The sequence below is a fragment of the Drosophila mauritiana genome, chromosome 2L (genome assembly GCF_004382145.1).
Source record: "Drosophila mauritiana strain mau12 chromosome 2L, ASM438214v1, whole genome shotgun sequence".
Taxonomy (NCBI): Eukaryota; Metazoa; Arthropoda; class Insecta; order Diptera; family Drosophilidae; genus Drosophila; species Drosophila mauritiana.
Window position 1 is genome coordinate 22039195 of NC_046667.1, and position 144179 is coordinate 22183373.

A 144179-nucleotide genomic window follows, 5' to 3' on the forward strand; every position below is an offset into this window, starting at 1 on the left:
GTTGTATTTAGTACATGTTAAATGGAATTTGGAAATATTAATTTGTCTCTTTCTTTATATTGAATATTTTTAAATTTATTTAATAAGCCTAAAATCCTCCTGATTTAGATGATCTACTCGAAACTGTGAGAAATATATATTTTTTTTTTATTCATTCCTGATTTGAGTTTTTAATTGGTTCTGGTGGCTTTTGGATATAAAAATTTTGGTTTCTTTCCGATTCTGAAGTAATTAATTTGTGTGTTTTAATAAAATGGTAACGGTACTATTTTTGTAATTTACAACTGATTGTGAATTTTTTAACAATTTGCCCCCAATTAGTAATTATAAGAAAAACTGTGTACAGAAAATGGTTGATTTATTTTTAAAATACTATTGCTGGGTAAGATCATGCTTTTTAACGTAATAAGGACTATTTGATGTTAAAACTTCACATCTAGTATTTTGAATAGGAAGACAAAAAAATTTTTTAATGATCATATATATTGTGGATCCTGTGTCTATAAGGCATTTAAGTATGTGCAACCTTTGTATGCTTTTTCTGTGTATTCTTGGTTGTTGTAGTTGAGGGTATGTATTTCCTTTAAAATGTGTTGTTTGGGGATTTTGGGTTTTGTCGGGATGTTGTGGGAAAGGATTTTTTTTTAATATTTAGGTGAGTGTCGCATAGGTTGGTTGTCAGTCACCTGCAGTGTATAGGTGGCTCTAAATGGTTGCGTGTATTGATTAAAATTAGGTTGGAAGGGTTGAGAATATAGTGGGTAACTTGGTCGATGCTGAGATAAGAATTTGAGTTTTATTACGGATCTCCGGAAATTGATTCAATTCAAAATTCTTCATAAATTCACTCACTTTGGCAAGACAAACAATAAACCGAAGAAAAATCAAATCATTTTCCAAAAGTATAGGCGTGGCAGTTTTGGGCGGTCTATGACGGCGTGGCAAAAAGGATTTTGGCAAATCGATAATATTTTACAAGACAAATAAAAATATGAAAAATGATCAAAACATTTTTTAGCGGCTTGTGTGCGTTAGAGTGGGCGTGGGAACATGGCAACAAACTTGCTCTCCGTCTATGTACCTGCAATCTGTATGGTTACTTTCAACATTCTAGCTTATATAGTTGCTGAGATCTCGACGTTTACATAAACAGACGGGGTCATTCTAAATGATCCTATTGTGGTTGAAAACGCTTCCTTCTACATGTTACATACATACCTTTCAATAAATCTCGAATGCCTCTTTACTCCACGAGTAACGGGTATAATAACGATTACTTGTTTTATAGTACATACAACTGTGTTCAATGAAATAGCAGTGCAAGGGAAACTAATAAAAACCAAAGGTATTTTCGAAATCGACTTTTTATTCAACTTATTTTTGTAAAATAGAATGTGTAGATAGGAAAAAAAATAAAATCCCGTTAGTTTTTTTTTGTTAACCTTTTTTTTTTTGTAAATACTTTAACAAATTTACAACTTGTAGGCTGTTCATAACGTAACGTCTCGAAATAATCAATATTTTCTAAAAGTGTGTTTGGTTAAGTTAATTCGTATATTTAAAAGTACAATAAATTAAAAATAATAAATTTTAGTTGGTAGAGGACAGTAGTGCTGTCCTAGTCCAACTCCAGTCCTATGAGAAACGAATGTTATTTCTTAAGCTAAGAAAAAAAAGAAAAACATTAAGGACTGTTGAATATATAATGAACATATATGTATAATGAACAACGATGTATGTATGTAAGAATCACTCAATTACTTGTGTAAGTTAACACGCGCAAGCTTAAGTTTGCTGACAACGCTGCTACGCCGGATGCCGTCGCGACGGAGTTGCAGCCGAAACCAGAAACCCGCACGCGCAAGCTGCCTGACCGCTCGTTGCAGACGCTGACGCAACATTCAGCTGACTTTCCAGCGGCAGCGGCGGCTTCGTGGTCCGGCGGAGCTTGCCCTAAGTTTCAGTTTTTTTTTGTTCTCCAATTGTCACGTACAATGAATAAAAACAAATAAATACAATTAATAAATAACAGTCTTATTCTAATTGGCGCCCACACGGAAAGTAACCCAGTTACTCTAACTGTTCGAGCTAACGCAAAGAGTCGCGGTACGGTTCAATGAAGTGAATAACAAAATCAACAAGTGAACAGTTACTCTATTATCTAACCGAAATAACTCTTCGAGCTAAAGCAAAGAGTTGCGGTATGATTTAATAAAGTAAACAAAAAACAACAAAACCAATTTAGTGGAAAAAAAAACCACAAAAACAGTGCAAAAATTCACCAAAAAGAACAAATTTTGTGAAAAAAAAAAAACAAAAACAAAAATAGTGCAAAATACACACACAACAAATACAAAAAAATTAAGAACCCCAGCCAAAAAGCTGAGCGAGTTAAAAAAATCAAATCAACAAGTACGAGCGGCCGACGGGAAACAGCATATCGCAGCGGCCACCACACCACTTGATCGAAGTTCGAATTTCATATATAAAAAGATGTAAGTGAGATGTTCATTTTTTTATTTTTCGAATAAGGTAAATAAAATACTCAGAGCTGTCAGTGTGAGATCTCAGTGTTTATAAAAACAAACTTAAATAAATTTCTGCCTGTTGCAATAAAGCGTTAAAGAGCATCTATAAGCTTAAACAAAAAATTAATTCCGAAACGATTTGAGTCTTTTTATGCTGCGTCCAGGGCAATACCAAAACAGAGCGGACGACAGTAGTGGCGACGAACTAATAGCCTCATACTTAGAGCGGACTTTAGAACAATCAAAAAAAATGAATGCTGAACAGGTTGCCCGAATGGAGGCAAAAGTGCAGGCAGCCCTTGAGCAACAAGCCCGCTTATTTGACGAAAAGATAGCCTCCCTGACAAACCAGCTTGGTAAAGCTAGAGTTTCTGCACCACAGATAGAAATTTTCCAAGAAGCTGAAATAGTGCCAGGGACCCGCTGCGATGAGCCCTTAGATGTAGTAAAGTCCATCCCCGAGTTCGACGGAAAGATAGAAAACTATGTTTCGTGGAGGCAAGCCGCTTCCGCAGCTTATAAAGTCTTCGAACCATACAGCGGCACCTCAAGACACTACCAGGCAGTAGCTATAATCAGAAACCAAGTAAGGGGACCAGCAGATGCTGTGCTGGCCTCATTCAACACAGTGTTGAATTTTAAAGCCATTATTGCTAGGTTAGATTTTACATACGCGGACAAGACACCGGTTCACGTAATCCAACAGCAACTAAGCACTCTTCAGCAGGGCAACTTGCCACTACTACAATATTTCGACGAAATCGAAAAAAAACTCACACTATTGACAAATAAAACACTAATGACGCACGAATCCGTCGCAGCAGCTATATTAAACGAAAAATTTAGAAGCGACGCGCTTCACGTTTTCGTCTCAGGATTAAAAAAATCTCTGAAGTGGGCAGTCTTCCCGGCGCAACCCATAGATCTCCCCTCAGCCTTAGCTCTAGCCCAAGAGGCTGAATCAAGCAATGAGAGAGGCTAGTTCGCAGCAAATTTTGCAAGACATCTTGAGGAAAAACCCCAAAAACAAAATTCGCAAAAGTCTCAGAACTGGCGTCAGAACGCCCAACAGGCAAAGGAAGAAAAACCTCAAAACAGGAATCCCTACTTCCAAAAGAACCAAAAATACAGAAATGACCAGCAAAACCCAAATAGCGCAAAACAGCGCTTTAACAACCAAAAGTCCCAAGGGCGGGGTCGCGAGCCAATGGAGGTGGATCCCTCCTCGCGCTCCAGGCAACCCACACAGGGTTACTGGAACAATCAAAGGTACGGCGACCAGTCCATGAGGACCCAACAAAACCTAAATCATCTACCCTAAGAAGAGAGTAGCGGTGACTACGAGTCACGGTCACAGCATGAAACGACCCAGGTTGAGGACGATTTGTCCGAAGTCGAAAGCTGTAATTTTTTAGCGGAAGCTCCCTGCTTCCGTTCATAAGACGAACGGTTGCAGGGCGAATTATCAGACTTCTGATAGACACAGGGGCCTCAAAAAATTATATAAAACCCCTTCCCGAACTGGCACATTGGGTGTCAGTTGACAGCCCTTTCCAAGTCAAATCAATTCATGGGCACACTAAGATCGAGCAGAAATGCCCCATCCACCTTTTCGGTGTAAAGTCCTACTTTTTCATGCTAGAGTCACTTAATGACTTTGATGGCATAATTGGCCTTGACCTGTTAAAACAGATCAATGCCCAAATAGATCTGACAAACAACGTCATTAAACATGACCATGGGATGGAAAAAATCGAGTTCACTAAATGTCAACAGGTGAACCATATTGAAATTAATGACGCAGATGTCCCTCCTGCTATCAGACCCACTTTTGATAGTATGATCAAAAATATGGTAAACGGATTTGCGGACGTTAACGAATACCTACCGTACAACATAAATACGGTTGCCACCATACCAACGGATGACGAACCAGTTTACTCAAAACTGTATCCGTATCCAAAGGGCGTGTCTGACTTTGTCAATGCAGAGGTTAAACAACTTCTAGCGAATGGCATAATACGACCGTCAAAGTCCCCTTACTATAACCCGATATGGGTCGTCGACAAAAAAGGCATCGACGAAGCGGGTCACAAACAAAAGCGTCTGGTTATTGATTTTAGGAAACTAAATCATAAGACAACCGACGACAAATACCCTATCCCATCGATTTCGACTATATTGTCAAATTTGGGCGAGGCCTAGTATTTCACTACGCTGGACCTCAAGTCAGGGTTTCACCAAATCGAATTGGCTGAAAGAGACAGGAAAAAGACAGCGTTCTCTGTCAACAACGGGAAGTACGAGTATTGTAGACTCCCCTTCGGGCTGAAAAATGCCCCAAGTATTTTTCAACGAGCCATCGGTGATGTGCTCCGCGAACAAATTGGTAGGATATGTTATGTTTACGTCGACGACGTAATAATTTTCTTCAAGTCCAAAGAAGACCACGTCAGAGACATTGAGTGGGTCTTGAAAAATCTAAGGGACGCAGGCATGCGGGTGTCTCAAGAAAAATCTGTTTTTAAAAAAAAAAGTGGAATACTTGGGATTTACAGTGTGCAGAGGCGGGATTCAGTCTTCGCCCGATAAAATTAAGGCTATTAAGGACTTTCCCCCACCAAAAACCCTATTCGCTCTAAGGTCATTTTTAGGTCTAGCACGCTATTATAGCTGCTTCATAACGGGCTCCGCCAACATCGCAAAGCCCCTAACAGATATCTTGAAAGGCGAAAATGGCAAAGTAAGTGCCAACTACTCAAGAAAGGTGATAATCGCGTTGTCACCAGAGCAGAATGAAGCCTTCGATAGGCTAAAAAATATACTGGCCTCCGAAGATGTAATGTTGTCCTACCCAAATTACAAGAAGCCTTTTGACCTCACAACAAACGCGTCTGGCTGCGGACTGGGAGCGGTACTGTCTCAAGACGGCCGCCCGATAACAATGATCTCGCGAACACTGCGAGGTAACGAGGTAAATTTTGCCACAAATTAGCGTGAGCTTCTCGCCATTGTATGGGCACTTAAGAACCTCAGAAATTACCTGTATGGTGTCAAGAATCTTAACATTCATACAGACCACCAGCCATTAACCTTTTCGGTATCGGACAAAAACCCGAATGCCAAAATAAAGCGTTGGAAAGCCTTCATTGATGAGCACAACGCAAACATAATTTATAAACCCGGAAAAGAGAACTTGGTAGCAGACGCTCTGTCTCGTCAAAATGTCAACGCACTAGAGGACTCAGTAGACTCGGATGTCGCCACCATCCACAGCGAAGAATCCCTCACGTATACCATTGAAGCCACAGACAAACCGGTGAATTGGTTCCGGAACCAAATTATTTTGAAAGAAGGAACTATTCCCCAACAGAAGACGCTTATTTTGTTTAAGGCAAAAACTCGTCACATACTACATTTTTCTGATCGCAGCACATTATTGCAAAGCATTAAAGATGCAGTAAATGCTGACGTAGTCAACGCAATTCATTGCGAGCTACCCGTACTGGCTTTTATTCAACACGGACTGGTTATGGCATTCCCTTCCACCACCTTTAGATATTGCAAGAACTTGGTAACAGACATTGTAAACCCAATGGAATAGAGGGAAATTGCGACGGCCGAAAATAATCGCGCGCACAGAGCAGCCCAAGAAAATGCGAAACAAATACTTAGGGACTACTTCTTTCCAAAAATGGGTCACTTAGCTTCAGAAATAGCTGCAAACTGTAGAATTTGTACTATGAGCAAACATGATCGGCACCCAAGAAAGCAGGAATTAGGAAAAACCCCGATACCGTCGTTTGCCGGAGAAATGTTGCATATAGATGTTTACTCCACTGCTGGTAAATATTTTCTAACCTGCATCGATAAGTTTTCCAAGTTTGCGGTAGTACAGCCTATACGGTCTCGCGCAATTGTGGATATAAAAGCTCCACTTTTGCAACTTTTGAACATGTTCCCCGAAATAAAGCCAATTTACTGCGACAACGAGAAATCCTTGAACTCAGAAACTATTAAATCAATGCTCAGCAATAACTTTGGCATCGTGATTTCAAACGCCCCACCCTTGCATAGTCTCTCTAATGGACAAGTCGAGCGGTTCCATGGCACTCTTGGGGATATAGCACGCTCTTATAAGTTGGAAACACAAGTAGAGGACACTGTCGAAAACATTCTCTTTGCAACTATAAAGTACAACAGGTCAATTCATTCGGTGACAAACGAGAGACCCATAGACGTAATTCACGCAGCCTCCAAAGGTAGTACAGAGCAGATCAAAGAAAAAATTGCATCAGCACAGCAAAAGACACTTGACCAAATGAATAAAAAAAGGGTCTATAAGTCGTATTTGGTAGGCGATCAGGTTTGGATAAAAAACAATAAGAGACTAGGAAATAAACTATCACCCCTATTTACAGAGGGTATAGTGGAAGCAGATCTAGGTACGACGGTTCTTATTAAAGGGAGGGTGGTCCATAAGGACAATCTTAAATAGGCTCTTGACATTTGAAAAATCATGACAACTATTTTTAACTAATTACATTTTTATTTAAGTTATATCTTTTCAGTTTAATAATAGCAACCATGACCTTGACCGAAGCGACATTGAGACTCAACGACTACTCTCACGCGGACTACATACCTATAGTTGACGGAGATGTAACAATCTGGGACTCGTACACTTATTTAGGACACACGACGAACTTAACATCGTTCGAAACTTACATCGACGAGACATGGAAATTAAAAGACAAACTACCCAAAGACCATATGAGACAGGTACTGAAAACGGACGTACAGCACATAGCCACCTTAATAACTTCCCTGACCGTTCATCACCGACAAGCACGTAGCATTAACATGATAGGTAGTGCCCTTAAGGCAATTGCAGGAACCCCAGATTTTGATGACTGGGAACAAATAAAATTCAAACAAAATCAGTTAATAGAATCCAAAAGCAAGCAGATAGAGATCAACACTAAATTCCAAGCAAGACTCAATGATAATGACAGATGCAGAGGTCGAACATGCAACTCTTTTGGCAAAGAATATAATGACAATTACAAACCTTAAGGACTTAATCCTAACTGTTACACTTGCAAAAATTAATTTAATCAGCCCCCTTATACTAGACAGCATCGACATTAAAGAATTATTAAATGAACAACTCACCAATACTAGTATAACCGACCTTTTAAAGGTCTCCCATATAAAAGCTTTTCAAAATTCTGAATTATTGTACTTTCTGATCAAATATCCCAAACCTCTGTTAAGCTGTAAAAAAATAGATATCCTTCCTGTCCAACATAATAACATAATATTAGATCTAGAAGAGGGTAATACGGTGGCCGACTGCGGAACAAAGACCTTCGCTGTACGTGACTGCGCTGCTACTGTGAGCACCACTTTCTGCAGAAGACTACCAGATACTTCATGCGCTAAACAACTGGTATCTGGAACTGTCGCTCACTGCGCCACACGCCCCGGTCACCTGGCGCCCGTGATAGTAATCGGAGAAAGTATTGCAGTAATAAACAACGCGACTATGAATGTAGTGGACAGCACTGGATACAAACAGATAATCGCGGGAACTTTCCTCGCGACTTTCGACGATTACGTCTCACTAAATGGCACCCATTACGTGAACCACCGAGGCATCCTGAAGAAGAAACCTGCCGTATCCACGTCAGCCGTGGTCAACGTCACCCTTTTCAGAGAACATCTGAGCCTCCCATTTCTACATGACCTAACCATGAAGAATCTCCGACATATCGGGGATCTTAGAACAGGATTATCTTCACGATCGTATGGCGGCTTAGCACTGATCGCTCTATTCCTACTCCTCCTGGGCACCTGGAAATTGTACCAGTGCAGAATGGGAAGGAAGAAACCCGAGGACGCATTTCAAACTAGTAGGGGAGGAGTTAACACGCTCAAGCTTAAGTTTGCTGACAACGCTGCTACGCCGGATGCCGTCGCGACGGAGTTGCAGCCGAAACCAGAAACCCGCACGCGCAAGCTGCCTGACCGCCCGTTGCAGACGCTGACGCAACATTCAGCCGACTTTCCAGCGGCAGCGGCGGCTTCGTGGTCCGGCGGAGCTTGCCCTAAGTTTCAGTTTTTTTTTTTGTTCTCCAATTGTCACGTACAATGAATAAAAACAAATAAATACAATTAATAAATAACAGTCTTATTCTTATTCGCCTGCGAGCAATGGTTAATTTCTTTTTGAGTGTTTTCGTTACTAATCGGCGATCACTCTTTGTTCGCATATTTTGACGCTGCCTGTGTGCAGCGAGTATACATAATTTGAATTCAGTTACCAATAAACCTCTGCGCTGTAAACACGTTTAATAAGGACATTCAAAAACAAAAAATGTTCTGTCAAAATGGTATGCCATTAAATATGAATGGTAGCCCGAAAACCGTGGTACCATACGTAAAACGACTGACGTATAGTTCGTTACAGCAAAATCGATCCTTTTGTATCCTTTAGGGACATAAAGTCTAAGCTGAACTTTGGAATCAGTGACGTTACAATTCGACGACTACTGAATCAAAATTTAAGTGCGAGGAAGGTATATTAAGGCAAAGTTAAGCTTCGCTAAAACCTACCTAAACTGGCCAGTCTCCAAATGGCGTAACATCCTTGACTGATGGGTCAAAAATAGAGCTATTTGATGGAACTGGTATATCCGACGACCTCCAAACACGGAGTACCACCCAAAACTCCCACTCAAGACTTTTAATAATGGGGGACTTAAAATCCGAAATCCGAATGATCCGAAACATAAGAAAATCGGCTGAGAACTGGTTCACCCAAAATAGAATAGGGGTAATACCGCGGCAAGCACCATCTTCATCATCATTTAAATTCGATTGAAAACCTGTGGGGAGACATTAAACAATACATATGTGTCAAGGAACTCTCCGTCGTCTAAGGCTCAGCTTTGGCAAGTTGTGCATGATGCATGGGCAAAAGTTGCCCCCAAACGTTGCCAGGACCTGGTGAACTCCATGCCGTGTAGGTGTAAGTCTGTTCTGGCTAACAAAGGCTATCCAACCAAGTATTAGACCCCAATTAACTCATTAAAAAAACACTAAGTTCGTCCTAAGTTGAATTTTGTTAATATTTTCTTATAGCACTGCTATTTCAGTGAACACCAGAATTTCTGCCTATTATGTAGTTTTAATCTATGCTTTCGGAACTATTGAAGAAATGAATTTTAAACATTTGTTGAATTGTGAATTAAATACCTAATGATATCATAAAAAAATTGCCTATTAAAACTGTAAATAATAGCATTTTTATCTCAAACTCGCAGGTCCCAAGCACTGCTATTTTTATGAACACAGCTGTATGAATTCTAGTTGGATTTTGGGTAAAAAAACGTTGTTCTTTCTTCGTTCTTTGACAACCCACGGGCATTTTACCCAAATCTGACCGGAATTCAAGACAATGTGTTATGACTAAATAGAATAAAATGACTCAAAGCTTAGAATCGTAAGTTTTATAAAAAGGTCTTTTGCATGTAAAATTGATGCAAAACAACTAAAATAAATGATTTTTTTGTGGACTTGCGAAAAGTTTCCGTAAGATTGTTTAGTGAGTTAGCAGAGTGAGAAAAAGACGGAACATGATTCAAAAAAGATATTTCTAAAATAAGGTTATGTACAGGTCTAAACAATTAGAATTCGTGTGAGTAAGTATTCAGTACAATTGGTATTAAATAGTAATGATATAAAAATTCGCGTGCGTTAATTAAAAGCAAATATGTGTCTTCCAAAAATTAAATTTTAACATTTATTTTTGGATTATTTATTATTATATACTTTGCATTTACTTACAGTTTTATCAGTCTTGTAAATTTATGTCGATTTACAATAAATATGTTTGCCACACCCACTCGAACGCCAAAAAACCGCCCAAAACTGCCACGCCCACATTTTTCTTGTAAATTTCTATCGATTTGCCAAAAACTTTTTGCCATGTCCACTCTAACGCCCTAAAGCCCCCAAACCGGACACGCTCACACTTTTGAACAATTTTTAAATTTTTTCTCATTTTATTCAACAATATCTATCGATATTTCAGAAAAATTATGAAGTTTGCATTCACACTAGCTAATTGTCGGGGAAATCGACTATAGCATTTCCTCTTGTTTTGAATAAGTGTTTTGGATGAAATGAACAACTAGAAGAAAATTTATTTAATCAAAATAATAACAATTTAATTAACCCCAAACTATTCACCTTCCAGTGCCTATGCCGCTACCTTCCAGCCTCCACACAAGTCATCAATGTTTTCTACACACGTAGTCTCCTCATTGTTCAAGGGATCACAAAGTCTAATCTTCGCATGTGCCGTGTTGTTTTAAGTGAATTTTGAGTTTTATTGTCGTAAATTATATAATTGGTTCATATATATTCATGTAAGTACAACAATTTTTATTTAAAATTTTTAGTGACATGACCATTGTTAAAATATTAATTGAATTACTATATTACTTATTCGAAGCCTATGATTATGGTACCAATATTAATGAAAAATTATCTATTAATAAAGATTTTAATAATTTTAATAAGAAACACGTTTATTTAAGGGTTAAGGTTCTTGGCAAATTACTTAAACAAGTGCTAACGTACATTACATTGACTGCATTTCACGCGGGAGGTTATATACATATACAAATTTTTTGTAGGCGCATTTATGCCAAAGAAATGGCTTAGATCTGAATTCATGTAGAATTTATATAGTACACGCTAAAAATGCATGCGAAATTCAACTATAAGCACATTATTTCCTTTTCGGTTAGTATTCACAAAATCCGACGATTTTAAACTCATATTCATAATGAAGAGATAGGTGATTTGAAACTGTTTTCCAAACAAATACGGTTGTGATTGGTATTGATGTGTGTTGTGGATTGCAAAGGAGGTTGTGTCTTGTTGCTGCGCGTGCATCTATGAAAGTGTGAAGAGTGTTGGAATATATATAGTGATGTACACATAAACATACGAAACAATTTAAGCTAAAGTTGAAACAGATTAAATAAATTCCAGTTAATTAAATAAAATATAATATAATAAAAATACATATTAAATATGTACAGTATGTCGCTGAAGTGAGGATACGCCACATGGCTTAAGCTTAGAATAAAAATATCTTTATATTTTCTACGTACGAAAAATTAATGATGACAGTTGTGCGGATGAACTTATTTACATTTAAAATGAAAATGTAAATGGTATGGTCGAAATTAAAGCATTTGCCTAAATATTTGAATTTCTGTTTGTCGCTTTAAGTATAAATTTGCACTTTAATCCTGCTCGTGCAAGCATGTTTTATATCATGAAGCTGACTAGGTGTCGAAGTACTGAGCCCAAGGTGACGTTTCTGTTTTATCACATCTGTTGCCTTGCACGCTTCGGCCTCAAATTTATTTGTAATTAATTAATGTAGGATATGCACACATCCATCTGGAGTAGGCACATCTTTAACTACATCGGCGCATCAGCGCGGATTGTCTTAAGTCGGTGCACTAAAGACGATTATTTGGCTTAAAAAGGTTCTGTCTTTGGCTAATCACTCAATTTCATTCCTAAGCGGATGGAAATGCCCACGAGCGCTATGTGGGCAAACATAGCAGTCAACAGTACTGATTTTATCTTGTTTCCGACCTGAATCCCTGTCATGTTAAACACACTACATCTTTATGTATCATTAAGTATACGAATACGAATAAAGTACGATGCTACTTCACGTGATCTCCAGCAGCTTCTGCTGACGAGAGCATGTAAATCAACACAAAACAAGAGAATGCTATAGTTGGCATTAGGGCGTTAGAGTGGGCGCGGCAAAAAGTTTTCTGGCATATCGATAGAAATTTGCATTAATGATACATCAAGATATAATAAAATATTTTTCAAAAGTGTTGGCGTGGCAGTTCTGTGCGGTTTGTGGGCGTGACAGAAAGTTTTTTGCCAAATCGATAGAAATTTATTTAGATTTTCGTAGAAGTCTGCTTCTTTGATTATTTTGGATTACAGAAACAATTAAAAGGGTTATTTACTGACTCATAGTGTACGTGAGAAAATTCTCACTATGAATGATGGCAATGTTATTTTTGGAGTTGTCGTAATTCACATTCTATCTTAAGAGTGTATCGGCGACAATATTTGTTTGGCTGCTTTGTAGAAAATGTTTGCGTTATCATCAATAAAAGATTTCTATCGCTTTACTAAGGCTGATGGTCGGTATGATTGTTTAATTTGTTTGCTTCACGCTCATTATTGGCAAAATGTTTTTTGTTGTCCCGGATGGTCATGGAGATCGATGTTATTGTGCGATTTTCCATCTGCAACACGCGCGGAAGCGTCCCTTGTTATGTATTAGTTTGTTAGTATGTACCTGGTTACGATAGAATTAGGTCCTCTTACGCTGTAAGCGTGTGGTATAGCGTTTAATAAGGCACCCAGAAATGATCTAAGGCCGTAAATCAACGTAGGTGATTGGAAGGCCTCGATTGACTTTTCTTGAGACAGCCTGATGCCGGCTGCTTATAAACTTTTTAAACACGGTGTATATCATTCTTGATGACACGTAGTATGTTTATTTAGCGATTTTATTTAGTAATGGCATGAAAAGGGTCTGCGAATGTACCGGTCCCGGTTGCCACGGCCATTAAAGTGATACAATTATCATTTTAATTTTCTATAGAATTCTTTACGAAAATAATATTTGCATTTACCTTCTTTACAAAGTCCAGCCGCACTACTCCATCAAATTTCTTTAGTCAATTGAAAATTAGAAATAAGAGGATAAGACCGCATCTGCGTTGCCCCCCAATTTATTGTGTCTCCAATTCCCTTGACTCCCGTCGAATTCGGGCAAAGAAGTTTGCCTGTGGATGTGACCCAAGAAGCTAATTAATTTTCTTTTCAAATGCATTCCCGGTTGCCTCAAATGTGTACACATTTTGTACTCCTGTGCTGTTTCACTGGTTGTATTAAATTAACTGCAGGCCCTTAGTAGTTCCTAATGTGATTCTTATTGCCTGAAAGATATTATCAGGTGTACAAGTATGAAATGAAATTTTAAATCAAAAAACACGTTAAATTTTGTGGAAAAAGAAAAAATCATTTATTCAAAGTATTTGCCGTCGCTAGCTACACATTTTTCCCATCTCTCGGGCAATTTGTGGATTCCACGCCAGTAGAACTCATCGTCTTTTGCGGCGAACCATTCATCGAGCCATTTTTTCACACTTTCGTAAGAATCGAAGCGCTGCTCAGCGAGTGCGTGTCCCATCGAAGCGAATAGGTGGTATTCGGATGGGGCCAGGTCTGGTGAGTAAGCCGCATGCGGAAGCACTTCCCAATTGAGTGTTTCCAACGTGTCGCGAACCGCTCTTGCCGTATGTGATGGAGCGTTGTCATGGAGAAAAATGACCCTGTGTTGTCTTTTTTGATATTCCGGTCGTTTTCTCTGAAGCGCACGGTTCAAATTGATCAATTGTTGTTGGTAGCGTGCCGTATTCACCGTTTCGCCGGGTTTCAAGAGCTCATAGTACATTCTGTCCACAAGACTTATCCCTCTTCTCCTCTACTATCTGAGTCTGACATTTTTACACTGTTTTACATTGTCTACATTGTCTGATTTTTTTTTAGAAATTGTACCACTAATATCTTAATATGCCAGAAACATTTTGGGCTCAGCCACAAGCCGCCACACACGTTTACTTTTGATATTTACACATTTTACTAGTACAGTAAAGGGTTTTATATAGATATGCCAAATACGTTTTAGCCATGCTCACCATAGTGCGCACAGCCGCACAAAAGTATCAATAGTATCAATTGACATTGATTATCATAAAATATCTTTCAAGATCTCTCTAAGCTGAGTAACGGGTAATGGGTTACGTGAATTCGGTTGGACTCCAGTAATCACAAAAGACTAAACTTAACAGTTCTCACTGACTCTCAGTTCGCTCCACATGATACGCTTACATCCTGTTTACAGACGCTCATAAATGGTAATATTGGCCTAGTTTCAACGCCCCTCCTCAATGTTACAATTTTTCATTTAATTTTTTAAAACATAATTGTTTATAACATAATCAACTTCTCACGCTTCAGTTTTAACAAATACTTTGTTAACTTATCGGCTATTGTATCGTTAGTTGTAATATATTTTTTAATTCAACATCGCCTTTTTGGATAACTTCCCCAATGAAATAATACCTGATATGAATATGCTTTGACCGTGCATTGTAAACTGGTTTACTGGCGCTAATATTGTCTCCATGGATGACTATTGTGGTGTTCTTCCTTCCACAACCGATCTCGATGATTTAACGCCACAGATGTATCGGCTCTTTTATAGCGGAGGCAATACTGCTTTGTTTTTCCGGCTTCCAAGGGATAGGGCCTCCCTACAGAAGAAAACAAATCATGTGTACGAACGTCGGTGACTAACATCACCTGCCCATCAACGTAGCCCACCAACGGCAAACCTTCAGCCCAATAGCTTAGCAATAGCTTCTGATTTCGCTGCGCCGGTTTTAAAACTGGGTGGTAGATATCTCGTTTTGGTGTAAACGCAATTCACATTAACTCTCCTATGGTAGACAGGTTAGCGGTTAGATCCTGAGTAACACAATGCTGCTTGTTACAGCTAACCTGAAATACTTCGTCTAAGGGTATCGCTTTGGACCTGCACAGCTCCAATCCGTGTCGCTGCCGCATATCCTTGCTGTACAATTTGTGTACACTTGCCTGATACTCATAAACATGCTCATCTGAACTTTGTCCACGCATTCAAATCTCTGACCTATGTTATACCTGTGGACCAGTCTGCTCTGGGACTCTAAAGGGAGATCGTCAACATAAATTAGAGCAAGACACAAATTACCGTTAATGTCCTGTTTGTGCAAACATGATTTGTAGTGGCAGGGCACGAATGCGATCTCTCGAAGTGCCTTATCTAAAGTGGCTTTCCACTCTTTACCTGCGAGTTTGAGTCCGTATATCCCCTTATTGAGCTTCAGAGCGTTGTCTTTGTAGTTTGCTAGCTCTGCCACTCCGTTTTATTGCGGACTTAAGGGGACCGTCAACTGACTTACGATTCTATTTTCATGAAGCAAAATGTCAAAAGGCCTAAAAACAAACTTACGAGCATTATCTCTGCGTATGGCCATTATCTTGCGTCAGAGCTGACTCTCCGCATTGTTTTTGAACTGAGTGGCAGATATCTCGAGGCATCCGATGTTCAGGCACCAGGCTGCTAGCGTAAGCTCGTCGTATTCGGGTCATGGGATCTTGGTAAGCCTCTCACCTCTCCAACATAAGGAGAATAAATATTAAAAGTGCCTAAAAAATAATGAGGGTTTGTATCGTTCGTCAGTCATCAGTCCTCAGTACCCCACAAGCATAGCTGTTAGCTTGCTCGTGAAATAATCGGGCAATGTTTCCCACCCCTTCACACGTCGGTGTGCCGAATGGATCGTGGCAGATATCCATCAAAGATTATGTCATCCCACGTAGTGGACCTACACCACTTCTCGCGTCGGCACCCCCCTTTAAGAATGTTTACCTACTCATCTTTTTATATAGGAATTATTCTTTATTGATAAATATATTGTTGGCTAGTGTCATCTGTATTAATATATTTAACGGCTAGAAAACAAAAGCTATATATGTAAGTTAACAACAATTGGTTTAGCGCAGAGTATCGAATTCACCGGGCCACCGGGCAAATATGCACATGTCAACAAAAGTTATTGGCTATTCACGACTACAAACGTCGCTTTGAGGGCTCTTGTCTATGTGCATCAAAAACAAGGCTGATACTCGCTGCCAAAAAGTTCTCTTTATTTATGAAAAGTATTAATCATTAAACATTTAATTGTTACCAAAGATATGCACTGCCTAACACCTTTTGGTTAGCACTATTACAAAAATATATCAATTGTAAAAAAGATAAGCAAGGTTGGCACATGAATTATAAGTTATTTATTACAGTTAATTTGTTTTTATTTTGTAGATCGCTAGCGACCGTTTATTGTAATTGATCATTTGAAATTAAAACTAACATACAAAATGTTTCCCTAAGTCCCTAGCAATCAAGTGAAGTCGTCGGCAGCGTCGCAGCGGAGAAGTGTTGATGTCGCGCTTAACCGTTCGTTGTCGTTGATGGCAGCGGAGATTATGCTGACCTCTGGTTAGCATTTTGGGCACTTGTGTTACACCCAGAACAATGTAGGAACACAAGATGTGAGAGAATCGATTGTAGGGTAATAACTCCTCCCCTCTTAATTGACGCTTGTCCTCGAGCGGTCATCATAAGGACGGGATGTTGTTGAAACGCATCATCGGTGGGGTGATTCGTGGTGGTCACCGCATCAATGGTTTGAATGCCAGGTGTTTATTGTTGAGTGCGTTCGAGGTTTGTGAAACTCGGATGTGTTATTCGGATGAAGTTGCAGCTCGAGTGCTTCTCGTATGTAGTCACTGTATCAGTGGTGATGCAGGTTTTGTTGGGTCTCGTTCAGGAACGTAAGTGCCGTTCAATCGTCTCTCGATGTTCCAGTCCACCGTGCCATTGAAGTCGTTGAGCAATATCAGCCCGTCGTCTATCTTCTCTATTGCTGGTATGTGTTCTGCATTGACACCTTGATTGCTTTCTATTTAGTTCTGGTTTTGCCTAAATTACTAATGAATTTACATTTACATATTTTTAGACCATTGGAACCTTTGCAGAAGGCATTGATTCCGTACATTTGTCTTTGTTTAATTGGTTAATTTTAATTATTATTTAAATTAAATTATTTATTTATTATTATTATTTTTCTTTACTGATCTTGTTTGGAAATATAATTAACTGATTTCAATATGGAGATTTTAATGACATACAAATTGTAGTTCCCTTGTGTAAAACAAGAACGTCTGAAAGTTTTAACATTTATTTGACCGTCAAGGCAGAAATCGGCATATTATTGTTTTCAAGTAGGCTACTGATCTCATTCAATTTAAACTCGCTCAGCAGAAACGCATTCACAACGCTATCTCTTCTTTCACGTGCCCAATCTAATTCTGCAAACCTATAGCCAACTCTTCTGTTAAAGTCGAATCATTTCAAATTGAATTCTGTGTTCTCGTGGTTACGTTAGTCAGTATGTTCATTTTCTGTTCTACTTGTCTATTGATGTGTCCACAGTAATTATCCTGAAAGCAATCATGATCTAATGTTACTTTTATGTACTACTTTCCCTGATATAGGTCTTTATGGGCTTTCTTGTCCAGTTGTGGTATTCTATGTCAGTTTCCTGTTTTTTCTTATGCCTTGTCTTGTCTAGCTTGTTCGTATTTTGCTGGAGCTACGGTAGCTATCCTGCCGAAGAACACCTCTAGAGGTAGTTTTTTGTGACAGAATGGACAGTGTAGTTATATTCATAGATGGCTCTATTGAGAAGTTCCTCGAAGCACCAATGTGTTCCATCTCCTTTCAAACATTTCATTATTTCAGAGAGTGTGGAGTGAAATCTTTCTATCTGTCCATTTACTGTACTCTTATACGGAGATGCTTTATAGAGCTCAATACCCATCTGGTCTGTCAACACGATAGAGGCTGAGTTGAGGGACTTTTCATTGTCCATTGCTATTAATTTGGGCACTCCATAATAAAACACGATATCTTTTAAGGCTTTCCTAATGTCTTCTACAGCTTTGGATTTGATAACTCTTCCCATGGCCAATTTGGAAAATGTATCAATAGCCGTGAGCACCAGATGTCGTTCTGTCGAGTAAATGTCAATATGAATAATTTGTCCGGGGTACACCAAACACTGACTCACGATAGCCGAAACTTTTTTCCTCATTTTAGGAAAGTATATTCTTTCGGACAACTGAGCTTTTTTTTCTACAGCATTTCTGTGTGCTCTGTTATGTGTCCTAAGTATTTCTTCCTCTTGTTCGGCTTCGTTAACAAGGTCTTTGGCTTTAGTTTGACAGAATCTAATCTTGAAACCCTGAAAATGGATGGGGTAGAGAATTTGTATTTTCCCCATTCCTTCCTCAGATGTGAAAATTCCATTAATCACGGATGGGTTGAGATATTCTTTCAAATCTGACAAGATACTATCGGGTGTGAACAATTTGCGATCTACTAAATGCCTTTGGAATGTCGGGAATGGAATGCTAAATGAGTATTTCTCTGACTCGGACTTCCTGAAGAAAATTTGATTTTTAAATGCATTTATCGGGGCTTCAATGCTACGTATCAGCCCATTGCTTGAACTGTCGGAGCTGTGCTTTGTTGAGGCTACTGTGTTAATCTGTCGGTCCTCTGAACAGAGCGTCGGCTACAGTATTTTCTCTGCCTGGTTTATAGAAAATCTCTTAGTAATATTCCTCAAGGTATGCTTTCCTTCTTTTAATCCTCGCATTGCCATTCCAACTACTGAGAGAATGGGTCAGAGCAAAGACACTAGAATAAAAAGATGCGTAACGGCCATACATTGGTTTGGCACTATGCAGCCACTTTTTTGGTGAAGGCCAAATTTGCTCTCTTTCCGCTCGCTGACGCTGAGAGCGTAAGAAATCTAAAAATAGATTTTGCTTGCTTATGTGAATAAAAACAAAAGACGAGAACGTGTATATGTGTGCGTGTTGTGCTAGAAGACGATTTTCGTGCCGAAATCAATTCTGATCGAAGAAACGAATTTACATATTTGGAGTTGTGGCCAATTTCGTAGCAATATGATGATATAAAATAATAATTAATATAGATAAAAAAAAAAAATATATAACTGAAAGCTGAATATAATGCGCATTTTAAATAATAAAAATGGTTCATTTACATACATCATATTAAGGCAAATGACTTAATAAGTATACTAAATAATTAAAGCAAATACAAAGAAAATTATTATAACAACTGTAATTTAAAACATAAATTTTCCAAAAAAAAGACATTACATTGAGAAATAAATATTTCATAAAAATAATAATTATTTTTTAATTTCATAAAAAAATAATAATTTTATTAATAAACAATAAAAATAATAATATTTCGTAATAATAATTCATAAAAAACAATAATAAGTAGTAGAAAAAAAATTAATAAAATAAATAAAAATATGAAAACAGTTTGTTGCAAAAGTCATATCTTCAGGCACAAAGTGCGGACACAAGCACTCAACAATCATGGCCTTGTTAATTTTTGTCACGCCGCAAGCTGAATACCCTAATGACAAGTATTCTAATATAAAGTCATTTTTGAAATTTATTTTGTGATGTACATAGATTCGGCTATTACTATTTCTAAGCTTTATTTAAATAATAAATAATAATAACGTTAAGGCAATGCAAAACCAGAATTGATAAAAAATAATATAGATTTAAAGTCAACGAACTTCTAAGGTGAAGGGCATATTTTGTCAAATTTACAATGCATGAACATACGTGTGCAAATTAAAATTGTTACTCTTTATTTATTAAAAAATCGATCGATTAAAAATCGATGCTGATCGATGCAGTTTTTGATTGATGCGCAATAAGATGGCCATGGTTGAGTCTCTAAGCGGAAGGTGTGTTTACGTTAAGTTTGGGTTGCTTATATTAGCGGGTAGCTGAGTGCTGGCAAAGGCAATGACAAAAACAAAGACAAAGGAAATGCCGACGAGATTGAGAATTGAAATTTGTTTATAAACTGTGGAAGGGAGCTATGTTCATGGGTTGGATAACTCTCCCCCTTCTAAAATGACGCGTCCCGCTTCATTATTAATTTCGTTCAAACGCTCATTTAATTCTGTTAAAAATTCTACATCATTATTTGGTTTTTCTGGTTCTGGCCGTTTTTGTTTGGTTACAAATATATAACATCTGAATTTTATTATTAATATAGTAATGAAATACAAAATGATTAAAATTAATAATATAAATGAAATTTTCCAATTGTAAATTTCAATAAATGGGTTTAAAATATTAATGTTGTCAAGAGAAAGTTCTGAATTGTTGGATTTTATATATTCTGATATTTCTAAGTTTTTAAAGTGGTTGGTAGTTATGTACTCTAGTATTTTGTTTTCTGAATTGGTGTATGAAATATTATTTATTGTAGTTGTGCTGTTAAATGTTATTTAATATGACCCGTTTAAATGAGAATCGTTCACAATATTATTTCCATTTATTAGAATGGCACCTTCTTGAATGATATCTATATTCTTATTTTTTTCTAGAATTTTAGTGCAAATTGATTTTTCTCCATTTAGTAAGCGGGTAAAGCAAGTCTTATCTTTACTTATAATACAATAGTTGTTAAAAAGTTCGATCTTGAAATTAGATATTTCATAAAAGGTATTTTCGCATTTTGCGACCTGATTACTTATAAGTCCATCATTATGTGAAATGGATCTGGCATAGTAAATTTCGCATCTGTTTGTTATAACGGGGTATTTTATATAAATTATTAAGAGTTCTCTATGCAATACAATTTTGAATATGGCGATGTCCATTAAGTCTGCAATAAGTACAGTTCGTGATCTAATATTTCTTTAATGTCTTCATTATTTAAAATTTTTGTGTTGAATAAATCAATTTTGGCCAGTGTGATAGTATCAATAATGTTTTGTAAGTCAAATGTTAATAAACGTAAACGATGTTTTCGTAATGGAAATTCTTGATCGATAAAAATGTTTTTAAAATGATCGGAAAGTGATTTTATCTCTTTAAACAATTTGGAATTAATAATAAATTGTTGGTTATTGTTTTCAATTAAATCATTTATTTTATTCTGTATTTTATGTTATCTAATGTTATTAGAAGTAATAAAAAATGCATTTTCTGTAATTTAAAAAAAAAATATGGTATTTGTTAAAACTTAATGTTGTCTTTGTGAATAGTCCTGTTTCTATTATTGATTATAACTTTGTTAGGTAAGTTTTCCTTAACAACCTGTTTTTTGTATCTAGTTTTTAGCTTATTTCTTTCTCCGTGTTTCTTCTCATAAACAACTTGACCTACGTGATATTCTTTTTCTTTACGACCTTCATTGTGTGTTACTAACATTTTTTCTTGTGTGTTCTTTAGAATTCTTGAAATGTTTTCGTGATCAACTTTATTATATAGAATATCAAAAGGTTTTTGGTTTGTTGTAGAATGAATGCTTTGATTGAATTCTTTTGCGGCTCTCATAATTATTTCAGAATAGTCAGTGAGATTAAATTCTTCCTTTATACAACGAGCTAATTCTGTTAATGTTGAATGTGCCCTTTCAACTTGTCCGTTCGAGGTACTGTTTCTGGGGTCTGCGAAATTTCGAGTTAAACCACATCTTTGTGCAAAGGATTTAAATTGAGCAGAGGTGAAGCTCGGTTCATTATCAGTCATAATTACTTTGGCGTGGGGAAAATGTTGGAGTAATTCCATTACTTTATTCTCGATGTTTAGTTTATTTTGAATTTCTTTTACAACCAGGAATTTTGAATATGCGTCAATACAGGTTAAGAAAATAAGACTTTGCGCGTAATAAATGTCGATGTGTAAATTCTCTCCTTCTTTAGTTGGAATAGGAGCTTCCCCAATAGGGTTTTTAATAGGATGCCGGTTGTATTTATTTTCGTTGCAAATTGTACAATTTTTTATATATTCCTTTAATTTGATATATAAATTTGGCCAATAAAATAATCTATTGATTTGTTTGTAATTTTCATCTAAACCTCTATGAGCTCGACTATGTGTCTCTTCTATTATATTAGCTTTATCTTTATTATTTTCCACGTCTAGTGGAAATATTTTAGTATAAAGAAATTTGTTGGTAAAGTTATTTTTTAAAGATAATTGATCGTCTAAAGTGCAATGAATTCCTACCGTTATGTTTGGTTTTAGATACTCCCTTAATATTTCTATTAAGTTTTCTGGCCTATCATATTCAATTATATGTCTTGTCTTATCAAAAACATTCAATGACTCATGTATTGTATACCTCCCCTTTGTTAATAACAGTTGTTGTTGGAACTGATTTAACGGTTTTCGGGTCTCTTGTATTACATTTTCAAAACTACTTTCGGCAGAATGCTGTGTATTTTGATCTGAGTTTGATTGTTCTAAGTCGCTGTTAGTAATATTATTTATTTTTATTCGAGATAATGCGTCGGCTACGACATTAGTTGTTCCGGGTTTATATATTATTTTCGGGGTGAAACTTTCTATAAAGGAGTACCATCTTTTCATTTCTACGTTCGGGTTTTTATCTGAGATTGTGAAAGATAAAGATTGATGGTCTGTTTGTATTTCTATACCAATTACACCATATAAGTAATTCCTGAGATTTTTAAGAGCCCAAACTATTGCCAACAATTCTTTTTTATTTGTGGCATAAAGCTGTTCGGTTTTATTTAAAGTTTTGGATATGAAAGTAATTGGTTTATTATCCTGCGATAAAACTGCTCCGATAGCTACATCTGATGCGTCTGTCGTTAAAGTCAATTTTTTGTTATAATCTGGTTGAACTAATTCCACTTGTGCTATTAAATTATCTTTAAGTTCTTTAAAAGCTTTAACAGCTGGGTCGTCTAACTGTATCGTAATTTTTGTAGACATTATCCTAGAAATTTTTCCATTATCTCCTCCTAGGTATTTGGTTAAAGGTTTGGCAGTTTTTGAATAATTTCGGACAAAATTAGAAAACTTCGAAGCTCTCTAATGTTTTGTGGAATCGGATACTTCATAATTGTGGAGATTTTCTCAGGATCTGTTTTAATTACATTGTGAGATACTATATAACCAAGAAATGCTGTTTCTAATTTAAAGAATTTAGATTTTTCTAGAGAAATTTTCATATTTGCTTGTTGTAAAATATTAATTATTTTAATTAAATCAGTATAATGTTGTTCAATTGTATTAGAAAAGATTATTATATCATCCATATAAACATGACAAGTTTTTCCGACTTGTTCTCTCAATATGTCATCCATTGCTCTTTGAAATATTCTAGGGGCGTTTGTTAACCCAAATGGCATACGTAAGAATTCAAATTTTCCGTTATTTATAGAGAAAGCTGTTTTTTCAATATCTGAATTTTTCATTAAAATTTGGTGGAATCCTGATTCCAGATCAATTGTTGAGAAATATTTTGACTTCCCTAAGTTAGATAATATTACAGACGGATCTTGCATCGGGTATCTGTCAGGTATTGTGCTTTCATTTAATTTTTTATAGTCAATAACTAGTCGATGTTTTGGAGATCCATCTTCGTACTTGGTCTTATAATTTGTTCTTTTAGCATTCTATCGATTTCATTATTAACGAAATCTGAGACCGACATAGCATAAGGATATTGTTTGCTATAAATTGCTCTGTCATTGACTGTATTTATTTCTCCTCGAATATCGGTATGAAAAGGAATTTGCGTATTTATTTTAGAATGCTCCTTTTCAATTTTATTCATAACTTTATTTTCAAAATCTTTTATTTTATTTGAAATTATATTTAGGTTATGAATTTTTTCTTTGTCGGAAAACTCAACGACTGCGTGCTCGGTATTTGTGGATTCCAAGTTATTTGGTTTAAGACTGACGGAATTAACATCGTCGGCTTGTTCAGGATTTTTTAATCCCAAAATGATATATTTATTTATTAGCGGATAAATCTACGCTGGCGTGCTCAGGATTTTCAAATCCTGAACTATTAGTTTTATTAATGACGGATAATTCAACGTCGTTGTGCTCAGGATTCATTGATCCCAAGCTAAATAAACTGCCTTCCGCAATTACCGTTTCGGTTTTATATACCATTTGCTCATCTAAATATTTTTTAATAATATATTCTTTTAATGGAAGAATATTTTTTTCCTCAATTAAACACAAATCGTTTTTATCCTCGTCAAAATATTGGAGTTTCTCTTTATTTCCCTTCTACTCCATGATTCCTTTCTCAATATCTAATTTAGCTCCAATCTTTCTTAACAAATTGAATCCAATTAATAGATCAGATTCTAAACCCTCAATTTCATAAAATAAATGTTGTTCTCCAAATATATTTATTAAATGATAATATTTTATGATTGAATATCCATGAACTGTAGATACTCTTTTGTGTATTGATAATTCCCTTTTATTCTCATAAATACCCTTTTTTATATAGCACGCGGTGGCTCCTGTATCTATTAATATTTTGAGTAGTCTTTTAGTTTTTCTGTCTACCCTTGTTATATGGGGCATTCCTCTGTAAGGTGCTGATCTAAAAAATGGCTCTCATTGATATTATTTACCCTCATTGTTTTTTGAGCTGGCTGGTTGACTGTTCCCGTTCATTCCCGTTTTATCGGGGGGTGTGTTTCGGACTGATTTACAAGACCTGCGCTTGTGTTGTGTTTTTGCGCTGGGTATTGATTATAATTATTTCTTTGGAAATTATTATTAAAATTGTGTCGGTTATTATTATAATTCCACTGGTTGTTATTATTCCTAGGATGATTATAATTTTTATACGGACGATTTTGAACTCTTATGGAGCCGTCTACTTCCATAGGTTCTGGTGGTGGTTGAACTTTGGAATTATTATTAAAATTCCAATTGTTATTCGCTCCGAAGTTCCCGTTTTGCGGCCAATTATTATTTATCCTATTTGGTGTATTATTAATCTGTCTAGGGGCAAATCTAAGGTTGTTTCCTTGATTTCTGTTTTCACTCCTAAATCCATTATACCTATTTGCAAATTGAGCTCTAAAGTTGTTAGACTCTAATTCCTGACACTTTGCCAAAGCATTTGGCAAATCTGGTGGGTTGAGAGAGAAGAGTGTTTCTGAGATTGAACCGTTTAATCCAGAAATAAAAATTCTTAGAGCGTTGCTCCTAATTGTTTTATTTGTTTCCTTGGTTATTAGGCTGTCCTTTCCATGAGTCATTATAGTTTTATTTATAAGTAACGTCATTTTCTTATTTACTTCGTTGTAGAATTCGTTAATGGTCATGCGTCCCTGTCTTAAGATGCTTAATTCTGATTCGAGTATATGGATTGGTCGTTTATCGTTATAAATAAAATACAATCTGGAAAGAATTGCTTGAAAGTTTAAAACGGTACCATGCTTGGTTAGAGCATCGTGTGCTGCTCCCATGATTTTATTACGTAAAATTGTTAAAGCGATAAAATATTGTTCACTTTCAATTTTATATAGACTCATTGCGGTTTCCGCCGCTTCTCTCCAGCCTACATATTGGGTTATTTCACCTGTGAACTTTGGTAAGGATTTAACTACCTCTAATGTAGTTTCGCATTTTATGGTTCGGTCAATTGTTTGGATCTTATAGTCTTCCACCTCATTTTTGTTAGCGGTTAACTGCCCTTCTATCCCTTCAATTTTTCTGGTTACTTCACTCAACTGTACATTTATTAATCGGTTTATTAATTCCATTGTCAGATTGCTGGCGCTGGATATCCCGCCCGCAGAAAGGGTTGATACTGAACCTCCGGTTGCCATTGTTAAATTTAAATTATCAAAACTATTTATCAAATCTTCCAGATTTTTTTAATAAAATTGATATTGTAATATTTAATTTTAATGTAGTATTCTCTGTATCGTAATCTTAGTTTTTTTTAAATTGTATTTAAAGACTTAGTGTTGTTTTTATCTGCTAACGATACTTTCAGTGGGAGTTCTTCCTTCAGCGTAGTTGGGGGTCTTCCTTCAATTGGTTGGTCTTAATAATTCTTTGCTGGAGTCTTCCTTCAATTGGGTCGTCTTGATTATTATTTATTGTGGTCTTCCTTCAATTTTGTATATAGCCTTTTTTTTTTAAATTTTGTTTGAATTTCTTTGGGTTCGTAGTTGAGTTCTGATTTTTTATTATTGTGTTCTCGTAATTTGTATTATGTATTCAGTCCACCTTTTTATATTAAATTCTTAATTGGATTATTGTATTAATTGATTTCCAATTAAGTTTTTCCACGATCACTGTCACAGTAGTTAGATGTCGTTGGATTGTTGTGGATGTTTTAATTTTTACACTAAAAATATGGATTGTTGGCGGCGCGGGTTCAGTTTTATAATTAACTTATTATCGTTAATATTTATTTAGAACTTTTAAATACGCTGCCCCACGTTGGGCGCCAATTAAAATTGTTACTCTTTATTACTCTTTATTGTTACTCGTTATTTTTTATTATTTAACTTTTATTCGGTGATAAACCTTTTCACTTATACTATTACGAGACACTTGTTGGTAGCTTATCTGTAGTTTCGAGCTGTTGACGATCTCGTCCCGATTCAGACTGATCTTCAAATTCTAAGTCCTAATCCAATCAACCTCGGCCAGAAGCTTTTCTTTTGGAAAATTACCGAACTTTCGATAAAAGCTTTGTGCTGAAATTATTCCACTGCATTGTGAAATTCAATTATGCTGATCGATGCAGTTTTTGATTGATGCGCAATAAGATGGCCATGGTTGAGTCTCCAAGCGGAAGGTGTGTTTACGTTAAGTTTGGGTTGCTTATATTAGCGGGTAGCTAAGTGCTGGCAAAGGCAATGACAAAAACAAAGACAAATAAAATGCCGACGAGATTGAGAATTGAAATTTGTTTATAAACTGTGGAAGGGAGCTATGTTCATGGGTTGGATAACTTGCACACATACAGTTGTCTGCTACCACTGTATGCGTAGAAAAGAGCTGTTTGCTGTAGCGCTCTCCGCTCTTTCTCTCTCGAACAAAAACTCGAGAGAGCCTGGAGCCACCTCTAGAGCCACGGCCAAAAAATCGCGTGCCAAAAAAATGGTATGGCGTTACGCATAACAATAATACATATTGTTATTCTAGTGTTATTGGTCAGAGGCTGATGGTCAGTAAAGATTTACACCTTTGCTTTGCTGTAAAAAAAAATTTTTAGCCCAGATATAGCTAACATTTCCTTCTCATTTGTCGCATAATTTTCTTCCGCCTTCGAGACTGTTATAGATAAAAATGAGATGGGTCTGTTCTCTTGTGAAAAAACAGCGCCTACTGCGAAATTGGAAGCGTCCGTTGTTAGGTGAAATTCTTTTTTAAAGTCCGGGTAGTGGAGTTTACGTCTGGAGAAACCAAGCCGCTCTTCAATTTCTAGAAGGCTTCTATTGCTTCGCTATTAAGGGAGACGGATTTTTTTGACGATAATGTCTTGGAAATTCGTCCATCCTCCCCTCTCAAAAGCTAGCTAAGTGGTTTTGCTAACTTAGCGTAGTTAGGAATAAATCTCTTGTAATATCCGGATAATCCCAAGAATGATCTCAGTTCTTTGAGTGTCCTTGGAATTGGAAAGTCTGAGATTGCCTGTACCTTGGTTGGGCTGATTTCAATGCCCTTGTCGGACACAATGAAGCCTAGGAACTCCTTGCATTTATCCAACTGACATTTCATGTTGGCTTGCTGAATAGAAAGAAATGGTGTAAGGTTCTGGTAGTGTGTTTCATCATCTTTACTAAAGATAATGATGTCGTCAATATAAATAAAACATATCTTACCGATATGTTCGTGAAGGATATCGTCAAGTGCGCGCTAGAAAATTGACGGTGCATTTTTCAGACCGAATGGGAGACGTGTAAACTCGTATTTTCCATTTTGATGGAGAAGGCGGTCTTTTCAATATCAGATTCCTTTAAAAGAATCTGATGAAACCCACTTTTCAGATCGAACACTGAGAAAATCTTGTTGTCTCTCAATTGGGCCAACACTTCATTAATGTCAGGAATAGTGTATCTGTTCGCTACCGTTACCATACTAAGTTTCCGGTAGTCAATTACCACCCTGTATTTTTTTTTCCAGAGGAGTCGAGTTTTTTTTTCGTAGAGGGTCGAATGATGCCATCGTGTAAAAGTTCTGATACTTGTTTGTGTACCTCGTCTTTAAGAGACTGGTACTGATAGAATTTTGAGTACACCGGTGTATCTGATATATCATAGTTCGGACTCTTGCCATTACACTTGTTGTGTAAGTAGTTTTTGATTGGGGTCTGCGAAGAGACCTGGATAAGAATCAATTATTTTATTTAATTTCTTTCTCTGTTCTACTTTAAAGTGTCTTATTCTGGGACTAATTGTGCTAACAGCCTCGAACTGTTTTTCTTTGAGAACGACTCTCTTCCCGTTTTCCAGTGTCATGGTTAGGTTCTTTAAGTAAATTTGTGCTCCCATTCGCTTCATTGTATCTTTGCCAAGTATGGCGTCAAAAGTCTTCAGCGATGGTAATAAAAAGAATTTTATTTCGACTTCGAAAAGATTTTCTCTTTTGTAATGCGATATATGATAGTGAGGGGTCTTCTACTGTAAAAATGCAACACGTGGTCTCGTTGTTCGCTGTCCAAATTGTCTATTTGCCCATAACAGTATTCATTTAGGGTGCCGTTTTTATCGTTCTGGGTTTCACATTCTTGCATCGGCCGTTGATAGCCCGTCATGCTTGAACTGGACCCAGTTATTTCATTACTTGGCTGTCCCATGTCCATTGTTTGGATGTTGTAGTTCCTTTGTCGTTTGTTTATGTCCGAGTGTGTTCTATTTCTATAATTAACGTTTCGCGTCTGCGGTTCTGGTCTTGGTTGTGGTTTGGTCGCAAAGGGACGGGGTGGGGCATTATATTGTTGCCATTGCTGTTGATAGTTTTGTCGGGGTGGAATGAACGGTGCATTGGCGCAGCGGATGGCTGGCCTAGATATTGTGGAGGTCTCCTCATGGGATGTCGTGGAGGGACCGGTGGAGGCTGTCGATGGCCAAAGGCATTCGACGGCTTGGCGGGGTGCAGGTATGGGTTTTTCGTTTCCTCTAAAACTCGACTTTTGACCCTTATTTGCCGCATGGTTTGACCTGAAAATTTGATTTTAAAGTTTAAGGCAATAATGTAAAGCTGAGGGGAGATCAGCTGACTCTTTTATTGCCAATAGGCGAGGTAAATCTCCTCGAAGGCCTCTAATAAAAGTATCCAGAGCTTTTTCTCTGTACATTTTTGTAATAAAGTGCTCGGATTCTTGGCTCATTTGCATGCAGCCGACCTTATTTAGAATAAAAGAAATATTTTTGTAGTCGTCCTGGTGGAAGTCTTCCACCGACTGCTGGTGGCCTTGAACCAAAGCTGACATTTGGTATTCCAAGGTAGTTATGTCCCGTTTATCTGCGTAATGTAGAGTGATACATCTCGACATGGCCTTCCAGTCCAGCGGAATGCTCTAGGACTCGAGTGCCACATCAGCACATCCAACAATTTTAATTCTTATGGTATGAAGTATACCAGAATATTTTGGAGTACCCACAAATGGGGTATAAGTCTCCATGATTCTATCAACGCTCTTTTCTCAAGACCCAAATTCTGCTGGATTTCCAGAGAATTCCCTGATCGATTTTACGATATCAGGTACCCTGTCGAAGTCCACTAAATTATTTCTGTATTCGGGCTCGACGACCTGATCGCTCACGTCAGTAAAGTCAAGAGTTATTCATTTCTTTTATCAGTACAGGTAAAACTTGGGACACCGTTTGGCCAATTAATCCTGTCAACTGTTCGACACTCATGTCTACGCGATGCTATTCAGGCAGGTCGGGTCTTTCTGACGGTACCGGTCCCTCATTTGAACTGAAAGCTGATGGTCTTATTATATTATTAGGGTTTGCCATGTTGGCTTTTAATTCGAACAACACCTGCACAAAACAAGCCTAAACCTAAACCAATTCGAACTTAACAAAAGTTGTGGGAAGAAAATATGGAAAGCGTGTGTATGTGTTTGCTTATTTCTCTTTCGTTTCTTTTTTTTTCAATTTTGCATGCAATAAAAATTTAGCTCGCCGCGGCTATTTTGCTTTGAGAACAGTGTACGAGAAAAGGGAACTGTTTCTTTCAGAAGATCTCTAGAAACTGGGTTGAAAACATAATATAAATAATAATATTAATAATAATGATATAATAATAATATAATAATAATAATAATAATATAATAATAATAATAATAATATAATAATAATAATAATAATATAATAATAATAGTATAATAAAATTAATATAATAATAATAATATAATAATAATAATAATATAATAATAATAATAATATAATAATAATAATAATATACTTTATTTTTTTGTTATACTTGTCGGCAAATAGAGGAGTCTCATCCATTTCATTTATTAACTTTGTAATTTGGTGCGGCCGCGCAGCAAGTTCCGATCAACTCTACCCGTCAAACTTCTCTGAAGGGATCTTTTTACATGTCCCTTCTTTATCATATTATCTTATGTCTATACACACTGGCGTGCACTACTTATCATCTCTCTCTAGCACACTATTTATGACAACCCGATCGGACCTCACTCACCTGTAGAAGCTGTTTGTGCCCCTGCCGCAGCGCTCGACAGAATTTTACCGCAATATTACAATTTCATCAGAATATGAAATCACAGAAGGAACATACTTATGTTTTATTATGGGTGGATGCCTGAATTTTAAATTGATGATGTTGTTGATGATGTCGCTGTTGTAGTTTTTGCGCTGGGTAAGCGCTTCAGCTTCTTCGTCGTCGACGAGTTCTTATTCCTCTTTCTTTTAGCATGCTGCTGCTGCTACTGCTGTGCTGTTGTTGTTCTTTTTTTTCCTTATTGTCTGCGCTTTGGCTCACGCAGCCGTTCTCCGCCGTTCGTCGTCTGTATTCTTGCGTTTACTTTTGCCTTTACTTTTGCTTTTACTTTTTAGATTTTACATTACGTGTGCGGTCACTTCGTCGTTTCACCGTTTTGAATTGCACTGTTAACTGTTATCGGTGTTGCTCTTCTGTAGTACCGTTAGTTCACGGCGTTCTACTTCTACTTTTTCCTTCTTCATTTCGGCGATATTGCTGTTCTTCGTTTTGCGTTTAATTAACATAAAATTGTTGCGGTCACTCCTCCTGGCTGGGTGAATGTTATCCTTTTTGCCTGGGCTACTGGGTAATCCACGTCAGCACTCTAAAGAAGGTTTTCTGCGGGCTGGCCTGACAGAAAATATGATCCACCAATGGGCATGCTATCTGTTTTTTTTTTCAAACAGTTTTATTTTATAGCCGACCGTGAATTTTGTTTTTTAATAACTCACGGGAGTTTCTTCGTCACAATTTAACCAACTAATTTTTTTTAGCAAAATTTTGATTTTGCTATGCTACTTAGAATTTTTGTCTTTCGTTAGCGTTTATTCGCTGGTCCCTGTTCGGGCGCCAGTTAATAATTGCAGTTAATTTGTTTTTATTTTGTAGATCGCAAGCGATCGTTTATTGTAATTGATCATTTGAAAGTAAAACTAACATACACAATGTTTCCCTAAGTCCCTAGCAATCTAGTGAAGTCGACGGCAGCTTCGCAGCGGGCGTCGGCAGCTGTGCACCGGAGAAGTGTTGATGCGCTTAACCGTTCGTTAGCGTTGATGGCAGCGGAGACTATGCAGACCTCTGGTTAGCATTTTGGGCACTTGTGTTACACCCAGAACAATGTAGGAACACAAGATGTGAGAGAATTGATTGTAGGGCAATAACTTCTATATATATATGTATAATTAAATGTTTTCAATACTCATATGTGAAAAAAAATATAATTTTATTTCACTGAATGATTACAATATTTTATTTGTTGAAGAACACCGACCGATTACAATTAGGTCTCAAACCTAACTCATCTAATTATTCTGATCTGATTGACGTTCAAGCCTCGGTATCGAGTTTTCCTGATATGGACTTTCGACTTTAGGGCTCTGATCAAGTGAAGAGAAAGAGCTTTGGAGTTGCTGACTTTAATTGTCTTTGGATTTCTCTTGGATTCAAGTGCTCTTAGATTCTTATAGTTTTGTTTATTGAAATCTGATACTTTTGTTTTCGGGATTGCGAGTCCGAGCTTTGAACGTGGGAACGCGACGATGGGGTGAGGGCTTAGGCAAGGAATGTTTGAATTAGGTGACGGATCTTTAGTCTACCAGTGGGTGACTTATCTGGAGTTGGTATTTTTCCACTCAACCCAGTCTTGAGGATCATATGACAATCTTATTCTTATCTGGAATCTATTAGGTACATCCGGAGTAGTTTAGGGTGTATTTGGGTGAACATGTTGTATGTGTATTAGTGTTTAGGCATGTTCTTAAGTCTTAGGGACTCCCCCAACCTTTGATTTTGGCCTGTCCTCAGGTCGTTAAATTTGGATATAGAAAAATATTGTTTCCTAGTTGAATATTTTCATTGACATTAGTTTCAAGGTGCGGATGTTCTTCTTTTTGTTTACAATATTTGACAATATTTTTCTTAGGTATATTTTTAAGCTTATATGCTAAATACAGAGTCAAACTAATTATCATGATGACAAATGTTGTAATGCATATAATTTGAAAAAAAGTTATAGTGTTTTACATTAGATTTTATAATTTCTCTTGTTTGTAAGTGATTCATTGTTTCTAAACGTGTAACATTGTTGGTGATATAAATTGTTTGTGTAAAATCTGCTTGATTATTAGAAATTAGGAACTCATCTATTTGCATGGTACAATTTTTAATTTTAATGATGTTGTTTCCTGAGATTAATATTTTATTGTTTGTACAATCTTGGTTGACAACTGTTTCAGGAATGTTCCATGTTAAAAGTATATTTATATATAAAGTATATATATATAAATTTATCGAATATTTGCTCGGTTAGAATATAGTTATATTCATCTGGGTACGGAACTGTTTGAAATATCGGAACTTCAGTGACCTCGCTAGGAACGTGGGAAATAATCAAAATTTCGTTAGTGTCTGTCTTGAGCCAAGTTGATGTTTTTATCTTTAGCATTTTCTCCGAATTTACGTGTTTCAAATAATCGTGTTTTAGTAATTTTGGGTTAAAGATTCCTAGTCTAGTTAATATACCTACCCTATATTTTCTATGTATTCTGTAAACTGCTGTAGGTTGAATATCAATATCGCATTTTGTTGGTTTTGTTCTTTTTCTAGCTTGAGCTTATTAATTATGTCGATTATGTCGACAATGATATTTAGATCATGGGTTTTCACGGAGTCTTCCGACATGTTATTAATTTTCCCTGTCGTCTTCATCTAAGATATCCATTCTTCGCACTTATTGGATTTACTTCGATATTGCTGCATTTAACCATGGTGATAAATGATAATATGCAACTAAGCATTATTAGGAATGTGTTGTGTATCTTGCGCTTCATTGGTTGGTTTGGAATTTTTATTTATTTACTCTTATTAAACCTTTTCTGTTTCTTAAATTTTGATTTGTAATGAACGATTATCCTGCCGCGGTTTGTCTCCTCAAAATGTTTACTGTCCACTTGTTCAATTTTTCCTGTGTTTTTAAATGGTTTTTTCTATACCTGGATGTAAAACTTCCTTATGTTTCTTTAGGATTAAGTCCTTAAATTCCGCATAAGTTAGTATGTCAATTAGCTTGGTGGTACATCTCAATAGTTTTGGAAAATCAGAAAACTATTTTCATCATTAGGGAAGTAAATTGCAATTTTCTTGGTGCACACATATTCCTTAATGACGTTTTTGGCGAATTCAAGTGTCATCTCTTTTTATAATATTTTAATCTTTAATTTTTGAAAGAAGTGACTTACACTTGTTGTGTCACTGTCGCCTTTTCTCTATCTCTATTTGTCTAGAGAAGAAATTGATTGGTCTCTCCGTTATCGATATATAATTCAAATTATCTTCATTGGCACTATGTTGCGTCTGCGCTGTTTGCGACTTCGCCAACCATGACTTCTTCTATCTTTGTGCGGGAAAGAGCATCCGCGACAAAATTTTCTTTGCCTGGAAGATATTTTATTTTATAATCAAATTCATTAAGTTTGATTTTCCACCTTTGTAATTACATATTCGGTTCTTTGATATTATTGAGCCATACCAATGGCTTGTTATCACTCATTATTTCAAATGGTCAGCCGAAAGGGTATGACCTGAAATATTTTGTCGCCCAAACTATAGCTAACAATTCTTTTTCAATAGTAGCATAGTTGATTTCGTGTTCGTTGAGAGTTCTGCTGGCATAACAAACGGGCTTATGGTTCTGTGATAGCACTGCACCAATAGCTACATTACTTGCTACATTACTTGCGTCCGTACTGAATGTCTCTATATTCGTATAGGACCTTCTTTAAACATTCATTATTATTATTATTATTAAGTGGGTTTCTATGTGTGCGACCCAGTAGGATCTATTGTACTACCCCTTCATGACTCAAAGATCTCCCTGAAGTCCAATGCACTGTATAAAATCCAGAATTTTATTGGGGTTCAGGGCTGCAATTGTTTCCCATGGGACATACATGCCCAGGAGTTTGTTCCTCCTGATGGAAAGCGCCGTGCAGTCACATATAATATGTGCAGAGCTCTCCTCCTCCATGCAACAGAAGCGACAGAGTTCACTGTCTGCAATGCCAATCTTATGCAAATGACTGCGAAGTCGGCAGTGCCCCAAAAGAAGGCCAGTTAAAATGCGCACGTTGTTTTTCCCGTGTGTCATTAAGGTCTTGAATCTTTTGTGGTTATATTCACGAAGGAGAATCTTAGACTACCTAAGTCCTGTTAGGTGTTCCCAGAAGGACAGACGTTTTTCTTCCTCTATTGACTTAAGTAAGCCCAGTACTCTGTGGTGACCAACACCACAGAATGGTTCGGGCCCAATTAGAGGGTTCTCTGCCCCTTTCCTGGCTAGGTTGTCCGCTAGCTCATTTCCCGGAATGTTGTTGTGTCCCGGGAACCACCTTATTGTGAGTTTGTTGACAGCTCCTAGTTTGTCTAGGGCTGTTCTCACTTCATTTACTAGCTTAGATGTTATCTTTGCTTTGCTGAGCGCCTTTATGGATGCTTGACTATCAGACAGTATAGCAATGTCTTGCCACGATAGTCCCTTTGCAGATTAAACTCCGCACAGCGTCCAATAGCACAGACTTCAGCATGAAAAATGCTGGTGTATCTGCCCATTGATTTGTGGTATTTTAACCTGGGGCCTACAACCCCCAGCCCACTTCCCTCGTCGGTGAGGGATCCGTCTGTATACCACTTTATTGTTTGTTGTTTCATAGGGTGTACTTTCCCCAGGGTTGTCCAACTGTTTTTATTACTGAGATGAGTGCTGAAGTTCTGAGCGAACCTGTGCTCAGCTGGCATCTCATCCCTTGGTTGCATCAGCAAAGGGATATATATTTTTAGGCTTTCAGCATCCTTTCTTGTAAGGTTGCAGTCATTTTCTGCTCCCTCAATTCTTATTAGGGTGGCTTTCCGTTTCATTTCAATGACGATATGAAGCGGCGTTACCTCCATTAGTACTTCTAGGGATGCAGTGGGACAGGTGCGCATTGCTCCTGTCATGCATATGCAGGCCATTCTTTGGAGCTTATGAAGTGTCACCTTAGTGGTGCTAAGGCGTGCTCTATCACCCCAGGCTATTACCCCATAGGTTAGTATGGGTCTGACTACCATGAGGTACACCCATCTTATTATGCGTGGTGAGGTTCCCCACGACTTTCCAGCAATTTTCCTACACGTGAAAAGTGCTCTGGTGCACTTATCAATTGGCCAGAGGCAAAGCTTCTGCGGGTGACTTGCCCTGCTGAAGGTAACGAAGATACCACTTCGTTCTGGCCCCGCTCAGCCCCTTACGGTTAGGGTCATCCCGGGCCCCAGGCTGACAAAGTAATGGGTTTTTAACCCGTCCCGCTTTGCCGGCTTGGACAACATTCGAGTGACTCGGTGTGGCTGCCCAATACTTCCCTCCCGCAACTTGGCGTGCTTGTACCGTTGGCGCACTCCGTTTAGGAGCATTTTTTGGTGTTACCACCGAAGTAGGCCGCTCTCCGTCAAGGAGACGGTCCTCGTAATGTCTTCCGACATTTCCCGCCTGCGGTATTTTAAAATATGGGCTAAATGGGCTAGTTGTTTCCCGGGCCCCCTAGCCTGGCAGACTCTCGGCACGGGTCGAATGACACCTTAGTCCGGCCCGGAGGTGTGGAAATTTTTGAGAGTTACCAGCTCCAGCCCAACTACGATTAGCCAGCACTCTTAGCAGAGACATGACCTAACTAAGAGCCTGTTTCCAGCCGCCCTCGCGTGGAGAGTGTAGTTGCACTTCCAGTAGTGTGTCACAATTACGGCGCGTACCATTGTTGGTGGTGCGTTGATCCCCTTGTGATACCTACTGGCGTGGCATTCAACTTCCTCTACATTTAAATGTTCGAGTCTATACTCGTTACATTCGCGTAACTCATTGTTAATCGCGAAGTTGACTATATCGTCGTCAACGGACATGGGATCGAGATGTGTTACATCATTGTCCACTGCGTCACTAACAACATTTGAAATGAGGCATTTTATGATGCGGTCTCCTTCTTTTGTTGTTGATGCTTTGGTTTAAGGCCCTTAGGTGCGGTCTTAACCTTTTGCATCTTTGGATTGATTTTCTCCACTAGAGCAGAATCATTCTTTTGCTGTGGGATGAGGCATTTGGATGCGGTCTCGCCCTTCTTTTCTCCATACAAAAATTTAAATGTTGAACCTAGAATTACTGTATCATTATCATAATTTATCTTAGCTTTCGTATCCTCTAGATATTTTTGACCTAATAGGAAATCATAATTGTCGAAAAATTTGTGGACATAGAATTTCTGAACAGACGGACAGACTGAAGTGGGTTTTATTATTATACTTTTCTTTAGTTTAATTGGCCCTTTAGGTAATAGTGTACATTGTTAGATTCTCTTCGTTTTCTTTTATATTTTCAAAATTTTCTCTTATGATGTTTATTGATGATCCTGTGTCGATCATTCCTTTGTAAATTTTATTATGATAAATTATTTCTACATAGGGACTACGTCCTTCTGTGTCACTTGAGTGTCCCAGGCAGCTTGATGAAAATTTATATCCATTATGCTTTGGCCACTTTGATTCTCGCGTTATCTTTTTACCGGTCTTTGACTGTTAAGATTATTTGAAGTCGAGGGGGATTATTAAGCGGGTTATCTTGTTGGGCTTGAGTTAAATCCCTTCTACATGTGTAATAATCCCCTCTTAAATGATTTGGTATGAAACGAGGTGAGTACTGGTTTTGATGTGGTATAAATTGGTTCGAATTTTGAGGTGGTTGTTTATTATTGTTCTGATTCATGCCAGGATAATAATTATAATTGTGATTTCTATTACTGTAATATTTTTTATTATTATTTTGATTATAGTTTCCCCTGTTCCTACGTTTGTTCACTTCTGATCTATTTGGACAGCAGTTTTCTGGACAAGGATCATAAAGGCCTAGCTCCATTGATGCTTGTTTTAATTTATAAATATTGTCAATATCTTTACGTGCCAATGACATATAAATTCTAACCGGCAGTTTTCGATCTATTACAGATTTGACGGTCCTATTTAACATTTCTGTATAATTCGATTTATCAACGGGATCATTTTCAAATTCTAACTTATTAAACATAATCCAATACTGTATTTCTAGTTTCTCTATAAACTTACAGATGCTTCCTGGTATGATGTGCCTTATGAGTGTTATATATGGTCTGTAGTCCTTGAATGCCATTGCCAGTGCTTTCTTCATGTCCAGCCATGTTGTCGTTCTTTCCTGGGTTATGACTTCCACTAGTAACCGCTTCACTGCTCCATATATGACGTGTGCTTGTCTCGCATCTTGGGTTGGGTATAGATTGAGTAATTGTTCCACTTGATTAGCGAATCCAGACAGTCTGCCAGGTGTGCCATCATAGTAATTTAATTCTTTTATTTGATTTAGTAGTTGGTTTAAATGGGTTTCCGAAAGTTATGGAACTGCCATGGTGTATTAGTTTTTGTACACGGGGTTTATTTGGTTTTAAATTTTAAGTTGAGTTTTTTAAATTTCGGAATTAAAAGTTATGATTAACTTTGTTTCCGTCCATACGGAATTTTTATTTAAATTCCACTTTCACGTAGATTCTTTTACGGATCTCAAAAAATAATTTTTAGAATCACTGTTTTAATTCGTTAATCTTAGATAGCTAGTTGTATAGCATAACCTTCAGTTGATTAGTACCGTACTAAAAGGACTCTTTATTTTATGATGATCCTACCGACTGCTCCAATTATGGTAAATGTTTCCAATACTCATATGTGAAAAAAAAATATAATTTTATTTCACTGAATGATTACAATATTTTATTTGTTGAAGAACACCGACCGATTACAATTAGGTCTCAAACCGAACTCATCTAATTATTCTGATCTGATTGACGTTCAAGCCTCGGTATCGAGCTTTCCTGATATGGACTTTAGACTTTAGGGCTCTGATCAAGTGAAGAGAAAGAGCTTTGGAGTTGCTGACTTTAATTGTCTTTGGATTTATCTTGGATTCAAGTGCGTTTGCTCTTGGATTCAAGTGCTCTTAGATTCTTATAGTTTTGTTTATTGAAATCTGATACTTTTGTTTTCGGGATTGCGAGTCCGAGCTTTGAACGTGGGAACGCGACGATGGGGTGAGGGCTTAGGCAAGGAATGTTTGAATTAGGTGACGGATCTTTAGTCTACCAGTGGTTGACTTATCTGGAGTTGGGATTTTTCCACTCAACCCAGTCTTGAGGATCATATGACAATCTTATTCTTATCTGGAATCTATTAGGTATATCCGGGGTAGTGTAGGGTGTATTTGGGTGTACATGTTGTATGTGTATTAGTGTGTAGGCATGTGCTTAAGTCTTAGGGACTTATGGCACGCGCCATGCAGGCACCTTTTCTATTCTTTTGATGCGCGGCAGAGAACTTTCTGCCGAACGTAGTCTGGTCGCGGGTAGGAGCGGTAGTAGATGTCTGCAGGAATAACGATAGCGTACAGAAAAATGCGGTGTGCATTAGTATTGATGTATGTGGACTGGAGTGGGTTTCCAAAATGTGTTGGTATTGCGTGTAGAGTTAAGAACTACGCATAATTCTGATTTTGTGAAGAGAGATTGAGGCAGTCAGTGATCGATCATTGAGCAGAACATACGTGCCTCGCTCACGCGCCAGAAAACGTGGCGAAGACAACGAGAATAGTGAAGAGGAAGAAGGGCGTCATGATGACTCTTCGACATATATATATCCATTATATTTTTAATGGATATAATGGATATATATATATATATATATCCATTCTACACCCACAACTTCCCAACCACATACACTATTGTAAACAATCACACACACACATTAATGTCTAAGTACGAAATGTAATTAAAGATCGAGAGCCCTTCGATTAAGCTTAGCTGTCATTTACGCACAGCAAAATGCAAAAGTCCAAAGTCTAGACTCTGGGGCGAGCCAACGTCCACGTCCCCTAAACATTCGATCACTTGGCGAGCCAACTGAAATAACAAAAACTTCCGCCCACACAATCGTCTCAGGATTCTTAAATTACTCCTATTTTTCGGGAGCTCCTCTCTTAACGGGAGAAGAGACACCTCTCTTCTCGGGAGAATAGACGTTGATAACTTTATTCTCTTAAACTTCGCTCTTAAGCTATCCCAATCTGCCTATATAAACCCAAACATGTCCCCATACAGTAGTTCAGTTCTAAGTACGTTATCAATCGCGATAACCCGGCTAAGCCCATTTCAACTTCGAAGTCCATTATCCAACCAAGTGATAATCCAATTTATAAACTTTTAATAAAACATAAAAACCCAACTGTGTTCTTTTTTTTATTAAACTCTCGGTCTGAATTCGTAAATGGCGCAGACGGTAGCATATCATAAATAGGAAAAATTGTGCGAGTTGTTTACAAATATCAATCTAGTGACAAAAGATCCTTGTACGACCAAGCGTATCTTTTAAGATTGAACCTCGCGAATCGGCGCTAAAGATAACATAAAATCGTAATACAATGAACTCTTTTTATCCGCAAAAGAACTACGTATAATCGGTGGTTGAAACGCAATAGTCAAACCTACTGCATACGGTCAATAAATGTGTAAAAACAAAAATAAAAATTAATTCATCAACCAAGTCAAACTGTTATCGGAATCCCATCTGAATCTAGCCTTAAGCCAAATTAGGCAAATACCAACATTTAGTGGTAATACCCAAGAACTGAGTGCCTTTATCCGAAGGAATCCGAAGGATCGAGTTCATACTTCAGCTCTATCCATCAACCGACACCAGGCAAAGGCATGTATTCTTCAGCGCAATTGAGATGCAACTTGCAGGACATCCTCAACGAGTATCCCAGTTATCTGGAGCAACAACCTGGCCAACCCCAATGAATGCGCTCATCAGCGAATATAAAACCCAAACACCATGTGAAGAATTACTCCGTCGTCTTTACAATACACCCTTCAGCGGAAGTATCCGTAAGTTCGTCGAACAGTTAGAAATGAAATCATTCACAATACCGAATAAACTTATGCTAGAAAATGATATCAATAATACCAAAGACACTAGAATAAGAAGATGCGTAACGGCCATACATTGGTTTGGCACTATGCAGCCACTTATTTGGTGAAGGCCAAATTTGTTCGCTTACGCTGAGAGCGTAAGAAATCTAAAAATAGAATTTGCTTGCTTGTGTGAGTAAAAACAATAGACGAGAACATGTATATGTGTTATATGTGTGCGTTTTGTGCTAGAAGACGATTTTCGTGCCGAAATCAATTCTGATCGAAGAAACGAATTTACATATTTGAAGTTGAGGCCAATTTCGTAGCAATATGATGATATAAAATAATAATTAATATAGATAAAAAAAAAAATATATATAACTGAAAGCTGAATATAATGCGCATTTTAAATAATGAAAATGGTTCATTTACATACATCATATTAAGGCAAATGACTTAATAAGTATACTAAATAATTAAAGCAAATACAAAGGAAATTATTATAACAACTGTAATTTGAAACATAAATTTTCCAAAAAGAAGACATTACATTGAGAAATAAATATTTCATAAAAATAATAATTATTTTTTAATTTCATAAAAAAATAATAATTTTATTAATAAATAATAAAAATAATATTATTTCATAATAATAATTCATAAAAAATAATAATACGTAGTAGAAAATTAAAATGAATAAAATAAATAAAAATATGAAAACAGTTTGTTGCAAAAGTCATATCTTCAGGCACAAAGTGCGGACACAAGCACTCAACAATCATGGCCTTGTTAATTTTTGTCACGCCGCAAGCTGAATACCCTAATGACAAGTATTCTAATATAAAGTCATTTTCGAAATTTATTTTGTGATGTACATAGATTCAGCTATTACTATTTCTAAGCTTTATTTAAATAATAATAACGTTAAGGCAATGCAAAATAAGAATTTTTCGCATGGTGCCAATTGATAAAAAATAATATAGATTTAAAGTCAACGAACTTCTAAGGTGAAGGGCATATTTTGTCAAATTTACAATGCATGAGCATACGTATGCACACATACAGTTGTCTGCTATCACTGTATGCGTAGAAAAGAGCTGTTTGCTGTAGCGCTCTCCGCTCTTTCTCTCTCGAACAAAAACTCGAGATAGCCTGGAGCCACCTCTACAGCCACGGCCAAAAAATCGCGTGCCAAAAAATTGTATGGCGTTACGCATCTTGTTATTCTAGTGTCTTTGATAATACCGTATTATACACAAATGCATTAAATAATACAATCAAAGATGTAATCATGAGAAAATTGCCCGATTGGTTATTTATGACTCTTGCTAGATTTGACATTACGAAAGTATCTAAACTTAAACAAATAGCACAACAAGAAGGTGTATACGAAATAACTTTCAATGACAGAACCAAACCCCAAAACAATTCCAATCCTAACACAATCCAACCCCAAATCTCTAAGAATAAGGGAAACTATCAAAATTTCTATTATCACAACTTTTCAGAAAAATATGACTTACAATTAAGCAGAAACTAGAACCAACTAACACTCAAATTAATTATTCAACACAAACATTCACTAACAATGGCTACACATTTAAAATGTGGTGTGACCACATCCAAACAGATGAGTCCAAGGCTACCTATGAGTGCCCCAGGTCATCTAACGCAGAGGAAACCGCTCTACATACCCCAAAAAAGGAGAAAACCCTTCGAAAATTAAGCGGAAGCCCCACTTAAAATCAGATGAGTCAATGGTTACCAATGAGTGTCCCAGATCATCTAATTCAGAGGAAACCCCTCTACATACGCAGAAAAAGGAGAAAAACCTCCAGAAAATTAAGCGGAAACCCCACCTAAAACCAGATGAGTCAAAGGTCTCCAATGAGTGCCCCAGATCGTCTAACCCAGAAGAGTCCAAGACTACCAATGATTGTCCCAAGACTTCTAAATCTGAGGAAAACCCTCTTATTACCACATACATAGAAGAAGCTCTTCTAGTAACATCCTCTAACTACGCCTTAGATGACGAGTTAAGAGAATCTAACGTATTCAGATTAGAACATCTAAATACAAAAGAAAGGGAGCAACATTCCCACAAATCCCCCAATTGTTTTCCATTTTGGATTGTGCCAAAGAAAAGTCATGCTTCTGGTAAACCAAAATTTCTATTAGTCATAGACTATCGTAGTCTCAATGAAATAACCATTGACGACAAATTCCCTATTCCAGTAATGGACGAAATATTAGACAAGCTTGGACGCTGTCAATACATCACAACCATTGATCTAGCTAAAGGTTTCCATCAAATTCAAATGGACCAGCAATCAATATCCAAAACAGCATTTTTAACAAAACAGGGATATTACGAATATACTCGTATGCCTTTTGGTCTGAAAAATGCACCAGCAACATTTCAACGCTTCATGAACAATCTTCTAGAAGACTTAATTTATAAAGATTGTTTAGTTTATTTAGATGATATTATCATTTATTCCACTTCATTGGAAGAACATATAATGTCACTAAAAAAGTTATTTGATAAGCTACGATAAGCTAATCTAAAATTGCAACTTGATAAATGTGAATTTCTGAAGAAAGGAACAGAATTTCTCGGTCACATTATTACAACAGGCAGTGTAAAACCAAACCCTAAATACCCCTAACCCTAAATAAATGCAATTATTAATTTTCCTATTCCTAAAACCACAAAAGGAATAAAATCATTCCTTGGACTCTGCGGATTCTACCGTAAGTTCATTCCCAATTTTGCAAAAATAGCAAAACCTATGACCTCCAAATTAAAGAAAGGAGCAGTAATTAACACAAAAGATAATGATTACATGTCCGCCTTCGAGATACTAAAAGTACTCATCACGTCCGATCCAATCCTAATATACCCCAACTTTCAAAAGAAATTTTCACTGACAACGGACGCAAGTAATATAGCCATAGGTGCTGTATTACCCAAGAGCATAAACCCATCTGCTATGCAAGCAGAACTATAAACGAACACGAACTTAACTATTCGGCTATAGAAAAAGTACTATTAGCTATAGTATGGGCAACAATATATTTCAGGTCCTACCTATTCGGTAGAAAGTTCGACATATTAAGCGATCATAGACCACTTGTATGGCTAAGCAACATAAAAGATCCCAATATGAAATTACAGAGATGGAAGATAAAACTTAACGAATACGATTATAATATGCAATATCTACCCGGTAAAGAAAATCACGTATCTGACGTTCTATCTAGAGTTAAAATTCAGGAAAACTTCCTAGGGGAAGATGACCCAGCTTCCCTTCCCACAGCAGCTACTGTCCATAGTGCACAAGAAGACAACCAAAATCACATTTCAATAACAGAAAGACTTCTTAATTATTATAAAAGATAATTTGATTTCATAAAAGACAATTTTAACGACGTCCAAATTATAAAATATTTCCATAAAACCAGAATAAAAATCAGTTATAAAGAAATGACTGATACACTTGCTAAGGATCTAATCAAAGAATACTTTTGCACTAAGAAAAGTGTTATTTACTTCCCTGATGAGATCGGATTTCAAATATTCAAAATGCGTATATTCAAATCATAAGTCCCGACAGTGTCACTAAAACTATGAAAACTAGTAGTAAATTAATAGACATTCAAACATAAGCCCAATTCAAGGAAATCATTCTCAAAACACAGAGAATTATTACAGCCTGGTATAGAAAAACTCACACTTCAGTTCAAAGACCTTTACTATTACCCAGATTATCAAAAACTTATCCAAAACATCATAAACGAATTTGAAATCTGTAACATCGCTAAAACTGAACATAGAAACACAAAATTAACCCTTGAAACAACCCCAGAAGCCTTTAGTCCCAGAGACAAGAGTCATGGATTTGACATTTATTCTAAGTACGACTCCCTTATAGAAGTAAACAGTAGAAATTGGCTTGAAACTAAAAGAGCTATTTTACGCATATTCAGCGATATGGGTAAACCCATAGAAATAAAAGCCGACAAAGTCTCCACATTCATGTGCATTGCATTTAAACTTTGGTTAGAATCAGAAGGAGTAACTCCAATTATAACAACAAAATTTATAAAACCGTTAATGAAACCGTTAATGAAAAATTAAGAATAATAACAAGCGAACCTGAAAAACAAATTACAAAATTTGAAAAAATACTTTACATTTACAATCACAAAACAAAGCACAACACAACTGTTCGAACCCCAGCAGACATCTTCATTTTTGCAGGAACCCCTGCCTATAACAATCAATAAAATAAAGTAAACAAAATTGACAAACTCAATGAAAATAGACACGACTTTAACATAGATACAAACTTAAAGGAATCCCCTCTAATTAGAGCAAAAACGACTAACCCATTCAAATAGACAGGAAATTTAAGACAAATAGATGATAAAAATTTTGAAGAAACAAATAGAGGTAGAAAGATAATATAAGTCTATAGTCTATAAGTCACTATAAGTCTAAGTTTAAAAAGAAAAATAAAATTAATAAAAGTAAATATAATAACGATAATTCCAGGCCTACTCCCGAGCACGATACTCATGTTATGCCTCCTATCGACAATTAACACATAATACCAAGAAGTAAACCCTATTCAGGCCAAAAACGGCTACCTAATCTTTCAAACCGGACCAATAGACTTACCGATAAGCCACGAATATCATTACTTATCTATTAACTTAACTAAAACAGAAACTACTTATGAAGAACTTATTAAACAAACTCAACATTTTAATAACTCACCACAAATACAGTATCTAGTAGAAAAACTTAACAGAAAAATGAACGGTATTCGAATTGTAAAACGTAGTAAACGCGGTTTTGTTAACTTTATGGAAAATATTTACAAATACTTATTCGGTACTTTAGATCAATTAGATAAAGAAGAATTACAACAACAAATAGCCGACATCTCTAAAAATAAAAAAAAATAAATGTACAAATAAGCGAACTTAACCACGTAACAGAAGTCATTAACCAAGGAATCGAATTGACCAATCATTTAAATAATAACTTTGAAGGAAAACAAATGATAAATTTAATAATTTTCAACTCACAACAATTCACTGAATACATTGAAGACATAGAGCTTGGTTTGCAACTGACACGCTTAGGTATCTTTAATCCAAAACTTTTAAAACACGATTCAATAACGTCAATTCTGAAAAACTTCTTAATATTGAAACTTCAGCTTGGCTTAAATCCGATACGATCGAAATTCTGATAATATCCCACATTCCAAGAGAAATAACCAAAACACCAGTTTTTAAAATAATACTCTACCCAGACGGAAAAAGTAACATACTTACCGAAACAATACATGACAAATATTTTTCACACAATAATCAAACTTACACGGCAAGTTCTCAAAGCTTAGTAGTAAATAAGTGTATAATTGGTATACTAAACCAGGTCCCAACACAATGTAGATACAGTAAAACACATTCTGATTTTGAAATAAAATATGTAGAACCTAATATAATCACAACTTGGAACCTTCCCAAGACTATCCTAAACCAAAACTGTATCAATAGAGAAACTATAATAGAAGGCAATAACATGATAAAAGCATTTAATTGTTCGGTCCAATTAGAAGAAATATTAATTACCAGCACAATGTTAGACTATACCCAAACTATCTATGTAAACAATAATGTAACAAAACTTGAACCACTCGAATACATCCAGGCAAAAGAAATAATCGAACAACACAATCAGACGAATAATATCTTTCAAATAATAACACTTGCAACATTAATCATGATAGTTATTATTGTAATATTGTACTTTATCTATAAATATAAAACTATACCCCAAAAGTTAATTGTTAAATTTAAAAATCAAACGGAAAAAAATGAAAATATTATAAGTCCTGGAACAGACAATACTGCACCCCCCACTGCACTACCCTACTCTAAACGCCTGAGGACAGGCTTTTTTCTTAAGGATGGGGAAGTAACATATCTACACCCACAACTCCCCAATCACAACCACGCACACTATTGTAAACAATCACACACACACATTAATGTCTAAGTACGAAATGTATTCAAAGATCGAGAGCCCTTCGATTATGCTTAGCTTTCATCTACGCACAGCAAAGTGCAAAAGTCCGAAGTCCAAAGTCTAGACTCTGGGGCGAGCCAATGTCCACGTCCCCTAAACATTCCATCACTTGGCGAGCCAACTGAAATAACAAAAACTTCCGCCCACACAATCGTCTCAGGATTCTTAAATTACTCATATTTTTCGGGAGCTCCTCTCTTAACGGGAGAATAGACGTTGATGACTTTATTCTCTTAAACTTCGCTCTTAAGCTATCCCAATCTGCCTATATAAACCCAAACGTGTCCCCATACAGTAGTTCAGTTCTGAGTACGTTATCAATCGCGATAACCCTGCTAAGCCCACTTCAACTTCGAAGTCCATTATCCAACCTAGTGATAATCCAAAGGCTCTAGTTCTTCCTTTATTGGAATTAATAAAAACGTTTAATAATACATATATACATATGTGAATAGCAATAGATGAAATATGAAGAAAAAATGGGAACTGTGTTCCATTTTTAATCCTGGGCGGTGACGTGTTGGATCCTGGGTGTTACTAGACATGTTGTTGGAGCAATTGGAAGAAAAAACGAAATACACATAAAAAAAAAGGTACACACTAGAATAGCCGAGTCGATCTGGCCATGTCCGTGTGTCCGTATTAACGGGATCTCAGGAACTATAAGAGCTAGAAGGTTGAAATTAAGCATACAGATTTTAGAGACAAAGACGCATCGACAGTTTGTTGACGTATTTTGCCACGCGTACTCTAACGCCCACAAACCGCACAAAACTGCCACTCCCACACTTTTGATAAATGTGTTGATATTTTTTCACAATTTTATTATTTTTGTAAATTTATATCGATTCGCAAAAAAACATTTTCCAAGCCAAACCGGACACGCACACACTTTGAACAATTTAAAATTGTTCCTCATTTGATTCCCCGATATCTATCTATATCCTAGAAATATGATGAAATTTCGCGTTCGCATTCACACTAGCTAAGTAACTGGTATCCGATAGTCGGGGAACTCGACTATAGCATTCTCTCTTGTTTTATTTATATCAGCTCTTTATAAATCGCGTAGTCTCCTGAATTCCCAGATTATTTTAATCATTTGCCACCAATACAGACCGCTTTCGATAAACGCGAGTGCTTCAAAACTAGCCAAATATTTTAGATAATTCAATTTTTCCAATTTCATTATTGCTGTTATGTTTCCATGTTGTGTTGGTTGCCTTTGTTAGTTCATACGTTAGTTCATTTCGCTACGGATTGCAGCAGCTAGCTCAGAGAGTTTTGTCGTTCGTCCCACCAAATTTATGATTTCTGTGATTGCCCGACCAAGGAAAAGCAATGGATTCTTATCATAGCCGTTTATTCTACTGTTTTATATATAATTCCTTCGGAGATCTTTCTACTCCTGCGGTGTTTCTCCTGCAACGCCTGGCCTCCGTGGTACTGCTTGCTCCTTGACACGGACGACGAGTCGGCCCGGCCGGGACTCGGATGTTATGGGGCAGGGTGTATCGTCCTTGGGCGAGGCAACGCTCGTCCTGGGACCACCTTTGCCGACCACTGACTCCACAGTCATTCTCGAACCTGCTACGTCGCTGTCGTCTCCTCAGGAAGTCCACCCGCCGGTCGGTATGGGTTTAGGATGTTATGGGGTAGGGTTTATCGTCCTTGGGCGAGGCAACGCTCGTCCTGGGACCACCTGTACCGACCACTGACCCTTACGGACACGCCAAGTTCTTGCCTATCCTTCTGAAGGTCCTTCTGCCGGCTGGAACGGATTTAAGATGTTATGGTGCAGGATATTTCGTCCACGGGCGAGGCAACGCTCGGCCTGGGACCACCTTCGCTGGCCACTGACTCCACTGATCCCTACGACACGCCAGATCCCTCTCCTCTACTCCCAGGATCTCTACTTGCTAGCAGTGACCGCCCTTCCGTGTCCTTCGGGCTTCTTGCCGCCCGATGCTTGCACTGTTCCTTTCCTTCTGACTTGACCGCGCGTTCTCACTTCCGAGCTCCTTCCGTTAACACTCCGACGCTCGGTCTTCTTTCGTACGCGATCGTGCTGTCTCACTAACTGTCTCCTTCTCCTCCGCCTTCAGACCCCGTTCCGACTGCGCGCCGATACTCTCCTCGACTATCCTCGCGTACGTACTCCTCGCGTGTTGAGACTGACTGCCTCGAGCTGCACTTGCGCCGTCCCTTTATAGGCCGCGGGGATCCCGTTATTTCCCCTTTTGCGCACAGCCCGCTCGGGTACAAGGTCCAACTAATGTACCGTTAGTTCACGGTGCGTCCTCTTTGTGCACGCACCGTTACCGGTCGACCTCTGTGCCCTTGGTCAACTCGAGTCCAAGGTCCAGAGCGGTACCGTTAGTTCACGGTGCCTGTCCGACATCTGCACCGTTACCTTTCGACCCCTGTACCCTTGGCCCGCGCGTCCAAGACCTAACGGGGTACCGTTAATTCACAGTCTCTCCGCTATGCCCTGGCTGCCTTGCATCGTGGCTGTTGCTGGGCCACTCCCCTACACGAGATTTGTGGGGAGTTTTAAAACTCCTCACAACTATATTCATCGTTTTAATATGTATGATATAATATAATTTTATGTTACGTTAAGTAACCAACTAAATGGCTTTAAAACGTATGAACTAACAAAAGCAGCAAATATAACATGGAAACATAACTGCAATGATGAATTTGAATTTGCAAAAATAATGCAGATTAGCTTATAGATTTGTATTGAAGCACTCGCGTTTTTCATAAAAAGAATATTTGATTTTCATCTGTGGATCTCGTAGTTAGACTTAAATCTAGAGAAAATTATCGAAAGCGGTCTGTATTGCTGGCAAATGATTAGAATAATCTGGGAATTCAGAAGAGTACATGATTTATGAAGATCTGTTAGTAGGGCGTTACAGTGGGCGTGGAAAAAAGTTTTTTTTTGTAAATCGATAAAAATTTACAAGACTAATGAAACTGTGAAAAAATATCGACACATTTTTCATAAGTGTAGGGCGTAACATGAATCAACAAACTTGCGCTATGTCTCTGGAAACGGTAAGCTTAATCTCAACTCTCTAGCTTCTATAGATCCTGTGATGTCGACAGTCATACGGTGGACAGCAGATGGTTGGCTGGGGAGGTATACGAGGGTGGTAAACAATATGCCACTTAAGAGGAATCGATGACCGGAATAAAACTCGGTTGGTCTACGCTAACATTGGATTACCTACAAAAAATGTATGTTTCACTTCCCAGACGAATGTGTGAAGTCCTTGAAAACAAAGGAGTATCAACTCATTATTAATTTCCATTAAAATTTCCAAAATATTCTAATTTAAATATTTAAGAGTTAAACATCTCATTTTTTTCGAAATGAATCGAAAAAACTTAAATTATCGTAGGGCATTATTCTGTTGATTTTGATCTACCCATTTATGGATTGTTTTTCTTTTTTAATAAAAAAAAATCTATAAGCAACAAACTGCATCCCATACAAACCTTTCATCTATAGAATAGAATTGCTTAACTTTCAAGGATAAAAAAATTTTCAAAGCTCTCTCTTAAACAGTTTTCTAAATATCTCACATCAAAAATTTTTGCTTAAGGGGCGCTAAGCTGGTGACGCGAAGTGTATGTTGAGCCTAACACAAATTAAACAAGATAGCTTGATGATCCAAAAAACGATACAGGGGAACAATTTAATATAATAAAGCCAATGCACATTAGAAATAAGAAACTTACATCAAAAATATAAAAAAATACAAAATGATATTGTCGACTGTAACTTTATATGAACCGATACGATTGTTAAAACTAAAAAAAAGCGATATGTATAAGTCACGAAAGGGGATGATAATTCGCGCCCAAAATGCAAAGCGAACAGCAGAACGCGAGTCCAAAGGTAAAGGTGTGAGAGAACTAGAGAGAGCGCGAGAGAGGGCAGCTTAGATAACGGAGATATTGATATTGATGCACAGCTGAGGTGCCGCAGAGTTAAACTGTTGGCTTATTTACAATGTATAAATTTAGGAATTGCTGGCAGCTGCGTGACCGACACACATCATTAGAAACAGGAATCAGTCCCCAGCACCTCCTAAATTTATGTTTTCGGTTTATGTCAACATTGGAAACTCTGGTCACATTACAATAGAGACATTAGTTTACGGCAACTCAGCTTTCGTTATCAATGCAGATCAACTGCGTGTGCATCTAAGGTCTCCTCTCCCGCGAATTCTCTCGTGTACTTTTTCGGCTGCACCTTTGCCTTTGCGTTATGCTGTTCGCTCTGCAATTAATTCAACTTTAGCTTTCGTAAACTTCGTACAAATAAAATGAACAGAAATCGGTTAAAATCGCAACAATTAAACGGTTTTTTTTAATAATATCCCATAAAAAAGATTATTTTCCCAACGTTTTGGTGACCCCAACGTGATTTGTTTTTTTGTGCGTTGGTGGACAACAATTTGTCTCTGCACTATTCAGACAAAATTCAGGCAGACAAAATTTCGTGCTCCATTTGTGTTCCAAAAAACGGATGCTACCACTAATTCTTTTCGCTCATATCCCCGCTTGAAATGAATTTCGAGTCGCTGTTTCTGCCGTTTCGTTGTTGTTGCTGTTGCCCTGGCTGCTGAAAGTTCTAGAAATGTTACTGCTGATGCAAACAGGTTGACAATTTTAAAGCGCAAGGTGACTGCAATATATAATAGAGTGGAGCGATTTCGGGAGAAGATTTTAAAGCGCGCCTCGCAAGTTCTCCCCCACTCAATCTTTGCTGGCGGCATTTATCAGTGTGATTTTGGCCATCAGCAGCGTTCACTCCGGAATAGGGTACCGTCGATACCCCCTCTTGAACTTCCAACATTTTTTGGGAGCTATGCTAACTGGCTGGGCTGGGAGGAGCATTTGGAGGACCCTACAAAACTTAAATCCGACGTGGGAATACTTGGCATCATTTCTGGAGCAGAGATGCACGACCCTGGCGATGCGCCAGACAGCAACTTGGGAATTAATATGCAGCAGACGTTCGCAGTCTTGTCCAGAGGCACTTTTAAACTAAGAAAGTGGTGTTCAAATGTACCAGTCGATTTGGAAGGAGTTTCGGAAGATGATAAGTAGTCCTTCTTTAAGTCGGACGATGGAGGCGAATTTACAAAAACGCTAGGCCTCGACGCGGATACGGTGTGATATCGGCCGTGGCTCTCATTTCACCCTTCACTCGGTTTTACAATACTCTTGGTTTGGTTGGCCCAGTAATCACAAGGTCTAAAATTTTTTTTTAGCTGCTGTGCAAGTAAAAGTTGTCTTGGCCATAAACAGTATTAACGGAGAAGCAAAAGTACAGTGATATTGTAGCATTTTGCAATTACGCGAATTAATTTGCTGTTTTGCAGTACGTTTGGTTATATCTGTAAGTTTTTCAACATCAATCACTGACGTTTAAAGCGGGACTTCTCTGTTGCTGCGCCTGGTTCAGCGTACTAATTTGTGGTATAACATTAAATACCAAAGGATTAGTAGAGCCGTATAGTTCACTTGCCTTGCTATCACCGTTTATTGACCAAGTCGGTTAACTAGCTTTGCGAAAAAACCGGAAAATCTGTGGATAACCCGCAAAATATAATAAATCGTTTTTAGCTACAAACGTCAAAAATATTTTCTTGCTTTTTTTTGCTAAGATAAGACCAGTTTTCCTAATGAAAACCTTGAAAGGAATGTTGTTTTTTGTGGATTCGTATTATATCTGTGTTAGACGTATGTTTTTTTGTCAAATATTAGCGCTCATTGAGGATATCCGTAAATTGACTGCGCACTTTTGGTTGTTTCATTCGCTGTTTTCGTGCAGTCAAGCTACATCGTGCATTAATTGACTAAAAGAATTTGTCCTAAGCTAGCTTATTTTATAGACGTTTTTAACGTATTTGGCTTAGAGAAATAATGCCACAAGTCGTGGTTCAAATATTGTAACTCGAAGTAGAAGAGCGTAGCAAATCTTCGTAAGCGTGAATTGCAAAAAAGGCTACAAATTTACACACACATAAATAAATTGAAAACAATAATGCGAGGACTACGTGGTTCTGCTGCACGTGATGATCAAGAAATTGAAAACAGACATGTGCGGCGCAGAATCAATGAGACGGACTTGAATGCTGCAGCATATCGCTATGATGCTACAATGGATGGCACAACGCAATGCATTGATATCGGTGCGATGGATTTCTTATGTCATGATTGTAACGTACCCAAATTCCCAAGCGAAACTCTATTGTTGTGCTGTTTTGTATACAAAAACACCTACATTTTGTACATCGATTAAAAATGGTAAAAGAACTAATAAAACCATTTAAACCTAAAGAGTGTGTGTGAGATAATCTTCTAATCTTAATAATCTCTCACCATTTATTTATCAACTTCTGAAATACGGACATGGCCCAATCCATTCGGTGGGTGATCCTGACCAAAAATCAATTCGGAAACCCTTTTCTGTAACTGTACTTACACATATTATCAAATCTTGTATCAAATTTAACTCAAAGATAAAAATTATACAAAGTTTTAAAAAAAGTGGAAGCCAAAAAATGTTTGTCATTTAAGGACGTCAGACTTATATAACCGTGTATGCGCCTTTATTTTTGGCAGTCGATTTCTACGACGCTTCAGGCTTTCACGGTATGATCGCTTCTAACCCTTGTGCAAGGTGGAGCACACATGTTCTATTGTTGCTTCTTTCTAGTGCTTTTCCAGAATGACATTGAATCCGTCCGTAGTTCATATAAATCTCGGGGGACAGTAAACCTATCCAAAAGTTATAGGGCCGAGTGCCGTTTCCATAGCTTGTGAAGCTTGTTTTACTTTGTTTGTACCTATAGGTGATCGGAAAATGGACAATGGATCAGAACCCATGGTACCCCTGCCGGCGTTGCCATCACTCAATGGCAGTGCAAGCAGCGTGCCAAAATAATTTGGGAGCCTCCGGCCCTTTGTAGTGTGCCTCGCTAAAGAGCAGGGCATCTACATCTTGTTGTCGCACAAGGCACTCTAGTTCGGGCAACTAAGTGGATACGCCGTCGGCACTCCACACTAAAACCCGCAGCGAAATCATTATGGGGATTTCAATAATCGACTGAAATATGTCTACAATGTTGTTGCTGGCAACTGTAGAATACTACAGTGAATCCCTTGTCGTCATATGCCGGCTGCGGATTCTGTCGCTGTTTTGTTAATGTTCTTGGCATTGTGGTTGTGCGTCCTGGTGGTGCTGCATTGCAAGATCTGCATGTGGTTATTGGTCTGCATCTAGTGACGTCCAGTCCCATATCACACTCGTGATGCACTTGGAGCGTTGTTGATACGCCTGTTGCTTGATGCATCCCGAGTAATTGGAAAAGTCCAAAATGCGGAAAGGCTTAATTACCAGCAGATGGCGCAATGCGCAACATAGGCATACCCAGGTACGTACGGAGTGTAATTGGCAACTACTTCAGGGACCGCGTATGTAAAATAAGCCGTTCCAAGAAGTCACCAAGTCTTTGTGGGTGTTTCTTAATGGTCGGTACTAGGACCGATCTTGTGGAACATTTTGTATGATTGAATATTGGTCATCAGCAAGCACAGAGGCATAACAGTTCCGTTGCCAAAACAATACCGGAGCTCCAGGACAACAGCAATTTTGCACGATCATCGAATGGCTCGATAAAGTCGACCTAGGAATGTATACACATAAGACCGAAGAAGTCCTGTTGAGCAGCAGATATACCGTTGAGATCATGCAGGTCGCAGTTAAGGGTGAAGAAATCGTCTCAGCAGTAGCACTGAAGTATCTGGGAGTCCTAATAGACCGTAAGCTCTCCTTCAAGGACCAAGCAATGCATGCGAGCAGAAAATCGGAGATGTTACCAGTAAATTATCGTACTTAGAGGCTTTAGAACCGTTTCGGATATCGGACGCAGCGCTTTTCCTTTCAGGCATTGTGCCAATTGACCTGGAGATTAAGGGTCAATATCTAGTGCGACCCAGAGAGAGATTCGAGAGTGGATTCGAGGAGTTTGACAGACCAGGTAGAAAGAGACACAACAAGGGCGATGAATGCGCCCTGACTTAATAGAATGGGCAGAGCGTGAGCACAAAGTGGTGAACTACCACAACATCCAGTTCCTCACGCCCTACGGATGTTACATATGTACGGTCCGAAGGTACCTATGTAGGTTCTATCCCTTGTGGCTAATAAGAAATGAAAAACGTTATCCGTTAAATCCAAACGTCATTCTCCTCTGAAGTCTGCGAGTTCCCGGCCATCTGGTAGTCTCACTGAAAAGCCAAAGACGAAAGCACGAAACGCGCGCGAGTATTCGGGTGCACCGAGTTGGCCCTCCTGGAAAATCTCAAAAACAACACCGTCGTGGCTGCCACCACGTAGACTTGCCGGTCACGCCAGCTGACCGCAAGCATTTCGGACGCACGGTAAGAACAGATGGTAGCCAACAGACCACACCTAAGCGCCCTTCCAGCCACGAAGGACGGAGTAAGGGCACGGATAGTCCTAAACCAAAGGAACGTACGGCGCTGTCCGCGAAGAAAGCCCAGCGATCCGACTACCAGAAGGCAGCGGGACCCCAGCGCCTACTTAGGGCTCCGCCCCACACCACTGCAGCGGAAAGTAAGCCACAAGCCAGACTGCAGCAGCGGCCGACCGGACCGCGCAGGTAGAGACCGCCGAGGGAGAGTCCCGATGCGCGAAGTGCTGTCACTGGTCACAAGAGGCCAGGACGGCAGGCTTAGGGCCATCGGGAAAAACGTAACGAGGGTTAAGAGGATGGCCAAAGGTAAACTGCTCCTCGAGCTACGTGCCTCTGCCCAAGACTTGACGCAGAAGCTCAAGGTGGACATGGAAGCGGTGCTAGGAGACCGCACCAGCCTTCGCTCGGTAACACAATCAAAAGTATTTTTGATTCGCGACCTTGACGAGCCTACTACTGAAGACGAGCTGAAGAGGGCCCTGGAGGCCCAGGCAGAGATCCCAGCAGCAGTGGTTGCTATCAAGAGCCTCCGTTAAGCGCAGTATTTAGGTAAGACTGCTGTAATAGCAGTTCCAGCCAATCTGGCGGACCCGCTAATCAAGCGTGGCAAGCTGAGGGTAGGATAGTCCCAATGTCTGATCAAGGAACTGAAGCCACGCCAAACATGCTTCAAATGTTTGGAGGAAGGCCACATAGCGGCCCACTCTAGAAGCACCGTAGACAAAAGCCAGTGCTGCTTCAGATGCGGGTCCGCGGGACACAAGGCCGCTGAGTGCCCTAACGAGGCTAAGTGCTTCATGTGCGCAAGCAGAGGAAGCCAAGCGACCAACCATCAAGCAGGCACACGGAAGTGCCCATTGGCGGCTAAAGGAGCACCAAAGGCAGTGCAATGATGCGCTTAATTCAGCTTAACCTGAATCACTGCACGGCAGCCTAAAACCTGCTAGTGCAGACGTTGCGTGAACGCAGAGTGAAGCTTGCTCTAGTTAGCTAGCCCTAACGGACGGCGGCTAGCCCAAAACTGGGCTTTTGACCGCACCAAAAGAGCAGCGATCTGGAGGTGCAGCAGAGAAGCCCAACAATTAACCGATGTTTTTTCGGACTTCGGGCTTGTTAGGACAAGGGTGGGCAGATGGTGGGTGCACAGCGTATACCTAGCTCCCAGCCTGACCTTAATCGCATTCAGTCGGCATTGGATAAACTGGCAGCGGATGCTAGAGGACCCCATGTTCTCATAGCTGGCGACTTCAACTCTTGGTCAGAGAGCTGGGGCAGTTCAACCACCAACGCGAGAGGCAGGATGGTGCTGGAGCCATTCGCTCTTCTAAACCAAGGAAACCGGCACACGTGCCGGACACCCCTCCTTCACTAGCGGCTCGTCGTTCAGGCTAGCGAGGTGGAGACTCAGCGAGGAATACACTGGCAGTGACCACTTGGCCATCATTTACGACCTGGGATGCCCTTCCTCGTCCCACGCCCAGATAGCAGCCCAAGCCAATGATGAAATACAAGACGGGCACCCTGGACACGCAGTCATTCCGAGAGCAGTTCCTACCCACGGTGAGCAGAGAAGGAGCTGAGCTGACGGCAGTGGCACTAATGAGGCATCTGAAGGCCTCGTGCGACGCCAGCATGCAAACGAGCAGGACGCATAGTCGACAAAGAGCCCCTGTCCACTGGTGGAACCAGGAGATAGAGACGGCTCGTCGAGATTGCCTCTCCGCCAGACGACGCTATCAACGCGCTAGAGGTGCGCAGTCATTTGCCGAACGCCAATCTGAGTATAGAGCCCACAGGAAAGAACTCAAGATAGCCATACGGGTGAGCAAGCGGAAATGCTTCCTCGACCTATTCGATTCTGCTGACAGCGACTCATGGGGAAGTGCCTACAAGGTGGTGGTCAAGAAGGCATATACGAGGATTCCCAAGCTACTGGACCAGCGATGCTACGCAGTGTACCGGAACATCTGTTTGCTTTGATGGATGGGTTACAAAAAGAAGATGGAAGATACAAAAGCTGTTGCTCATCCCAAAACCAGGGAAGCCACCCGAGGAGCCTTCATCGTTCCGGCCGATATGCCTCATCGATGGAACTGGCAAGGAGAAACTGGTGTGCATTCGGCTAGAGAGGGCTATCGCTGACGCGGATGACCTCTCTTGGTCCCAGTTTGTATTCAGGAAAGCGCGGTCCACCGTCGACGTTTTCAACAGAGTGGTCGAAGTAGCGGCCCAAGCAATCGAGGACACCAGATGGAAGGGGGTTAGCAAAGAGTACTGCCTCATGGTCACACTAGGCATCAGGAACGCCTTTAACACAGCGAGGTGGGACCGGATCCTAGAAGCATTAATTGGTTTCGGCGTTCACGCCTACCTAGTCAGGATCATTCACAGCTACTTCTCGGTACTGGTCCTACTGTGGGAGTCGTCGGACGAAGTCTTCAGGCATCAGGTAACCGGTGGAGTTCCGCAAGGCTCGGTTCTTGGCCCGCTTCTGTGGCCCGCTCCATGTATAACAAGATACTTCGCCTACCGCTGGTTGGGAGGAGCGAGATCATAGGCTTCGCGGATGACGTGGCTTTGCTCGTTGTTGACAAGCATCCCGGCAAGGCTGAGGAAAAGTGTAACAAAAATATCAGGGACATTGAAAAATGGCTCAGCTCAATGGGGCTAGAGCTGGCGCAGGAGAAGACGGATAGTGATAGTCACCAGCCTTTCGTTCCGTGAACACCTTGCCTACGTTAGCTCGAAAGCAGCAGGAGTAAATCGGGCGTTTTCAACCCTAATGTTGAACACCCGAGGCCAGTAAAAAAAAACAGTGTGGCCAAGGCCACGAATAGATGCGTACGATGTTTTTGGGGAAACCATTACCTCGTCTCGTGGAAAACACTGTGAAGGATCTTGCGAAGGAGCGGCTTGACGGATCGCATGACTTTCAGGTCACTGGAGTCGATTTCTGCGGTCCATTTTTTTACAAGCCGAAGGCTCGCAATATGTGCTACGTCTGAGTATTTATTTGCTTCTCCACCAAAGCTGTGCATCTCATGCTAATCAAGGATTTCTCCACAGTAGTATTTCTCCACGGTATCAAGCGCTTTATATGTACCAGGCGGAAGCCTTAAAAAATTTGGTCAGTCAACGCTAACGCTACTATCGGCGCCAAAAACGAGCTATTGGAACTAAAGCGGCTGCTCCTTAGCTTAGCAGTGATCACCAAAAGTCGGTGCATGATTTTTGTCTATCTGATATTATCGATTGGCATTTCATTCCTCTACGTTCTCCCCACTTTGGTATTTTGACATTTCTTAAACGGCGCTCCTCCAGGTTCCTTCGATGAGCCTGACATGACAAGTCTAAACTACAACCGCTTGGATACATGGCAGCGCGTATCCGGTTTGCCGCAAATCTTCTGGTCTAAGTGAAAGGAAGAGCATCTAACGTTACTTTAGCAGCGTTCCAAGTGGCGAATTTCAAGGACTGGTCTGTCGGTGAACGATTATGTTTTTGTTAAGGACGAAAATCTACCCTCAATGGGTTGGCCCCTAACTAGAGTGTTGTACTGAAAACATCATCAGAAGAGACAAGACAAGACAAGAGTAAACAAGTTGTGTCTTCTGGCCCTAAAGGACTCTGTTGAAAGTGTGACTTCCAACGAGGTGGGCATGTCGGGCCACGAAGCCGGCAGCATTAAACAAGACCAATTTTAATAGTTAAGATAAACGTAAATCAATCATTGTTGTTCTTTATCTCATTTATATGCTTATTTATCTAAGCAAACGTTTGCAGACATTCTTATCTTTATGCCCATCTTTGTACACAGCGTTCTTATTTTTGAACTCAGTCGTCTACCTACTCAGTTAAACATTCGCACTGGTTTGACCCTTTCGCTGACAAATAAACCAAATATATTATTTGAACAATAAGATGAATTAATTCAAAAGCTAATGAAAAAGCCCATTGGATAAACAGGTATATTAATAAATTTCAAATTCAAGCCGTCCAAACTTTTAACGCCCACACTTTAAAAAATGTGATTTTGTTTCATAATTTTATTTTTCTTATTGTCTTATTAGATTAATTACATTTTAACCTCGCCCACAACCGCACAAAACGTCAAAACCTTTGATAGATTAGATTAGATTTTTGCTGCGATTTCTATGTCTCTAAATATGTCTCTTATTTAACATCGGTTTTAAATTTCAGCAGGCATTTTTGTGGCAAAATTGAGGGTCGATGCTTTAACGTGGGTAATTGGCAAAATTATTGTTGTGTTTTTTACTGTCATTTTTAGATTTTATGGTATAATTCTGTATTTTTAGATTTAATAGGATTTTTATATGTTATCTGGGACGGGGTGGGACGGGGAGCAGGTGTATAGGGTTTTTGTTGTTAAATATGGCTTGTTTAAACGTACAATTTGGTATTGAAATTGGGTTTAGGTAGTGTTGGTGTGTTATTTTTGTGTGTCCTAGTCAAAGTGGTATTATTTTTTTTTATTAGAGTCTGGTATAAATTTGGTGGGATTGTTTAATATAATTACAGGTGTGTAAGTTACCATATGTACCATTGACTGCCGTGTTTAATTTTTTCTTTTTGTTTTAACGCAATTTATTTTAATTTTGGGAGCGTATTGTGTCATAAGTGATCTAATTCTGTTTGGGTAATAGATGCTGGTTTTTGAGTTTTGCATTAAGTCTATTGCTAATATTAATTTTTAATCCGTCAGTGAATATGAAAGTATGTGGCTTGAGACTATTTTTTTGAGTTCATACAGTTTTGGGTATGATTCTGGAAATTTTTCTTGTTTTTATGGGTTTGGAGTTATGGTCCATTAGATTGGGAAGAGCCCAGGATGGTTTGTTTACTGGTTTGGAGGGTAGATAAAGTTCTAGGCTGGTTTCATTGAATTGTTTTCTTTTTCTCATTTTTATACTTGACAAACCCGTAAATTGGTGTGTTTTGGGGAAAAAAATGTTTTGAGACAGCTTGGCTGTTTGAAGGTCTCTCTTCATTTATAAGGAGCAATATTTGCTTTATAGAGTAAGTTACTAATTGAAGTGGAGCGATAGGCACCGAGGACTAGACAGAGTTGAACGGTGTTCCTAACATGTTTAGAATGCCGTATAGAAACAGACCGTACTCTATTTTGGTTTGGGCCGTTGCCTTGGCGACATTAAGGAGTGAATACGTGTTGCAATTAAATTAAGGACTGGATAATCATTTTATTATATTTATTTTATCGTGGAGCTTAGGTAGAAGTGAATTTATGTGTGTGTTTATACTTGCTAACATTAAGACCTGATTTTTCCCTAATTTATTTCTTACAATTATTTTTCATGTGGGACGGATCCTGCATTTGAAGCATTTGCGAACAAGCTCTGGTTTGGAATCGAACCTTTTTGAACCATCCAAATCAACTGTGCGCTGTTCGTTCTTTTAAGATACCTTGTATGTGACTTCGATCTGCACCTTTAGTTTAGTTTTGGTACAACATAATTTTGCTTGCCTTTGCGCCTGGAACTGTCTTTTTAAAATTCTCTACTAAGCTTTCCTCGTCGATGTACAAATATTAATGTTAGGTGTTTATATTCCTGTGCACACCTAACTTGTAATGAACCTCAGCAGACGATATTTTTTAATGTTAACCTGACTACGGGCAAACGACTTGGCATCTCCACTATGCAATTGCTTGGAGAAAATGAATGGTTGGAGCTGACTCCACTCTACAGTCCAAGCGCATTCCTCTAACTCCTGTATTGAATGAGGTACATCTGGTTTAGCTGTTCCTGCAAATGTTGATACTCTACCTTCTAGATCTATCAGTGTAAATAAAGAGCGACTAGTGGGCTATAGATTCAACATCATCTGAGTAGCTGTTATCATCTGCGTCCTGAATATCAAAGTGGGCAATAAGTTTATCATTTTCTACCTGTATTGGCTAAATTTAGCGCAAATCGTCGTATTTCATTAACATTATTTCTTCGCGATTTTGAAAACGTTTTACAATGGTTGGTTAATGGTTTTAGATTAAAAATAACTATATTTAAATGTTTCGAATAAATAATAGGCTTACACAAAGTTTTAAGGAATATCTTACGATTTAATAAATTAAAGATTTTAATTTCATATATACAACCTATTTTACTGCTTGCCAGACGGTTTCAAAAAGATTATCTTAATTTTTGGGTTGCACCCCATTAGATGCACTGCTTCTTAAGAATACTCGCCAACTCTTCCGATTAGATTTTTCTTCAGACTCTTCAAGCTTAAAAACTTTTCGCCACTGCTTGTCTTCAAATAAGGTTTGCTTTTTCAGACTCCTCGCTGAGTAAGACTCCGGGATGCTTAAGACTCCGCGTCCTCCAGATTTCGTCACCTCGCCTCTGCTCCTGCAGTACCCGCCTCACGCTCGCCTCTGCAGCACGCTGCGCACAACGCTTTCTGCAGATCTGCTTTTCCAAGATTACAGTTTACCATGACTAGGCCGATTTCAGACTAATGCTCTGACGATCTACGATGCACTGCCTCTTAAACTACAGTCGATACTTTCACAAACGATTCCCTGTCGCCTTTTCCAGATAGTCTCCAGTACTCGCAAACATCGAATACTGCTTTATCATTTCATTATAAGGGTTATCAAATTCCTTTGACCACCTTTTTTTAAAACCAAGCACACAAGTGGCTTTATTGACAACAGACGAAATATGTTCTCAAAATTTTTGTTTAGGGTCCAGAAGAACACTAAGATCATCAACTCTTGTTATTCTATCCAAAGCCCACCCACTTAGAGTGTATGTATATATTAGCATGCATTGGGGTGACACTACAAAAGGTCATATCCTTACACTTGGAGCCATTAAGTTTATAACATTATAACGACACCATATTTGAAGGATATCTAGATCGGGTTATAAGTCCAAATGACAGAAAATTTCTTTATGCTAGAGGCATAATTTAACATCGTCTGCCTACATAAGTAACGCGAATGTTTAATTACTAAGGGAATGTCGTTAATAAATAGGTAAAAATAAGCGGACCAAGGTAGCTCCCTTGTGGGACACCGGATAAATACAAGAAAGAGAATTTGAAAGAGGACCCGTTGCGTCTCGCCATCGGGTAGAATCCGTCATTTTTAAACGATCTTGGCAAATAGATCGGATATTGCCTGATCCGATGTTACCGTAGTAATTTCAAAAATGGCGAGAAACGGTAAAAAATTGTTTTGCGCTTAGTGTGTAATTATAAATATGTTTCGGATCGATACAAATTTCGATAGATTTTAACAGAGAACTTAAATATTTAAAACGGTTAGACTTGAAACCAGTATTTTTAAAAATTGTATTCTTAAACCCGTTACTCGTAGAGTAAAAGGATATACTAGATTTATTGAAAAGTATGTAACAGGGAAAAGGTAGCGTTTCCGACTATACAAAAAATATATGTTCTTGATCAGGATCAGTAGCCGAGACGGCCTCATTTCCCCTGTCCTGCCGCTCTCCTCGTGTTAGATGGTGTGGACTACGCTGCTGCGTAAACGGAGTCAAGGTAGCTAACGGCTGTCTTCAAGCAACCGCAGGACGAAAAGGCAACACGTTCAACCCCGTGTAATCTGAACGGACGCGTCTGTAGACCTAAAGCATGGTTTTTACGAACGCGTTACGCAAGCTCCGAAGCAGTCTACCGGGTCTTTACAAGACTCCCGCTACGCAGGCGGGTCCTTCCTATGATTGGGCCGCCTGTTAAAACACAATAGGATTCGTAGTGTAGAAAGGCGTCTTAATTGTTTCGATGTTTGTTTTGTTTCGATGTAGCAATCGTGCTCCTTGCAAACTTTCACGTCTGTAGCTCCCTTTCTGCTAACTTTGCTTGGCGTTGCTAAGTCGTCGTCTCGTTCTCCTATTCCTTGGAGTGATTCTTCAATTAATCTTAAGGCTTTTTTCTTAAAACTCTTTCTACAGATTCCGTTTCTTCAAACTCACTTCCTAGGAACTCTGTCTCTCCAAACTCACTTTCTCCAAGCTTTGAGTTTTGCACTGCCGTTACTAAGCTCCGATTTGTTGCGTAACTGGCAACAGGCAGGCCTTCCTTCCGCAGTTGACATATGCACTTGGGCGGAGTTTTAACTCATCGCAATGTTTATTCTAGCGGGAAAGAACACTCCGATAGTTGACTACGGGGGTTTTTAATTCTTGAATAAGAATCTTGTGCAGTTATGTTTTTGGATTTGTTTCTTTAAATAGTCACGAAATCGGACTTTAGTAATTTTCATAGTTGAAAAGGTGTTTTTGTTTTAATTAATACAATGTAAAATTTCTAAGTTCTACTGACAGTTTTTGGTAAATTTCAGATAAGTCAAAAATAAATCCAACCCACGTTTAAAGAAGAAAAGAACTCAAACAATTTTAAAGTTCGTACAAAATGGGGGAACGTTTCTATAGGTAAGAAATTAAATTTTAATAACTTTATGTAATTGTATGCGTATGCGGTCTTTCATTAAAGTTACAGGCACATAAATTCTATTCTTTATAAGCCGATAAAAACAAATTCGTCCTGCTTGAACATGGTTTGCTCTTTATACCCGTTATTCGTAGAGTAAAAGGATATACTTATTCGTTGAAAAGGATGTAATAGAAGGAAGCGTTTCCGACTATATAAATTATATATTCTTGATCAGGATCAATAGCCGAGTCGTTCTGGCCATGTCCGTCTGCCCGTCCGTATGAACATGGAGATCTCAAGAGAAAAGAAAAGAAACATTTGATATCACAGCTTTTCTTACCGCGCTCAGTCGTATTTTTGTTTGATATCAGAAGTTTATCTCAATATTTTGCCGAGCTATGAGTTAATAAATACAGCTTTTTATTGCTGCCTATCCGATATACCACCGTACTTCGCAAAAAGCGGTAAAGCTAACCTAGCTTTTGTAACATTACTCAGGCGGAACTGTTGTTCATAACTCGTTGATTGTTAGATATCTAAATTATTTTATGTATATTAAATAAAATGTGGCCAATTCCTGTTTAATTCTGTTAAAGTAACAAAAAGTTAGAAATGATTGCTTTAAAAGCGGCAGAGTGTCAAGATTACAGATTATTATCTGTATTGTATAAAGTCTATTATAGTCGAAACATAATGAAATTAAATGAAACATAGATGACTTCTACATAGTTAAATCTACAAAGGTTTAAGATTAGGGATATATATTTTCTAGTGAATCAGCTTGAAACAGAGAAGCTTAGCCGACTCACCAAGTCGGGACTATCAACATCACCACGAATAAGATTACAAATAAAGACTGTTCAAAGCTTCGTTTAGCCATTATTTGGTGACCCCGACGTGATTTGTGCATAAACAATAAATAGTGACAATCTGGTAAAGATTTGATGTTAAAAGCTTTAACTCATCAATTAATTCGCTATTGTTGCTCACCGCTTTGTTGAACCACTCTTTCTGTCTGCAATATTCAGACAAATTAAGGGCAGTGATCATTAAAAAAGTTCTGTTGCAATACTTATGTGCGCGTACATAGCCAAGAAACGGAAGCTGCCTCTAATTCTTCTTTGAGCTCATCTTCCCGCTTAAACTGAATTTCGAGTCGCTGTTTCCGCCGTTTCGTTGTTGTTGCTGTTGCCATGGAAGACTTAGAAGACGGGACCAACCAGTAAACATCGAGGGCAACTACATGAACGAACTGGACAGAATTTCCGATGTAGTAATGTGCCTTAAGGAATTTTCAGGACAAGCAGGAGAATTCAGTTCTTGGAAAAAAAGTGTAGAAAGAATCTTGCAAATTTTTTCAACAACAGCCGGCTCACCTAGGTACTATGGAATTCTTAACGTCATCAGGAACAAGATCGTGGGAAATGCTGATTCGGTTTTAGAATCATATCAAACCCTCTTATACTGGACGGCTATATCGAAATGGTTGACGGGTCATTACGCTAACAAACGAGATGTCACTACACTCGAGTACCAAATGACGTCTCTAAAACAGGGCAATACGACGGTATCAGAAATTTATCAACGCGTCTATACTTATTTGTCGCTAATTTTGAAAATCAACCACTTTTCGGCACCCCCTTCACACACGCCCATCGGCTGAAGCCCCAAAAGCGGCCGGAACCAATGGATATAGATCAAAGCATGCAGACGAGACGCATAAACTACATGAACAGACCTATTAAAAACACGATAAATAAAATACCATTGGAACAGCAGACATTTGGACAGTCTGACAAAAGACAAAGAAACTTCCATGTGACAAGTGAGGACGAACCATTCGAATCCGATTTCGTTGATCTTAATTTTTAAGAGTAATATCCTCCTCCTTACCGTACATAAACTGTAGAATCGGTGAGCGAGGAATGATCAAAATGCTGATAGGCACAGGCTCTAATAAAAATTACATACAATAATTAAAAAAAAAAAAAAAGAAAAACCTTTCCATGTAAGATCTGTTGGTGGCTCTGTTTTAGTTACTCATCATGTAATAGCCAACCCGTTCGGATTGAAAAACAGTAACCTCAAATTTTTTCTCTTGCCAGCACTCGAGTCCTTTGAGGCGCTGATAGGAAATGACACATTAAGAGAAATAGGAACAGACACATTTTCAAGACAAAGATTCATAATGAAGGAAGACAAACTAAAAATTAAATTAAATCAACAACCTTAACGAGAAGTAAAAAATCTCCGACTAGAACACGCCAATAACACTCAAAAACAAATTATGAAAAAGATCTGCTCAGAATTCCCAAAAGTATTCAGTGACCCAAACGAAACAAAAACGTTTACAACAAAAGTGATAGTAACGATTAGAAGTACTAACACCGACATATCTATTCAAGACACTATCCTTACTCAGAAGCACCCAGGAAAAAAGTAGGGAAACAAATACAGGAGCTACTCGAAAACGAAGTCATAAGACCATCAAGATCGCCCTACAACTCTCCGATATGGATCGTACATAAGAAGGTAGATGCATCGGGCCAAAAAATTCAGAATGGTGATTGATTATAGGAAGTTGAATATGGCCACCATTCCCGATAGGTACCCGATCCCAGACATTAATTTTGTCCTTGCACAGTTAGGAAAAAACAGGTTCTTTTCCGTTATAGATTTAAAAATTGGTTTCCATCAGATTCCCTTAAGGAAATCCGGCATAGAGAAAACTGCTTTTTCAGTGAATCAGGGTAAATATGAGTTTACGAGATTACCATTTGGGCTCAAAAACGCCCCCTCTATATTTCAAAAGGCACTAGACGATATACTTGGAGACAACGTCGGTGTAAGATGCTTCGTCTATATAGACGACATCATCATATTTAGCAAAACAGAAGAACAGCATGCAAGCGACATTAGTAAAATTTTCCGAACTTTAGAAGAGGCAAATATGAAAGTTCAGTTGGACAAGTGCGAATTTTTCAAAAAGGAGGTAGAATTCCTGGGATTTTTTATAGCAGACAGTGGAATTAAAACAAATCCAGAAAAAGTAAGAGCTATCGCAGAATTCCCTAAACGTCTTTAAGAATCAAATAATACTGAAAATAGAAATGCAGGCTTATTATAAATTTGAAATAATTTTTCCAAGCTATCATAGACATAATGTATTTATTCGATTTGGAAAAACTTGTTGAAATCTTAAAATAACAATTAAACCCTTATGTTATAAAAGGAAATCTTAGGGGAGAAATATGCAGGAGAAATATAATATAGAAGTGTTCAAAACTCCACCCTACCACAGCGTGCAAATGGACAAATCGAAAGTTTCCATTCAACCCTAACTGAAACTATCAGATGTCAAAAAGCAAAAAACTCCATAACTCCATAAGAGGTCAAGTAGAATGACAAGAAACCTTTGAAAAAATAAAAAATTAACAGGAGAAAGATTTAGAATTCCACAGCAAAACAAAAGACTTTGACGAAATTTCTCTAAAGAACAACAAAAGATTGGGAACAAAACTGTCATTTGGGTACAAGGAAGTACAACGAAAAAGGAAGAATTATTTACAAAGCGCTAATAATACGAAACTGAAACTTAATTTACAGGTTCTTACTGGCTGCAAGCACAGCAAAAGTACAAATAACTGACTACACCAATTCCGAAATAGTAACGCTGACGACTGGGCCAGCAAAAGTACAGACAGGAACTCTTCGATTAATTCATGTGATTTATCTCGAATAATACAAGAACACTATTGAAAAAATCAACGCAAAAAACAAACCGAACTAAAAAAATATGACCCAATACTACCGTTTATCATGGAGGAAGTTGAGAAATCCCAAACATTAATCGACAATCTAAGAGTTAAGAATCGGAAGAAAAGACACATCGAAATATTGGGTAGCGCATGTAAATGGTTATCCGGATCTCCAGATAGCAGGGATTTCGATATGATACAGGAGAAGATTATTGAAGTGTTGACAAACAATAATAAGCAAGTCAATTTAAACAGAGCCATAATAGAAAAGGTAAATAACATTGCTGAGGTAACCAATAGCATTACCAACAGTCTAAAATATGAGGGAAATGGACAATTAGACATGAGCACCACTATTATGTTGCTAAAAGAAGAAATGTTGAACCTCAACCATGAAATAAGCCGAAATAACCAGTTCTCATATATTTGGCGATGAGGAAATTAGACAGGTAAAGAAGGTACTAGAAACAGATCAAATGCCATATGTCAATTTCGAAGAAGCACTGCATATAGCGGAGATAAGTATAGTGAGCAATGTTACAATGTTAATATACGTCATAAAAATTCCTATAAAAAAATCGGAACTTTGCAGCGAGATATGGAATAAGCCAGGTAGAATCGAACAATATGGCAATAAAATAGAAAGCGAAAATATAATTAAATGTAAGGAAAAACTTTACTCAAAAAACTGTAAACTGTAATACAATGAAATAACCATCTGTAAACATAGAAATATAAGAGAAATAATCAATTCGCCCTGCCTACCAAACTTACTAAAAGGGAAACCTGCCAACTGCACCAGAACAAATAACCAACACGTCCCAAAGTTGGAAGAGCTGCTACCAGGGACCATCCTGCTGAACTGCTTTACAGGCACAATAAATATTGACGGGACGCCCACCAACCTCAAAGGTACGTTCCTCGTAACCTATAAAAATTCCACCGTAGAAGCCAAGGGTCAAAAATTCGAAGCCAAAGATGCCGTTTACGCCAAGCTCATGCTAGCAATCTTACAAACTAAAGTGGCCATGACCCAAGTCGAAGAGAAATTATCATTGGAGCTGATGAAAGAGTTAAACGCCAAAAACATCAAGACGATAAGTATCCTGAAACCGACATCACACCTGGTCGACATATCTTTTGGAGGCGATATTACCATCATTATCATCTTGACCCTAATCTGAATGACGATCAAGACGAGGGATGAGATCAACACGTAATCACGAACGTACGTGCGTCCGGTTCCGAAACATATGTTGCACTTGCACAACATAAAAGTGCAGAAGTAGCGTCTGCCCAACTCCCGTAAGAATCGGCAAGCAGCACGTCGCCAACAGCATAGGTGGGCAGGCGAAGTTAGGTAGGGACAAATGTGTAAAACTAAAATAACCTCCGTTTTTGCGATTATGGTCATAACACTAAATTAAAATTTATTTTTTTTAATTGAAACTCTCTTTTGAGTTATAGTCGGAAACACTTTCTTATGTCTGTTACATACTTTTCAACGAACCTATTATAGCCTTTTTTCGCACAGGTCGCACGGCCAAACCTTCCGCCCAAGCGACCGAGAGGCTCGACACGCGAGAAGATAGACGCGATATAGAAAAAAGAACAGAAACGAGGAAATGAATATAACGTAAAATAACTCTAATAAATATTAGTGTTAGTAGGATTTAATTATGTATTAAAAAAGTTAAAATTGAATGCTTTAAGAGCGGCAGTTGACTCTCTGCCGCTTACAGATAATAGGATAAAGTCTATTATAGTCAGAACATACTCTGTAAGGGTCATGCAACAAATAGTTAGATCTCAACTTCACCACGAATAAGCTTACAAAAAAAGACTGTTCCAAGCATCGTTAGCTAGGGAAGGTAAATTAATTAAAAGTAGTCTACTGGAATAAGGAGGTAATATACATCCCAATTTAGGCGCTGCAAGGCAAAAAGTAAAAAGTTTTTTGGACCGATTCCATACGGTCCGAGTGGACTACGTATTGTGGACTCCAAACAAGTGATCTACACTCAAGAATCGGACGGACTAACGAAGTAAACAAGGTTTTAGTCATGTAAGGATCATCAATTCCTTAGACCACCTTTTTATAAAACAAAGCACACCCCTGGCCTTATTGACAATAGTCGAAATATTGTCCAGAAGAATACCAAGATCATCAACTCGTGTTATTCTGTCCAAAGAGCACCCACTTAGAGTTTAAATCGTGCGTAATGGGTTGACACGACAAAGGGCCATATCTTTACGCTTTGAGCTATTTAAGTTTAATACGATATCACGCTGCCATATCTGAAAGCTGTCTAGATCGGATTGTAAGTCCAAATGGCGCGAAATGTACTTGTGCTGGAAGCATCATTTTACATCGTCTGCGTACACGCGAATATTTTATTACCAAGGGGAGGTCGTTAATAAATAAGGTAAAAAGAAGCGGACCAAGGTGGCTCCCTTGTGGGACACCTGATGTGACTCGGAGAATACAAGATAGAGAATTTTTAAAGAGGACTTTTTGCGTCCTGCCATTCAGATAACTTGAAATCCAATTTAGAAGATCAACAGGGAAACCTAATAGATCAAGTTTCCTTACTAGAAGGTAATGATTAACAGAGTCAAATGCTTTACAAAAGTAGAGAAGATTATTTTTGAAACCCTGTATTACGAAAGAAGTTAGCAACAAGAGGTTAGTGGTTGATGATATGATTGATCTACAAAGGTGCTGCAAATGAGGAGTGATAACATTTTCAAAAAGTTTTGCTTGCACCCAGTTTGCTACCTTTTTTTATGAAGAGGAATCACAAAGGACTCCTTCCATATATGAGGGAATTGTGAAGATTCCAGAGATGAGATAAGGTAAACAGTTTCAGTAGAGGCTTGCACAAGGCTTCCGCACAGAATCTGAGCACACAGCCAAGGATTCCATCGGGACCTGGCGAATAGACCAGCTTAACACGCTGAAGATCGTTAAGCAGTGAGCTTTCGTTTATAGTGGGGCAGAATATTAGATTCGACTTAGATACGGCATAAGTGTATGGCTGTTGGGAATAAGGTAAAGTAGAAAATTTTGCTTGAAAAAACTTGTTAGTGTTTTCAAAATAGCGAGGAAGGGTAAGAACTTGTTTTTGCTTAGTGTTAAGGAAATTATAAAACTGTTTCGGATCCTGTGCGAACTGGAACTTACAACGGTTTCAATAATTCCTGTAACACTGAGCATTAAGCACGGTAAAGTTTAACCGAGCGCTTACATATTTAGAAAGGATGGACTGAGAACCGGTATTTTTAAATTTTGTATAAAGTCTGGACTTGACATTTCTTAGGTGTGTCAACTCTTTATTAAACCAAGGATGTTTAGAGATTGACGGATAGTACATCGGAACACAAGAGTCAAAAAATGATTTAATTGCGGTATTAAACATATTAGTGGCATCCGAAAATTTGCCTCGCGAAAACAGTGAATTCGCTTGGTTGACTTCTGTGATTTTACTTTTAATACGGTTCCTATTTGGATTGTCGTCACCTCGAAAGTAAGATGATATGGATCTTCAGGTTGAGTAAGAGGTGCTAGCCTGGACAGGAACACACTTTCCGGACTTGTTACAAGACATAGATCCAACTGTCGACAGTTAAGATAAGTCCAGCAAGCCATCTATAAAGTCATGTTATGCTATAGGGAGAAGGATATTCGACTTTTCTTCTGGGGACCATATTGTGCCGCAGACGCAAGTCTGTAGCATTTGGACATTAAATAGTAAGAATAAATGCTAGTTTTTGAAGAAGAGGAAGATGAAGAGGCGGATGGTGTAGTGGTCTTCAAGACGATTAAAAAATTATTTATTCTTGCCACCAAGTTTATCGGTGTCGGTGTCCCGGTCGTCTGCTCGTCAAACAACGCTTTCGGTAGCCTTGGCTCCCTTCCCTGCGTGATGAATGCCGGAGAGTGTCCAATAGTCCCCGCCACATTCGTATTCACCGTCAATTGCGAGATCATTGTTTTTGACGGTCCTGTTGGACTTTTCTCTTGGATTCTTGTGGGTTATATGGAACCCTGAGCCTTGAGCCTGACCCCCACTTTCGTTATGCGTTATCATGACCTTGGGCACAACGTATCTGGTCGTAAATCTTCACACACGGCTCCCTATGGTTCCTCTGGAGCCTGGGTAGCATTTTCCCGGCCGCATGCAGAAAACAATGTGCTGGTTCGATTAGTTCGATTATGAGCATGTTAACAGAAGTTCATAACAATTTAACTTAACATTTTAATAAAAAAGAAGACAATATCATGGTGATGAGTTTGACTGAAAAGTCATGTTTTCATTAAGCTGAGGCTCTAATAATCATAAGACTCCAGATGGTTCAGAATTATATTTAGATTGGTGAGGTAAGTAGCTTTTTATTTGGATATTTAACGTGTTACGAGTAGGATACTAAGGTCTTTGTGAATATTGTATCAATGCGTCCCAGTGACTCTCTTATTTTTGCATGGCTTCGGTGTCATTATGTTTATCGATTGTTTCCACTTCTTTGAGAAGTAGCTAGGTTGTATGATCCTTTAAAGAGTTTTCAAATTACATTATTTGCCCTGTATGGGAGCTTAATTAGCATTTATGGATTTAAGTCACAGCCTGGCGACATTTTATCCCCTTTACTCGTGGAGTGAAAAGGCATTCCATATTCTTAGAAGAGTATGCAACAGGTAGAAGGAAGCGTTTTCAGCAATATAAAGTATTTGTATATTCTAAGATCATTCTCGATCAGGATCAATAGCCAAGTCGATATGACCCTGTCAGTCTGTCTGTTCGTCCGTATGATCTCAGAACTTATAAAAGCAAGAGTTCAGATTAACAGACAGACAACGAGACAATAACAAATTCTAGAGACATAGACACATCGCAATTTTATTGACCAATATTGAAAAACACGTTTGAAAAATGTTTTGATATTTTTACATGATTACATTAGTCTCGTAAATTTCTATCGATTTGCCAAAAAAAAAATTCTTTTTTCATATTTTTATTACTCTTGTAAATTTCTATTAATTTGATGAAAACTTTTTCCCAAAGTCTGATGTGTTCAATGTCTTCGTAGCGGCGTGCCACTTGAAGGCCACTCCGCCCTTTTTAGGAACCTCCACCTGTTATTGATTCAAAATGTTTTGCCCTCACTTCACTAAAAGTGACTAGAGGATCTATTGTGAGCTGGTTAATGCGCGGCCAAAAGCCTGAAAACTGGGTTAGGAAATCTGTGAGTTTGGGGCCGTTCATATGTCCCGCGTTAGATCAGACATTGCTGGTTCTTATGGAATGGAGAGCATTTGTATTTGATCGGATGAACTTCTCTTGTGAGGCTTCTAAGATTCAAGTTTCTGGTTCTAGGTCGACGTAGATGAGTGTTCTATAGGTTCTATACCTTTCAGGAAAACTTGAAAGCCATTGCCGCTTTTAAGTAGGTAAACGTAATTTTGTTCACCAATGCCTTTAATCTTTTTTCCATACTGAAACCAGGTGGTGAATTTCGTTTTCGTTGAGCTTCCATTTGATTTTTCGATTATATATTCTCTTCTTTCGCTTTCGTTTGGTGCGGGGTGCATTGTCGTCTTCAGTGCGGTGGTTAGTTGTGTTCATATGGCCATCCTCTACATATGCGAATGAATCTCTCTTGATTAAATTTCTTTTCTGTCTGTGTGCTTTGTTTACTCTCTCGACTCGTTGCCTGTTTAAATTTGGTTTTGTATGCTCTCTCGCTCTCCCACGCAAAATTCAACGTTCTAAGCGTGCGACAGCTATAATAGCTCGCTTATAAGATATATTTTGCGTTTTTACACAGTGCACAGTGGTTCCCCCCATAGGCCAAAAATAAAAAATCAAAGTCCAAATTTTGACTTTAAATGTATCATTGCTTTCTCATAATTGGTATAGCTATTCAAATTTATTAATTTTTTTGTTTTGCTCCGCATCAAGAATAGCATCGAAAAATGCTACTCGACATTACTCGGCAATGGAAGGCATTCGTATAATAAATAATGGTATTTAGTATATTTTTAAAACAAAAATTATATGTATGACGTTCTGTGTTTTTCGTAAATTAGTGTTGTGTTTAGTATATAGTTGCAGATGGTCTTTGTTTATGTTTGCTATCTTTCGTTGGAGTTTTCGTTATGTCCATTTCCACTTAACTTAATAATTTTTTTTGTGCATTGTTTATTAACATTTTAAAATTAAGAAAAAGTTTAATTCAAGTGCCGACAGGGGCCCAGGAGCAGCCATGTCATCGGGCTACAACATAAGTCCGTCAAAATTCAGAGACTATGCTCTAGACACCGCGAAATTTCTGATTGAGAAATATCCTTGGTACCACCTCCCCCTTCAGTGCACAAGGTTTTATTACATGCACATGCACATTGGATACCTTTCCGAAGAAGCTGCTGAGGCAAAATATAAGGACATAAAATTGTTTAGAATAAGACATATGCGAAAAATATCAAGAGTACTGACAAATACGGACCTTTTGAACAGACTTCTATTGAGCAAACCCAAGTTAGAGCTTTTAAAATCAGATTTATATTATATATTATATATATATATATATTGTTTCACCGTGTACATATGAACATATAAATGTATTATATATTATATATTATATATTTTTTTGAAATTTGAATAATTAAAATGTAAGTATATCAATGTATAAAGCCTACAAAGTTATTTTGTGGTTGTTATTATTAAATGATTGGAAATTTTTCATACTATATTGTTTGCAACAAAATAATTTTTCAAACAAAATCACGATTTTCGACTGATTGTTCCTATAGCACCTATATGATATAGCCATATATATATATACCAATTTCTTATGTAGAATTCCAAGTTTTCGTTGCAAAATAATTGAAAAAAAAAAGTTTTCCATACTAACACTTAATTTTAATCGTTCGTAGGACAGCTATATGATATAGTGGTCCGATCAAGCTGATTTTTTCATAAAATTTGCTACAAAAATAAGAAAATTTTGTGCTAAGTTTCAAGTGTCTACCTCAACTAAAAGTATTTTTGGCCGCTTTCCCCATACAATGGGAACCACTGTGCAGTGGTCCAAATAGAAAAAATATGGAAACTAATGTTGTCTGCGTGTCTAGAGATAGTTTTTGTCGAGCTGACGATTTCCTCTTCGCGTTCCAGAGCGCAAGAAAGCAGCTTGTGGTGGGCTGTCTAAGGGGAACGCTCCGCAGCTTCTGACAAGTGATCAATATGACTCCACAGCTGATCAGATGTACATCGTAGCAATTCCTCAAATGTTTCTAATATCGGCAGCTAAAAAGATTCGGAGCAATCCGATCAATCTGTTGTGGAGGGATTCCAGCTTGGGATCGCTAGAGATTCCGATTTGTCTGCACTGGTTTCTCAACCGATTAGTTTACCACCACAAATGAATATTGAGTCCGCAATACCGGCCCAAGCTGGCCCTTACCTCATTCCGAACAGCCATACTCTTACGCGGTATCAAAGTCGAATCTAATATTTTGTCGCACTCTAAACGAAAGCTCATTGCTAATTTTTTGTTCGTAAGCCTCTACCAAAACTGTTTACCTTAGCTCTGGAATCTTCACAGTTACTCGATATATGGAAGGAGTCCTTTGTGTTCCCTATCCATTAAAAAGGTAACAAATTGCATGCAAGCAAATACAAAGGAATCTCTAAGTTGTCGGAGATCCTTACGCTTTTTGAAAATGTTATCACTCCTCATTTGGAGCACCTTTGTAGATAAATTATTTCACCATGTTAGCATGGTTTTATGAAACGCAGATCAACAGCTACTAACCTTTTGTAGCTATTAATATTAAGTATAAAGTTATGACACTTTGTCTTGTCAGCCCAATTCTTGCGAATTACACTCTAAGTAGGTGCTGTTTTGACAGAATAACATTGGTTGGAGCCTTTGTCTTCTTCTGGATCTTAAACTTATCAATAAGGCCAGGAGTGTTCGTGGTCTAGATCTTACTAATAATTAAAAATATTTGCTCGTTTATGTACTCTATTCTCTATCGCGTGTATTTCTCGCGAATCGAGCGTTACGATAGACTTCAGCGCCCCTTAGTCGGTTGGGCGGGAGGTGTGAACGTGGGTCTCGCTCGTATACAAAAAAACCTTCCCTTCACATTAGATCGGATCAAACCCCTAACAAAATTAATAAGGTGGCCAGGAAAAAAAAAAGAAACAATTAGCTCTATATACACAAGTTCATGTGAGGCGGCACTAATTAGGGCAAAGGTACCATGCCGTGAACTTTGGACACGGTGACTGGAGACATAAAGGAATATGTAGCGGAGCCTGTAGCGACTGTAAAGCTATTAGAATGGTTAAAATGTCTAACTCAGCTTAAGTTTAGTATTTACCACATTAGTTCTGTCAGATTTTGTCTAGTAACTATCCTGGACTTACACCGATATCGATCAACATTTGAATTTTAAACACTGATAATGTTCATAAAAAAAGCGTTAAAAGCGTTAATCGATAGCTTTGACAGCTGTCACGTGTGACCACTTTGCCATCGCTAATATTTCCGGAAGATTCTGTTTCCACCTAGCGCCAGCGAATACAGTTGAGTACAAAAAGTGTGAAAAGAGAATATATCCAGAAGTGCCTTAGACTTAAGAACATGCTTACACACGCCTACTTGCTATATAAAGAACAACTTTCACATAATGGAATAAACACAACGTAAGGCTAAATGAAAGAAACCCAAAATTGTGTAGAGAGAGTAATAGTAGCAGAGTCAATAGAATACATCCTTACTAAACTTATAAATATTTTCAATGAAATGATTATACGGGTTTACCCTGCTGGTCTTAGGTTAGACGCACGCTTAGTTGCATACAACTTTGCTATTTATGTATTTAATAAATTACGACAGAAAATAAGTTAACATGCAAAATAATATCTTATTTAATAATACTTTAAATATATTATACAATTGATTATAAAAATTTAACAAAATTGTGTTTTTCAAACATTTTCTTAAAACTACTACTTTGATTTTTTTATTTTTATATAAGTATTTGGATTTTAAGTTAAATTATGAGTTAGCAATGAATACTGCCTCCCTTGTTAGTAATAACTTCGTAAATCCGGTCCTGCATAGACTGGTACAAGGAATCTACATAGCTCAAGGAAATCTCGCTCCAAGCACGCTTAATAGCTCTGCTAATGTTTCCTTATCTTCGTATTGCTTTCTTCCTTCGCATACCTTCCGTGATAGCACGCCCCAAACATGTTCAATAACGTTAAGATCTGGAGCATATGGTGGCGAGGTCATGATATTAACGTTTTGACTTGAAATAAAAGACTTTACTACTTGAGAATTATGAATAGGAGTATTGTCTTGTTGAAAAATACAAGGAATTGGTCCAAAAAGATCGTTTAATTTCAGAAATTCGGACCCCAACAATGTTTTCAAGCGATCGCCATTCATCTTTTGATCGATAAAAATTAAGTCAATTGTATCATAAAGCACCCCACATCATTATTCCTCTTCTCCGCTAAGGTGGCGACTTAAATATAGATATTATACTATATAATATAATAATATATGTAACATGGAGTAAGGCTGAAGGCTGGCAACAACCCGGTTGGCAGCGCTGTTGAGCAGCAACATGATTGTCGGAAATCGAAGTTATCGACAATCAGTCATCGAAGGAACGATCGCAAGGCAGCAGGGAGTGGAGTGGAAGTCAGCGTTGCAGTCAGTCGAGTTCTCAGCAGCAGTCGTTCGGTCACAAACTAAGAATACTTTATATAATTACCGCATTTAGAATTAAACTAATAATTAAATTAATAATAAACAATAATAATAAACAATCTTACATGGGGGCTCGTCCAGTCCTAAATCGGTTATATGAAGGTGCAGTTGTTTAAAGAAAAAAGACATTGTTGTGTGCGTGGGTATAGTCTTTAAAAGTTGTAAAGTTGTGGCTATATCTATTGCATTTAAAGTTGGAAAAATCAGTTGTACAGATTTTGTTTGAACACAAGTCGGTAAAAGTCGGGAAAGCTGCTAGAGAGAACTGATAAAGTTGAAATTGTCGTGTGCGTGGATTTAGTCTTTAAAGTTGTAAAGTTATGGCTACGTCTACTGCATTGAAAGTTGAAAAAATCGGTTGAACTCATACAGACTCAAGTCGTTTTGCTGTTGTGGAATTTAAAACAATTAAATTGCAAAGGTGGTGAAATTCGTTTCTAACGAAAATCAAAATTTGTCTTTTAACCGGTGGCGCCGTCTGCAAAATCGACTACCGTCGCGCCGTTAGAACATTGTCGTTGTTTGCTGGTGTTAGTGCCTTGTCGCGGAATGTTCACACGTACACCACCTACAAATAAAAAACTTAACACCGACCAAATACAAGCAATTCTAGAGAACGAAAGCGAGGACGAAAGCAGAAAAGAAAAAATGAACGAAGAAGATCAAAAGTTGGCGCCTGTAGGAGAAGCAGAGGCAAAGAAGCAGAATAAAGACGCTAGTGCTAAAGTCGAAGAGAAATTTGAACAAATGATGAATACTCTAACCCAGAGCATGTTGGCAAAATCTAAACAAGAGGGGCAAGTAATTATCGCTGCAGAAAAATTTGAAAAAGTTGTAAGTGACTGTGATGGCAAATCAATTCCTATTAAAAAATGGTTTGAAATTTTTGAGAAAAATGCCGAGGCATATGAACTTTCGGAGAAACAAAAATATGTTCAAGCCAGAAGTAAGATGATTGGATCAGCAGAACTTTTCTTAGAATCTGAATGTGTCAGTGGATACACTGAACTCAAAGAGTTACTAATTGAAGAATTTTCAGGCAGCTATAATAGCGCCGTTATTCACAAAAAGTTGCAAGACAGGAAGAAGAAGAGGGAGGAAACTCTACACGACTATTTGTTACAAATGAAGAAAATAGCAGCCTTAGGTGAAGTTGAAACAGTTGCTTTGATAACTCATATCGTAAACGGCCTCGACATTAAAAAGGAGTATAAGGGTGCTATGCTCCGTTGTAAAACTCTTAAGGAATTAAAGCAAGAATTCGAAATCTACGAGAGTCTGAATATTGTTGACAATATTCAACCAAAACCAAAGCAAATTACACAAGGTGTAAAAGCAGATCACTGCTTCAACTGTGGTTCGAGGGAACACAAACGAAAGGATTGTACACTTCCTACCAAATGTTTCAGCTGTAATCAAGAGGGCCATATCTCAAGCAAGTGTCCGGAAAAAGTAAACAGCATGCGCATTCACGTTGATAGTGCACGAACAAAGCCAGTAATCATAAATGGGATTATCATCAACTGTCTGGTGGACACAGGATCAGATGTGACCATAATTAAAGAAGCTATATTCAAGAAGATGAAAGATGTTGATTTAAACCGCACTGCAACAGTATTGCGAGGTTTGGGAAATGCCTCAACACAGCCGATTGGATGCTTCAGAGCATTAATCAAGACCGACCAGGTGGAAGCAAGCCACAACGTTTTAGTCGTCCACGATTCTAAATTCAGTTGCGATGGAATAGTGGGACACGATTTTATCAGCAAGTTTTGTCTTATCTGTAGTGCAGAAGGCTATACTTTTCTTGACCTATAGCTGTAAAGAAGCAGGTAGAGGAATGGGTCGAGCAGTCAATCGTCCGTAAATCTACATCAAATGTTGCCAGTCGCATAGTCGTTGTCAAGAAAAAGGATGGTACCCTACGCGTTTGCGTGGACTATAGAAAATTGAACACCATGGTTCTGATGGATTGTTTTCCGGTACCCATAATGGAGGAGGTGCTTGAAAAACTGCAGAGTGCCAAATGGTTTACAACCATGGACTTACAGAACGGATTTTTTCATGTGGCCGTAGAAGAAGCCAGCAAGCCGTACACAGCATTTGTTACCCGAGAAGGCTTATTCGAGTTTAACAAAGCGCCCTTTGGTTTTAAGAATTCCCCAGCAGCGTTTATACGGTTCGTTCAATTTATTTTTCAAGAACTAATCAATTCCAATATAATGCAGCTATATATGGATGACATAATTGTATATGCCGCTACCCCAGAAGAATGCATGGAAAAGACGGAAATGGTACTTAAGAGAGCTGCAGAATTTGGTCTAAAAATAAAATGGAAGAAGTGCAACTTTATGCAGAGGCGAATTCATTTCCTGGGACATATTATCGAAGGTGGACAAATATGCCCTGGAAAAGAGAAAACATCAGCAGTGAATTCCTTTGGAACACCTCAGAATGTAAAAGCCGTTCAAGGATTTCTGGGTCTCACAGGATTCTTCAGAAAATTCATACCTGGATACGCCCAAATTGCGAGACCACTGACGGACCTATTAAAAAAAGATGCCATTTTCAACATTGGACCAGTAGAGCAGCAGTCGGTGAATAAGCTGAAAGAGATTCTGGTAAACGAACCAGTATTGAGGATCTACTCACGAGAAGCAGAAACCGAACTTCATACAGATGCCTCTAAGGACGGGTTAGGAGCCGTTTTATTGCAGAAGTTCGAAGGCAGTTTTCACCCAGTCTGCTTTTGGAGCAGAAAAAGTACATAGCCGAAAATGCAGACCTATTGTCATCCGGGTCGGATGATGAGGATCAGGAGGGCCGAATGTAACATGGAGTAAGGCTGAAGGCTGGCAACAACCCGGTTGGCAGCGCTGTTGAGCAGCAACATGATTGTCGGAAATCGAAGTTATCGACAATCAGTCATCGAAGGAACGATCGCAAGGCAGCAGGGAGTGGAGTGGAAGTCAGCGTTGCAGTCAGTCGAGTTCTCAGCAGCAGTCGTTCGGTCACAAACTAAGAATACTTTATATAATTACCGCATTTAGAATTAAACTAATAATTAAATTAATAATAAACAATAATAATAAACAATCTTACATATATATTATTTTAGATTTCCGCATATCGTGATAATAATATTGAAATCCATCAGGACCATCTAAATTAAAACGTTTTTCATTAGTAAAGACATAATTTAGTCGAGTGTCAAATTGGACAGTCCACGTAATGTATTCTTTCGCGAATAGAAGCCGCATTTTCTTGCCTATTGCACTCAATGGGCCTTTTTTTTATTTTTAGAAGCTTCAGGTGTTCTGCATTTCTGATAGTACGTTGAATAGTTAAAAGGCTCCTTTACTCCGGCCAATTCGTTGATCTTAGCAGGAGAGTTAGTCGAATTCGAAGCAATTCAAACAATTTTGGCGCACTGATTGTTTGTTTTGATAGGGTATTTTTTCGCCTTTGAAGTTATTTCCATATAACTTTGGATCTTTCAAATATCTGTCAACAGTTCTGGAGCTGTGATTTATTTGTTTGACAATGTTCCGATTGGACAGTTCTTGCGAGTGAAGAGACGTTCCATAACAGCAGCTTTTCCCATTTTTTCTTCAATTGTTACTGGATTACACTTTATTTGTTTATATTTTTTTGAATACGAAAGTTGACACTTGTCCACGCAATACGAAGAAATTAAAGCAGCGTCTAATTCAATGACCAACCGAAAACACGTCTGATTGCCAAAAAAATTTCTAAAATCTTCGAATGTACAGTTATTTTTCGCAAATCACCTAGCTGTGATCATAACCAGAGGAATGAGCCCAACAGGTCATCTTCTCGCCAACGATCACGCGTGGTAGCGGGGGAAACAACTATCACCCACAACGGACAATTCACTTAATGTGCAACAAGAGATAAAGATCAACGTAACAAGAACTGCAAAGTGTTATTTCTGGTAAACGGGTGATGACGTTTAATATCAAATTTAAATTTGGTGGGACGAGCACACAACGAGCACATCAACAAAATCAGTTCGTTACAATTTCTTCAATAAACCGTACTTTGGAATAAAATATTCGATTTTTTCATGTTTGTTAAAACAAAACATATTTTTCTCTATTTTTCTTAACTGATGTTGCCGTGCACAATCTAACCACAAAACTGCCCCAACCGATCACGGCCACACATGTAAAAAATTGAAGAGTTTTATTATAGCCGTTACTCGTAGAGTAAAATGAAAAAAAATACGAAAAAAACTTCGTTGAAAAGTGTGTAACAGGCAGAAGGAAGCGTTTCCGACTGTATATTCTTGATCAGGATCAAAAGCCGAGTCGATCTAGCCATGCCCGTCTGTCCGTCAGTTCGTCTGTGAAAGACGCAGCGCAAGTTTGTTGACCCATGTTGCCACGGCCACTCTAACGCCCACAAACCGCTAAAAACGGCCACGCCCACACTTATAAAAATACGAAAAAATATCAAAGCATTTTCAAAAGCGTGGGCGTGGCAAAAGAATATGAAAAAATATCGAAAACAATTTTTAAAGTGTTTTCGTGGCAGTTCTGGGCGGTTTGTGGTCGTGGCAGCATGGGTCAACAAACATGCACTTCGTATATGGCTCTAGAATCTGTATGCTGAATCTCAACCTCCTAGCTTTTATAGTTCTTGTGATCTCGACGTGCATTCGGACGGACAAACAGACGGACAGAGTGGGATCGACTCGGCTATTGATCCTGATCAAGAATATATATACTTTATAAATCCATAGAGTTGGACAAAACACACAAGATTCACTTGAGATTTTTAAGCACCCATGGTGTTATTGGTTGTCTCTTACAAGTTCAGTGAATTTGTCTTTGTCTAATCATAATAATAAATATTTAATAATAATAATTAATATAATTAACTAATAAATGAATATAATTAATTAATTAATATTATTATAATTATATAATATATGTTAAAATAAGTAATTTACAATGAAGCAATAAATAATTTAAAAAGAAAAGTTTTCTATGAATGCAAAAAATAAATACATTTAAGATAAATGACGAAAATGGTGCAGCAGGTAGAAAAAAGACAATGCAGACGAAGGCTTGCAAAAAAGAAACCATAATACTCAACACACTCAATACAATTTTCGTCTTTACCTTTATGTTTCTCTTTTCACCCAAACTTCTTGCGACGCTCGCGTCGCCCATTATGTCACGTATAATATAGTGGGACATACATATGTACATAGTGACGTATTTGCGCCACCCAAACCGGCAAATTTCATTAATTCAATGAACAATAAAGCACTTAATTGGTTCCCGTACTGTATGCCATCTGCTTAGTATGCGTTTTGATAAACGAATTCTTTGGCAACGATAAACAAATTCTTTGGCAACGGCACTTAGCCATTCATGTAAACAAATCCCAAAGCCTAACCTAAGCAGTTTTGATTGCTCTCTCTGAGGCTTCTCCTCAACTTAAGAATCGAAGGAGCAATGCTCTCCCAAAATACACTAACATATTTCTTAAGCACAAAGGCTTCTTATGCTGAGCATCATACAATAAAAAACAAAAATCGATCTCGATACTTTGACCGTCTTTTTATTTGGAAAAACTCTGATTTCAGCGTTGGACTAAGTTTGTATACGAAACGGTTTATTTAATAGATTCAAGGCAATTTGTTGTAGCTGTTTATTTGTAACTATATATACCCTTAATAGTAGTATATCCGCACGTGGTAAAACGTTGCAAAATAAGCGACCGATTTTGTGTTGCAATTGACTAGCGATAAATTTTTTAAATAATTTCGGAAGAGCAATTAGCAATTCCGCGAGAGTTTCCTATCCCAGAATTATTTTTAAATGGATGAACCATAAAAGAAAAAAAGGCGGGGTTACTTTTAGAGACCATCCTACTATGGTTGAATTATTTCTTGTGGAAATAAAATTTTTGATTGTATATATTAAAATTTAAGTACCGAATATTTTTCAATTTCAGCAACTGGTGTATTTAAAATATTTAGGGATACTAGATTTTTTTTCTATAGAAAAGCAAGCTGCTGAAAAAACACTGAGAAATATAAAAATTTATTTGAATTTTATTTCCAAAATCAGAGGTCGTTTGTGAAAGTGCACCGTTTACTTCGCCCGACACTAATCCACTAGCATGCCACTTAGCGAAATGCACATTTTGGTGCGGTTTATGGACTGGCGGTATCATAGGTCCGTATTTCAAAGACGCCGAAGGAATGAATGTTACCGTCAACGGCAACCCCTACCGAGCCATGCTTGACGAACTTTTGTTTCCAAACAAAAGAGAATGGTCTAGAAGACATTTGGTTTCAGCAAAACGGTGCCACACAGTCCGTCAAACCACCGACTTATTCGTCGATGTGTTCGGTAACAACGTTATTTCCAGAAATGCTCCTGTGCAATGGCCATAATGACTTTCCCACACCTTGTGAAGAAATTCTTCGAACTATACATTTATCAACCAAACAGAAAATACACCCTGGTATAATAATAGCAAATAATTTCATAAAAATAATAATGCACTAGTTTATACGTACATTCTGCTTTTGGATATCATAAGACTTTGAAGATTCTCTCGTTGGTAGAAATTACAGTTCGACAATAAACGAATGTCATATATGAAGTCGTTTACGTGGAAATTCAACTCTTATAAATTAGTTCATCAATCACAAAGTAGGGAAAATAACGAAATTCTGAAATTCAAAAGTTTAATCTGGCAGGACTAGAAAAAATCCTAAACTGTGGAGAGACGAGAAAATCCTGGACTGGGATTGTACGGTGAATCCCAAGAGGACACATCGTGAAGGTAGACCTGCTTTTTGAACTAGTATATAGATAGTTCCAAGATGAGCTGGAAGGAATCGCAAGCCTCTGACAACACCGCCAACGTGACTGGCACTTAGAAGTGATAGATCACGAGGAGCGAACAGCAGAGGTTAAGCAGAGTTTAACTGTCTCCAAAGTTGTCATGTTTACAAGGTATACATTTAGGAATCAGCTGGCGGCTGCGTGACCCGACATACTTCCCCGTTGGATGCGTGACTTTCAACAGAATTTCTGTGCGGTAGGAGACACAGCTTATTCACTGCCCGCTTCGTCAATCCTGTTGGTGTCCTCAGCGCAGCATTTTGACTCCATCTTTCGTTGTCTTCTGATGCTGTCTTCATAAGCAACTTCCGCCAGCAGAGCGGACTGCTCCTTGTTTCGTTTATCGACCATTTCGGTGGGAAAGGGCAGGTTTGAAACAATAGCACCCAAGCTCAATCGGTAAGCATACCAGATCGCGGGCCATAAAAATGCGTCATGAATCTTCGGTACAATACAGACGTAGTGGGCTCCACGCTGTCATATGAAACTTCCGGGCACCGTCGTATACGCTTGCAAGAAGGTCCTTGAATGCACTCGTTTTGGCTGCAGCTATGCCGTACTTAAACTCGACTCGCTTAGCTTTGTATGATCACAGCTCGTCCTCTTGTGTTAGAACTCCGAATGCCCCATTCTGTAGCTCAGGTCAACAGGTCAACTGTAGCATGGTCAACAAGCTTTCCAAGCATTTCCCCTAATTGCTCCGGACTGTCGCTAGGTGGAGCGTTTGCGATGCTGCGCATTGGTGCTGTTTCCCACTCTTCCATAGGTAGGTTAGTATGACAATTTAATTCCCGGTGGCCGTATTCCAGTCACCTGAAGCATCAAATTGAACGTATGTCCTGGACGATGCGGTACCGTGACCATCCTACGGTTACCGAACACTGTTGCGAGCGCAACCCCCCTCTCAAACGAATTTTTTTACTTAATATATTCTTTAGTATATTCTTCAATGTTACAAAATATGTGGTTTTATAAGGATTATCAAAACATTCGTCTGCACGTTCTAATTCGTACGACAACAATTCTACGACTTCTCACGGAAAAAGTGTTTAGAGATGATAATATAGGGTCCGAAGTTAAATCACTTCTGTAAAGTTTGAAATTGGACTTTGCTTTCTGTCGGATTTGTAAATCTTATTTTTGAATTCTGTAGCCTCTTTGCCAAAACATCCGACTGGAAATCTGTGTTTTCAAAAATCTGTTTTGATTAATCCAGAAACTTGTAAATGGGCGCTATCATTGCAAGTCAGTTAGTCTTGCCAATAATTAGTTCTCCGGCTTATGGAACAGTTGTTCGTAGTTATCCAGGTAAACCCCTTACATGACAGACCTATTTTCCTCATGTTAAAAATTATTGGGATGTTATATCGAAGAAGACTTGGAAGTAATTGAATGCCCGGCGAGCAGTATTAGCAACATTTGTCCCTCCGAATCCCCCTTGTTTTGGTTGGGCGACCTTAACCGACATCAAAAATCTTTTGATGGGGCAAGCCTGAGTTCATATTTGTAACGGATAGCATTTTTAGATTTTACGGAGTACTATGGTTCGTTGCCTGACAAATCTATAAGGCGCAGAGGCGTTACTGTCCTTGCAAAATGTGGATTTGCAAAATATGGATGAATCGTCTTCATCTGAGTGGTAGTCAGTGTACGCCTGGTTGTATTTAGATTGTCCGTGCTTGTATCAAAACCATAACTTAATATCCTCTCAGCGGATAAGATGTTTGATTGCTGATTTTTTATTGCTATTGTATTAGCCTCCTCTTGATAACTAAAAATTTAATTTTCGCGAAAAGATTAAGCTTATATTCTAATTTGGAAATTAATCAGTCTGCAAGATGGACTAACACACTTACTCTACAAATTTCAACAAGCTATTCAAAGTTAAAATTGTCTTTTTCTTACTTTTTTTTACTTTGCCTTTATTAATTGAATTTTCTCAAAATTCAGACTAACAATAAGTGTATCAAATCTTATACTATAACCTATATACTGGATATATATATATACATATATACTAGAGCTGTAAAAATGGCTCTCACAAATTATGGCGGGGTTGGACAGGTACGTTCAAAGACACTAAAAGGACGCTTTTTGCTTGTCTATTTCTTCTTTTACTGCGTGAATGCCGAGATCCCTGTGTATGTTTTCGTTTCAAATATACCATGGTGCCACAGTGACAGATCGTAGGATCTTTGATTGAACGCGCAGTATGAAGTCCATTTGTTCAGATTGGCTAAAGAGTGAAGTAGTAGAGGGTTGTCATTGGAGCTCTTAGCTTGCTCGTTGTGGTCCAGACATAAGGACGATCTGGCGTTTTAGGTGTAGTTTCTTGCATTTGATATGTCTTCGCCTGTCTATACACGTCTGTCGAGGTTGACACCTAGATACGTTATTTCGTTGAGTTGGGGGATCTGCTTGCTATTCAGTCAGAGTGGAGGGCAAGTCTGTTAAGATTAAATATTATATGTTTAAAATTGTTTCCGATTTTTTTTTTTACTCCAGTCAGATAGCCTCTTCTCATGGGGGAATATCGCGTTGCAATATACCGCAGCTAGAAGGCTGTGCGTTCCATTATTTTCTCTGAAGCCAAATTGATGGGCTGGGATAATGTTGTAAGCTTCCATATATGGTAAATTGCGCGATAGAAGGCATTTTTCTAATAATTTAGATATTTCATTTTCGATGTATGGTCGCTGACGTGTAAAGACGTGTTTTCATCATCACAGCGAGCGGTCAATCACCCATAACCCGACAAGTTTACCATTGCCAACAACTCAAGAAAGAGCGCGTTCTTGCTCTCCCTCACTACTGTCACAAAACCCCCAATCTCCAAACACTTGCGAAATTTCTTTACGCTTACCTACGGTGACTAGTACTGTGACAACAACAACCACTGCAACTGCAATCACAACAACAACTGGAACGGTATCGTCAGCTCGCTCAATTTCGTCGACGCAAGCATTTGCTCCTACTGAGCCAGCGATCAAAACAAAAACACAATTTAACGGTTCTGCTGCGCTATCAGCAAGCCAAAACGTAAACAAGAACGCCGGGTCCACCATACAGACTGGAATGGATCGCTACATAACAATAAAAAGAAAACTTAGCCCTCAAAATTACAAAAGTCAACAAACAGAAAACAAATCAAAAATTACACGCGACAATGCTAACATGCTCACTAACAAAACGCCAGAAAACACCAACAGATTTGAGCTGCTGGCAAATTCTACTGATGAAAGTATACAACCGGCAAAGTCACCTAAGAAGGTCAAGCCTCCTCCAATATACATTCGCGAAAAAAGCTCAAGTGCATTAGTGAACAAAATAGCCACACTTATAGGAGAAAACTCATTTTACGTAATACCCTTAAGAAAAGGGAACATAAATGAAACAAAGGTTCAAACTGAAACCGAGGATAGCCTTCGTCTACTAACCAAATTCTTGGATGAAGCAGGAAAAAACTTTTATACATACCAACTAAAAAGAGCAAGGGGCCTACAGGTTGTTCTCAAAGGGATTGAGGCAACTGTTTCGACCACTGAAATCGTAGAAGCGCTCAAGGAAAAGAACTTTAGTGCAAAAATGGTCATGAACATATTAAACAAAATTAAGGAACCACAACCAATGTTCAAAATCGAGTTGGAGCCAGAGCGCCAGACACTGAAAAAAAATGAAGTTCATCCAATCTACAAGTTACAGCTCTTACTGCATCGGCGTATCACAGTGGAAGAGCCACACAAGCGCAATCGCCCAGTGCAGTGCACTAACTGCTAAGAGTATGGCCACACTAAGGCGTACTGTACGCTGAAATCTATTTGCGTAGTCTGTAGTGAAGCTCATAGCACAGCGAACTGCCATAAGAACAAGGAAGACATCTCTGTAAAATGTGCGGTGAAAGTCACACAGCGAACTGGCGTGGCTGTGTAGTATACAAGGAACTAAAGAACCGCCTTAACAAACGCGGAGAATCAATACGCGCTCAGACCACCCACATCGCTCACACTCCGCCACAATCGGGCCCGTCCTACACTGCACCCCCCCTACACATCGTACCAGTCCTAGCGTTTCCTTCGCTAGTGCCTTAAAATCGGGAATTAAATCCGTGAATCCGCTAACACAAAAGTCGACTTCTACTCGGGAAGAACAGAAAATAACTACCTTGAACGAACAAACGCAGCATATATCAACTGGCATTGAAACGATGATGATCTCACTCCAGCAAACCCTAAACCCTAAAAGAGTTTATGACATTCATGCAAACCACAATGCAAGAGCTTATGCGAAACCAAAATATGCTGATACAGCTTCTTCTGCCATCCAAATCAATATAATGTCTCCACTTTAAATATCTATGTGGAACGCGAATGGCGTTTCACGGCATAAAAACGAACTTGCCCAGTTCTTATTCGAAAAAAGTATTGACGTCATGCTCCTCTCCGAGACACATCTAACAGACAAGCACAACTTCCATATCCCAGGATACTTATTCTACGCCACAAACCATCCGGACGGCAAAGCCCATGGGAGCACTGGAATACTTATCAGAAGTCGCATCAAACACCACCTTTATAACAGAACTGAAATGGACTACCTGCAATCCACTTCCATAAGCATGCAATCCAGCAGCGGCCCCGTCACTCTGGCCGCAGTCTACTGCCCACCTCGTTTTGTACTTTACAACGCGCTCATTAAGCCGCGAAACAAGCTCGATCATGTGACTCCGGGTAGGCCTACATACTGGCCAGCAGATCCAAATAAGCTACCGGATCTCATTGACTTGGCAATAACAAGAAAGATTCCAAGAAATAATATTACGGCCGAGTCACTTGCAGAACTATCATCTGATCACTCTCCAGTTCTACTTACTCTCTGGCACCGACCACATATAACTGAGCGGCCCTACAGGCTGACAGGCAACAGGACCAACTGGGCAAGGTACGCGAAATATGTTTGTACTCACATGGAACCAACTCAAACAGTATTCACCGACGAGGATGTTGATCGCCTGGTCAAATCGATAGAGGAAACACTTGTTGCTGCAGCCAAGGCCTCTACACCTCCAGACACACACAAAATGACAAATCATAGCAAGACAAATCGTGAAATCGAACAGCTAGTACTTGAAAAACGAAGACTAAGAAGAGAATGGCAGAATCATAGATCCCCAACGGCTAAAGAACATCTAAAAATAGCAACACGTAAACTAACCAGGGCACTTAAGCTTGAGGAAGCCAACGCCCAGCATCTATATATCAAACAACTATCGCCCACCAGCAAAAGGAACCCTTTGTGGAAAGCACACAAAAGCATACAGCCACCGGCAGAAACAGTCGTTCCACTGCGAGGTCCCTCTGGAAGCTGGATACGCAGCGACGAAGATAGAGCTAATGCGTTCGCCGATCACCTCCAGAAAGTATTCCAACCAAATCCTGCTAGCAACTCATTTGTCCTCCCTGTAGTAACTAAAAGCTTGCCCCCTATAAATCCAGTAACATTCAGCCAAAGTGAGATAGCATCTATCATAAAAGATCTTAATCCCAAAAAATCACCTGGACATGACTTGGTGGCACCAAACCAATAAATAACGCAATAAGTTAAAAAAAAAAAAAAAAAAAATATGCATGATAATAAACCTTCTGGTTTGTAAGATGACGGAATCGTGTGATCTTTCTCGAGCTTCGGTATCATTATGAACGAACTGACCAGAACCATCTGTTACATTTGCAGGTTGCTTTTGAACTTCTTAATTTCCAAAATCCTTCCGTTTTGGTGTTGAGATCCTGGCTGCTGTGAGGAGTTTAGGGAGTTGTGAAAGTCTCCGCAGACTACGCAGACTGATCAAAGTGTGCAGTATGTCTTGGTGTGTCCCTACTCCTTTCAGTTAGTACAATGTAAAGGTCCGTTGCGTTTGTGTGGTTCTTCCATGGTGATCGTTCCATGCAATAGGAACAGCAGCTTGTAGATAGGGTGCACTTCGTTTTTCTTTAGGGCTTCGCTATGTGGTTAGAGCTCGATCTTGAAGCGTGGTTGCGGCGTTTTGTTCCTGTTTATGTTGCTTACATTTTTGGCACAGAAGCCCTTGTCTTTAAGGGCTTCTTGAATCTCACAGGGGGGGACGTCAGGTTCGATTCCTTTTAGTACAACTTGCAGTCCCTTGCTGCTTTTTAGTTAATAGGTGTATGGTATAACTTCTTTTTTTTTTCCTCCAGGTATTGTAACACAGTTCGAAAGTGTTCTTCGGACTTCGTTTGAACTTTGGTTTCGTAGAAGTTTTCTTTAATAAGAACAACAGGGTTGTCATTGGAGCTCTTAGCTTGCGCGTTTCTTTTGTTGATAAGGTTGATATTTGCCTTATTACCAACAGTATTTAGTGGGCGATCCATACCGGTCTTTATGGCCAGGATCGTTTGTTGCTTATCAAAGCTGACGGGTTTTGCTGCAACTGTATTTTGTGCTACTGCAGTTGGCACAGAATTCGCAATATTGGTAGTTGGTTTGGATATTGGTGGTGCTTTTGCTGCGCCAGCAGAGCTTCTCCCATTGAAGCCGGCGGTGGTGAGGTTTGGCTTTGTTAGCTCAATGATGTAGGAGTTGATGAAGAGCTCGCCCTCTTTCTTTCGGCACTCTGTAGAGCTGGGTTACTCTTTGTTGATTTGTTTTCTACGTTGAAATCGCCTGTTAAGAAGTAAGCGTAACAGCCGTTTCTTTGATTTACGTAGCTTCTTCGCGAGTTCTTTGGATCGCTGCTCAAGACCTTACATTTCTTGAGTGTGTACATATTTTTTTAGGCCGTGACGACGGTTTATTAGAGATAGTCAGATTGTATTCTGGGAATTCAGAAGACGGAATTCAGAAGACAAAAATCATAGGATTAGCCAACAATTTAGACAAGTTTTGCTGTGAACTGGCACACATATTCTCAGCAAAAAGGTATTTTATATTTGATATTTTAGTGTTTCAACCTTCATTCTAGTCATCTTTGAATGTTAGAACGCTTTTTAGTTCTATCTTGTTAATTAAAGTATTAAAAATATATATTTCATATGATGATTTTTATATAGCTAAATGTTAAACTGTAGTTATATTTATTTACTTCTTTTGCTTTTACCTACTAGATGCTGGCCGTTTGATAGAAACGGAAAAGTCGAAAACATATTTTATGTAATGGAACATTCGGATCCCATGCCTTATCAACAGCTATCGACACTATCGCCGACCACCGCACTATACTCGAACTTTAACAACTTTTCGGAAGCAGGAAACGCAGAAAGACTACGCCTTAATAAAACTGGGTCGCAGGTCCACAGCCTATATGTAGGCGACGGTCAAGTGCAAAATGCTTCTGAACCCTTATCGTTTTCCAGCCACCTTAATCTGTACCAATATGTTCGTACCACGGCAAACTCCACTTTCAACAGCCGCAACCGATATATTCCGTACTATAACAATCGTTCCTACTCTGCTTCAACAACTGGTTTCCCTATAGCCAGTACTCCCCTGATCAACCATGCGCACATCCAAGACCAACAAGGTCCAGCGTCTTATCAAACGATTGTTCCGTATTATCAGACCGCAAGCCACTGTGCGCAGCAACAGACCACATTGGCATCGGTAGCTCCAATCGTGGACAATTCGTTCGTTGAAAGCACCACTTGCCCAAAAGCCGGCATCATCTCTCACAACATCAAAATGAACATGATTCCTCCTAATGAATTGTTGCCTTGCACCAGGTCTACAACAACCGCGATGACCATCCAAAGGTCATCCGGCGAAGACGGTGGAGATAAGGAAGGTCATACTTTTGCTAAGATTACGGAGATGAGCGATGCTGTTACTTTGCAGATCACCAACTTGGACTACTCGCTGGACGAATCACATATACGCAGCTTTCTACTTAATCAGCTTAAGCCCATTACGCCTGTTGTGTCCCTTGTCTTCGAGGGAAGCTCCTATGCCAAAGTCACTGTTCCAGATCTTTATGTAAGAGACAATCCTAATTCAAATTAAATATTTTTGAAGTCCTACGGCCAAATAATCAAGTCCAATAGTACTGGTGGTAAAAAGATATACTTATTTTGGAATCGTAAGTGGCAGAGACTTATAGACCTTGACTTTTTTCTGTTCTGGAAAACAGAAAACTATTCAGGAAAACTTTTATTTCGATAATTATGTACCTAAAATCAAGTAACTAAAACGCTATCCATACAGTCCATAAACTTTAAGTCTTTTTACTTCTTATAATTTTGAGTTTCTATATTTTTACGGATACGTTTAATAAAAACTTTATTTTCTGAAGTATTAGTTCTCTTTTGTGGGATATACGAAATTTTTCTTTAAATTTAAAACAGTCAGCTTTTCTATCAGATTTCTCTTGTGTTAGGATCACACCAAAGGTACACTTAAAATAATTGTAAATAAGAGTTTCATTTAAAAGAAAGAAATAGACAAATTATTAAATATGCCTATCTTGTTTCGCAATCGTTTAATTTTTGGTTTACATTTCTTTAAAAAGCTCGGTCAATTCCGTTTCCCATCTATCAATTATTAGAGGTCAAATTTATAATGTTTAATGAGTTAGTTTTAATTGTTTTGTAAGTCCCTTTTGTAAGCACTTACATTATTTTCGACTGATCATATTTTTTCGTCAGTTCGCAAAGCAGGTCGTCTCCAATTTGCACCGCAAGAAAATTGGACACAAACGCATGCTGGTCAGTTATACTCGAGATTCCTCCCTTACCGAGGTCAACACACTACGTTGCCAGGTCGCCGGACTTCTAAAGGTAATAATTACGTTTTTTTCTTAATTAATTATTTAACATTGCTTACTTTTAAGGATGTCCCATTCAACACCCTCCCCATGTATAAGTTCAGAGAACTGTTTCAGTCGCGCTTCAAAACCTCAATCAGTGTTTTAGATTTGTACAAAATGCAAGACATATGTACCATTAACTCGGATAACAATGAGGAAAAGTTTATCAGCTTAAATCCGGAATTAGTAAACACCCTCGATATATCCCCCTTAATGGAAGGACTCCAACATAGTGTTCCTTACTGTAGTATTCATTTTAAAAAGGAGCAGCACAAGGGATGGGCCGAGCAGGAAATCGAGCCACTACCAAACGTCTTTATGAGCATTTCGGAAATTCAGAAACTAATTTATCCACTCCTCAAGGTACATACGGGGGATATTCCGGTGGCTACCCTTCTTCACTGCATTAAAGAAGAGCTTAATGTATCTATAATGGCGAACGAAAATGGCGTTAACTTGGAGCATTTGATTTGCTGTGTTCAGGGAATTCAAGTTCGGGCTAACAATTTCGGAATTAAAATTCTCGGCTGGTTAGAAATAAACAAAGAAATGCAATCAGGAACTTTTAATGTCAGTTCTAATGCATGTAGCCAGACTGCCAGTGATCGCACGAATTGTGGGAGCTATTTCAAAAACTCAGTTGCCGATCCGCTTTTCCAAATTTCCCGCGAGGTTATAGAGCTGCTAAAGATGTCACCAAAATCAACTATGAAATTCAACCGTTTTATTCCCGCCTACCACAATCACTTTGGAAAGCAATGTCGAGTTGCAGACTATGGCTATACAAAGTTAATCGAATTGTTTGAGGCATTATCAAACGTTGTCCAAATTATGGGAGACGGCGAAAATCGTCAAATTACGCTATCCCACCGCATTCAAATACGCAGGTTTACATCAGACTTATTGCGTGTATTGCGCGCAAATGGTAACAACTCAGTTCTGCTTTCCCAGTTGCCATTAGTTTTTACACAGACCCAAAATAAAACTTTTGACATCACTGATTATGGAGTGTGCGACCTTATAGACATTCTAGACGGCTTAGTAAGCTCCAACATCGTGACTTTAGGCGCAGTACAGAACGGAAAAGATATTCTTATATCAATGCCAAAACGCAAGCAGACAAACAGTGAATTGGAGAAAACGTGTGTGTTCGCCGGCGAAATGGTTGAGCTCTTCCAAAACGCTCTTCAGTACACTATTCTATTTCAGAAGTTTGTACGGTCCTATCATTACCACTTTGCATACCAATGTCGTCTCAGTGATTACGGCTTTCTTAAACTGGCCGATCTTCTAGAGGCAATTAATGGTTTGGTGGAAATGAAGTTGACAAGTGATGAGGACAAGAAAATAGCTCTCTCGCCACAAGTAGCTAGAAGAGTTTTCGCTGAACAATGTGAGAACCTAATTTGCAATGCCACAGGAAACTCATCGCACTGTATGAAGCTAGAACAGGTGCTGGTATTGCACAAAAAGAAATATGGCTACCAAATTCAGCCGAAAACTTTGGGGGTCATGGATATGGCTTTGGCAGTTGAGCTGTTGCCTTACGTCGAGCTAAAGAAAAAAGAACAGGCCATTTGGCTAATCTGCCACAATAACGATCATGAATTTCGTTTTCTTTGCTATAGGGTGTGTAAGTATGTCATTGAAAGGGACCCTTCTGCATCAGTTTGGACAAACGTTAGAGGTGAAGTTAAGTTAACTCAATCTCAACAATTGGTAAAACCAATTCATAAAAGCTCATTGGTTAGGGATTTCAATTCTAAGCATAAGGACCAGCTTTCAGAGTCAGCTCTTTTAGCCATGCGACAAGCGATTGAGGTAAAACTGAACTAAAATTTACAATATTTTAAAAACGTATGTTTAGGTTCACATTATTTCAGGTATACAATGATGGTGGCATACAGTGTATTCGTCTAACCCGTTTCATGAAGTTTATAATTGCCATTGTGCGTATGCTAGAACAGCGACCAAGCATGTATCTCTATGAGATCAAGAATGGTTTAAACTGTGGCCTTAGTACCACTTTTGAATTCGGATTCCCAAATCTATATTCAGTGATCGCAGCACACAAAGACCTATTCAGGATTAACAACGGACCAACGCAAGAAAGAAGCGAGGTTTCCATTAATATGAACTGTGAGCGTAAGTAAACTCTAGATATCCTATTAAAGAATATTAAAATATATTAAGAACTAAAGAAAATTAATGATCACAATTTGCCCCCTTAGTTCGTCAAAGTTCTTTAAGCAAAGACCAGTACGTCCTGGAATCCCAGAAGCTAACAAATTCTAAACATAGAGCACAACGGAGCTTCCATAGTCACTTTGGCGAGCATAATGGACTTCCAATCAGTCAGCCACCCCTGAAACGAAACGCAACAATCAACAATTGTTCCACATTCCAAGCACACCATGTCGATAACGACATATTTCATATGCCAGCGAATTGTTTTCCCCCAAGAACCAACTTATCATTGCCTAATAGTTTCGGATCAGCTCTGGAAAGTGGAAGTTCTTCCAATAGTTACAGCAACAAGGAAAACTCTATGAAATCTCTTCAGTTATTTAACAGTTCATTTAACTCTTCTGGCGAGCTAAATGTCAGTCTAGGAGCAGGAGATTTAACAAACATATCTGCAGGCACAGCTATCGCAGTTGACACTTCAAATGAACCATCCGAACTTTGGCGTAGACGTCAACAAAACTTTAATCACCCTAATTCATCTAATTTTCCCAAATCGGAAAATGGAACTGACTGTCCTTACATTATGGGAAATTACATCGCACCACCAATAGGATCCATTTACGAGCCACTAAAGTTTGATGGTCAAGCCAAAGAGGTAAAAGGTACAAATAATCCAAAATATATTTTATTATGTTGTTTTTTCAATTAGAAATTACCCTTTTGGATTGATCCCATTTGGAGCAAAGGATCGGAACAGCTCAGGCATGACATACTTAACATTCGACTTCCTAAGGCAAAAACAACTAAAACGTTTTCCAATATACTTTCGCCTTACACCATTTCGAAAAATGAAAATTTGAAGCGGCAGTTGTTTAGTTTTGATAATCACGATCGTAAAATAGCTTGATAACAAGTTATACACCCATTGTCAAAATAACTTAATCTAATAACAATAATAATTATTTAATGTGTTCATTTATAAATTCACTTAAATGACTTCCTAGAATACAAATAAGAAACCATTTTCCAATAATTGTAATTATTTTGTGTTAAGAAAAGTTTTTTAACTTTATTGTAAGTAAATTTTATTATATAAATGTTTTATAATGTCGATGTATTGATTGTCAAGAAAATCAGGGATAGCAACTGGATCGGCAGTACTTAGTGGCTCCAAACGTTCTTACAAGTCCACAAAATGTATCGAGTATATCTCTTTAAATTCCCAATAAATATTTTTAGAGTTTATTTAAAACTTTTATTTTGCTTGCTTTAAAGTTTGTATCCTTTTAAAGGATTTATATTACATACATTTAATTATATCGCTGCTCTTGTTGAGTGCGTTGCTAACAACAATGTTTTTTTGTAATATTCAGAAAATATTAAAGGCAGTAGAAATAAAAGGAATTGCGCTGGTTAATTTGTATGGCAACTAGTGGTGATTTTAATTTTGGCACTTCAGCTGACAGCTGATTCCAATAACTGCCAAATTATTAGAACACTTTTTATTGTACTACCCCTTCATGACTCAAATATCCCCCTGAAGTCCAATGCACTGTATAAATGCCAGAATTTTATTGGGGTTCAGGGCTGCAATTGTTTCCCGTCGGACTACATTCATGCCCAGGAGTCTGTTCCTCTTGATGACAAGCGCCATGCAATCACATGTAATATGTGCAGAGTTCTCCTCCTCCAGAGTTCACTGTCTGCAATGCCAAGTTTGTGCAAATGGCTGTGAAGCCGCGAATGCCCCTTAATTAGGCCAGTCAAAATGCAAACGGTGTTTTTCCCGTGTGTCATTATGGTCTTGAACCTTTTATGGTTATATTCACGAGGAGAATCTTAGACTGCCAAAGTCCTGGTAGGTGTTCCCAGAAGGACAGACGTTTTTCTTTCTCTAGTAACTTCAGTAAGCCCAGTACTCTGTGGTGACCAACATCACAGAAGGGTTTGGGCCCAATTAGTGGGTCCCTGCCCCTATCCTGGCTAGGTTGTCCGCTAGCTCATTTCCCGGGATGTTGTTGTGTCCCGGGAACCACCTTATTTTGAGTTTGTTGACATCTCCTAGTTTGTCTAGTGCTGTCCTCATTTCATTTACTAGCTTAGATGTTATCTTAGCTTTGCTGAGCGCCTTTATGGCTGCTTGACTACCTATTTGTGAAAGGAACAATAACAGTTTTGCTAGGATTTAGGCTCAGGGTTACTTCCTTGCACCATTGGCTGGTCATATTGAGACCCAGTTGAATGATATCCCAGAGTGTTTCCTCATATTTACCTCTAGCTATAATGAAAATATCGTCAGCATAGCCTTGACCCCTGCGGGTCAGTCTTTCCAGCAACTCGTCTACCAGAAGGCTCCACAGTAGAGGTGACAGGATACCCCCTTGGGGGCAACCCCTTGTGGTAGATACTGTGGCGACTCTCCTCCGATAGTGGCCAGGCACGCCTAGATGCCAGTAGTGACTTGATCCATCTGCTGGTTGTCGCATCTAGTCCTCTTCTTGCCAGGGATGCGTTGACAGCCTCATGGGAGGTATTGTCGAAAGCACCCTGTATGTCTAAGAAGGCACATAACGCCATTTCCTTATGAGTAAGTGAATTCTCAATAATGCTTTTCAGGTGATAAAGGGCAGTATCAGTCCTGTGCTGCGTCAGTTGGATCGGATGCTCTACAAGCAGAGTGCTTCTAGTGCTGACATCCAATAGCTTTTCCAACGTTTTTAGCAAAAACGATGTCAAGCTGATGGGTCTGAACGACTTCGGATCAGTGATGTCTTTCCTTCCAGCTTTTGGAATGAAGACCACTTTTGCTATACTCCAGGGAGTAGGTATGTGTCCTAAAGCTAGGCTGCTGATCAGTATTTTCCTGATCGGCACTGCGAGCTGATTTAGCACTCGTTGTAGAAGGATTGGCTGAATGCCATCTGGACCAGGAGATTTGTAGGGCTGGAATGTACCAATTGCCCATCTTAATCTCTCCGTTGTTACTATTTATTTTGCTTTGGCGCAATCAGTAGCACACGGTCTACTTTGTGCCGTTACCGGGGTATTCCCATCCGTTTGAAGCGTGCTTCCCGGAAAGTGAGTTGTCAGTAGTAGCTCAAGTTTCTCCTTACTTTCTATAGTATAGGAGTTATCCTCCTTTCAAAGTGCCAGATTTGATTCTGGCACTCCTTTGGAGATTGCTCTGTGAAGTCTTGCGCCTTCACATGTGTTTACTATTGCCTGGATTCCTGATCTCATGGTTATACATGGTCAGTTTATTCCGGTAGGCATCCCAGTTCCCTTCACTTTTTGCTCTGTTAAAGAGACGCCTGGTCGCTTTCCGCAACTTCTCCAATTAGTCGTTCCACCGTGAAGCATCTTTTTCCCTCTTGGCTCGGCCAAGGGAGCAGTTTTCTCTGAACGCGTTTGTAAGACACGAGTTAATGTCTTCTACGGCGGCCTCCAGTTCTAGAGTGGTACGGATTTTCCAGACAACCCCAGTAACTGGATCTCGCAGTAAGGAGGCATTGAACCCTTCCCAGTTCGTATTCCTGGGATTGCGCTTACGCTCGCTACATTCTAGATTTAGCCCTATGTTAAAACGAATAATTCTGTGATCTGACAGTGACTCCTCAGGAGATACGTGCCAGTCGCTTATATGCGAAGCCACTGATCTGCTAGAAAATGTAATGTCCAGAACATCAGATCTTACCCTAGTAACAAATGTCGGAACATTGCCGACATTTAGGATTTCTAGATTGTTATTCAAGATAAATTCTAAGAGTGACTCATCTCTTTAGTTCACGGCGCTGCTGCCCCATATCACGTCATGTGCATTTGCATCACATCCGATGAAGATGGGTGAGTGTGTCCTCTTGCAGTATTCTGCCAGTACAGTGATTTCGGGCGGTGGGCACGCCTCGTCACCGGCAAAATATACCGATACCACCACAGTCTTCTTGGCTGCTCCCACATCTTCTACCACGATCGGTACACAGTCCCGCGTGAGAAATTCTGTAAGTATATAATAATTAATACTTCTACATGCCAGGATACAGGCTATAGGGCTAGAGGCCCGTTGATCCCAAATTACCTTGGCATTCTTCACGTACAGTCCTTTTATTCCTTGGTTATACCAGGGTTCCTGTACCAGGGCTAGCCCAAGATGTTGTTTGGTGAACATCCTTGCCAGCACAGCAGAGGCCGCCTTGAAGCGATGGATGTTCACCTGAGCTATCCCTGTACTTCCAACCATTAGATGATCGGCTCCATCGTCGGCGTTGCTGATCTGGAGATACCCAGATCACCATCCGCCGGTACAGCTTCTTGCTCACTCAACAGGTCTAGTTCCATGCCTAGCTCCTGAGAGGATATCGGGGTCTGATCCCCCATCTCGATGACGGTCGCATCGAGATCCTTATCATCCACCAGATTCTCGCTCGATTCGGAGAGCTTATTGGGCTTCTCCTTCTCCGCGGAGACTGGTAGATTTCGAAAAGTCTCGACCCGTCTTGTGCCGGCACAAGCTGAGATGTCTCCAAACCTGAAGCTCAACTTGTGGTCGCTAGAAACTATCTTGGCACATGAGTTGTCATCAATGCCTAGGCTGAGGATTGAGCCACCACCCTCATTCTTCCTTGACATTAGACGCCAGTTCTCCGTGTCCAAGTCATTTTGTTTTTTGATCAATTCCATGATCCACTTTGTGGTCTTGTCTCCTGTCCTGGGGCAGAAGATGGTGATGTTGTCTGACGATGGCAAGTCGTCGCCCATCTGTACCTCCAGGGAGACGTACCCTTGAGGTACTTGGGCCATCAAAGGGAGTAGTCGGTGGCCTACTCTTCTCCACCTTCTGCCTCTTAGGCGTTTCCGTCGGAGGCGTTAAGGTGGAGTTTGCCCGCTTCGAAGCAGAGTTGGGCCTTTGCTCTAGCGGCTGCGGTGTCTTGGCCAGAGACAAAGCTTCTGCAGGTGACTCGGACGCCACTTGCCCGGACTCTCCGTTAGCGACTGGGCTAGTTGTTTCCCGGGCCCCCTAGCCTGGCAGACTCTCGGCACGGGTCGAATGACACCTTAAAATGGAAATTTTAAGAGTTTCCAGCTCCAGCCCAACCACGATTAGCCAGCACTCTTAGAAGAGACATGACCTTACTAAGAGCCTGTTTCCAGCCGCCCTCGCGTGGAGAGTGTGTTTGCTCTTCCAGTAGTGTGTCACAATTACGGCGCGTACCACCAGTTGGTTGATCCCCTTGGGATACCTACTGGCATGGCGGCCGGGACCGACTGTTACATGCCAGGAAAAATAGTCGAATCATTACCATGAGTTATATTTTCCACAGAGCGATTGATTCCTCGGACCCACTATTATCAACAATATAACAACAAAATTTTTAGACTTTATGCATTGCGTAACCCGATTTCGGGCGTTTTCGTAACTCTTTTAAGCATAGCAGGTGTTATGTTGGCAATTTCTTCTTGGATGTTAGTTTTCAAATCTTTCAGAGTTCTTGGACAGTTCACATAAGCACGGGACTTCAAAAAACCCCATAGAAAAAAATTACAAGGGGAAAGATCGGGAGAGTGTGCCGGACATTCCAAATCGCCTCTAATTTAGATAAGGCGCTCTGGAAAGTGTTCCCTCAATTGAAGATTGTGTTCCCTTAAAAATTGAAGATCATCATGAAGAATTCTTCTTACAGAACGATCGGTTAGTCCAAGGTAAGATGCGTGTTTGCCTGCAGAACGCCGTGGAGATCGCTATATTGACGCTCTCACTGCTTCAAAGTTCTCAGGTGATCTAACGGGTCAAGGGACTGCAGTTCTTCGTTTTGTAGCACTTGCAGTTTGCCTGAATGTAGTGACCCATGTAACAATTGATTTGCGGTCTGGGACGCGAGCCAACGGGGCTAAATTAAAGCGATTCCGAAATGCACGCTGTTTTAATAAATGAACATCCGCTTGAAAAGTAGGCCTCAACGGCAAAGGCACGCTCCTCACTATTCCAACGCATGATGGCGACCGAACCGTGTCGGGGCAAAACTTTACAGGAGCCTCTCTTGAACGGGACCACTAGCCCTCCGCTATGATATCAACTAACTGAATGGCGCGCATTTTAAAAAAGATAGTTAGGCTGCCGTACCCTGAATTTAAATTTGTGCCCGTGACGTATGCGCAAATACCCTAGACCCCAAAGCCAGTCAACTACCTGTATATCCCTAGATACCTAATATTTGTCAAGTACTTAAGTCCAGAGCTGTGGGAATTATTCAATTCAAAACGACATCGAAATTAAACTACTTAGGCGACATAAGTCTTTCGCGATCGACAGCACCCTAGTTCTAAGCAGATATAAATAATTTTCAAACTTTTAAACAGAGGGTGCAGCCTGTGATCCCATTCGTCAGCATAAAAGCTTTGTCCAATAAAAATCAATTAAACAAAAGAATAAATGTTCACTGCCCACGTCGCTGTCAACGATTATAGCCATAGTTATAAGAATAATGCATTTTGAAAAATCAGTTTCACATTGGGATTCTAACTAAAGAAAAGATTCCGCTTAATACATTAAAATAAGGAAAAAATAAAGAAAAATGTTTATACCCGACCCGTTACTCGTTCAGTAAAAGGGTATACTAGATTCATTGAAAAGTATGTAACAGGCAGAAGGAATCGTTCAAACTATATAATATGTATATTCTTGATCAGGATCAATAGCCGAGTCAATCTAGCCATATCCGTCTGTCCGTATGAACCATTCTGACACCCTAGAACCGCCCAAAACTGAAACACTTTTCCAAAATGTTTTGATATTTTTCCATAATTTTATTTGTCGTGCAAATTTCTATGCCACTCCCACTCTAACGCCCTACAGCAGCAAACCGGTCACGCCCACACTTTGGAACTATTTTAAAATTTTTTTCAATTTATTCCCCAATATCTATCGAAATTTCGCGTTCGCATTCACACTAGCTGAGTAACGGGTATCTAATAGTCGGTGAACACGACTACAGCATTCTCTCTTGTTTTGCTCCTTAAGAGCGCACAGTATACGCTTAATGAGTCGGTGGCATTGACGGTTGTTCCGTGAGATCGTCTAAAGCCAACCTGGTGATAAGGATCATTTCGGCGTCGTCCAGTACTCATTCGAGTATTTTGGAGAGTATAGCCAATAAGCTGATCGGACGATTCGAGGCTAGGTTGACTTCAAGTTTCCGGTTTCTGGAGAACTATTACCTCTGCGCTTTTGCACTATTTAGGGAATTACCCAACCCGGGGGCAACTTGTAAAGATGTTGGCTAATATCTGTAAGGAGTGTAGAGGCAACATATTTAATGCTTGCCCGTCGATGCTATCCGGGCCAGGTGATTTGCTGGTCTCTAGTTCTGCAGTCTCTTGAGCAACCTCCTCAGGTACACCTAGTTGTAGCGGCGATCCAGGAACACTTGGACTGTCGATTTACTCTAGATTTGCTGCACGCTCTTTATTTGTGCACCTTTCACAGGGTGTGATGACGGGACAGTCGTTGTTCAGGCAGAAAAGCATCCAGAAGCATCTCTTTGTTTCTCGGTGAGTCTTGTTTGGGGGTTTTTCCGGAATACTGGGATGTTGATGAACAGGTTGACTGCACAATGATCGGAGAGGAGGTCTGTGTTGGCCTGATCAATACCTTTTTGAGACGTAAAATCTAGCAGATCGGGATGCTTTATGGGATCGGTAGGCCAATGAGTGGGCTCGCCTGTAGAGTGTTAGTCCTGTCCATTGCGCTGCAGGTATCCGTGTCCGTATCCGCAACCCCCACCATGAGTAGAACTTCTGCCAGAAATGAAAGGGAATCCGAGGCACTTAAAGAAATCCTGTAGGTTCCTTTCAGTTAGCGAATGCCTGGGAGGGAAATAGACTGCTCCGATGGTAATGTCTCCCTAAAGACTAGTGATTCTAGGGTTGGCACATTGAGGTCTTTCCTCCTGGATCGCTGTTAGCTTCGTATAATTAATGCCGCTTCTGATAAGGATGAATGCTCCCCCCCTCGCTCCGACTGATGATGGTGAGCTTGGATGAGGACGTATCCGCTGATGGTTAATTGGGAAAAATAAACTTAATCAATAACAATATAAAACAGATAAATAAAAAGTTCAGGCCTTCTATAATTTTTTAAAAAGTCTAAATTACAAAAAATAGTATAGTTTCTTTTCTCACACTAATTATAAAATATTAAAGCGCAAGCGTATTATAGTCTAATGTTTAGAAACAGTGACGAAAACAGTGAACTAAAGACTTAAGGAATAATATCAAGCAAGGGGGTTCGTTAAGACCGACGAAGACATAGAATTAAAGAACTTATTGGACGGCTTTAGAGACTAAGTAAAAATGTTTAACGATCAAGAGCAATCTCAGGGCCTTCATCCGGAGTCCGACATCCGCATTGGCTGTGAACGAGCCTGGTTCGTTGCAAACTTTAATAAAAACGTAGAAGATAAATCTCACTATTCAGAAAACCGCTGTCAGGGTAGCAGTTTTCAAAACACACCATAATATAATTATCACAACTCGCAGGCTACTTTCCAAAAAAACCCACACAATAATATACCGGGCACTAGTAGTATTCAAGCTGGGGAACTCATCTTTCTAAATACCAATGAAGTACAGTTTGAATACAACAGAACAACGAATTTAACAATCCTCGAAAAATCTATGCCCAAAAACAAGGCACTGAAACAATACACGTCGATCCTACATCACGCTCTAAATTCAGGGGCGAACAGAGAACTTGTAGTCGTCAACGGTTGAACCATACGGCCCAGGAGAAGTCATATCAAGAGTATAGGGTAAAATCGTCTTTTAAAGCTGTGGAAATCGAGGCAGATATAATGTCCGATTTCCGTACAAATTTCGTATGAAACACGAACTCACATAAATCCATTGTCATGTTCTATCACAGAAAGGTCGTCCAACCACCACGATCTCTTGCACATGACGCTGCAACGTTATTTAATTGCAACGAATGATCCTGAACTGCTTGCAATAGAATGGGCACTTCAAAATCTCAAATGTTACTTATATGGAAGAAGACAGCCACTGACCGGCTCAATGTCAGATAAAAATCCGAATCCCAGGCCTAAAAGGTGAAAGCGTTTGTTGACGAACACAACGAACAAGTATTCCGTAAGCCGGGACAAGAAAACCAAGTAGTCGATGCCTTGTCACCGCAAAACGTAAATGCACTAGATAATAGCGAACTCTCCAAAGCAAGGAGTCATTTACCTAAATTGTGCAATCAACAGAAAAACATTTGAGTTGTTTCAGAAACCAAATAGTGATTGAGTGATGAGGCTGATTTCCTTTTCATATTAATGATTTCTTTTCATATTTAACCAAGAGATAATTCTATAGTCGAGTTTCCCGAATATCAGATACCCGTAACATAGCTAGTGTGAATGCGAACGCGAAATTTCAGCATTTTCCAGGGATATCGATAGATATTAGGAAATAAAATAAGAAAAAATTTTAAAATAGTTCCGAAGTGTGGACGTGACCGGTTCGGCGACTTTAGGGCGTTAGATTGGGCGTGGCAAAAAGTTTTTATGGCAAATCTATAGAAATTCACACGACTAATAAAGTTATGAATATATATCCAACCATTTTTCAAAAATGTGGGCGTTGCAGTTTTGGGAGGTTTTGTGGCGTTCGAGTGGGCGTGGCAAAAATTTAGTGAGACAAATCGATAGAAATTATTAAGATTAAGAAAATTATAAAAAAAATGGTTTAAAAATGTGTGCGTGAAATTTTGGCCGATTTTAGGGCGTTAGAGTGGTCGTGGCAAATTTATTTTTCTGCAAATCGATAGAAATTTACCAGACTAATAAAAATGTTAAAAATATCAACTCAACAATGTGGGCGTGGCAGTTTTGTGTGGTTTGTGGGCGTTTGTGGTTTGTGGTTGTTGGCGTTTGTCTCTAGAATATGTATGCTGAATCGCAAACTTCTACCTTCCTGAGATCTTGACGTTCATACGGACAGACGGACATGTCTAGATCGACTCGGCCATTGATCATGTTCAAGAATATATTTACTTTATATAGTGGGAAACGCTTTATTCTGCCTGTGACATTTGTTTCAATGAATCTAGTATACCCGTTACTAAAATTGTGCGATTAACAGTGCGATTGAGCGCTCATTAAAAGAATTGATAAATATATACTTATACCTATTTACTTACGTAGTTATTAATTTGTTAGTCGAATAAATGATCCGTCAATAACAATGACAAAGATCAACGCTGAAACAACTTTAAATTGAAACACGAACAATTTCGGTGAACGTCTTTATTCCAGGAATGCCAGCTTAAGACTACTGTACAGAGTTTTGATCGGCTCGAAGTGAGTTGCGAGAAACGGGAATGTCTAGTCAGTGTATTTGAGGGTGTGGGGTTTGATTTTTTCTATATGTGTACAAAAGAACGATATGTAAACAAAAAATGTGAATTGGTTTCATGTGTTTGTGCATGTGCAAGCTTGTATGTACAATGATTGTAAGCGTAATATGTGAAGCATGTTATGCTACTTCCCTCCCCTTAAAAGGAAGCTTATGCTTGTAATGGGCTTGACGCATATAATCTTGGTAATGCAGTTGGGTTTGTATCTTGTGTTTCTATAATTGTTTTTGTTATTTTTAGTTTTAAGTAGATACAAACTATACAAAAATGTGAGGCTAATGAGTGATACGATAATAGAGACTGTAATATTATTATTTGATATTAGTTTTACAATGTCTTTATGTTCTATTGGTTTTATTTTTATTAATTCGATGGGTGTGTACAATGGTGTTAGATTTATTTCGGGATTCAGCTGATTTTTGTTTAACGTTATTTTTCCTATTTTGATTTTACATTGTTTTATTGTTATTATTTTGTTGCCGTTAATTATTACATTTTTATTTATTTCTTGGTGTTGGAAATATAAGATTGCATATCATCTGTCTGGCAACTTTATTACTCTCTCAGAGAGCAAGCTTCTCTTGCTCTCATTTGCCACTCAAAGTAGTGAAGCATGTATACGAAGTTATGTACACAGTTCAGTTCTAATAAAGCATTCACCCTAATCACATCTCATTGTCTCAATCATTTTACCGCGGCGGCACTCTTATGCAAACATTTGGTTATGGGCCCAGGCCCTACGCGTAAAGAAATGTATTGATTCGTTTACAAAGTATTCGTGAAGTGATCAAAGTGAAGTAATCAAAAATAAAACAAAGTTAAGAGAAAAGAACTCGCGTCTATCTTTGTCTAAATATTAAAAAAAACAAAAAAAAAAACTAATTAAGGCAAAATGAGTATATCCCTGCAAATCGAAAAGTTAGGTGAGGACAATTTCGATGTTTGGTGCATGTCTATGTGTAGCGTGATAGTCACCACAGACTTATGGGATGTTACTAGTGGCAAAAAAGTAAGGCCAGTGACACCGGCAGAAGCCTTAAAGTGGGACGTTGTAAATGAAAAGGCATTATCATGTTTGATCTTGCATGTGAAACCATCACAGTTGATACACATAAAATTGTGTGTAACGTGTGTGTGTAACGGCCTACGAGGCGTGGCAAAAACTCAAAGAAGTGCACATGCCATCGAGCCCAGAAAGAAAGAGTTACCTTTATCAAAAACTTGTGAACTTGAAAATGCAAAGCAATGATAAAGTAGATGTGTATGTTAACTCTTTCGTAGAAATAATTGGAAAATTGTCGGAGTTGGACATAAAGATTAACGAAGAGTTACAAGTGATTATGTTGCTCACGGGCTTACCAGAAAATTATGAAAATTTTGTAGTGGCAATCAAAACCCGTGATAGCTTGCCATCATTAGAACAATTGAAAATCAAGCTTCTAGAAGAAGGAGCGCGTCGAGAAAAAAGGGATGATGAGCGTGATCAGTCCCAAGCTGTGTATACACATTCCAAAGTGAACAGTTATAACAGCAAAACACAAAGTGAGAACCGCGACGCCAATTCCAATGTTAATTCCAAAAACAAAAAGAAATTCGTTAGAAAAGACAAAAACAAAAATTCGTTTGAAGGGAATTGTTACATTTGCAAAAAGTATGGGCACCGAGCCCATGATTGCCGAAATAAGCAAAAGAACGAAGTCGCCAAAGACGACGAGACAAACAACTGTTTAATGCATACCGATTGCGGACCCAGCAAGCAAGACAAAAATACATGGTGTCTTGACAGTGGTGCAACTTCGCACATGTGTTGTGTAAAGGGTATGTTCATTTCGTTCAAAGAAAAAACTGCTTCAGTAAAATTAGCAGCTGAAAAATATGTAGAGTCACCCGGTATTGGTACGGTGAGCATGAAAGTAAACGGCATAAACTTGAAATTGCAAAATGTTTTGTATGTGCCAGCACTCAATATGAATTGTTTGTCAGTAAGTAAAGCGGCTGAGTTTGAACACAGCATTATTTTTGGAAAAAATGAGGCACAAGTAAAAAACAAACAAGGACAAATAATGTTGCGCGCGTCAATTGAAAATAATTTATACTTGTTCAAAGTTAACAGTAATCAAATAAACGCGGTAAATTCTGTAAACAAGAATGAAATTAAATGGTAGTCGGAATAGACAGTAAAATAACGGGCAGAAATATAAATTGTGATACGTGTAACAAAGCAAAGCTATGTGCCAAATAAGGCAGAAACAGTTACAAAATGCGTTCTCGAATTGATACATACCGATGTATGTGGCCCAATGAACGTAAAATCGTTGGCAGGTAATAGGTATTTTATTACGTTCATAGACGACTTCACAAGAAAAATTCACGTGTATTTTTTGAAAGCAAAAAATGAAGCATTCGAAAAGTTCAAAATATTCAAAGAATTAGTTGAACGGCAAACCGGAAAAAGAATTAAATCGTTACGCAGTGATAATGGCACTGAATATATCAACAAACAATTTAACGATTATTTAAGCCAATGCGGGATAAAGAGACAGTTAAGTGTCCCGTATACCCCTCAGCAAAACGGAATTGCTGAACGTGCAAACCGCACAATTGTGGAAATGGCCAAAAGTCTTTTAATACATGCTGGTTTGGATGAATTTTTATGGGCTGAAGCCGTGCACACTGCCACCCATATAAGGAACAGGTGTCCTTCAAGAACCTTATATGACCGCACACCATTCGAATACTGGAACAACCGGAAAGCTTCTGTAAAGCATCTTAGAATTTTCGGTTCACGAGCGTTTGCATTATCTAGACCCAAAGGAGGAAAGTTCCAGGCAAAAGCAAAAGAGTACGTATTTGTTGGCTACTCTTTTACAGCAAAAGCATACAGGCTGTATGATCCTCAAAGAAGAAATGTATACGAGCTCCGAGACGTCAAATTTATTGAGGTTGAGTTTCCAACCAAAATTAAAGACACGTCACTTAATACAAATACAAATAATGACTTTCAAACAAGTATTATTCGTTTTGAGCCAATCAAGGAATCCATGAACACTGATCAAAATACTCCCGAACCGATCAATGAGCTAGCTGAGGCCAGCAGTACTGACGATGAAGAAGCCGTTGACGACACCGATGAGGGCAGGATGTTTGTCAGTGCCAATGACGACTCTGATGACCAATCTGCAGATGACACCCTAATGGCACAACAGCGAAGGCCAGGCCGACCAAAGTTCATGCAAACCAGGCCAACCAGGAAGGCCGAAAAAGGTGTATCAAACTCTTCAATATTTGAATTACGAGGAAGATGAAGAAACACCGCAGTCGTTGGAGCAAGCACTCAAGGGCCAATACAAAGTAAATTGGCAGGATTCAATGCGAGCGGAGTATGAAGCGTTAATAGCCAACAATACATGGTCACTGGTAGACCTGCCCAAAGGAGCAAAAGCAATTGGATCAAAATGGGTATTTCGCATCAAGAAAGACAAGGATGGCGAAATAGAGAGATTCAAATCACGACTTGTTGCCAAAGGTTGTGGACAACAATTTGGAGTGTACTACTGGGAAACATATTCCCCGGTAATCAGGTACGAGACCATCAGGATGCTGCTTGCAGTTGCAGCAGAAAAAGGCCTTCACATGCATCAAATCGATATATCAAACGCATACCTAAACAGCGACCTTGAGGAGGATGTTTATTTGAAACAACCACAAAATTTCGTTGACAAGGAAAATCCTGGAAAAGTCCTTAAGTTGCAAAAAGCAATCTATGGACTTAAGCAGTCTGGACGACTGTGGAACGATACCTTAAATGAAGTTCTTCAAAATATGGGCTTTAAAAGAAGCAAGGACGAGGCATGTTTATACTACAAGATGCAACAAAACGGTTTTAGCTATATAGCTGTCTACGTTGACGATTTGATCATCATATCTCCCAAAGAAAGCGACATAGAAGACATCAAAGGGAGCATAGCAACAAAGTTTGATATGAAGGATGGCGGCCAACTGAGCTATTTCCTTGGGATGGAAATAAGCCGAGAGGGACAAACAGGTCCTATGAAGCTATGTCAAAAGCGCTACATTGAAAATCTACTAAGACGGTATGGCATGCAAAGCTGTCGACTAGTGGGAACCCCACTTGACCCTGGTTATGAACCTGGTTGCACAAATGAGAAATGTGCAAAGGTAAATATAACCCATTTTCAATCACTAATTGGTTCGCTTATGTATTTAGCAGTAGTAAGTCGACCAGACATATTGCACTCTGTCAGCAAGTTATCACAGAGAAATACCGACCGTCACCACGAAGACGAAGCAGCAGCAAAGCATGTGCTACGATATCTGTGTGGGACAATCAACCTGAGCATTGTCTACAAGAAGACCGGCGAGCTGGTCAAGGAATTCGCAGACGCAGATTGGGCAAACGACAAAGTCGACCGAAAGTCGTATTCAGGATATGCATTCCTTATGGCTGGAAGTGCATTTTCATGGAGCTCATCAAAGCAGAGCGTCAACGCCCAAAGCAGCACCGAGGCTGAATACATCGCCTTATCAACAGCAGCAAAGCAAAGTTTGTTCTATCGAAATCTGCATCGCTTTCGATGTAAAGAGCGCTGTTTTTGAACAGAAATAGTCGTGTAGATATCGTTTGGCTATTTCGGGGGTCATTTCTTCATAAGAAAGGTGTATAATTTGTTTTTTGAAGTAAGTTTCTATTTCTGTACTATTGGAACCTTTAGTAATTATATTGATTAATAGCTTTCTCTGATAGTCCGATCAAATTGTTACTGTCCTCTTCGGCACTATGTTGTGTAGATTCACCAAAAAATGTTTGTTATATCTTTACTTTAGAAAGTGCGTCTGCTACGTAATTTTCCTTTCTTTTATATATTTTATGTCGAAGTCATATTCCGAAAGTCGAATTTTCCATCTTGTTAATTTTGAATTAGGTTCTTTAAGTTTGTGTAGCCAGCACAAGGGTTGATGGTCAAAAGCTACTTCGAAATGTCGTCCTAACATATAGTGTCGGAAGGTTTTAGTGGCCCAAACTATTGCTACTAATTCTTTTTGTGCGCTATAATTGACTTCATGTTCATTTAATGTTCTGCTGATGTAGCTAACAGGGTGTCCGTCTTGTGATAGAACAGCTCCTAAAGCTACATTGCTGACATCTGTTGTTAATGTAAATTTCCTCTCGAAATTCGGTATTTTTAGGATCAGGTCTTCAGAGATTAATAATTTTAACTTTTGGAATGCTACTAAGTATTCTGAACTGTTTATATCTATTGTTGCTCCTTTCTTTAGGCACTTGGTCAGAGGTTTGGCAATGTTAGAAAAGTTAGGTATGAATTTCTTATAATACCCTTTGAGTCATAGAAAGGCTTTAATTTCTTTAGTATTTCTTGGTAACGGATATTTTACTATAACTTTTATTTTATCCGGGTTTAGTTTAATCCCGTCATTAGTGATAACATGTCCTAAGAAAGTTGTCCCTTGTTTTAAGTATTCACATTTGTTTAGTTGTAATTTTAAATTTGCCTGTGATAATATTTCGAAAACAGCCTGTAAGGCTTGAAGATGTTCTTCTAAAGATGTGGAGAAAACTATGATGTCGTCTAGGTATACTAGACAACATTTATTTAAAAGTGGACGGAGTAAATTATTCATACATCGTTGAACTGTAGCGGGGGCATTTTGAAGCCCAAATGGCATTCGCGTGTACTAGTAGTGTCCATATTTTGTAGAGAAGGCAGTTTTGGCTATTGACTCTGAGTCCATTTCTATCTAATGAAAGCCCTTTGCAAGATCTATTGTTGTGAAATAATTTGACCTCACTAGTTTTCCTAATATTTTATCTATGTTTGGTATGGGGTATCTGTCGTTTATTGTTATTTCGTTCAATTTCCTATAGTTTATTACGATACGGAGCTTTTGCTGTCCAGAAGCATCTAGTTTTTTAGGTACCCCAAATGGGACTACAGTACGGTGAATTACTTTCTTGGATAATACCCTGTTCTAACATGTTTTGGATCTGTTTTTCTACCTCCTTTTCATATGTCTGTTGGAAACTATATTGTGGGGATATTGTGTGTGGTGTTGATAACATGTTTTTTTTAGTTTGTGAACGTGAGCGTGTCACCTTCGTGAAATTGAATGTCTTGGTATTTTATCAGTAGGTTAATTAGTTTTTGTTTTTCTTCTACGTTAAGGTGTTCTAGTCAGAAAAAGTTTTCTTGAAGTGTGGAGGTTTCTAAATACCATATGTGGGGTCTTGTAGAAATGAAGGGTCCATTTGGATATGATTCTGTTCTGTAATGTTATTACCGTCTTTTATCTTGTATATTTTGTTAAATAGGGTAGCAGTTTTCTTTTATAATCGATTATTGCTTTGGCTTCGGACAACAGTTTCCGTCCAATCAGCATGTCATAATGATCCGAGAACTGGTGGATCAAGAACTCTTGGGCAATAGGGAAGTAGTTACTGGGTGGTATATTCGTAAGTGTGTTAATAATTAATGGGCCATTACTAGTGTGGACTAGATGATTGGTTTCTTGTATCGGCGTTTGAAAAATATTTCGCGTGGGCATATTTATCGTAGATCCTGTATCAATTAGACATTTCAATTCAGTATTATTATGTTTTATCATTATATATTGGTTTGATCCGGGGCTACTAGCCGAAAATTTTCTGCTTGTTCAAGGTCATCTGGTTCGTTCTCATTTGTTGTTGGTATTTCCTCTTTTGTTGTCTCTGAATAGTCGTAGTTCTGTTCAGGGGGATACTGAATTGCTTCTGGGGTATAATTCAATTGGTAGGGTTAAGGCTGAGGTTGAAAATATCCTGGATAGCAGGGATAATAGTAGTTATAATTATAAGGATTTTCTGGTTGATTAGACGCTACTTCCTGGTATCTTAGCTCTTCTGTGCTCATTTTAGACTGTCCACTGTCTGATGGTCTCGGTCTTTTTATTGGGTTATTGGTTTGTACGTTTCTGTTTTGAGGATATGTTGTGGGCTTGTTAGTGTGGCTAGGTCCAAATCGGTTTTGATCAAAAATATGGTAACGAACTGATTTCTTATTTGGCTCGCTACGGGTTGCAGCGGCTAGCTCAGAGAGTTTGTGCGTTCGTCCCACCAAATGTATGATTTGTGTGATTGCCCGACCAAGGAAAAGCAATGGGTTCTTAATATAGCCGTTTATTCTGCTGTTTCTTATATTATTTCTTTGGAGATCTCACTACTCCTACGGCGTTTCTCCTGCAACGCCTTGCCTCCGTGGTACTGCTTGCTCCTTGACGAGGACGACGAGTCGGCCCGGCCGGGACTAGGATGTTATGGGGCAGGGTGTATCGTCCTTGGGCGAGGCAACGCTCGTCCTGGGACCACCTTTGAAGACCACTGACTCCACTGTCCTTCTCGAACTCGCTACGTAGCTGTCGTCTCCTTTGGAAGACCACCCGCCGGTCGGTCTGGGTTTAGGATGTTATGGGGTAGGGTGTATCGTCCTTGGGCGAGGCAAAGTTTGTCCTGGGACCACCTGTACCGACCACTGACTCCACCGACCCTTACGGACACGCCAAGTTCTTGCCTTCCCTTCTAAAGGTCCTTCTGCCGGCCGGAACGGATTTAGGATGTTATGGTGCAGGGTGTATCGTCCACGGGCGAGGCAACGCTCGGCCTGGGACCACCTTTGCTGACCACTGACTCCACTGATCCCTACGACACGCCAGATCCTTCTCCTCCACTCCCAGGATCTCCACTTGCTTGTGGTGATCGTCCTTCCGCGTCCTTCGGACTTCTTGCCGCCCGATGCTTGCACTGTTCCTCTCCTTCTGACTTGACCGCGCGTTCACACTTCCGAGCTCCTTCCGTTAACACTCCGACGATCGGCCTTCTTCCGTACGCGATCTTGCTGTCTCACTAACTGTCTCTTCTCCTCCGCCTTCAGACCCCGTTCCGACTGCGCGCTGACCGCGCGACTCCCGCCGGTACTCTCCTCGACTATCCTCGCATACGTACTCCTCGCGTGTTGAGACTGACTCCCCCCGAGCTGCACTTGCGCCGACCCTTTATAGGCCGCGGGGATCTTGTTATGTCCCCCTTTGGCGCGTGGCCCGTTTGGGTACAAGGTCCAACAGTTGTACCGTTAGTTCACGGTGCGTCCTCTTTGTGCACGCACCGTTACCGTTCGACCTCTGTGCCCTTGGTCAACTCGAGTCCAAGGTCCAGAGCGGTACCGTTAACTTGCGGTGCGTCTTCTTTGTGCCTGTCCGACATCCGCACCGTTACCGTTCGACCCCTGTGCCCTTGGCCCGCGCGTCCAAGACCTAACGGGGTACCGTTGATTCACGGTCTCTCCGCTTTGCCCTGGCCGCCTTGCATCGCGGCTGTTGCTGGGCCACTCCCCTACACGAGATTTGTGGGGAGTTTTAAGACTCCTCATAATATTTTGTCTGTTAAAAGATGGGTTTGGTCTGGGTACTTGTGACATGGGTATGTTAGATTGTGGATAAATGGGTCTATGTTGATATTGAGGAACCGGGTTTGGGTTAAACCTGGGCATATGACAATGTGCTTGGTGATAGGGTTGATAGACGTTATTATAGAATGGTTGGAAGGGTACAAAGGGTTTAATTTGGTTATTCATTTGTCTATTTTGGGGGATGGTTGTTATTTTGTTTGGAATTGAAGTTGGCTTTATATTATCTTTACTTAAGGTTGGTGCCTCATAAAGACCTTTTTCTTGTAATATATTTATTAGTGATCTTAGGTTTGGAATATTACAGTTAACTATTCTGAGAAAAATGTGGCTTGGAAGTTTTTGAATTAGATTTTCGATGCTGGTTTGTATTAATCTAGTATAGAGAATGGTTTCGTTAGTATAATTTCCTAGTTCTAATTTACTAATAAGTATCTGTCGTTTTCTTTCGGCTTCTTCGAGGAAATGACGAATGTTATCTCGATATTGTATGTTCCTGAATTCTTGCAGAAGTTGGTGGTTCGGTGCTTGGCGCTTGTATTTAAGTATAAGCTGAGTCCTGAATTCGCTCCAGCTGCTGAGGTTGGTTACTCCGAGGGTGCGGATGACATCGCCAATGATGTTCCGTTCGATGTGTCCAAAGATTATTAACTTTTGTCTTTCATCTGTGGTCTGATACAGAGCCAAGATGAAGTCGACGCGACTGGTGAAAGTGTACAGGGTGTTAGGATCTCCGTTGAAAACCTTGATTGCGTGTATTTGTCTTTCGCATTGAATCATGTTCGAGTCAGACAATTCTATTTGTGCTGGTGCTGCTACGGCCATTGTGGTTTGTTGGGTTTGAATTTTTTGGATAGGATTTGTGTTCTCACTAATGGTTTGTGTCTTTGCTTATTGCTTTTCGTATTCAGAGTAGGGACATAAAACCACGGTGCTATCATAAAGAATGAGCCGATAAAACAAAAGGCTCGCTTACAGTTAGCTCTGAAAACAGAAATTGCTCACAAGCAACGTTGGGCGCGAAAGGGTTAATTTCTACTTATTTTCACTGTTATTATTATTGTTCGCTTATTTGTGGTTAAGTTTATTTGGTTTTCACTTAGTTCAACTGTTATTATTGAAGTTCACTTAGTTGTAGTTACGTTTATTTAGTTTTCACTTAGTTTAACGGTTATTATTGTAGTTCACTTAGTTGTAGTTAAGTTTTTTTTTTTTTTTTAGTTTTCACTTAGTTTAACAGTTATTATTGTAGTTCACTTAGTTGTAGTTACGTTTAATTAGTGTTGCGCACTTAGCTATTTCACGTTGTTTTGAGTAACCTTTTTTGGATTTACTACTCAGCGAATTCAAAGGCGTCTTCTTAAAATTTGATATAATTTTAAGTTTTCTCAATTTCACTATCACTCTGTGGTTTCGGATATGTTGTTGGTTCTGAACTGACTGTTTCGATTTTCCGACGAGAGCTTTTGAAGTGGTAGTTGTAGATGTAGTTCTCTAGCGGATAATACACAGAGAATTGAATATGTTTAATATCTCATCAATTAGTATCTTCCTACCGACTGCGCCACTTACGTAGTTATTAATTTGTTAGTCGAATAAATGATCCGTCAATAACAAAGACAAAGATCAACGCTGAAACTTTAAATTGAAACACGAACAATTTCGGTGAACGTCTTTATTCCAGGAATGTCAGCTTAAGACTACTGTACAGAGTTTTGATCGGCTCGAAGTGAGTCGCGAGAAACGGGAATGTCTAGTCAGTGTATTTGTGAACAAAAGAACGATAAGTAAGCAAAAATGTGAATTGGTTTCATGTGTAGTATGCACACATATCGGTTAACCACTGTACCTATATGTATTCATAATATACAAGCACATTGTAGCACTCTGTTGCAATGTGTACTTAAACAGTCCAGCCCAAGTGTATGCGTAATACGAGCACCCACTTGAGGGCTAAAATACATAATTGCATGGTCAGCAGTTCTCACGCTGGCCAAGCGCTGATCGCTTATATGTGTGCCTATAGCACTCCTCCTCCAGCACCATCGCTCGGCGACAATACATATATATATATATAAGATACGCATATAAGCGTCGCTGCGCTGCAGGCTACGCCGGCACCGTTACCGCCTGAGCCCATAGGCCCAGGACAGCAGCAGCCGAAAAAGAAGTGCGGGAGGCAAACCGCCACCTTAACCTTCGAGGGAGCGTTAGCGTGCCGGGCCGGCGACGTCCAGCTGACGCAAGGAGGATCTGCAGCAAAAAAAAAAAAATATCCCTGAAGCAAGGAGGAACTGCGAAATAAAATTATTTTTTTTTTGTTGCCCTGCGTGGCACACCACCCTCGATGCTCTGTGCTGCATATTAATATTACACAAAATATTGTAACATTGAGCGGAACTTTTTCTGCCCGATGAGAAGAATGGCCCGTTATGCCATACACCAATTAGGCAGGAAAATGTAACACTATAAAAAAAAAAATCAAAACAAAATATTTTAAACGTAAAATAAACCAAAACCCAAAAAAAATAAGAAAAAAAAAAATTATATTGTAATTAAAGATATACAAAAATGGGTTGGTTTGGATCTCACGATAGTCAGACAAAAGATAATACGGCCAATGTGGTCAATAACGTAAAAATAGTCGACCATACAGAAGACATTCAGTCACTGTGGTTACTCCTTTTAATCTTGACGATTGTAACATACGCTCAGTTTATGGTAACGCTATATGTTAAGCATAACAAAATAATAAAGAAGCGTTATATAAGCAGAGCGAATAATTTGGATAAGATTTAAAAATTTAAAATTGAATAAAAAGATGAATGAATAAAGAAAAAATAGATTTTTAAACCGAAAAAAAATAAATTTTTAACCCTAGTAATCAAGCTGCCATGTCAAAAGCTGCAAAAAAAAAAAGAAAGAAATAGAAACAAGCCTAGTTATGAACATAATATAAAATATAATTAAATAAACCTTTTGATTAACACCCCAGTTTCTAACTTGATGGATTGGCTAAATATAATAGCGAAAATCAAGAAACTGCGCGAAGACTTTAATAAATCGTTTAAGTGCCTCAATAAGAGTGCACCAATAAGTAACGATACAAAGATAAAACATTTAGAGACACTATTAGGAAAATATAACGAGGTTCGTGTCATAATACTTGACCAAAACAGCCAATCTCTACACGCAAGAGGTGGAGCAATTAACAAACGGTCTAGAAGGTGCTTATATTAGTGATGGTTTGAAACCAGAACTTGCAAACAAATACAGCACGACCCAAGCCGTCAAAGCAATGACGAAGAATTGCAGGATGATAAGGTAAAAGTTATCATGCAAGCAGGCACGTTCAACAGCATGAACGATGCCATATCTAAATCTATAGATAGTTGCACAGAAGCAACTGGCCATTCCAACACTGTTCTTTTCTACCAAAATCAGACTCAGCGCGGTATACACCACGGTCGTTATAATACAAGGGGTCGCCCTTATTACAGAGGCGGTCATCGTTATAACAATTCCAATAATAATAATAGCGGAAACTTTAGAGGCCGTGGCAACTCGAACCGAGGCCAAAATAACAATAATCAAGGAAATGTAAGAGTAGCCCAAAATAACTCGGGAAACTCCAATCACCCTTTAGCTACTCAACAATAAATAGTTACAAGGTTCACACAATTAATCTTAGCCAAAACATATTTGTTAATTTTGTCAATGTAGAAACAAATAAAAAACTTGTCTTTTTAATAGACACAGGTGCAGATATTTCTCTTCTAAAAGAAAATTCGGATATCTTTAATGATATTCAAGGAAACAATAAAATTAATATTCAAGGAATAGGGCAAGAATTAATTCAATCCAAAGGATTAACTTCAATTGAGATACAGACAGGCAATTACATAATTCCACACGATTTTCATATAGTAGATTCACATTTCTTAATCCCATGTGATGGAATATTAGGCATTGATTTCATAAACAAATTCAATTGTCAATTCGATTTTAATCAAACAGAAGATTGGCTCAAGATGAGACCAAATAATTTGAATTTCCCAATATACGTTCCAATAACATACAGCTCTGGTAATAACTCAATAATTCTACCAGCAAGATCTCAAGTTGTCCGAAAAATACAACTATCCTCAAATGAAGATAGTGTTTTAATACAAAACCAGGAAATTCAAAAAGGCATTTATGTTGCAAACACAGTTGCAACAACCAAAAATGCATTTGTCCGATTGCTGAATACAAATAATAAAGAACAAATAGTAAAGATCAAATAGTAAGATCAAATAGTAAATATAAAAGATCTACAATATGAATCACTTTCGAACTATGACATAGTTCAAACCAATCCTGAAGCAAGAGAAAAAACTGTCATGTCTCAATTAACACAGAGACGTAACGTCTTTTTCAACGAGCAATGGCTCATATCGCTTCACGCGATTACCATTCGGTCTAAAAATAGCACCAAATTCTTTTCAGAGAATGATGACTATAGCTTTCTCTGGACTGGAACCTTCTCAAGCATTCCTGTATATGGATGATTTAATAGTTATTGGTTGTTCTGAAAAACATATGGTTAACTTGACTGATGTTTTTGAGAAATGTAGGAAATACAACCTAAAGCTACATCCGGAAAAATGTTCATTTTTCATGCATGAAGTCACATTTTTGGGACACAAATGCACAGATCAAGGAATCTTGCCAGATGACAAAAAATATGACGTCATCAAAAATTATCCAGTCCGACATGGTGCGGACAGTGCTAGACGATTTATTGCATTTTGCAATTACTATAGACGTTTTATCCAAAATTTTGCCGAATATTCTCGTCACATAACAAGATTATGTAAAAAAGATGTAAAATTCGAATGGTCAGCTGAATGCCAGCATGCCTTCGAACATCTCAAATCGGCACTAGTTAATCCCAATTTATTACAATACCCAAATTTCAGCAAAGAATTTTGCATAATAACGGATGCAAGTAAGCAAGCTTGTGGAGCAGTGTTAACTCAATGCAAAAAAGGTCTCCAACTTCCAGTGGCATATGCATCAAGAGCGTTTACAAAGGGTGAAAGTAATAAAAGCACAACAGAACAAGAATTGGCAGCAATTCATTGGGCAATAACTCATTTCAGACCATATATTTATGGTAGACATTTCACTGTCAAAACAGACCACAGACCACTTACATACCTGTTCTCTATGATAAATCCGAGCTCTAAACTAACTCGTATGAGACTTGAATTAGAGGAGTATAATTTTACAGTTGAGTATCTAAAGGGAAAAGACAACTATGTAGCTGATGCGTTATCAAGTATAACCATCAAAGAACTACAAGAAATGACCAGAAATATAAAGAAAGTCACTACAAGATATCAAAGTAGACAAAAATCCTGCGCAGGAGATAAAGAACTAGAATTGCCTAAGTAATCTATAGAAAAAGCTTCAAAGCCCAACGTATATAAGGTCATCAAAAATGACTAATTACGTAAAGTAGTGACCTTGCATATAAAAAATATGCTATGTTTCTTTAAACATGGTAAGAAAATTATTGCAAGATATGATGTTAGCGAGTTATATACTAATGGAATACTTGATTTAGGTCATTTTTTCCAAAGGCTTGAAATGCAAGCGGGTATAAATTAAATCAGCCAACTCAAAGTGGCACCGTGACACAAAAACCTTGGCCAAGGTCAAAAGATACTATTACTGGAAAGGTATGTCTAAAGATATAACTGAGTACATTAAAAAATGTCAGAAATGCCAAAAATCAAAAGTGAAAATACAATAACCTCTTTAACAAAAACCAATAAAAGCTTTCGACAGGGTGATAGTGGACACTATAGGTCCGCTACCAAAATCAGGAAATGGCAATGAATATGCAATCACACTAATATGTGATTTAACTAAATATCTAGTTGCCATACCAGTTGCAAACAAAAGCGCTAATACTGTCGCTAAAGCGATTTATGAATCTTTTATTCTAAAGTACGGTCCAATGAAGACGTGCATTACGGACATGGGAACAGAATATAAGAATTCAGTTATAAATGACTTGTGCAAATATCTTAAAATAAAAAATATAACATCAACTGCACACCATCACCAGACAGTTGGAACAGTCGAAAGAAGTCACCGAACTTTCAATGAATATATACGTTCATACATATCGGTTGATAAAACTGATTGGGACGTATGGCTTAAATATTTCGTATACTGTTTTAACACAACCCCATCAATAGCACATAGCTATTGTCCAAACGAACTTGTCTTTGGTAAAACAAATAATTTGCCAAATCATTTTAATAGCATAACTAATATAGAACCCATATATTATGCTAAGGAAAGTAAATATAGATTAGAAGTAGCCTATAAAAGAGCTAGAATTATGATAGATGAACATAAAAAGAAAAATAAGAAACTTTATGATAAGAAAGCTAGGAACTTAGATATATTAGTAGGAGATAAAGTTCTATTAAAAAATGAAACAGGTCATAAGTTAGACTCGAAATATACAGGTCCCTATAAAGTAACGGAAATAGGAGAAAATAAAACCGTTACAATAACTAATAATAAAAATAAAAAGCAAACTGTTCATAAAGACAGATTAAAAGTTGCTACGTAGTAAATATTTATAGTATGATCATACATAGGCATAAAAATAATAATAATAATAAAAAAAAAATTTTTCTTTTTGAGGTTTTACTTAAAAATTTTTTCACAACATAAATGTACTTAAAAAGCAATCATAACACAACTTTTCTAATAATATATTAACTACCTTTAAAATAACTTCATAATAATCAGGTTCAATAGGCGAGTCGATCTAGTCATGTCCTTCTGACCGTATGAACGTCGAGATCTCAGGAACTATAAAAACTAGAAGGTGGAGATTGAGCATATAGATTCTAGAGACAAAGACGCAGCGCAAGTCGGTTGACCCATGCTGCCACGCCCAATATAACGCCCACAAACCCCACAAAACTGCCACGTACACACATTAGAAATATAAGTTGATATTTTTTAAAATTTTTATTAGTCTTGTAAATTTCTATCGATTGGCAAAAAACTAACGCCCTAAAACCACCCAAGACTGCCACGCCCACACATTTGCAAAATGTGTTGTTAATTTTTCACATCTTTATTAGTCTTGTAAATTTATATTTTTTGTTAGTTAAAGTAAAAAGTATATTTGTGTTGTAATTTGTATTGTGAGGAGATGAAAACTCAACACAAATACAATGGTCAATTGCATATCCAGCGTAGTAACGGCAGTGCTTAACGAAACAAGGAGAGTTTGGATAAATGGAATCCGTTAACAGGACAAGGCGTGCGTGGCGGGAGACCCGGTTGACTGTTTCGGTGTTCGCTCCTGCAGGAGAAGGGGCAGAAGAAGATAAAGCCGCCACCAATATATATACGTGAGAAAACTTCAAGTGCGCTGGTTAACAAACTATGTTATACCTCTTACTAAGGGCAACATACAAGAAACGAAAGTGCAGACTCAGGATGAGTCTAGCCACCGATCAGTGACCAAGTACCTGGACGAAGCTGGGAAGAGTTACTATACCTACCAGCTGAAAAGTACCAAAGGATTGCAGGTTGTCATTAAAGGAATAGAGTCATCAGTGACATCATCCGAAATTACCGCGGCACTAAAGGAGAAGAACATTAACGCAAAAACGGTGATCAACATTCTCAACAGGATCAAAGAGCCGCAGCCACTCTTTAAAGCCGAACTGGAGCCACCTAGTCAGAAACACAACAAAAATGAAGTACATCCTATATATAAGCTACAGTATCTACTGCAGCGAAGAAAAACCGTAGAAGAGCCACACAAGCCCAGAAAACCTGTCCAGTGCACCAACTGCCAAGAATATGGCCACACCAAAGCGTACTGCACCCTAAAATCCATCTGCGTCGTTTGCAGCAATGCTACGACTACAACTAACATCCCTTCGTCTGCCAGCCACCGAACAATGCCAAATTCTTCCTTTGCAAGTGTACTAAACACAGGGATCCAAGTACCGACAGCAGTCGCCAACAGCGTCCAGCATAAAATTCACCAAATAAACACAAATATACAAATAAACACACAGAACATGCAACAGAAGCCTATTGGCCTTGAAGCGATTATACTGTGGATAGAGCAAAGCATGAAAGACTTCATGACCTTCATGCAAGAAACTATGCATAAGCATTGACGTTATGCTACTCTCAGAGACTCACCTTACCGAAAAGTACAACTTCCAAATACCAGGATATACATTTTACTTTACGAATCACCCGGATGGCAAGGCCCATGGAGGAACTGGGATACTAATACGATTGCGAATTAAGCACCACTTTCTTGGTAATTGGCAAGAAGACTGCTTACAATGCACCTCTATAAACCTCCAATGCCATAACGGTGCTCTCACTCTGGCTGCTGTCTATTGCCATCCTCGCTTCACAATTTCTGAGGAAAAATTTACAACACTTTTTGACTCGTTTGGTGAAAGGTTTGTTGCAGCTGGCGATTGGAATGCCAAGCACATGTACTGGGAATCTCGGATAGCGAACCCTAAAGGAAAACAGCTGCACAACGCAATCATCAAACCGCAACACAAACATAACTATGTTTCCACGGGAGCGCCTACACACTGGCCAGCAGATCCCATGAAGCTTCCAGATTTGATTTGATTGATTGAAGGATATCCCAATCAATGATTACAGCTGAGGCACTTCCAGAACAACTCTCATCTGATCACTGTCCGGTGCTCTTTCATCTTTTGCACCAGCTACAACACATCGAGCGACCGTGTGGGCTTACAAGCAATAGGACCAACTGCGCGAGATACAAAAAATATGTTTGTTCCCATACCGGCTTTTTTAGTCCCCGGGAAACCGATCAAGACATTGATCAGTTTGCTGGTGTTATAGAATCAATACTTGTCGCAGCAACAAAAGCGTCAACTCCACAAGACAACCATGCATGCAGTAAAAAGTTTAACAAGACAAGTAGAGATATTGAATTGCTTGTGCTTGAAAAACGACGACATCGAAGGGAGTGGCAGGAGCACAGAACACCTGGCGAAAAGAGTAAATTAAAAGCAGCTTCTCGCAGACTTATCAAAGCGCTTAAGAAAGACGAAGCGGACGCACAACTAGGGTACATCGAGAATCTTCTTCTGGTAAGTCTGCGAGAAGCTGCTTTTAATTTACTCTCTTCGTCAGGTGATCTGTGCTCCTGCCAGATCACTCCCACAGGCACAATGAACTCGTTGTGGAAAGACCACAGGAACCATTTACACATTTACTCTACACATTTACTCTCCCGCCTTTAACTGCATCTGACTTAGCACCACAAGATCCTGTAGAATTTCGGCCAAGCGAGATAACGAAAGTTATTAAAGAGCAACTGCAGACTGGAAAATCGCATGGCTACGACTTAATAACCCCGAAAATGATCATCGAGCTCCAAATGTGTGCAGTTCTACGAATCTGCTTGCTCTTCAACGCAATTACTTTAATTGGATACTTCCCTCAAAAGTGGAAGAAATCAATTATAATTATGATCCCTAAGGCTGGGAAAGACAAAACACAGTCAACATCATACAGGCCAATAAGCTTACTTACTTGTCTATCCAAGTCATTTGAAAAAGTGCTGCTGCTACGCATCAGCCCCCACCTCAAAACACACAACACACTCCCATCGCACCAATTTGGTTTTCGGGCGAAACATGGAGCCATTGAACACGTTAACCGCATCATAACAGAAATTCGCACTGCCTTTGAACATCGTGAATATTGCACAGCTCTATTCTTAGACGTAGCACAAGCATTCGATAGAGTATGGCTGGATGGACTTATGTTTAAAATAATCAAACTGCTGCCTCAAAACATACATAAGCTTCTAAAGTCTTACCTATATAAAAGAGTGTTCGCGGTAAGATGCAGTTCAAGCACTTTAAGCGATTGTACTATAGAAGCTTGGAGTACAACGTCCCCTTATATAACTCCGTTTTAAAACCCATATGGACCTATTGCTCCGAGTTATGGGGCAAAGCATTGAGAAGCAAAACTAGTGTTCACACTATAAACTTGTGCGTACGTACACTTAATGAGTTCAGTTGGGGTGTTTGAATCTAACTGCCTCGCTACTGCGAGGGCTTCGCCTTTTATTCATTCTTACATAGGTTCTTATCATCTAATTATATAATACAGTGTACGGCCAGTAGTCGTCTCTCATTTGTGCGTTGCCTCCGGATATAAAGGACCAATATAATTATGATAATCGTTGTCAACCCTAGAGCCGAGTGTCCGCTTGCCGTGCGGAAAATCAAGTCATCAATGTGTACCTTGTTATTTTTCAGAGTCTTGATGCGCATTTGAAGATTTTGCAGATATTCGGATTTTATCAATGTGGATACCACAACAAATTCCGATTCCATTTGAATGGGCCAGTGTTGTGCATCTATAGCTAGCCCATTCGGCCCTCTCCACCAAATTTCACAGATTTTAAGAGCTTGCGGTGATATCCCTCTTGAAGCCACGTCTGCTGGATTGTCTTCCGATTTAACGTAATTCCATTTGACATTGGGAATTAGTTTATTGATTTCTTCCACTCTAGTTCTGACGAACTTATCTTTGCTGCGCTTGTTCTGTATCCAAGCAATATTAATTTGCGAATCACTCCATGCATGCGTTGTGATCTTGTTGCTCCATATAGCCATATAGCACCTTCGCTAATAACTTTGCTAATAAATGCGCAGCACATAATTCCAACTTTGGAATTGTTTTCCTGTTTTTTATAGGATATACTTTGCTTTTTGCTGCTAGCAAAGTAACTCTGCCGCCTACTTTTGTATACACAGCCGCTGCATATGCTTTCTCTGATGCATCGCAGAATCCATGTGGCTCCATAATACCTTTCGAGCATTCAGTCCAGCGTGAAATGCTAATTTCTTCTAAACATGATAGACCTTTAGCATATTCCATCCACCAGTTAGCTAAGTTGGATTCCAATTCAACGTCCCAAGTCATCGGTAACTTCCACAGTTCCTGAATGAAACATTTGCCTTGAATCGTTACAGGTGCCAACCATCCTAGTGGACAACTGTGATAACACTAACCGCTTTGTTATGCGTGTTAGCATTGGGTTTTCTTTGGGTTTTGGTCATTGGGTTTTCTGCCGAAAACGTAAACGTATCCTTCTTCGGATCCCATTGAAGTCCTAAGGTTTTGATGGATTCATTCTCCTCAATGCAGATTTTCTTCGTAGCACCGTCGTCCTGAAAGTCGGCTTAAAAACGTTCGTCATTTGCAACCCATTTTCGCAGATGCATGGCGGCCACTCATCACTTGTCTCAATTTCCTTTGAAGTTCATAGCACTCGTTGACTGTGTCTCCACCAGTTATGAGGTCATGCATATAAAAGTCGTCTCTAATTGTTTCTGCTAAGACGCTATCCTTTTGGCAAAAGCGATCTGTCAACTCTCGTAGACATCGGACTGCTAAGAAAGGTGCTGCCGATGTGCCATAAGTTACGGTTGTTAATTTTGGATCATCTCTCCATAGGATATATTGGTATTCTTGGTCTTTCTCAGCAACCTTTATTTGGCAATACATTTTTTCAATACCAGCTACCATAACATATTGCCACTTTCGCCATTTAATTAGAATATCGAATATATCCTCGTAGCTTCGTAGTTAAGCTTCCAGGCCTGATGATTGTTTGATGGTGTAAATAGTATTTACCTTGGCCCGTTGTCTTTACAGATTCCATATGTCCCATCTTAAGGTATTCTTTCCTGAATTCGTTGTATGCAGCCCAGTTCTTTGGGTTTCTTTGAAACTTCTTTTCCATTTACATAAGCCTTGCCATTGCCTGTTTGCGAGAGTCTCCCAGCTTTGCCTCTTTGTGGAATGGAATTGAAACCACAAATCTGCCTTCCTCGTTGGTGACAGACAGCATTATCTGGAATCGTATCATCGGCTTCATCTTCCAATTCCCAAAAGCGTTCCAGGTCCTTTAGATTTATTGTTGTAGTGGCACTTATTATTTTTTGCTTTGCTGCTCGAGCTATATTTCCGGACACAATTCATCCAAATCTGTTTTTTTTTGTCCCAAGATTCCATTCACGGTTTTTATTTTCTCCATTATAATCAGGCGAAATAGATCCACACCTATCACCATGTCAATTCTGCTTGCCTCGTTGAATCGTGGATCTGGTGGCTGTAGCCCTTCCACTCTTTGTTGATATCAATATCAAACTTTGTGCTGGGAAGGGCTCCATGGAGTGTTGGTAAAACCAATGCTTCTGTTGATGTTTTGAAGCTGCTTGGAATTTTTGGTTTGATCGTCAGGTGGACGCTATTTTTGGATAATTGAGTAGTCTGGGAGATACCTCCGACCTCTATAGTACTCCTTATTCTGGGAATCCTTAATATTTGTGCTGCTTCCTCTGAAATCAGCATCTTCTGGGATCCACCGTCAATAAGCGCCCTCAACCCATTGTAACCTCCAGCTTTGTTTTTCACTGAAACAACAGCTGTAGGCAATAGTGTTACTTGGCCTTGCTTGAGGCTATTGTTGTTGATACTGCGTTTTGTGTCTTCATAAAGAAGGCTGTTGTGTCCTTTGGAGCATCCATTGCATGTAATTTTCTTTCTGCAGTCGATAGAATTATGCTTTCCAAAGCATCTAAAGCACATGCTGTTCTTTTAAACGAATTATTTTCTTTTTTCGATTGATTGTGCTCTGAATTTGAGACACTTTATCATATCGTGGCCATCCTTAGAGTAAAAGGCACACGATCTAACTTGCACTTTTCTTGTAGCAAGCTGAGCGGTATTTTTGGTAATGGCATTTACTGAGTTGTATTGTTGCTTAATAAACTCCAGTACGGCTTGCAAGGACTGTATAGCTCTTGCATTTTTTACATGCTGTTCATACAGCTGTAAGGCTTTTCTGGCGAAAATTTTCGCAGTAGAATTTCTGCTAAAATTACGTCAGCAGAGCTTTCCTTTATGATGAATATGCTCTCAGTCGCAGTATCCAAAAACTTCCTTAAATTTTTCTCATCATGGGGCAGCAAGCACTACAGTTCCATTAATTTGTTGAAGTGTTGGGAGAATATTTTTCTGCTATTCTCATAGCGTTTGCAGATAAGCTCCCATGCTGCTGTATAGCTAGCCCCTGATCCCGTTATCATATGGCTAACCACCATTTGAGCTTCTCCTTTTAAGCAGGCTCTTAAATATCCCAGCTTCTTTGTGTCGCTGAGATCCTTCCTGCTGTCTATTAGCTCAGAGAACAGCTCGTAAAATTTTGGCCATTCCTTCGCATTTCCATTGAACGTTGGAAGGTCCACTTTTGGGAGTTCTGGCACGTCGAAGTTGGAACTTTTGAACTGTTCCAACTTCATTTGAAGTACCATCTCTAGTTCGGCCACTTCAGATTGCAGAATGTCGGGCTCATCTTGATCAAAGGCAGTTCTGTCATACTTGTTTTCAAGCAGTTTCAGTGTGTCCGTTACGTTGGACCAATGACTTTTTATCATTGCCAGCTGCTTGACTAGTTCAATCTCACTTGAACTATCTAGGGTTTCGTAGATTAGGCTCATCTGTTGCCTCACCCTGTCCGCTCTTCTATCCACCAGTTGAACCAGATTATCAACTGGACTGGAGCTCCAAGCTGATGCGGTATCAGATAATTTTGATCCGCTTGGTATATTTATTTCTTCAATTGTCTCTACCTTTAATAGTGACTCCTTGTAGGCCTTGATAGCATCCATAGTTTTCAAAAATATTTTATCGTTAAAATATTGATGATCGCCAACTCCCAATTTTACCAGCGCATTGTTGTTAGTGGTAAATCGGACTACCAATACATCTAATGCTGATATAGATGCCTTTTCCTGGATGGCTTGCTGTATTTTGTTCTGCAGCTCTCCTTGTTCTTTCAATTTCACAGACCTTTCCGACAACATCTTGGGAAAACAATCACTGTGACTTTTTTTGTGCTTTCTGCTTCTATACTTTGGCGTGATCCAATGGAGGTGTCTCGACTTACAGCTGATTGATCAGCCAAGGAAAAGCAAAAACACAATGTTTCACCTTATAGTCCTAGTACTTTAAGGCGTGGTCTTTTATTCTGTGTTTCTTACCACTGGTGGGGGAAACAGCAGAATCACTCGAATAACCTTGCTCTTTTTACTTTGAAGCGCTGGTTTTTTCTTCTGTGTTTCTTATCTCTGGTGGGGGAAAACAACAGAATTTCTCGAAGGACCAAAATGTTCACACTATAAACTTGTGCGTACACTTAATGAGTTCAATTCGGGTGTTTGAATCTAGCTGACTCGCTGCTGCGAGTGCTTCGCCCTTTATTCATTCTTACATAGGTTCTTATCATCAAATTATATAATGCAGCGCTTGTAAGACGCCGCAGTCTGCATTGGTAAATGCAGCTGAGAATTATTCTTAAATCTATCACCTCCCGCGTGGTCAAATCTCTTGACACTTCGGCAAAAGGCCGCTGCAATCATACTTATCTGTAGTTGCCACTTAAGCTGTCCAGGGACATGTTTATTGCAGCCGATAAATAGAACATATTTATAGTTTGCCTACTTATCATGTCTAAATACATATTGAGGCTACTAGCCTCACATCCAAATCCTCTTGCAAGAAAACTTATTCGATTATGCAGCCAAAGCCGACTGCACCGGAACGACCAACCAGCCCAGCGTTAAATTTGTTAGGCCACACAGCACGAATCATTTCACAAAATGATATTTACTTAGTTTAGAATAAGATTTGAAACTTATTGTTAGTCTCTTAAGTAAAACGGAAGATTCAAAAAAAAAAAAAAAAAAAAAAACATGGGAAAAAAAAATTAAGATATATCCGTTTTATCTAATCCCTTTACGGCCAAAGAAAAAAAACAAAAAGACTTCGATTAAAACATTTACGAATCCGAATAACTAGGTTATAAAACCTTTAAGCCACAACACTTAAACCTAAGCCGTCAACCCCACCTTTAAGTTAAGCTTTAAGTCTTAATTTTCTTAGAATATCTTCAACAGTAATTCAATGGAAATAAAAAAGAAAATGTAAATATATGAAGGAATATGATTTATTGACAATAAAATATGTAAAGAAATACAGTCAACTCCCTATTCTCATCAAGAAATACTCCCCGCACATAATTTCCCTCCAAAAAACTCACAAGCAATACAATTATAACCTACCAACCCCAATAAACTACAAATTATTAACAAATATAGCCGTCAACAGATTTGGGGGCGTAGCTTTACTAGTTCATAAGTCAATTTAGTAGACTATCCTATCCACTATCAACTATAGCAATAGCTATAAATATACACTCTAAACTAAGACCTGAGAGTGCTGTAGTCGACTTTTCGACTTGCGCGGTTTGTGGTCATGGCAGCATGGGTCAACAAACATGTACTTCGTATATGGCTCTAGAATCTGTATGCTGAATATCAACCTCCTAGCTTTTATAGTTCTTGTGATCTCGACGTGCATTCGGACGGACAAACAGACGGACAGAGTGGGATCGACTCGGCTATTGATCCTGATCAAGAATATATATACTTTATAAATCCATAGAGTTGGACAAAACACACAAGATTCACTTGAGATTTTTAAGCACCCATGGTGTTATTGGTTGTCTCTTACAAGTTCAGTGAATTTGTCTTTGTCTAATCATAATAATAAATATTTAATAATAATAATTAATATAATTAACTAATAAATGAATATAATTAATTAATTAATATTATTATAATTATATAATATATGTTAAAATAAGTAATTTACAATGAAGCAATAAATAATTTAAAAAGAAAAGTTTTCTATGAATGCAAAAAATAAATACATTTAAGATAAATGACGAAAATGGTGCAGCAGGTAGAAAAAAGACAATACAGACGAAGCCTTGCAAAAAAGAAACCATAATACTCAACACACTCAATACAATTTTCGTCTTTACCTTTATGTTTCTCTTTTCACCCAAACTTCTTGCGACGCTCGCGTCGCCCATTATGTCACGTATAATATAGTGGGACATACATATGTACATAGTGACGTATTTGCGCCACCCAAACCGGCAAATTTCATTAATTCAATGAACAATAAAGCACTTAATTGGTTCCCGTACTGTATGCCATCTGCTTAGTATGCGTTTTGATAAACGAATTCTTTGGCAACGATAAACAAATTCTTTGGCAACGGCACTTAGCCATTCATGTAAACAAATCCCAAAGCCTAACCTAAGCAGTTTTGATTGCTCTCTCTGAGGCTTCTCCTCAACTTAAGAATCGAAGGAGCAATGCTCTCCCAAAATACACTAACATATTTCTTAAGCACAAAGGCTTCTTATGCTGAGCATCATACAATAAAAAACAAAAATCGATCTCGATACTTTGACCGTCTTTTTATTTGGAAAAACTCTGATTTCAGCGTTGGACTAAGTTTGTATACGAAACGGTTTATTTAATAGATTCAAGGCAATTTGTTGTAGCTGTTTATTTGTAACTATATATACCCTTAATAGTAGTATATCCGCACGTGGTAAAACGTTGCAAAATAAGCGACCGATTTTGTGTTGCAATTGACTAGCGATAAATTTTTTAAATAATTTCGGAAGAGCAATTAGCAATTCCGCGAGAGTTTCCTATCCCAGAATTATTTTTTAAATGGATGAACCATAAAAGAAAAAAAGGCGGGGTTACTTTTAGAGACCATCCTACTATGGTTGAATTATTTCTTGTGGAAATAAAATTTTTGATTGTATATATTAAAATTTAAGTACCGAATATTTTTCAATTTCAGCATGGTGTGTATTTAAAATATTTAGGGATACTAGATTTTTTTTTCTATAGAAAAGCAAGCTGCTGAAAAAACACTGAGAAATATAAAAATTTATTTGAATTTTATTTCCAAAATCAGAGGTCGTTTGTGAAAGTGCACCGTTTACTTCGCCCGACACTAATCCACTAGCATGCCACTTAGCGAAATGCACATTTTGGTGCGGTTTATGGACTGGCGGTATCATAGGTCCGTATTTCAAAGACGCCGAAGGAATGAATGTTACCGTCAACGGCAACCCCTACCGAGCCATGCTTGACGAACTTTTGTTTCCAAACAAAAGAGAATGGTCTAGAAGACATTTGGTTTCAGCAAAACGGTGCCACACAGTCCGTCAAACCACCGACTTATTCGTCGATGTGTTCGGTAACAACGTTATTTCCAGAAATGCTCCTGTGCAATGGCCATAATGACTTTCCCACACCTTGTGAAGAAATTCTTCGAACTATACATTTATCAACCAAACAGAAAATACACCCTGGTGTAATAATAGCAAATAATTTCATAAAAATAATAATGCACTAGTTTATACGTACATTCTGCTTTTGGATATCATAAGACTTTGAAGATTCTCTCGTTGGTAGAAATTACAGTTCGACAATAAACGAATGTCATATGTGAAGTCGTTTACGTGGAAATTCAACTCTAATAAATTAGTTCATCAATCACAAAGTAGGGAAAATAACGAAATTCTGAAATTCAAAAGTTTAATCTGGCAGGACTAGAAAAAATCCTAAACTGTGGAGAGACGAGAAAATCCTGGACTGGGATTGTACGGTGAATCCCAAGAGGACACATCGTGAAGTGTGTCACCGACACTTAGAAGTGATATGGACAGACGGACATGGCCAGATCGACTCGGCTATTGATCCGAATATACATACTTTGTACGCCTAGTATAATCTAGTATCTAGAATCTAGTATATCCTTTTACTCTTTTTTTTTTTTTTTTAATTTTATTAATTGGAATTAAACAAGTTTACTGCTACCTATGTGGCAGCTTGACCAGGTTTTACATAAAATTTTACAGCATAGGCATACCAATATAAACATTACTTATACACTACTTTATAAATTAAGCTATTCTAACAATATTTAATTGATTTCTTTTCCATGAACAAATAATTATAATAATCTCAATGGGAGATCATGTGGGTGGAATCTTTTTAGCCTTCTTTTTTTCGGGGGATGGATAGGCCTTCTCGCCAGGGTGTTGGGGTGGGAACCTAGTCGCCGCATATAAATTTCCGCATGGGTCCTCAATACATCGCCTATCTTTGGAATATTAAGATCTCTTTCTATATCTCTGGTTCTCATGTACCAGGGGGAGTTACATAGTGATCTAACTACTTTACTTTGAGCAACTCTTATTTTATTCATGTTAGTTCTGGCCGTAATTCCGTATATTTGCAACGCATACTTCCAAATTGGGGTCAGGATGGATTTATACAGGCGAACTTTATTTGCCAATGAGAGTTTGTTTTTCGGCTATAAGAGCCACGACATTTTTGCAGCCTTTGAAAGTACTGCTTGCTTGATCATAGTCGTATGTCCTTGAAACGTTAGTCCTCTGTCCAAAATCACCCCGAGGTATTTGTAGAAGGTCTCGTGTCGAAGTATGGAGCCGAGCAGAGCAGTTCAAAGGCCTTTTTGTGAATGTGACGTAAGCACATTTGCTGCAATTAATGCCGATATTCCATTCCGTTGCCCACTTCTCGAAGGCCGTCACTTATGCTTGTACTCCTGACCATTACCGCGGTGTCATCCGCGTAGGTTGCAATAAGAACGTTTTCGTCTTCAACTTCTGTACAGCACCAGGAATCCGGCATATCAGAAGTATACAGCGAATAAAGAGTCGGGCCTAAAACACTGCCTTGGGGTACGCCTGCTGAGATTGTACGCGTAGACGATTTGTCGCCATCGACAACCACACTGAACTGTCTGTTCGATAGAAAGCTTTTGATAAGAAGAAATAGCTGTGGCGTCAAAATGGTCTTAAGCTTACTTAGAAGACCATCATGCTGTATATCCATGAATACAGCTGTTGTATACATCTTGTCCTCCATTGCCTTCAAATCAAAGTTTATCACTCGGTGAAGCTGTTCTGGAGTGCCATGACTTTTTCGGAAACCGAACTGCCACTTTGGAATAGCTGCGTTCTAATATTACCCTTTCCAACATTTTCCCTAGCGCGGGTAGAAGACTAATGGGCCTATATGCATCTACTTCAGTGGGTTGCTTTCCAGGCTTCGGAATCATCGTTATGATTGCTGATTTCCATTTGCTTGGAAAGTGTCCCAGCCTTAGAGCGCTAATGAACAGTAGGACTAAGAAAAGTACAGCTTTGATGGGAAGGAGTTTGAGCGTCCTGTTATCTAGGAGGTCCTCACCAGGCGATTTTTTAGGTTTGAGCTTTTTGATTTGCGTTACTACCTCTTCCAAAGTAACAGGGTTTGTGGGAAGGGCCATTTGAAAAGGTTGGTCCAAGAGAGTTTGCACCATGTCTCGGTGTTCTGCCGGAGTAAGATTCAGTGGCTTAAATCTATCCTCTAAGCTGCTTGCAAAGTCGAGTCGATGCATCAGGACTTGCATTTTCCAGCATTTGGTCAAAGTGGTCTTGTTTGTTTTTCACCAGAACTTTGTTAAGACGATTTGATAACCTTTTGTAAATGTTGTGGGCGCGTGCGTCTCCTGTTCTGGAAAATTCTCGTCTAGCTCTTCGTTTGAGATGTATGAGAACTGAAGCGTTTTGTGGAAGTACACTGCGTCTACTCTGGGTAGGAGAATTTCTGCTTCCTGGTGTAGCAAGTGTCGCAGCCACGTGAATTTTGTCCATGAACATCACTATAGCATCTTCGATGTCTTCTGGATAATTTATGTCCATGTTTAGGTTAATGCTTCTGTCTAGGACATTCCTAAATGTTTCGACAGAGGAGCCGGGAGCTAGTAAGGATTTCTTTCTGGACTTATATTGGGGAGTGTGGCTTAATGTTGCTACTATAGGAAGGTGATCAGAAGATAGATCGTATTTTGTTTCAATTGGAAGTTTATTTATTGGCACCCCTTTTACGATAAAAAAGTCCAAAGCTGTTGGCGTCAGTCTCGTGTTAGATGAGTAAAAGGTAGGTTCACATTCACCTAGCTAGAACTTCGCTAGAACTAGTTATGATGGCCTCTTGTAGTCGTTTTCCTCGACTGCATGCCCTTAGGTTGCCCCACCATTTGTGCTTAGCATTGTAATACCCTCCTGCTAAACACTTAGGGCCCAATGTGATCAGTAGCTGATCAAAATCTTTTTTAGTCCAACGCTTATTTGGAGGAAGATACAGAGAAGCTATTTTGATAATACCATTACTCGTTGGTACATCGAGACTGGTGACTTGTAAATCAGTGCGCATTGTTGATTTATTTTGATTGTGGCGAATATTGGCTTTGATGAAGATTGCAGAACCGTCTTTTGCGGTGTTACTTGGATGATTGGCATAATATTGTTCATAGCCAGGAGTGTATACTTTTAGTCCAGGGCGCATATGAGTTTCAGTAATAAGCATGATGTCTATAGAGTGGGCAATAAGAAAAAGTCGAAGTTCTTCATTCTTCTGTACTAATCCTCTTGCGTTCCATAATCCGATTTTTAAGTTTAAGACTATCATTTTTTAAAAATCAGAACGTGAACTAGATCACGAAAAGCTTTGTTGGACTCAATTCCATGACTAATTTAAAAAGTTGATCCAATCTTGCGTTAATGTCCAAGATTGCCTTCTCGAGAGTGGCAAGGTTCCTGTTAGAGTTGTATTGCTCCCCAGTATTTAGAGTGATTGTGTTCTTAGCAGGAACGCTGTAGTTTTTTCAGTTTTAGTTATTGTTATGTCAGCATAGGTCACTCCATTTCTGACAGCTGACGACGACGCGTATTGTACATGGCGGATTTCATTATTTCTGTTAATGGTGTAGTTGGGTGGTCTAGGCCCTGGCTTTAATTTTTTACTCAATTCAATTCTGACTTTGCAGCCTTTAAAACTGGCAGGGTGATTCTCCATGCAGTTTGCACATACGTGTTGATTGTTTAGGTGTGTCTCACATGATTTAGAACCGGGAGGAGCTCACCCGCACAATTCCCGCAAACTGGGCTTAAATGACAGCGATTGCGGGTGTGTCCAAAATTTTGGCAATTGTAACATTGAGCTATGTCCATGTTGCGAGTAGTCTTCTCCAATGTAACCCTGTGCCTTCCAATACGGCTTACTTTTAGAGACTCGGCCACATTCGGAGTCGGCTTAAGATTTTCAAAGAACAGATTTTGTCTGAATGTGCGATAATGGCTTCTTCGTCGTCATTTCCATCAGCCAAGATTTTATTCCAGCCAGGCTTCCTTGGGGATTAGATGTTCAGTACAACGAAGCCTTTGTCTGTGAAGCAGCGCTCTATTTCTTCTCTTGGGACAGTTGAGTTTGAATGTTCTTCACCACCAGCCTACCTATATGGTTTTTCCTCACGCAGTTGATGATGCCAAAACTGGCAATTCAGGGCAGTCAAGTTACGAACCACACTTCTGAATGACGTTGCATCTGCTGTGTAGATTCGAGAGATTCCTGATCTGGAGGTACGTATGTCATATTTTTCTTCAGAGATTACCTGGTTGAGGGTGCTTTCTAGCTTACTGATACTGCTAAAATTAGGAACACATATTGGAGGAGGTTTTGGAGCTGCCGTTTGACGCGGCTGGTCAGTCTTTGAGTTATCAGCGCTAAATTCAATTGATTCCTGATCAGTATCCATATCTTCGGTAAAGCTTATTTCTTCAGCTAAAGGTGCGAAACGGTTGTTGCACAGACTAGTTGATGGGGAAGCTTGTTTTGTTTTTCCCATAGACGCACGGGAAATGGTTTCTTTGCTTTTTTTTCAATATTGTAGGATCTTTTCCAGAATCGGTAGGGTTCCCTTTCGTGCGTCTAGAAGGGGGGATGGTCTGAAACGAGCACCCCAGACGGGAAACGTCTGGTGAAGTAGTATAACCTGTGGACATAACTGAAGTAGTTCTTGACGAAACAGTACTTGTCGAAGCTCCCACAGTGTACGTTGTTGTTGTTGAACAAACAAGAGAAGTGGTAACTGTATTAGTTACTGTTGAAGCAGAGCTGGTTTTACCAAGACTTCCTTGTGAAAGGCCAAAAGAATCGTATTGCCTTGAGGCAATCATACAATACATATATGTAGGATATTTATTGTTTAATACAATTGTTTATCTTAGCAATATTGTTATATTATGACAGTTTGCTTGCTCACCAACTCTGACTCCAGAAACAACTTGGCCATTTTAACCATTTTTCCTCGTGCCTGCACATATCGTTGTTTTTCCGTAAGCTCATACGCATCTGCATTCTGCTCAAAATTTTCAAGCCATATTTCCACTGGGATGCTAACGCCATCGAAGTCGGGTACAATTTTTGCAAAATTGTCTGCAGTCACTTTCGGCTCTTTCTGGGTAATCTCATCAGCTCGAATCTTAATAGTAAGCAGTTGAATTATTTGTTGTAGACTTCTATTATTCTTTGCTTGCATCTCTTTTATTCCGTCTCCACACACTTCTGATATACGCTGCTCTTCTGCATTTTCATTTTCGTCTCCTCGCTTTGCCGACGATCGTGTAACGGCACCTCGCCGTCCCTTTCTCTCCTCCTCACACATGCTTTCGTATTCGCGCGCTTCTAGAAATTTTCGCCCGACGACAACAAACTTGCGAAATTTGACAACTTTTCATTTACAACTTCACAATTTTCTGCACTTTACAAACGGGTCAACTTTTTATTGTTTTATCGGTTGAGCCCCCAAATGTAGGATATTTATTGTTTAATACAATTGTTTATCTTAGCAATATTGTTATATTATGATAGTTTGCTTATTATATTAATTATATTCGGTATTAAATAAAAAGAAGACTCGTGCCAACACTTGATCTCCGGACGTACGACGACTACGCAACTTTGTCTTACTCCGGACACGTCAACTTTCCGCTTTTAGATCTTTTTAACAACGACTTTCAACCCGGCTTTTCTCTACTTCCACTATCTCTATGCTTGTTCCATTTCTTATGACTACTTGCGCTCACGACGCTACCCTTTGCGATGATTATCGACCATCGCCTATTGATAACTATTGTTACATATATATATATAATATATATATATATTTTTTTTTATTCTTTAAAAAACAAAAGGGGCATTTTTAAGCCCTAAAGGCATTGCCAACAACTCATATTGTCCCTCTGGAGTCACGAATGCTGTTATCTAGATTGAATTTGGATGAATTGGAATCTGATGAAATCCATTTGCCATTTCTAAACACGAGAAAAACTTAACGCCCTTCAACCTAGCTATCTGATCAGAAATAAGTGACAACGGATATTTATCGGAAATTGGGTTCGAATTTAATTCCCTGTAGTCGACCCACAGACTGTCTGTACCGTTTTTCTTTTTAACCAATAGTATTGGACTCGCAAACGGAGAGGAACTGGGCCTTATAATGTTGGCACTCATCAATTGTTGAATCAAGCATCTAACTTTCTCTTTCTCCTCCACACTCACTCTATATGGGCGTCTCTGGACTGTCTTGTTTGACACGCGGCTTTGTGGAATACCACTTAAGAATGAACTTAAGTAGTCTAGTAATAAAGATAACAATTCATCTTTGTCTGATCCACGTAGATCAGTATCGACATTACCCAAATCAAAGTTACATTCAGAAATCATAACAGGTGAAACGGACTTTTCCCTAAATATAGTTAGAGCGACAGATGTTATTGTAACACCGACACTTTGGCTCAATATTTCTCGCCCAATTAAGATATCATACTTAATATAATCATGTAAAACTACATGGAATAAAATTTCAAATGTGTGTTCGCTTAATGTAACATTTGCCAATGAGTAGTACTACAAACCGTACTGTTTTAATAATACTGCAAACGGTACTGCTTCTTAATACAACTACATTGGCTTTCCTAGTTCCGGATAGTCTCAGTAAAGCAGCATGCTTAATCAGCGAGCACTCTGCTCCAGAATCAAAGAAAAATCGGAGCGACTGCTTCAGCGTTCTCACGGGCTCCATTACTGTGCATATATTGAGGTCCCTCACAATATTCTTTTTGGTTATAGTTGGACGCTGCTCACTATCCGGGCACAAGCTGCCCACATGTCCAACTTTTCCACATTTGAAACAGGTCACGGTTGACCGGTGTTTACTTTCAGTATAGCCAGAACGTTGACCAGCAGAATGATGGCTTTGAGTTGCTTTCTTATTTAAACTACACTCTGCCTGTTTATGACCAAGTTTTCCGCATTTATGGCATTTTATGTGGGGGAATTTCTTGACTCTTTTCGCTGATGGTGCTGACGTGGTACCATATGAAGATTAACTTTGTCGGGCATTAAAGGAATAGGCTTTTAATTCCTAATGCAGCTCGTTTCGAGTGTTCACATCTGTCGTAAAAGCTAGACGCCGTATCCGCTTATCAAAAACAGCTGCAGGCGCCAGCACATCCGAAACTGCAATTTGTTCCACATCCAGTGACTTTCACCTGGGCACGAGAGAAGTAACCATCCTGCTCCTATACAACGATAAGCACTCTCCTTATTTTGGACGTATGTGATGTCGATCCAAGTTCTTAAGACTCCTTGTTACAAAAGTCTTCCTTTGTTTTTTCAACGAAACGCTTTTTGGCACGTGGCATGACTATCCCTCTCAATTTCATCACCAAGAATGCCCTAACCCAGAGTTTTCCTTTCTTATTCTCTTTCATACACCACTACACAGACACACTGTGGTGAGTTTTACTGGACTCTATTCGTCCCATTCATTTTTTTTCTTAATTGTCGTAGCACGCAATCACATTGATAATCATTACATTTCAAAGCGTCTATTAGCTTTCAAAGCGAACGGTCGTGTTTTTTTTTTTTGCTCCCCGGTTTTTATTTTGTGTTTGTTAAACCAGCCGTGGTTTTTAAAAAATTTTCTTTAATTATCATATATTTAAACATAATTATTAAAGATCCGTTCGCTTCGCGACTGATTCTTTTGTGATTTGTGCAGTAGTTTAAACAAATATACAAAGTAGTTTGCATTTTTCGTCTCTTTGTTTTGTTTACTCTCCCTTTTTGTGCGTTGTTCGCAGTGGTGTTTGGTGTTGTTTTTTTGCATGCACATAAACTGCACTTTTCGCTCTCACTCTCTCTCTCTCTCTTTCGCTCTCCCACACAAAATCTAAATTTCTCAGCGTGCAGACTGCTCTCGTGCGGTTTTTTTTAACAGCTCGCTTGAAAGTTTTTGATTTTGTGTTTTCGTGCACAGTGGTCTGATTGTAGACAAACATGGAAACCGTAAATGTTGTCTGCTTTTATAAAAACTGTTGCCAGGTTATAAAACCTGAGCAGCCAAAAATGACTTGTTGGCTATGTGATAGAATGGTGCATACTAAGTGCGCTGGTTTTAATGGCCGTACAAGTGATGACCTAGCAAAGGGTAAAAATCTAAATTACTGTTGTGATGCTTGCCTTGTGGTTGCGAACGAGATGAAATCGTTTATGCGCCAAACTAAAGGTGGCTTGAAAGAACTGATCAACAGTTTTGGCGTAGCTAGAGATAGTTTTCGTCGAGCCGATGATCTTCTTTCCGCGCTTAATTCACAGTTTAATGGCCTTAAGCTATTAGATGAATCTCCAAAGCGCAAAAAAGCCGCTGGTGGCTGCCTAAGGCCCCGCAACCACGGGCAAATGATCAACAGGACTCCACAACTGATCAGCTGTCAATCGCAGCAAATCCACATATGCTGCTAAGATCGGCAGCTAAAAAAGATTCGGAGCAATCCGATCAATTAGCTGTGGATGGACCCACCCTGTGATTGCTAAAAATTCCAAATTGTCTGCACTGGTTTCTCAACCAGTGATTCCACCTGTCTCGATTAGTTTACCACCACAAGGGAACATTGAGTCCGGACTACCGGCACAAGTTGGCGCTTCAGAAATACAATCTGCAGCGCCAAAACCCCTCGCGGTGGTTCCACTAAAGAAACAAATTTTCGTTTCTCGGCTTTCCCCTGATCAAACATCATCGGATGTATTGTCTTATATACAATACAAAACAAAAGCCGATAATATAAAAGTCGAAAAATTTAACTTCTCTTACGCTAGGGACATATCATCTTTCAACATAACTATCCCAAACGAGCTCTTTTTGACCATATGTTCGGGTGATTTTTGGCCGGATAGTATGGTGGTAAAAGAGTTTGAAGCTAAGATCAAAAATAGGAAAAAGGGGCGCGTGAGAATTAAACTTCCCTCACGTGGCCAGACCACTGCGCCATCCGCCTCTTCATCTTCTTCCTCTTCAAAAAACTAACTACAAAACTTACTATCTCCTATCAAAATGTTAGAGGCTTGCGTAGCAAATTAATCAAATTGTATTGTGATAGTCTTTCATTTGCATCCCATATTATAGTGCTCACAGAGACTTGGTTAAAGCCGGAGATACTCAACTCCGAAGTCTTCCCAGGTATGTACACTATATATAGGTTTGACCGTCCCTCCAGACGGGGAGGTGGAGTCTTAATTGCGGTTAGATCTACCCTCGCGTCGGAGGAGTTACTTTTGGACGATTCTCGTAACTCGGAATTCGTATGTGTAAAGCTGTCTTTTTCCGACAGATCAGTTTATATTACGTGCTCCTATATTCCGCCATCTTCTGAATTCCCGGAATATCAGAATCATCTGTCCGCTATCCAGTCCATCTTGAATAAACTTTCTGACAGGGACCAATTGGTAGTTCTAGGTGATTTTAATATACCTGGCACAATGTGGTCCTCAGAAAAACAATCGAATATCCTTCTCCCTTTAGCACAACATGACTTTATTGACGGTTTGCTCGACTTATCGCTGTCGCAAGTTAATTATATTCCAAATTCTCTTGGTCGACTTTTTGATCTATGTTTTGTAACAAGTCCTGAAAGTGTGTTTCTGTCCAGGGTAGTACCTCTTACTCAACCTGAAGTTCAATATCATCCTACTTTCGAGGTGGAAATCGACTTAGGTACGGTATTAAAAGTAAATTCAGAGAAGTCAACAATGCGAATTCCCTGTTTTCGCAAGGCAAATTTTCGGAGGCTAAACAATTTTATAGCTGGCTTTAATTGATCCGATCTTTACACCTGCAACATAATGGCGGATGCGATTAATATGTTTTATACCGCAATTAAATCATTTTTTGACTCTTGTGTTCCGATGTACTATCCGTTAATCTTTTAACCTCCTTGGTTTAATAAAGAGTTGACACACCTAAGTAATGTAAAGTCCAGACTCTATATGAAATTTAAAAATACCGGTTCTCAGTCCATCCTTTGTAAATATTTAAGCGCTCGGTTAAACTTTACCGTGCTTAATGCTCAGTGCTACAAAAATTATTTAAACCGTTGTAAGTTCCAGTTTGCACAGGATCCGAAACAGTTTTATAATTTCGTTAGCACTAAGCGAAAAACAAGTTCTTACCCTTCCTCGCTATTTTTTGAAAACACTACGGTTACATCGGATCAGGCAATAGCCGATCTATTCGCCAAGTTTTTTCAAACAACATATTCAACTTTACCTCATTCCGAACAGCCATACTCTTATGAGGTATCTAAGTCGAATCTAATATTTTGCCCCATTATAAACGAAAGCTCACTGCTTAACGATCTTCAGCGTGTTAAGCCGGTCTATTCGCCAGGTCCCGATGGAATCCCTGGCTGTGTGCTCAGATTCTGTGCGGAAGCCTTGTGCAAGCCTCTACTGAAACTGTTTACCTTATCTTTGGAATCTTCACAATTCCCTCATATATGGAAGGAGACCTTTGTGATTCCTCTTCATAAAAAAGGTAGCAAACTGGATGCAAGCAATTACAGAGGAATCTCTAAATTGTCGGCTATCCAAAAACTTTTCGAAAATGTTATCACTCCTCATTTGCAGCACCTTTGTAGATCAATCATATCACCGTGTCAACACGGTTTTATGAAACGCAGATCTACAACCACTAACCTCTTGGAGCTAACTTCTTTCGTAATACAGGGTTTCAAAAATAATCTTCAAACAGATGTCATCTACACTGATTTTAGTAAAGCATTTGACTCTGTTAATCATTACCTTCTAATAAAAAAACTTGATCTTATAGGTTTCCCTGTTGATCTTCTAAATTGGATTTCAAGCTATCTGAATGGCAGGACGCAAAAAGTCCTCTTAATAAATTCTCTTTCTTGTATTCTCCGAGTCCCATCCGGTGTCCCACAAGGGAGCCATCTTGGTCCGCTTCTTTTTACCTTATTCATTAACGACCTCCCCTTAATAATAAAACATTCGCGTGTACTTATGTACGCAGACGATGTTAAATTATGCCTCCAGTACAAGGACACTTCTTGCCATTTGGACTTACAATCCGATCTAGACCGATTTCAAATATGGTGCCGTGATAACATATTAGACTTAAATGGCTCCAAGTGTAAAGTTATGACCTTTTGTCGTGCCAACCCAATACGCACGACTTACACTCTAAGTGGGTGCTCTCTGGACAGAATAACACGAGTTGATGATCTTGGTGTTCTTCTGGACCCAAAACTAAAATTTTCTGACCATTTTTCGTCTATTGTCAATAAGGCCAGGGGTGTGCTTGGTTTTATAAAAAGGTGGTCTAAGGAATTTGATGACCCTTACTTGACTAAAACCTTATTTATTTCGTTAGTCCGTCCGATTCTCGAGTACGGATCACCTGTTTGGAGTCCACAATACGCAGTCCACTCGGACCGCATTGAATCGGTCCAAAAAAACTTCTTACTTTTTGCCTTGCGGCGCCTAAATTGGGATGCAAACCATATATTACCTCCTTATTCCAGTAGACTACTTTTAATTAATTTACCATCCCTAGCTAACCGTAGAACTATGCTTGGAACAGTTTTTATTTGTAAGCTTATTCGTGGGGATGTTGAGAGTCCCGACTTGATTAGTCGGCTTAACTTCTCGGTTCCAAGTAGATTCACTAGAAACTATATACCCCTTATCTTAAATCATTGTAGATCTAATTATGAGTTGCATGACCCTTACAGAGTTTTATGTTCTGACTATAATAGACTTTATCCTATTATCTGTAATCTTGACTCTCTGCCGCTATTAAAGCAATCGATTTTATCTTTTCTATTACATAATTAGATCCTACTAACACTAATATTTAACATAGTTATTCCACATTATATTCATTTCCTCGTTCCTATTCTATTTTTTATATCGCGTCTATATCTTCTCGCGAATCGAGCCGTACGATACTCGGCAGCGCCCCTCGGTCGGTTGGGCGGGAAGTGTGGCCGTGGGACCCGTGCGATAAAAAAAAAAAAAAAAAAAAAAAATTTTAGATTAGATGCCAGGACAAGACCACCACCACATAACCGACAAGGAACAGCTGGAATATCTCATAACACCACCCTAGCCTTATGAATCGTTACATTTCCTGGAAATGAAAACTAAGCTATGATTACTTAAAGCAACTGAAAGCATTATGTCTTGGGTACACATGTAGCGTTTCGAACAAGATCTGGTGCAATAGGAGCTGGTCTTTTATATGAGCCATGGACAGAACGCCTATGAGGTGATGAACGTAACCTATTGAGGATGTACCGAATTATTTGATATGATTATATGAAAGCGACTGCTAAAGGTAATAACAACAAAAGGCAAGCCAATCAAAAGTTGATAATGATAAATCATTATATTGTCCAAACATATTCCTCCGAGACTTTGAATTGAAGTCATTGTTTTCCAAGAAAAAACGCTGAATATGCGCCGAATATTGGCCAAATAAGCGAGTCGACCAATCGGGCTGGTGCCCGAACAGGGACTGTTCTAAAAACGAGGAAAAGGAAAGAGTTATGTTTGTTTTGGTTTGGCTTTGAGTAATTTTTCTTTCTTTGCTCTTTAAAAAATAAAAGCAAAAAAATACATTTTGGAA

The 144179-nt window shown here is 38.9% G+C and overlaps 2 protein-coding genes across 3 annotated transcripts; both read left to right on the forward strand.

Annotated features, from left to right (window-relative positions):
- Window positions 1–10855: 10855 nt before the first annotated feature.
- Window positions 10856–96644, forward strand: LOC117136142. 2 transcript variants are annotated; one of them, XM_033296862.1, is made up of 7 exons: window positions 10856–10963; window positions 91519–92383; window positions 93052–93183; window positions 93237–95033; window positions 95096–95357; window positions 95444–96054; window positions 96109–96644. In XM_033296862.1, exons 2-7 carry the CDS (start codon window positions 91568–91570, stop codon window positions 96304–96306), a joined length of 3816 nt encoding a protein of 1271 aa, XP_033152753.1. In that variant the 5' UTR covers window positions 10856–10963; window positions 91519–91567; the 3' UTR covers window positions 96307–96644. The 2 variants fall into 2 exon arrangements, with proteins under 2 accessions (XP_033152753.1, XP_033152743.1); XM_033296852.1 differs by lacking the exon at window positions 10856–10963 and adding an exon at window positions 63869–63959.
- On the forward strand, window positions 77496–79367 carry LOC117136152. Its single transcript, XM_033296874.1, has one exon. The coding sequence runs from the start codon at window positions 78060–78062 to the stop codon at window positions 79326–79328; it is 1269 nt and encodes a 422-aa protein (XP_033152765.1). The 5' UTR covers window positions 77496–78059; the 3' UTR covers window positions 79329–79367.
- Window positions 96645–144179: the final 47535 nt, after the last annotated feature.

Bases quoted from the DNA above. Each gene is read 5' to 3' on its own strand.
- LOC117136142 (XM_033296852.1), top strand. From the start codon at position 63,940: ATGGGGGAACGTTTCTATAG. The intron at 63,960-91,518 runs GTAAGAAATTAA...TTTACCTACTAG, and splicing joins ATGGGGGAACGTTTCTATAG to ATGCTGGCCGTTTGATAGAA. The intron at 93,184-93,236 runs GTAATAATTACG...CTTACTTTTAAG, and splicing joins AGGTCGCCGGACTTCTAAAG to GATGTCCCATTCAACACCCT.
- LOC117136152 (XM_033296874.1), top strand. From the start codon at position 78,060: ATGTTCACACGTACACCACCTACAAATAAAAAACTTAACACCGACCAA.